This window comes from Anopheles funestus, chromosome 2RL, assembly GCF_943734845.2.
Source record: "Anopheles funestus chromosome 2RL, idAnoFuneDA-416_04, whole genome shotgun sequence".
Lineage (NCBI taxonomy): Eukaryota > Metazoa > Arthropoda > Insecta > Diptera > Culicidae > Anopheles > Anopheles funestus.
The window spans coordinates 75,900,055-76,001,438 of record NC_064598.1 but is presented as its reverse complement, the minus strand read 5'-3'; the positions used below and the strand labels follow the sequence as shown (position 1 = coordinate 76,001,438).

At 42.2% G+C, this 101,384-nt stretch overlaps 12 protein-coding genes across 25 annotated transcripts; 8 read left to right on the top strand and 4 right to left on the bottom strand.

Annotated features, from left to right (window-relative positions):
* Positions 1-16,260: 16,260 nt before the first annotated feature.
* On the bottom strand, positions 16,261-19,345 carry LOC125763995 (uncharacterized). Of its 3 annotated transcripts, XR_007418422.1 has the most exons (6): positions 18,442-19,345; positions 18,325-18,372; positions 17,794-18,241; positions 17,631-17,716; positions 16,620-17,531; positions 16,261-16,542 (listed from the first exon to the last, which is right to left on the bottom strand). XR_007418422.1 is itself a non-coding variant. In XM_049427746.1 (4 exons), exons 1-4 carry the CDS (start codon positions 18,249-18,251, stop codon positions 17,437-17,439), a joined length of 564 nt encoding a protein of 187 aa, XP_049283703.1. In that variant the 5' UTR covers positions 18,252-18,311; the 3' UTR covers positions 16,589-17,436. The 3 variants fall into 3 exon arrangements, 1 of the variants encoding a protein (XP_049283703.1); XR_007418421.1 differs by having other exon boundaries at positions 18,325-19,345; XM_049427746.1 differs by lacking the exons at positions 16,261-16,542; positions 18,325-18,372; positions 18,442-19,345 and having other exon boundaries at positions 16,589-17,531; positions 17,794-17,979; positions 18,055-18,311.
* A 13,464-nt stretch (positions 19,346-32,809) lies between these two features.
* LOC125763914 (cilia- and flagella-associated protein 91-like) lies at positions 32,810-36,415 on the bottom strand. 2 transcript variants are annotated; one of them, XR_007418420.1, is made up of 4 exons: positions 35,017-36,415; positions 34,799-34,955; positions 33,398-34,737; positions 32,810-33,313 (listed from the first exon to the last, which is right to left on the bottom strand). XR_007418420.1 is itself a non-coding variant. In XM_049427640.1 (3 exons), the coding sequence occupies exons 1-3, from the start codon at positions 36,105-36,107 to the stop codon at positions 33,520-33,522; spliced, it is 2,466 nt and encodes an 821-aa protein (XP_049283597.1). In that variant the 5' UTR covers positions 36,108-36,415; the 3' UTR covers positions 32,810-33,519. The 2 variants fall into 2 exon arrangements, 1 of the variants encoding a protein (XP_049283597.1); XM_049427640.1 differs by having other exon boundaries at positions 32,810-34,737.
* A 564-nt stretch (positions 36,416-36,979) lies between these two features.
* LOC125763996 (ninjurin-B-like) lies at positions 36,980-38,746 on the top strand. Its single transcript, XM_049427747.1, has 2 exons — positions 36,980-38,370; positions 38,444-38,746. The coding sequence occupies exons 1-2, from the start codon at positions 37,957-37,959 to the stop codon at positions 38,564-38,566; spliced, it is 537 nt and encodes a 178-aa protein (XP_049283704.1). The 5' UTR covers positions 36,980-37,956; the 3' UTR covers positions 38,567-38,746.
* A 92-nt stretch (positions 38,747-38,838) lies between these two features.
* Positions 38,839-39,505, top strand: LOC125763997 (uncharacterized). 2 transcript variants are annotated; one of them, XM_049427749.1, is made up of 2 exons: positions 38,839-39,189; positions 39,276-39,505. In XM_049427749.1, exons 1-2 carry the CDS (start codon positions 38,839-38,841, stop codon positions 39,438-39,440), a joined length of 516 nt encoding a protein of 171 aa, XP_049283706.1. In that variant the 3' UTR covers positions 39,441-39,505. The 2 variants fall into 2 exon arrangements, with proteins under 2 accessions (XP_049283706.1, XP_049283705.1); XM_049427748.1 differs by having other exon boundaries at positions 39,273-39,505.
* A 346-nt stretch (positions 39,506-39,851) lies between these two features.
* Positions 39,852-40,822, top strand: LOC125763992 (uncharacterized). The gene is made up of 2 exons (XM_049427743.1): positions 39,852-40,384; positions 40,478-40,822. The coding sequence occupies exons 1-2, from the start codon at positions 39,902-39,904 to the stop codon at positions 40,595-40,597; spliced, it is 603 nt and encodes a 200-aa protein (XP_049283700.1). The 5' UTR covers positions 39,852-39,901; the 3' UTR covers positions 40,598-40,822.
* Positions 40,823-40,913: 91 nt separating this feature from the next.
* LOC125763975 (uncharacterized) lies at positions 40,914-42,464 on the top strand. The gene is made up of 3 exons (XM_049427723.1): positions 40,914-41,387; positions 41,464-42,047; positions 42,117-42,464. The coding sequence occupies exons 1-3, from the start codon at positions 41,348-41,350 to the stop codon at positions 42,324-42,326; spliced, it is 834 nt and encodes a 277-aa protein (XP_049283680.1). The 5' UTR covers positions 40,914-41,347; the 3' UTR covers positions 42,327-42,464.
* A 101-nt stretch (positions 42,465-42,565) lies between these two features.
* LOC125763965 (elongation factor Ts, mitochondrial) lies at positions 42,566-45,369 on the top strand. 3 transcript variants are annotated; one of them, XM_049427711.1, is made up of 3 exons: positions 42,566-42,724; positions 44,270-44,851; positions 44,922-45,369. In XM_049427711.1, the coding sequence occupies exons 2-3, from the start codon at positions 44,290-44,292 to the stop codon at positions 45,308-45,310; spliced, it is 951 nt and encodes a 316-aa protein (XP_049283668.1). In that variant the 5' UTR covers positions 42,566-42,724; positions 44,270-44,289; the 3' UTR covers positions 45,311-45,369. The 3 variants fall into 3 exon arrangements, with proteins under 3 accessions (XP_049283668.1, XP_049283667.1, XP_049283669.1); XM_049427710.1 differs by having other exon boundaries at positions 44,255-44,851; XM_049427712.1 differs by lacking the exons at positions 44,270-44,851; positions 44,922-45,369 and adding an exon at positions 43,015-44,223.
* Positions 45,370-45,496: 127 nt separating this feature from the next.
* LOC125763912 (villin-like protein quail) lies at positions 45,497-63,909 on the top strand. Of its 3 annotated transcripts, XM_049427636.1 has the most exons (6): positions 45,497-46,370; positions 47,741-47,943; positions 60,895-61,104; positions 61,187-61,395; positions 61,460-63,308; positions 63,395-63,909. In XM_049427636.1, the coding sequence occupies exons 2-6, from the start codon at positions 47,902-47,904 to the stop codon at positions 63,728-63,730; spliced, it is 2,646 nt and encodes an 881-aa protein (XP_049283593.1). In that variant the 5' UTR covers positions 45,497-46,370; positions 47,741-47,901; the 3' UTR covers positions 63,731-63,909. The 3 variants fall into 3 exon arrangements, with proteins under 3 accessions (XP_049283593.1, XP_049283594.1, XP_049283595.1); XM_049427637.1 differs by lacking the exons at positions 45,497-46,370; positions 47,741-47,943 and adding an exon at positions 52,992-54,394; XM_049427638.1 differs by lacking the exons at positions 45,497-46,370; positions 47,741-47,943 and adding an exon at positions 58,894-60,818.
* A 150-nt stretch (positions 63,910-64,059) lies between these two features.
* Positions 64,060-67,278, bottom strand: LOC125763919 (engulfment and cell motility protein 1). The gene is made up of 2 exons (XM_049427650.1): positions 67,025-67,278; positions 64,060-66,965 (listed from the first exon to the last, which is right to left on the bottom strand). The coding sequence occupies exon 2, from the start codon at positions 66,870-66,872 to the stop codon at positions 64,704-64,706; it is 2,169 nt and encodes a 722-aa protein (XP_049283607.1). The 5' UTR covers positions 66,873-66,965; positions 67,025-67,278; the 3' UTR covers positions 64,060-64,703.
* Positions 67,279-67,419: 141 nt separating this feature from the next.
* LOC125763910 (apoptotic chromatin condensation inducer in the nucleus) lies at positions 67,420-72,662 on the top strand. Its single transcript, XM_049427633.1, has 7 exons — positions 67,420-67,614; positions 67,756-69,586; positions 69,674-69,881; positions 69,958-70,246; positions 70,461-70,573; positions 70,642-72,034; positions 72,115-72,662. Exons 2-6 carry the CDS (start codon positions 67,758-67,760, stop codon positions 70,903-70,905), a joined length of 2,703 nt encoding a protein of 900 aa, XP_049283590.1. The 5' UTR covers positions 67,420-67,614; positions 67,756-67,757; the 3' UTR covers positions 70,906-72,034; positions 72,115-72,662.
* Positions 72,641-88,324, bottom strand: LOC125763889 (uncharacterized). 6 transcript variants are annotated; one of them, XM_049427557.1, is made up of 8 exons: positions 88,171-88,324; positions 79,753-80,136; positions 75,340-79,478; positions 74,895-75,265; positions 73,806-74,818; positions 73,539-73,736; positions 73,321-73,464; positions 72,641-73,240 (listed from the first exon to the last, which is right to left on the bottom strand). In XM_049427557.1, exons 2-8 carry the CDS (start codon positions 79,861-79,863, stop codon positions 73,061-73,063), a joined length of 6,156 nt encoding a protein of 2,051 aa, XP_049283514.1. In that variant the 5' UTR covers positions 79,864-80,136; positions 88,171-88,324; the 3' UTR covers positions 72,641-73,060. The 6 variants fall into 6 exon arrangements, with proteins under 6 accessions (XP_049283514.1, XP_049283515.1, XP_049283510.1 ...); XM_049427558.1 differs by lacking the exon at positions 88,171-88,324 and adding an exon at positions 84,172-87,026 and having other exon boundaries at positions 74,934-75,265; XM_049427553.1 differs by lacking the exon at positions 88,171-88,324 and adding an exon at positions 84,172-87,025.
* Positions 88,325-89,553: 1,229 nt separating this feature from the next.
* LOC125763980 (repressor of RNA polymerase III transcription MAF1 homolog) lies at positions 89,554-99,457 on the top strand. Its single transcript, XM_049427729.1, has 3 exons — positions 89,554-91,974; positions 93,874-94,151; positions 95,896-99,457. The coding sequence occupies exons 1-3, from the start codon at positions 91,630-91,632 to the stop codon at positions 95,957-95,959; spliced, it is 687 nt and encodes a 228-aa protein (XP_049283686.1). The 5' UTR covers positions 89,554-91,629; the 3' UTR covers positions 95,960-99,457.
* The last annotated feature ends 1,927 nt before the right edge of the window (positions 99,458-101,384 follow it).

Below are 101,384 nucleotides of genomic sequence, written 5' to 3'. Positions count from 1 at the left end.
AAACCCTTCCTTTACTATTTTCCCATTCCCTCTTCCAGCAACTTATCAATTCAAACAAAAACCTTTTTGAATGTGTTTGTACAATCCAAAAACCTCACACATCGAGCGCCATCTAACGGCAAACGGGAAGAAGCGAGCTGAGCGGACAAAAAATGGCAGAAAGAAAAATAAAGCAAAATCTAAGCCCCCGCATACTGACTTAGGAACCCTGCCGCCCTGTTGAAGATAGCTATAGCGTGTCCTGGTCGGAGGATGCGCTCGGTGCACACCACTCTACCCACGCACCAAAGACCACCCCCCACCCCCGCTTTTCCCCTTTCTTCCTCTATCCGCAATGCAAAAGCACATAAATACATCAGCCGTCAGAATATTTTTTTCGTTCGTTGCTTCTTCACCACTACTACCACCACCACTAGCCCATTCCTCATCGCTATTATCTTTCTCTTTCATTTGTAGTACTTTCACCCCCATTGCGGTGGTGCTGGTGCGAGCGCTTGCAGCATCCTGGTGGTAAGGGCTAAATAACTGTTACCATGGCAACGCCCGGTAGCTCGCAAGTCGATTTTCCGTTTGTTCCAGTTGTAGCAGAAGCACGTTCTTCATCTTTTCCATGTCCGCGCGTTCATTCCATTTATCTCTCACTCTCTTTCTCTCTCTCTCTCTCTCTCTTTCATACTTTATCATTTGCCGCTTGCCATTTATGCCCAGTGCCAGATCACGGTTTTGGTCGGTGTTCGGTGTCGTAGCAAGGGCTGCTTAATAATGCGCCGGTTGACTGGTTGGCAGGGTTCGGTCGCTTGCAGACCCGCTCGAACTTAGCATACTCGCGTTCGAAATACGCTCTTGGTATGATGTTAAAATTAGCCCCTCTTTGTTAATACCTTCCACCGTCGAACAGGAACCATCACTAGCGTAGAAAGTATTTGGTACATGTTTTCTCGTACTTTGTTTTGCCGGTTGGTCTTGCTCTTGTTCAACCGGCTTATGATTACCTGTCTACCTTTAATGAGGTTTGCAGGGAGTTGTGTTTTCCCTTTCAGTTTTTTTTTCTTCTTGTTCTCCTCATCTCTTTCTGCTGCCACTTCAAACCATTCTACCGTACGATGATCCTTCTCAACATTCCACCCATTCCAGTTCAACATCCATCAAGGTATTCGCCTCGAAAGTTAGTCATTCGATTCGAATTTTCCATTCCACTTTTTGTATGCTAAACCTCTGCAGCTCTTTGTGTGTCAAAGCAAGTGGTAGCAAAAACCAGCTTTTGTTAATTTATCTGTGAACAGAACTGTTCCTTTACTCAAACAAGCAAAAAAGAAGAGCTCTAATCTTTTTTTTTCCCCATTTTTCTCACACCATTTTTAAAGCTCATCAATGACGCGCTGATTGCGTTTATCGCACAATTTAATGCTCGGAAAACTTTTTCTTAATTATTGGCATCCTCCATGCTGAGATAACTTTGATTTTACTTTTTTTTTCTTGTCGTCTCCTTGTGCTTTTCCCACAAATCGTTAATTGCGCAGTTCGGTTAAAAACCTCTCAGAATGTTTCCAGCTGGATTGGTTCAGCAGCCTTGCAGTCTGAGCGAAACTTTATAGTCAGGGAAGAAAAGTTTTAAAAGTGGTTATGCTTGGTTTAGCGTAATTCTAACAAGGATTCTTGGAGCCCGTTCTACGGTTATGGTTTGCATAGCTTTTAATATACTAACATACAGTATTTTATTAAAACACTCCTTTCTACAAACAAAAAAAAACTTTTCCCCGGCTTGCCAGCCCAGAAACACATTTCAGGATGCTCTCGGCTCGTTGTTACACATGAACGTAATAAATATTTGCTGCCTTTTCCATCGTACCCGGATATGACGGGAATCATCTGCCCGCAAGCCCTCAGCCGATGCATGTTTAATAATGTGAGATGATTGATTTCCTGTCGGCCCTCCCGAGGCCAAGTGCGCTTCTGCCTTTAATCAATCCTGTGGTCATGCTTTCATCTTGATGCACAAACTCGCAAACACACACACAAACATTTACAGTATGTCAAAGAAAAAAGGCGATGCAGCATTGTGATATCGTATATTTTTACAGGGTTAATTTATTAAAAATAATTTAGCAAAAATACAGAATTCATAAAATCGTATTTAAAAAGGAATACATTAAGAGCAAAAAATGAATGAAAGCTGAATCGGAGGAACTACTCCTTTTTATGAACAATCATATAAAACTTAAATCATACTGTAAAAAAAGTATAGCTAAAAAGCAGAATGAATTATTTTCCGACAAAACATATGATATTTTATGTGGTATGATTTTTATTTCTAAAATTTATGAACAGTTCAAAAGAGCATAATTAGTGGTCAACATAAGTCAAGTAAAAAAAATAAATTGAAAAAAATTAAACAGATAAAAACATGTAGAAAAAACTAAATAACGAATCCAAATTGAACTCTATTGATCATATGTAATTTCCATTAAAATCGTATGGTTTCGTAATGTATCGAACGCGACAACTTCATTTACTTTTAAGCCTTACCGAAATCCTTGAGCACTGTGCACGTGTGCACAAAATTGTATCCGCTACTGTACAAGGGGTGCAGCAAAATTTACATTACCAATGCTCTTTCACCGGGCTGAAATTTCCCGAAAAAGTGTCTATCAATATTTTAACGGCATTAAAAATGTATCCGTTTCTGCTGTGTTCGCTCACTTGCATCGCCTGTGATCTCGTTCTTCTTTTACAATCATTATCCTTCGTTGCGTTCGGTTTTGCGTTTTTTTTTATCCTAGCAAGCGTTGCATTTCGTCGAACGCGACGAGGGTGAGTAATTTCATGGTTGTGCGATTCATACCGGGCTCACCGTTCCAGTGCCGGTTGTAGCATGCTAATAACTCATTCAAAAACTCAATCAACCGTTCCGGGAGAGCACCGCCCGATTCCGAGCACAAATCGATCCATATAGTAAAATGAGATCAGCAGTCCCGCTAGCTCAGTGTGTGTGTGTGAGTGTGTTGGTGATTCCATACTGGGTGGGAAGCAGAAACATTCCTTCGGGCAAAGCGGAAGTAGATGGAAGAACTAACAACATTCATCCCTTGACCGTGGTTCGCGGTTAAATGCGGGTTGGTTTGATATAAAATTTACACCGGAAAAAAAGAACAGCCCCGGCACTGGCCGTCGGTCGGCGGGTGGGTTTTTCGGTCGAGTGGTTGTGCAAAAATCCAAGCGTTGCATTTTCATACATTCACATTCATTGCATGCAATTGGGGCATGGGAAAGCCAACCTTACCAAGCGCACCGTTCAAAATGAGACCACCATCACCATGACCGTGTGGCCATTTTTGGCATAAAATTCTAACCTTTGCTTCTTGTGGTTTTTTTTGTTTATCATGATCATGATCTAGCACGATTGTACCACCATCGTTGGAATTGGCCATCCTTTTTCACTGGGTTTTCACAACCCAGTCAACAACAACCCACTACCAACAATAATTTTCATTCAGATATTGATCTGTAACTTCTCATTCCATCATTTACTTTGCATCCTTTACCCGCGGAGAGGAGAGCAATCGGAAAATATAAAGGACAAAGCATTGTACAGCATCCCTTTCTAGTTGCACAACCACTAACACACGCACACGCCTACATCGCAAATAACGCACGAGCAGCATCCAAAACACACAAACACTTGCAGCCCGATTCTGCAATTTGAATGTATGCAATTCGCACCACACACTCCTACGCTGGCAGCGGCAGCCGGTGGTCGGGACACACAGTACCAGACCATTTTATTGCTCCTGTCCCTATACGCTGTTGGCCCGTTTTCCTTTGCACATTTCCTCCTATTTACTCCCTAACCCCCTGTTTGTGTGCATGGTTTGCTTCGATGCAAAAGTGTGAAAGCAAGCTGCGCAACAGAAAGAGACAACCAGCGATAGAAATGTTGCATTTCAATTTATCCGCCTCTCTTTCTCTCTCTTTTAATATCGATTTAGTCCTTCAAGCATACACATGCTTTTTGTCTTTCTCTTTCCAACGCATCAGAGCGAAGGAAAACTCACACATCCACACATTCAGCAACAGTTCAGAGCATGAAAACGGACCCTCTTCCCCGTTCGGGTAGGGAAATTTTCGACTTTTCCCAAATTGTTCACCCAGGAAGAATGGTAAGGAATTTATGTGTCGTTTGTTTTCCATCTTTATTTGCAAGGTTTTTTTTTCCTTTCTTTTCCTCAACGATGGAGAAAGAAAGCGTGAATGACTGTGGGAAAAGGGCCCAGTTTTATCCAGTTATGAAAGCGGAAAACTTCCACCCTACAATGGGGCTACTTAGGGCCATTTGACTTTCTATTATTCTTCTCAAATTGTTTTACTTGACGCCATGCAGCATGGTGGTAGTACAGGAAAGGATTTTTTTTCCTTCTTCTGGCGTAGAATGGAGAATGATTGCCTGTGTTTTATCATTGGCATTTGGTGAAATATCTTATCTGCGTTTGATGTTGCAATATTAAAAATGTAGGATGAAGCTTCCATTGTAAGCAACTATTTTTTCGAGGTAAAAGCTTCGGTTCGTTAGGATTTTTTTATATAAATATAATAATTAAAAGTGTTAACACATGTTAACTAGGCACATTGATAAAGACTAACAAATGGGTTTTAAAAAGTAATTTTGGCCATATTAGCCATATTTTTTATGCAGTCTGATTATCAACAGGACTGATGATGTTCCTGCTACGAGTAAAAACAAAGTTAAATCAAGCCACAAATGGCAGGACAAGAACTCAATAGGTTTTAGTGTCACAAAAGAAGAAAAACAAGAAATTAAATTGTTTTAATTAGCTTCTCTATCCTTAACCTCCTCTATCCTTATTCTCACCTTAACAAATAATCTAAAATCAACTAATTTAGATTATTATTCTAAACCGTAATACGCCTAAATACAGGCAATCCGTTCTACTAATAGTTTTTATTAGCAAGTAATGACACGTACTAATGAACTTGAGGATGAAATCTGTAATTGTGTATTGCTAGTATAATTTTTGTACAGAAACAGATTTACAGCTATAAGACACATTGTACTTCTCGAACTAATGGATTAATGCTAATAAATTGATAAACAACCACACCGTACCATGCTCCGTTCGTTATCAACTATAAGTGCCTAATTTGATATTGTTAAACCAGTGCATTGCACGGTGAATTACACAAAAACACTTGAACATTTGCATGTTTCAAGATAATGCTTCAATAACGATTAAAGGCAATATTAATCAATGTTCGCTCAACTGGCCATAGCAAACGCATTAGCTTTCAATTGCAAACTCCCCGCCCACCGGAAGCTATGGAATGAAATAATTTTCACTCAACGTTTTAAATGCCATCCACTCATCGCTCATCTCATAGGGCTCTCGTCTCAAATCTGACGTACGTGATCTTTCGACACATACCATTAGCAGTGTAGGAAGGCGTATGGAATCGATACAATCTGGTATTTCCGGCATCCGGTGGGTATTATGATGAAGCATGGCATGGCAGCACCACCATGGAGCGTGTCGCTCCTGACATGCAATACGATGATGATGCACCTTGATGACTTTTCCGACCGATAAACGAACGATCCACGGCTGCAACATCGCTTGCTATTCTTATGATTATTTATATAGCTTCTAGTTCTATCCCTGTCCGTCTCTATTTCTCTCTCTCTCTCTCTCTTGCTGTTTCTATTCGCTCAAGTGTATATTTTATTGATTTATAATCATGAGCACGAAACGTGAACCGCATAAGCGTTGTGTGCATATAAATGAGTAATGTGATCTCATGTATAACTGCACTGTGTTGATTTCTGCACTTCTGCGCGAAACACTACCCCGAAGGTTGTTCCAGTTTTAGATTTATCGCTTATCGTCATAGCGTTCGTTGTGGAAACAAATACCATGAAAGATGCACACTCGAAAATGTTCCTGGTTAGAAAAACAACTCTTCCAGTATACTTCTGTATAAGCTAGGGAGCTTTCCTGAGCGCTTTACTTCTATTTTTCCCAGCAATCCCAGAATTGTGCTCATGTGGACGGAAAATAAAAAAAAAAAAACACTTCCAATGAAAGGCTCATCAATGGTTCACTTCCTATGCTACTCAAGGTACTATTTGCATGAATGTGTGATCCATTTTTCATGGGATATCGGATCGAAAATCATGCAGTCGTATCTATTTGACTCTATGTTCCTGCTATCTAGCAAGAGTGATGAATAAGAACATCGTGAACATTTGAATCAAATAGTCAAAGAAGAACATTCGTTGAATCCATTTGCAGTCCAATTTTGCAAAATAGTTAAAATATGAAAGGTATAGAAAAGATCAAAGTACTTGAAAGGAATTTTGCGATCGATATGAATATGCCTAGCTTCAATTAGTACAAAATAGCTGCTTGAATGGTGTTTTTAGAAATATATTGGAAAACATTGTTTAAAATGGAACACTTTAAAAAATATTAATTTTATTGTATTTTTATGAAACCCAAATTGAGTTTTATTATGTGCAGAATTCATGGAACTTTATCTGACACTTTAATTAGCCTCTTTTTCTTTCTTCCTACCACACTATTACCGCATTACAATTATCGAAAGTTTTCACGGTAATAACGGTTATACATCAAACCGCTCGTTCTTCTCGCACGTCGCAGATGGTTTCGATAAATTATTTAATGACCAACCACAACATCATGGTCCAATAAATGTGGTTCATACGTACAAAAATAAAAGAACACACTGAACAGCCCACACCCAGCACCAAAAACCGAAACAAATTCCCATCCAACCAACGTAAAACGTGCATAAAATGCATGCAACCAAATCATCAACAGCACCTAACTGACCGCCATCATGTACCACCGTCAAAGCGGGGGGGGGGGGGGGGGGGGGGGAGGGGGGATTAAAAGCGCCCAGAACCACTGTCAAAAGTCACCGTTTTGTGATCATGACCGCGATCTCCTCCCAGGCAAATGGTAACATCAAACAAGAATTGGTAGCCAAAAGCAACAAAAAAACTCTCTGCCAATGTTTCACCATCAATTGGTTAGAAATGGGTGGCACACACACACCCACAGCGTATAGGCCCACATAGGCGGGGTAGCATCAGTGTGGATAGCAACAGTAGCAAACAACAACAAAAAATTCCCTTACTGTCCAGTCGCACACCCATACCCTCGTGCGATGTCGCCGAAGGGAATGATGGTGAAGCATCGTAAATATTTTCGTTGCTATCATCATAACTTTGCTCATCGAGTGTAATGAGATAGGTGTGGGTAGATAAAATGTGAAAACGGCTAGAGCAAAATTTGCAGTGCCAAAAACCAAAACAACAGCATCATCGTCAACAAAATCGCTATTGCCAGGGTAAAAAGAGGCAACGGATGAAGAAATGTCTAGCATTCAGAGCAAAAAAGAAATGTCGAAAAACTATATTTGTGCACCCAAAAACCATCACCGAATCCTCAAAACATACATATCCACACACACATACACGAAAACATACGAAAATATATCCCTATAGACCAGATCCTACCGTACGCCATGGAATGGGAGCAATCTGTAGTATTTTTCGATGGAGACGCCTGGTCGCTCATCCCTGCTGGTACTGTGATGGAGTCGCCTGGTAGCTCACTTCATGCCGATGGCTGCGTACGTGAAATGGATGTAGTCCATTGCTAGTTTTGGCCTTTATGAGCAACATGCGCACACACACACACACAAACCAAAACACCTACGGTACACGCTGTCGATCGGAACACCGTTCGGCTAGGGCAGAAAGTTATTCTTGCTGCATCAGCTTGATGAAACGAAATTTATGAATGTTTTTCTTTACCTTCACCATTTACCGGTCCCGTATCGTCGGTATGCTTACCGGGCGCTCCCGGTGCTTACTACCCTATCTGTACGGTTGTACGATGCAGTCAAGTTTTGCTAAATGTCGTTTCCACCTATTTCCTTCACGCCGTTCATTTCCAGCTTTCCAGCATCCATGAACCAACAAAACGTTAACCGGTCGTTAGCGCATTGTCTAAATTCAGTGGAAAACTTTCCGAGAATGCTTCTATATGTTTTATGTATTCGACAAATAGCGTCGATGGTGAATACCTGAGAGTATTCGATTCGGGGCACCAGTTTTTGGGTAGGGACGCCATTAGCGTTTTGTTGGGTTAGTTTTTCGTTGGCACTTTCGACTGGTAGCTGGAAGGAAGCGAAGGCGGACCTTTGATGACAAATTTGTAGAAATCGTCCTGTGAAAGGCACCACTCGTGCGAAGGTTTTCGTGGATCGTGCAAGGGCGGTATTTGGGTCAGACGTTTTGTTTAGCGGTGAATGGTTTTTGAAAGCTTTTTGCTGCTGATCACGATGATGATGATGATGATGATGAAGTGCAAAAATACTTTGAAATACCGTCTAGGGTATTCGGGAAATGCTTTGGGTACACACTCTCTTTGTAGATAAATCTATGAAGCCGAGTTTTAGTTGCACATTAAGCTAACTTTTCAAAATATTCCTGATATTTGACATTTAATTTAGACAATTCATTTAGAATTCAATTCAATTATTCAATAAACATTTTTTTTTTTTTTTGGGTAATTACTACTTCACTGATAAAGAGTGATGAATAATAATATGGTACTTCTTTCCATTTTCTTTCCACAAAATGACTGTTTGAAACTCCTTTCCAAACTACTATTACTACTGTAAATCAATGGCCAAGCAAGCACCGTTACGCTTCGTCAGGCGTTACTCGAGCACCTTTATCATGGTGATACGAATTGTCCTTCTTTCCTATCGGTACAACGTCTCTGGCAACTCGAGCGAGAGCAAGCGAAACTGTGTGTGCAACCAGCCGGTAATATACATACCGAAATATTCCACACAACACACCAGCAAGACATTCATCCATGCATTCACAACCGAATGGGTTCTACGTTTTTTGACGGTCAGTGACAAAGAGATGGCAACCGTTTCGTCAAAAGCATCGTTTGGCATTGTTTTGCACTTGTGGGATCGTTCCCGTTTTAGAGGGTCTCGTTCCCCAAAATGTCTGGTAAGAAGTAGTAAACGGATCGTGAAAAAATCGAAACAAAACAGAGAAAAAAAATGCCACGCAAAACAACAACGAAAGCACGCGAACAATGATGACAGGTGGTGAAAAAGTTGAAAGATAAAATACATCCGGATGGATTTGCATTTCATTTTTCGTAGCTCAGCGAAAAAAGCTTGCACACTTGGATTATTCATGATTCACCGACATCGTACCACATCGCAGCCGGATTGTGCTTTCAGTCGAATAATATATACAGCGCACCGCAAACTCTCGCCGGTGAAAACGCATGAACGAGAGGCAAGCAAAAAAAAAAGAAATATTTATATAAATCCCCCTAACCGATCCTTTCACATCTTGATGCTTCGTGTACGGATTTTCTTTTTGGCTCCATGCTATACAGCAAATCATTTTCCACGAAATCATTCGAATGTTTCATTAAAGCTTTTGCAACTTTCAAGCATTGGTACCAAAGTGGAAAGAAGAAAAAAAAGCAGGAAACAAAACGATACGATGAACGATGGTTCTGTTAGGTTCGCACTTTTATTGGTTTTTTGCGAAACACAAAAAAATACAAAACACAAATCGACGTGACGTGGTTTCGTAAATGGGAAACGCTGTAAATTCGATGCCATCATAAACAAACGGTTGTTCATCGTTCGTTCCAAACTGATCGTGGGTTTTGCTTGGAAATGCTTCCGAAATTGCTACATTTGCTTCGAAAGGCGACTAGGGAGCCTGTCAAGCGGTACCAAATGAATCTTTTAAAAAATGTCGTTAAATTAAAAGTTATTAAATACATGTCTGACAATACAATGGATTGCGTTAATAATGAATATCCAGAGAAAAAATCATTTTAAGTTTTTGTTGAAATACTTCAACTACGATTGGAAAACCGTTAAATTCCTTTCATTAATAATTCTTTGGTTTGCAGTTCATCTTTATCAATCGCAAGAGAAACTCATGTTTAAATGAATATAAATTGTAATAAACTCTTTCCTTTCTCTTTGAAGAATAAAATAAGTTTCCGATGAAGAAAAATTAATGAGTTAAAAAGGGACAAAATTATCTTGTAACCCCGTCACTAAACGCGTAGCAATTGTCGCGTTTGCGTTTGCGTTTGCTCGATTTTACTTGCAATACCCAGGGAAACAAATTAGATTAGCTGAGTGTCATTAAATATTGCAAAGTTTAAAGAAATCGTTTTCAAAAACAATTCTATAAATTTGCCAATCCCCTAAGGCTTGGCCTTAGCTTTTTTTTTTGAGTAATTTTGCAAAATTTTATAAATGTGATATATTTTAATGCCAATTGGTTCAAATAAGTTTCTTTTCACTCAAATAATGCTTTAAATTAAAAAAAGAATAAAAAATCAGAAAAAATAAAAAAAGTATAAAAATTTGAAAATTTCAAAAGGTTAATTTTTGCACCAAGTTTTGCTTATAACTCGGTCGGTATCAAACGGATCACCCATCTTTAACCTGTGGTCGGTAGATGGCATCAATGGCTACATTTTCTGCTTGCTGGCCTCAGATGTCTGTGCCAGAAATTATCCGCGGAACAAAGTTCCTTACCCTGTTTGAGAAAATGTAAAATTTTCCTCATTTTTGCACCAAGTTTTGGCTATAACTTGGTCGGTATCCAATAGATCGAAAATCTTTGAACTGCGGTCGATAGATGGCACCAATGGCTACATTTTCTTCTTGGACGGCCATGCCCTCAGATGTCTGTGCCAGAAATTATTCGAGGAACCAAGTTCCTTACCCTGTTTGAGAAAATGTAAAATTTTCCTCATTTTTCTGCAATTCAGCAAAATTTTTATATGTGATTTATTTTAACGCGAATTTGTTGCAATAAGTTTCTTTTCACACAAATAATGCTTTAAATTAAAAAAAAGAATAAAAAATCAGAAAAAAATATAAAAAAAAATTTCAACTCGAAAATTTCAAAAGGCTTACCCCTTACGTTTTTTTGGGAAATTTTGCAAAAAAAATTTAAATTGATTTATTTTAATGCCAAATGGTTGAAATAAATTTCTTTTCACTATAATAATGCTTCAAATAAAGACAAGAATAAAAAGTTATAAAAAAATAATTAAAAATCGATAAATTTGAAAATTTCCAAAGGCTTACCTTTTTTTTGAGTAATTTTGCAAAATTTTATAAATTGATTTATTTTAATACCAATTGGTTGAAATAAGTTTTTCCTCACTAAAATAATGCTTTAAATAAAGAAAAGAATAAAAAGTTATAAAAAAAATTGAAAAAAGTCAATAAATTTGAAAATTTTCAAAGGCTATAGCCAGTGGCGGATCAAGCTTCTCGGAGGCCTCAATCGGAATGGTAATTGGGGCCCCAAAAGTATGGTCGCACTGTCGATAAACTAAATTTGTAAAAAACTGACCGGTGGTTAATTGTTTTCAAAAGTGCTGACCGAGGGTGGAGGAAGGGGGGGAGGTCATTTTTGGAAGCCCTTACTTCACCTGCTCGGAACCCCTACAACTGCGCACACGTAGGGGGCGGGGTGGACTTCTGCTCGGGCGACGGGGCCCTTGGCGGCCGCCTACTCCGCCCACCATTAGCTCCGCTACTGAAGACAACGATACTGTAGTCGTTCAAGCTTGATGATAAACGTATTGGATGTCCAAAGGGAAGCATATGCTTCCATCTTCCAATATGTAGTTGTCTTATGTCTTATGCAGTCGCAGGACGCTTGATGGATGTGCGTAGTCCTGTAAATGAGTGCAAGCAGCAGGATTAGAGCAGGAAACTCGATTTGTTACTTCGACAAGATGGATGGATTGTCTTTCGGGCAACTTTAACACTTCAACTGACATACAGAGGGCGCTACTGTCGCGGAGTGAAAAAGGCGGGAAACTGCAAGTTAGCTGGCATTTCAAACAGCTTCAATTATATAAACTGTAATTATCAGAACTTTTTTTTTTTTTTTGCTCGGTTAGAACGGCCTGGCCGTATCAAGACTTATTTTACCTCGTAGCAGGATAGTCAGTCCATGCTACGGGGAGACGGTCCGGATGGGATTTGAACCCGGTCCCTGCCGTGTGGACGGGCGCCGTTTTTCACATGCACCACCGGGCCGCCCCAAATTATCAGAACTTATTTGTAGGTTAATTCTAATCTTTACTCCATTTGTACAAACCACTTAATTTTAAATATTCAAACAAAAATTCGTTCATTATTAGAAGATTATTTTATTCGAATAAAATGTGAGGCTCAATATTCAATAGCTTTTCATGTACATGTAAATATTATAACATGACTGATGAGGATGCGATCTGTTGTCAGTGTATGTAGCAATACCGCACTGATATGGGTACGAAGCCTCTCGAAGGATAATGTAGACACTCCATACTTTACCCTGACTCAATACGTCCGCGGCGTACAGATCGATAACATATTTGGAAGATGGTTTATATGGGTAAATTTGTTATTTTATAGTTTAAATTCAACGGACCGTATGTGGCCCCCTTGAAGCGTTTTTTTTAACAGTTTTTACATTGATAGCGTTCGTTGAACATTTATGTTGTATAACATTTAGCAAGTAATGGGGCACACTTCACGTATACAATTCAGAAACACAAATCGCGACAAGTCAGGTTCGAAACGATCACAAACGGCGTTGAATTCACGATACATAACGAGGAACGGATCAGAGGCGCCAAAACTGGTACGACGCTCCTCTACGTCAAGTAATCTCGCCGGGGCGTAAATGTCAATTGCGGAGAACAGCGGCGGTGAGTCGATGCGATTGTTAAGTAGTCGACGAAAAGTCTTTGCGCGTTACAATTCCGCTGTTTCAAAGACTCCAGGCCAAGTAATGCGCAGCGTCCAGTGTAGTCAACCTGGATACTCCAGCAACGCAGCGCAAACCGCGTAAATTTACGCTGGATGGACTCCAGGCGCACCAGCGAGCGTGCAGATGTGGGCCACCACACCACGAATGCGTATTCCACCACCGACCGAGCTAAGGAGCAATACAGCATCTTAACGGCGACCTAGTCGGTAATGTCGCGCAAGCACTCATAGATCCCTAACACAGCTTTTACGGTCAAGGGCAGTACCGCTTAACGTATACATGCCAATAAGGGGATTACGCTTCCTGGCGAACGAAACGACAACACACTTCTCGACGCATAAATGTCGCACCAGGACTGGAACGTGTACAGTATGTCCTGAAGACGCTGCTGATCTTCCTGACTGCGAATCGGTAGGAACAATTTCGCGTCATCCGCATGTAGCAGGTGACTGTCAGGAGGAAGCGGTACATCTGAGGAGGCGCTGATACATCGGGAAGTGTGGTTCCCCATCTTCACACGATATGTACGGTTGGTGAGGTAGGACCGCATCCAGTTAAGCATTTGACCCGATAGACCAAGGAATTGAAGCTTGGCGAGCAGCAACGAATTCAGAACACCGTCAAAAGCTGCCTTTATATCCGTACAAATCGCATCGACCTGGAAGCCTGCATCGATGGTCCTGTGGCAGAGGCTGACAAACTCGACGAGATCGGTAGAAGTTGAGCGCTTGGGGTCAAACCCTTGCTGAGCGGCGCTGATGTAGTTCGATGCAGCAGAGAGTAGCGGCTCGTACATAAACAGCTCGAAGACTTTTGCGTTGGCACAGAGCGATGGTATGCCGCGATAGTTGTTAACATTGGATTTGTCACCCTTTTTGTACACCGGGTATAGCCACGAGGATTTCCAACAGGCAGGGACACCCAACTTCAAAGACTCTGTGAAATATTCCCGAAACTGGTTGTGATATAATAGAGTGCTCTGTGATCGCGTCAAATCTTCCCGCCGTTCGGTTCGCAACTGTTTATTCCTTTGTCCATCGTACAAGTTAATTTCTTGAATCCTAAGAGTTCATTTGTGTAATCCTAATTCATTCGATTGCCCTACATCAGTTGTCAATTTATCTTATCTAGTGCAGTTCTGGTCATAAGGTTAATAGTGCATGTAATTTAAATTTCCGTTATTATTCCTAAATTCTCACAGACTCCCGAAAAATTGTTACCAGTATGGGGGCAACAGCGTTGGCGCAGCGTTAGCAATACTTGTTAGGAAACATTGCTCAAGAATAAAAGCTACTTTTACTGACTATAAGAAATAAGGTTAATATGGTTTTCGGTTAGAATGTTTTACAGATTTTCTTTTGTACCTTAAGCTGAATATATATGTCATTCCGTAGTTCCAAGTTCTCCATCAATCCAGTACTCCAAAGATCTTCTAGGAACGATTGATTGCAAATGTGAATCCGTCCTGGAAAACAAAGAAATTGCATGCAACTCCACATCATATCAAAATGCAATACTCCTCCAAACGATCCTGGGGTTTCATATACACTTACCTGAATATCGTCTTGAGGACAACATACAACTGATGTGATTTTGCAGAAAAATAATGGTAAATTATGTTTCACTCGCTCATATGTATTACATGTTGAGTGTTTTACACAGTTTCCTTCTTTATCATCTGCATAGGTACATTTATCAGAAAGCTTCAAATGAGGAATGGTGTACACAACTGACTCTCTGGGAAGAGAATCTATGATCGAATTTATCCAGGTTTCGTGAACCATAAAAAGGACAATTTTTGCCGGTTCCCCAAAGCCACAGTTTCGTCCAGACATGTACAATCGTGGAGAGCTGCCGATGTCATCCGAGAGAACAACTGGAGATCCTGGAACAGCTTCGCAGCTCCCCGGGACTAGAAGAAACTGATCATTTTGAAGACACACATGTTCGAACTGTAGCCCTTGAGTAAGTTGCAAACGTTGTTCCTCAGTCGGATAACATTTATGATTTAAAAGAATCGAAAGTCCTTGTGCTATAACTGGTGTATCACTGGAATCTGTGTTGAATTGATCGTTATTCAGTAATCTTTATAATATGGTTGTTATTTATTACCTTCAAATCCAGTATCATTGTTCCGTTCTATACCGTACACAGAAGCTGTCCTCTGATCAAGGTAGGGCTGACGTGAAAAGTAGGCAGGTCCAATTGAAGTTTTTGAGACAAGTTTCAACAATGCAATATTGTTGTAATATGAATCTTTTATATACTCAGGATGTATAAAGATGTCGCGAATTGTGATGATGAAGGAATCAACCGTTCCTGTGCCCGCTTATTCTCGCTGGTGCCGATTGCTAGGTTGAATAGATTTTGAATTCCGCCATTTGTGCCAGCGCAATCTTGCTTCATTGCTTCTATCTTCCTGTATGTGCCCTTTCGTAGACTTCACGACAGGCCTCCCATCTTTAATAAAATCCACCGGTCGGCTTTCGGCCGGTTTGCTGCATAATTTATTTGCTCATTTTAGCATCAAGAATATCTTGGACCGCTGTATACGGAATTGGTTTACGATGGATATAATACCCCATATGTGATCGGTTACAGCTCTGTATTTAGTTGGTCTGTTTTTTTTTAATGGTGCGTATGATCTTTTTGTTTTCGTCAATGTTTCCAATTTTGTCGAATGGATAAAAGACACAATTCAAGAGCTAGGAGAGAAAGTACCTTCGTCACTGTTGGATCCGTTGGCGTGCGCTAAAGAACATTTAGAGCATCACCGCCAGGTAAATGGCAGTTTACCGCTGGTGAAGAATGAAACAATTGCCTTTATGGTACAAATTCATGCGAACCCTCGAAATAGACCAGAATAGCAATTGCGCGGGAACGCTGATCAAAAAAGACATGGTGGTGACGTTGGCGCACTGTGCTGAAAATGTAATGTTAATAGTCGATTCGAACAATTTCTTCTTCTATGCTCAACAATGATTTTAAGCTATTCGGATGTGTCAGCCCTCTTGACTCCAGTGTAATTATGTCTGATTCCTCCATCATCACAACTCGCGACGTCTTTATACATCCTGAGTACATAAAAGATTCATATTACAACAATATTGCATTGTTCAAACTTGTCTCAAAAACTTCAATTGGACCTGCCTACTTTTCACGTCAGCCCTACCTTGATCAGAGGACAGCTTCTGTGTACGGTATAGAACGGAACAATGATACTGGATTTGAAGGTAATAAATAACAACCATATTATGAAGATTACTGAATAACGATCAATTCAACACAGATTCCAGTGATACGCTAGTTATAGCACAAGGACTTTCGATTCTTTTAAATCATAAATGTTATCCGACTGAGGAACAACGTTTGCAACTTACTCAAGGGCTACAGTTCGAACATGTGTGTCTTCAAAATGATCAGTTTCTTCTAGTCCCGGGGAGCTGCGAAGCTGTTCCAGGATCTCCAGTTGTTCTCTCGGATGACATCGGCAGCTCTCCAGGATTGTACATGTCTGGACGAAACTGTGGCTTTGGAGAACCGGCAATAATTGTCCTTTTTTTGGCTCACGAAACCTGGATAAATTCGATCATAGATTCTCCTCCCAGAGAGTCAGTTGTGTACACCATGCCTAATTTGAAGCTTTCTGATAAATGTACCTATGCAGATGATAAAGAAGGAAACTGTGTAAAACACTCAACATGTAATACATATGAGCGAGTGAAACATAATTTACCATTATTTTTCTGCAAGATCACATCAGTTGTATGTTGTCCTCAGGACGATATTCAGGTAAGTGTATATGAAACCCCAGGATCGTTTGGAGGAGTATTGCCTTTTGATATGATGTGGAGTTGCATACATTGCAATTTCTTTGTTTTCCAGGACGAATTCACATTTGTAATCAATCGTTCCTAGAAGATCTTTGGAGTACTGGATTGATGGTGAACTTGGAACTACGGAATAACATATAGTTCAGCTTATGGTACAAAAGAAAATCTGTAAAACATTCTAACCGAAAACCATATTAACCTTATTTCTTATCCCATATCCCAAGTTCCTCGTCCCTTAGTTTTAACCATAATTTCTACAACCTAATTTACACCCTCAAGTCTACGACCGGCATACCCGGATATGCCATATATTTTGCATGGCGAATGGAACTTTTTCGTCTCAACTGAACTATACTATACTCTATACTCAACTATATTCAACTGAAATAACTATAAGAATTAGGAAGACAATGTGCCTACAAGAAAATGGGAGAGAAATAAAATACCGCAGCTTAATACAAAAAATACAATATTATGAAGTTTGAAAGTTATATCACAAATACCCCTCAAACTGCAATTAATTCAATGGACATTCCTGCGGCAAGTCTTTAAACTGCTGCTGATTTCAATGCGTTGATCCCAAGGGCACTATTGAAGGAGGTTACAGTTACATTTGCTTCTTTGAAACGACATGTTTTAAAGGGAGCTTTCCGCCGCGGGTCTAGTTCTTACACTTAGGGAGTTTGCTCGTGAAAAAGTGCATCTGTGATAAGCCTCTACCTAATATTTTCTATTAAGTGGTGGAATAGGTTGCAGGTAACGCATGCAATCAATATTATCCATTATATTCTGCAACCTTTTTCTTGAAAACGTTTCTGTAATTCACCAATCAATGCAGGAGCAGGAAAATATAAAAAAGAATAGGAAAATTGCTTTAGTTGATCACTTATTATGTTATCAGGTCAAATACTCACTTGTATACAGATACCTCCATTCAACAATTATTGGCTTAGAAAGAATTTTACTGTTATCAAGCCATAAACAAGAAGGCACAGCGATACTTGAAATGGAAAACAACGAAAAAAGGTAAACTTTCAATAAGCTTTAGATCGAACATTCCATTACACAATTACTTACTCAATGGGTTCCGTGAGTTTCAATACTGCAATATCACACGTTTTCAGGGTTTCATTTAAATCAGGATGCTTAATCACATGACTCACACGGTATTGCAGTTCGTTCAGCCTATCCTTAAAAAGATAGGCAGCATGATCGATGACTTTGCGGAAGTTTATTTTCGTAAGAATAGCCACTGTTAAATTGCTGCATTTTGTAAAGAAAATAAACCGATTATTAAAATTCAGACAACGATAGGATGCTTTACGAATATTATATTACATGTTTCTTGTAGACAGGGCACTAGTAACAGTAATGCGCTCGTTGATAGCGATCCTTCCACATCCTTCTTCTTTATCATTTCCAATCACCACCATCATCGGTATTTCTTGTAACAATCTAATGCCATTATCTTCTGTGGACGACGAATTTACTTCAAATTCTTGTCGTTTGTTCCTTTGACCGAAATCTGTCACCATTAATGTATAAATTCCATGAATAAATTAATGGTCAAGGCCTGCGTAAAAACAATTGCTATACACATCAACTTACCACCTTCTGTTGAATGTCCGTGTTCTGGGTATTGTATCTCATCGGTATCTGCGAAATGTTTCGAATTCAATTTAGAAATTTGATGTAATGGTAATTTGTTAACTAATTATCACTCACACTACAATAATGAAATATAACCGAGAATAACAACGAACACAGCACTGGACCACGTCATCTTGAACATGTTGCCTAAACCAGACTGACTGATCGGTAATCACACTCGTTGGATTGAAGCGAACTATGCCGAAAAAACCGAATAAGCAGATGATAAGAGTAATCAAACTGCTTTTTTTTGTGTGTGAAGATCAACGTAATCACGACATTATATATACGAATTTTGGATGTATGGGTTTCAAAGTAAAATCGGAACCGGACGCATGAAAGGGTGTAGTTATTGAATTTATTTATGTGTACGTAACGATAGGCTTTAGTGTAGTATAATCAATTGGATTGTTTATTTTATTTTTTATGTACACTTAATGATGACGGCTTAATGGCCCAATGGTGTATGTGTAATACGTCGCCTCCTCCCCACGATAGGAACGGGAATTAAATCCCATCTCGACCGTCCCTTCGTAGCAAGAGCTGACTATCTGGTTATGTGGTAAAAATATGTTTAGTAGCCCAGAAATGGCCGGCATGACCTTAGAGGTCATTTAACCATGAAAAAGAAGACGGTCTCAGGAAGGGATAGCACGATTTAATACCTGTAGAGCGCTGGGATGCATTTGAAGGGCAACAAAATCTCCCCAGATCTTGAAGATTTTGCTATTAGAAGTTGTCTCTAGAAGGGCTTTAAAATTTCCCATAATCAAGGGATTTGATAATGAACAACGTACTAGAAGGCGAAGCGACAGCATTTCAAAACGGCCATTGAGTGACATCATTCCAGTCATCATTTCTAGCGACATGTTGTGTGTAGATGCTCCCTAGTGTGATTCTAAGACAACAATACTGTAGCCGTTCAAGCTGGATGATAAGCGTATTGGATGCCCAAAGGGAAGCATATGCTCAGTGACCTCGGCGGTAAATAATGCGCCATGGTAAGCAGGAAAAAGGGTGCGGCTAGTCTAAACTGAATAGAAAAATACTGTAAGGTACATAATGATAACGGTAACGTACTGACTAGAGTACACATGAGTTGAAACGGAATACATGTGTACAATATCCAAACTAGCCAAATGAATATACTGCTCGCTCTGCATAGAAAAATAAAAAATAAAAAAAATGAAAATTTCCTAAGATTATAGCCTTACTTTTTTTTGAGTAATTTTGCAAAATTTTAAAATTTAATTTATTTTAATGCCAATTGGTTGAAATGAGGTTCTTTTCACTCAAATAATGCTTTAAATTAAAAAAAGAATAAAAAATAATAAAAAATTAAAAACTTTGAAAAATTTAAAAATTTTACAAGGCTCATTTTTGCGCAAAGTTTTGGCTATAACTCAGTCGGTATCCAACGAATGGCCAATCTTTAAACTGTGATCGATAGATGGCACCAATGGCTACATTTTCTTCTTGGACGGACATGCCCTCAGATGTCTGTGCTAGAAGTTATGCGAGGAACCAAGTTCCTTACCCTGTTTGAGAAAATGTAAAATTTTCCTCATTTTTGCACCAAGTTTTGGCTATAACTCGGTCGGTACCCAACGGATCGCCAATCTTTAACCTGTGGTCGATAGATGGCACCAATGGCTACATTTTCTTCTTGGACGGCCATGCCCTCAGATCTCTATGCCAGAAGTTATTTGAGGAACCAAGTTCCTTACCCTGTTTGAGAAAATGTAAAATTTTCCTCATTTTTGCACCAAGTTTTGGCTATAACTCGGTCGGTACCCAACGGATCGCCAATCTTTAACCTGTGGTCGATAGATGGCACCAATGGCTACATTTTCTTCTTGGACGGCCATGCCCTCAGATGTCTGTGGCAGAAGTTATGCGAGGAGCTATGTTCCTTACCCTGTTTGAGAAAATGTAAAATTTTCCTCATTTTTGCACCAAGTTTTGGCTATAACTCGGTCGGTACCCAACGGATCGCCAATCTTTAACCTGTGGTCGATAGATGGCACCAATGGCTACATTTTCTTCTTGAACGGCCATGCCCTCAGACGTCTGTGCTAGAAGTTATTCGAGGAACCAAGTTCCTTACCCTGTTTGAGAAAATGTAAAATTTTCCTCATTTTTGCACCAAGTTTTGGCTATAACTCAGTCGGTATCCAACGAATGGCCAATCTTTAAACTGTGATCGATAGATGGCACCAATGGCTACATTTTCTTCTTGGACGGACATGCCCTCAGATGTCTGTGTTAGAAGTTATTCGAGGAACCAAGTTCCTTACCCTGTTTGAGAAAATGTAAAATTTTCCTCATTTTTGCACCAAGTTTTGGCTATAACTCGGTCGGTACCCAACGGATCGCCAATCTTTAACCTGTGGTCGATAGATGGCACCAATGGCTACATTTTCTTCTTGGACGGCCATGCCCTCAGATCTCTATGCCAGAAGTTATTTGAGGAACCAAGTTCCTTACCCTGTTTGAGAAAATGTAAAATTTTCCTCATTTTTGCACCAAGTTTTGGCTATAACTCGGTCGGTACCCAACGGATCGCCAATCTTTAACCTGTGGTCGATAGATGGCACCAATGGCTACATTTTCTTCTTGGACGGCCATGCCCTCAGATGTCTGTGGCAGAAGTTATGCGAGGAGCTATGTTCCTTACCCTGTTTGAGAAAATGTAAAATTTTCCTCATTTTTGCACCAAGTTTTGGCTATAACTCGGTCGGTACCCAACGGATCGCCAATCTTTAACCTGTGGTCGATAGATGGCACCAATGGCTACATTTTCTTCTTGGACGGACATGCCCTCAGATGTCTGTGCTAGAAGTTATTCGAGGAACCAAGTTCCTTACCCTGTTTGAGAAAATGTAAAATTTTCCTCATTTTTGCACCAAGTTTTGGCTATAACTCGGTTGGTACCCAACGGATCGCCAATCTTTAACCTGTGGTCGATAGATGGCACCAATGGCTACATTTTCTTCTTGGACGGCCATGCCCTCAGATCTCTATGCCAGAAGTTATTTGAGAAACCAAGTTCCTTACCCTGTTTGAGAAAATGTAAAATTTTCCTCATTTTTGAGCAATGTAGCAAAATTTTTAAATGTGCTATATTTTAATGCAAATTTGTTGCAATAAGTTTCTTTTCACTCAAATAATGCTTTAAATTAAAAAACTAATAAAAAATCAGAAAATAAATTTAAAAAAATTTTCAACTCGAAAATTTCATAAGGCTTACCCCTTGCCATTTTTTTGAGTAATTTTGAAAAAAAAAATAAAATTGATTTATTTTAATGCCAATTGGTTGAACTAAGTTTCTTTTCACTCAAATAATGCTTCAAATAAAAAAACGAGTAAAAAATGTATAAAAAATAGAAAAAATCTATAAATTTGTCATCCTACTAAGGCTCATTTTTGCACCAAGTTTTGCCTATAACTCGGTCGGTATCCAACATATCGCCAATCTTTAACCTGTGGTCGATAGATGGCACCAATGGCTACATTTTCTTCTTGGACGGACATGCCTTCAGATGTCTGTGTTAGAAGTTATTCGAGGAACCAAGTTCCTTACCCTGTTTGAGAAAATGTAAAATTTTCCTCATTTTTGCACCAAGTTTTGGCTATAACTCGGTCGGTACCCAACGGATCGCCAATCTTTAACCTGTGGTCGATAGATGGCACCAATGGCTACATTTTCTTCTTGGACGGCCATGCCCTCAGATCTCTATGCCAGAAGTTATTTGAGAAACCAAGTTCCTTACCCTGTTTGAGAAAATGTAAAATTTTCCTCATTTTTGAGCAATGTAGCAAAATTTTTAAATGTGCTATATTTTAATGCAAATTTGTTGCAATAAGTTTCTTTTCACTCAAATAATGCTTTAAATTAAAAAACTAATAAAAAATCAGAAAAAAATTTTAAAACAATTGCCATTTTTTTGAGTAATTTTGAAAAAAAAATAAAATTGATTTATTTTAATGCCAATTGGTTGAACTAAGTTTCTTTTCACTCAAATAATGCTTCAAATAAAAAAACGAGTAAAAAATGTATAAAAAATAGAAAAAATCTATAAATTTGTCATCCTACTAAGGCTCATTTTTGCACCAAGTTTTGCCTATAACTCGGTCGGTATCCAACGGATCGCCAATCTTTAACCTGTGGTCGATAGATGGCACCAATGGCTACATTTTCTTCTTGGACGGACATGCCCTCAGATGTCTGTGGCAGAAGTTATGCGAGGAGCTATGTTCCTTACCCTGTTTGAGAAAATGTAAAATTTTCCTCATTTTTGCACCAAGTTTTGCCTATAACTCGGTCGGTATCCAACATATCGCCAATCTTTAACCTGTGGTCAATAGATGGCACCAATGGCTATATTTTCTTCTTGGACGGACATGCCCTCAGATGTCTGTGCTAGAAGTTATTCGAGGAACCAAGTTCCTTACCCTGTTTGAGAAAATGTAAAATTTTCCTCATTTTTGCACCAAGTTTTGGCTATAACTCGGTCGGTACCCAACGGATCGCCAATCTTTAACCTGTGGTCGATAGATGGCACCAATGGCTACATTTTCTTCTTGGACGGCCATGCCCTCAGATCTCTATGCCAGAAGTTATTTGAGAAACCAAGTTCCTTACCCTGTTTGAGAAAATGTAAAATTTTCCTCATTTTTGAGCAATGTAGCAAAATTTTTAAATGTGCTATATTTTAATGCAAATTTGTTGCAATAAGTTTCTTTTCACTCAAATAATGCTTTAAATTAAAAAACTAATAAAAAATCAGAAAAAAATTTTAAAACAATTTTTAACTCGAAAATTTTATAAGGCTTACCCCTTGCCATTTTTTTGAGTAATTTTGAAAAAAAAATAAAATTGATTTATTTTAATGCCAATTGGTTGAACTAAGTTTCTTTTCACTCAAATAATGCTTCAAATAAAAAAACGAGTAAAAAATGTATAAAAAATAGAAAAAATCTATAAATTTGTCATCCTACTAAGGCTCATTTTTGCACCAAGTTTTGCCTATAACTCGGTCGGTATCCAACATATCGCCAATCTTTAACCTGTGGTCGATAGATGGCACCAATGGCTACATTTTCTTCTTGGACGGACATGCCTTCAGATGTCTGTGGCAGAAGTTATGCGAGGAGCTATGTTCCTTACCCTGTTTGAGAAAATGTAAAATTTTCCTCATTTTTGCACCAAGTTTTGGCTATAACTCGGTCGGTACCCAACGGATCGCCAATCTTTAACCTGTGGTCAATAGATGGCACCAATGGCTATATTTTCTTCTTGGACGGACATGCCCTCAGATGTCTGTGCTAGAAGTTATTCGAGGAACCAAGTTCCTTACCCTGTTTGAGAAAATGTAAAATTTTCCTCATTTTTGCACCAAGTTTTGGCTATAACTCGGTCGGTACCCAACGGATCGCCAATCTTTAACCTGTGGTCGATAGATGGAACCAAAAAAATTTAAAAAAAATTTCAACTCGAAAATTTCATAAGGCTAACCCCTTGCGTTTTTTTTGAGAAATTTTGCAAAAAAATAAAATTGATTTATTTTAATGCCAATTGGTTGCACTAAGTTTCTTTTCACTCAAATAATGTTTTAAACAAAAAATGAATAAAAAATTATAAAAAAAAAACAAAAAAATATAAAAATTTGAAAATTTCATAAGGTTTTTTTTTTGCTCGGTTAGAACGGCTTGGCCGTATCCAGACTTATTTTACCACGTAGCAGGATAGTCAGTCCATGCTACGGGGGGACGGTCCGGATGGGATTTGAACCCGCTCCCAATTTCATAATGTTATAGCCTTATATATGACTTATATAGACTTATAAATGACTTATACGTTTATGCCCGGTTTTTTATGATTCCGTAATGAGTCGTTAAACGAGCTGACTCCTAATAACGACTCATTCACTCTAAGTTGACTCACTAAAAAGAATTGTTATTCTCATCTCTAGTACTGACCCAATACACAACGGGATGAGTGAGCGCGAGTGTACGCGCCTCGTGGAGCGTGTGCGCGATCGTATGACAATGCGAGGTTAGAACATATTAAACAATCGGAGGAAGTCAAATTATGAAAATACTAACTGGGCGTGAACTAATTTCAAAAGTGTTGACCGAGGGAAAGGGGAATATTTTTTGGAGGCCCTAACTGAGAATCCGGGGCCCTTAAAATTCTGGTTGCGATGACATGGCAAGAGGGGGGGGGGGGAGCGGTTTGGGGCCTCACAACCAACGAAAGAAAATAACTAAAGTGTTACAATATTGTAAGACATGCATATTGAACTCTCTACATGCACCAAAAATGTCGGGGCACCTTTAGCTACGGGCCCTCCGCGGCCGCTTAGTTTGCGTAATGGATGATCCGCCTCTGGCAATAGCCGTAGCTTTTTTTCTGAGTAATTTAGCAAAATTTCATTAAATGATTTATTTTAATATCAATTGGTTGAAATAAGTTTTCTTTTCACTCAAATACTGCTTTAAATAAAGACAAGAATAAAAAATAATAAAAAAAATTAAAAAAAAACTATAAATTTGAAAATTTCATAAGGCTATAGGCTTACCTTTTTTTTTTTGAGTAATTCTTGGAAAATTTTATAAATTGATTTATTTTAATGCGAATTTGTTGAAATAAGTTTCTTTTTACTCAAATAATGCTGTAAATAAAAATAGAATGAAAAACATTTTAAAAAAATAAAAAAAAACTATAAATTTAAAAATTTATTTTCAAATAAGTCTACTTCGGAGGCTAGTAGGCCGAGGCTAGTCTACTTTCGGACACCGATTAAAGTTGTTACACATTCGTTGAACAATAGTTATCGAACGTGTTCATGTATTGTCTTTGCTGTGTTTCATCCAAACCCCAAAAATATTTAACTTATGACAAACGGGTTGTACTAAAAAAAACACAAAGATAAAATTGTATGTTGCTGAAGACGGGAAAATAAATACAGTCTTCGAACTCATCAGTTAAAGGCCTGCCTGGGCCCAATGTTTCTACCACCATTTCGGGGTGTAGATTAATTTGCTGCCCCCCCTTTCGGAATGTTCCTTATACCATTTTGCAACGGTTCACAGGGAAAACACTATATTTCGGGCAGGCAGAAGAATGGAAAATATGGACACCCTTAAAGTGGTCCAAAGATACGGCGCGGCAAGTAGCAAGCAGCACGTACGGGAGACGAAACGTTCTGCTACAGAAAATGTTAAACCATTCACACACCAAACGGGCCAGTGTTGCGAATACCCATTCGATGCGAACGGAGTAAAAAGAAATGCTTAGAATTGTGAGAAATATGGCACGGGTGGGTCGTTTTACTGTTTCGTTTCAACATTTCTTAGATCGTTTATTTCCCAGCGTATTGCTTTCTTTTCTTCATTTCAGCTTTCAGCTCGTTTCTACCGCTCGTTGCCGTATCATCCTTTCTTTTCCTTCCATCTGCCCTTCGGTACAAAAGTTCGGTGCACGTTTCGCAATGAACTTAGCAGCATCCCGCTTTTGACCGAGCCCTTTTGCGTGGCCGTGTGCTTTTTTTGGAGGGCACACAAGAATTGCAAAAGAAAAGCAATTTAACTTTTCTTCTTTCTCCACGTACCGGGATCGTGCTTTTCAGTGCGAGGGTGAGCAGTTTCTAAGAAAACGGCAGGAAAGGAGAAAGAAAAAAAGACAATCCTTTGCAAAGGGAATAAAACCATTTTCATCCCAGACCACCTCCAAAAACGTGTGCGCGTTTAGTGATGTGGGTGTGTGGGAGAATGTACAAAAAAAGAAAGCTTCCATTTTTTCCCATTATGTATGTGCCTTTCTTTCTTTTTTTTCCCCCTTCACCATTTTTCGAACACAAAGTCTTTGGCCAAGCAGACCTCTGGGTGGATGTTTCAGCTTTTCGGATAGGGGTGCTTGTTTCGGGGGAAGTTTTCTTGTTTTTTTTTTGTTGTTCCTCTCCTATTGGGAAAAGGCGTTGTAGCTTTCTTTCCATTTGTATTTCAGTTTCAGTTTGCGCTGCGCTCCCTGGGCAATCTCAGGGAAACTCACTCGCTCGTGCTTACGGGTTTAATCTGTAGTCCCGGATGGGAAAGGGATTTCTTTTTTCACTTTGCAAAAGGATATTTTTAAGAAGCAAAGATGGTCGGGATTTTTTTTTTACTCCATTTTGTATGAGTGCTTTATGTTCGTTTCTTTCATGGTTGAATCAGGATTCGAGCTGGCAGCTCGAAAATAGGAAACAGATGTTAAACGGTATGTTTTATGCTAGCGTTGAATTGAAGAATTTATTTTTGATAGAGTCGAGCTAAGGGCAGAAATCGTTTTCCACCGCGGTAAGGATGGTGGAGTGTAGGATGTGGGGAAATTTATTAATTTTCCAACTCAAACGATGAGTAGAATGTAATTTAGAACGAGAATAGAATGAATGGACAATTGAAAATAACTCAAAGATGAAGTGTTTTTATTGAAGGAATGATTTCTCTGAACGCACTGTACATTGCTGAACGATTGCTGAACATTTACAAGAGTGGTCGCTTAACCAGAAATGAAAATAAAACAGATAAAAGAAGGAAAAATGTACTGAAACGTTGAAAAAAAAATAAAAGTTAGAAATAAAAACATTAGAATTAAATAAATAATAAAAATGTAAAACAAACGAAAGAGAAATCAAATGGGACACAAAATTATAGTATAGAACTAAAAATAAAATAAAAAACATAAATAAAATGTAACACAACTAAAAACTACGGACAACAGCGTATTCTCTACTATTTATTCACGACCGAGGTCGAAACTTGTGCGATTAGGATTATGCAGCAAAAATGAAACGATTTGAATAGTTGTTTTTTTATTTTTAAACTAAACCTATTGCCACGGTTAAACCCATCCACAATGCCGGTACCTCTAAGCTTACAAACTCCATATCCATTCATCCATAAAAGCTCCATTCATCAACTGGCGTTAAACAATGGCAACACACAATGCAATCCATTAGAAAGGAGAGACATTTAAACCCAAGCCCGAATATCCTGCCCTGCCAACTTGGGCACGCAATGTGTGACCGAACTGTGCCAGGAAAATGCTACTTGAAATGTTGCAGCATGGCTTTTGAGAGAAGGAAATTTATCACTCACCAGGTCGTTTAACTATCGCAAACTTAAACTCGGCCCGTAATCGGTACAAGCTTTACTCAGGTTAGATGCTGTTATTTACTGTAAGACTAATGGTTTGATCGTTTTCCTTAAAGGTTAAAGCAATTAATTGCTCCCTTACGATGATGCATTTTCAACATACATCCTGCACTGCACTATCTTTCTTCTACTTTATAGACTAAAGCTGTAAAGTATTTCTTTTTAAATGGGAGTAAATAAATATGTAAAATGGTCAGGGTTTAGAAATAAATTAAATGAGATTTAAACGAAATTTCTTCTTTGGACGGATAATGTAAAAATATGTGAAATAGGTATGTAGAATGTAGAATTTGAAATAATAATAAATAATCCAAAGCCTTTAATTTGCAACATTTTCCACTATTCTACTCACATTTACACGCCTCGAAAATAATCAACTGCAATCGAACGAAATAAAAACCGAACCAGAATGATCCATACGATTACGTACCGGGGCCAAAACAAACCAAAAATGCTGATTAAAATAAAATGCCTTGTAACGAATAAATCAACACTCCAGGCCCCCCCCCCCCCCGAAGCATCATGATGCACAGCATCCGAAAAAGTGCATTCATTCACGCTTCGGTTCCCTGCACGCGCGCGGACACAAATGAATAATGGGATTCGAGCATTTATCATTCACAAAACGGAACACAGGAATGCAAGCGGGCATTCGAAACGTACACGGTCCGGCTTCCCCAAGGGTGAAACAGTTGTCCGGTCGAAAAAAAAGTGGCCTACCGTACGCGTGAGCAGTTTACAAAATCTGCCACTCTGCCGAAAGGAATTACACGCACGCAAAGGAATAAATTTTCCGGACCAATGACATGTTTCAATGCTCGCATCTTGTGGGGTTTTCCATCAACCGATCGAATGCGAACAGGGGCCATGACAAGGTAGAGAATAAAAAATGGTACACAGAACGAGACAGAGGGAGGCCGGGAGGCACAAAAAACATCGCTCAATAAAATATGCTCCACGAACAAAAACGCACAAATCCGCTTGTTATTGTGCACAGGACTATGATTTAAATTGTGATGCTATCGGCAGGACATGAGCAGCGGAGAGATGCGGTGGATTAGATCCCTTTTCGGGGAATATTAAAGAATGGTGTACCTACGGCAAGTGTACAGAAAAGATGGACCAGCGAAACCGAAACCAAATCTAATTTCGTCCCTTAAGCCACCACTGGAAGATAGTGTGGTGGTCATCATGCACGGGAAAGCAAACATAGCCGTCCAACAGCCGTAGCAGCAGAAACTGACAAACACAAAACCTTTTTTCCCGCCATTGTAAAGGGACCACAAATAAGTTGGGGGGGGGGGGGGGGGAGTTCGGGGACAAGATTTTCCCTGTTTGTTGTTGCTTCCGGTTTTGCAATGCTGATGCTGTGTGCTGATTTTCTGCTGACTTTGCGTACGAACAACCCGAACAACCCGGGTTTGCGGTATGTGTATGTGCTGGCGGTGTACTGACGCCATTACGCTGTGCACGCGCATGAATAAAATCGCAAATTCAACCCGAATGCAAATTTTGAAATAAATTTACAAAAATGTGTGCTACCTTCCGGCGAGTTTGGGCCTCCTCGGGATGACCGAAGGGTACCCCCAACCTTAAGTAACAAACTGAAAACCGAAAAAAAAACAATCAAAACACACAAACATTTCCAAATTTACTCTACTGTGCTGATTTGTTTATCCTTTTAAACCACACTGTGCTAGACACAGATCGAAAACCCTTTTTTTCACCACCACTGCCTTAGGCATACATTTCGGCGCACAACAAATATTTAAATGAAGGACAATAAAATAGTACAAATCATATCGGTTATTTCACCAAATCAGGATGGAAAAAATGCCAAAAAGGTGAGAAAGGTTCTGAAAATAAAATAAATAAAGAAATACAATGTAATTAATTTTTTTTATGCTAATAAACGTTACTGTATTATAGAATATTATAATATTTGTTGTTACGGAAGTTATACGCCTGAAAGTATGCAATCATTGTGCCAAATACCCCTTTTTTAGATTATAAGGAATCTTGTAAGTTACATTTGTTGTCTTTTTGTAGTCCATAAGCGAATGCAATAATTTTTTTAAAAACATATTGTAGGAAAACAATCATAACGACACAAGACATTACCCAATGGTGAATTATTATGAGGAAAAATATGCTAAAACAAATGACTCAATTTTATTCTTTTTTAGTACTTTTTAGTACAACGAAAACAAAATAGGAATTGTACCCAAAAACGCCTAAATGTAGGCAATCAGTTTTACATTAAGTAATTTTGTGCAATGTGATCTTCTATTAATTTTTATCTTGTTTTATATAAAATAGCCCATTCGTAACAATGCTTAACGTAAACTCCTTCATAAATATCGACTCTATTCCACATTAAAGATTTTACCACAATCACTTTAACAACTCGCCAATGGCATCACCATCTCAGAGTGCAAGTACCAAACGGTCATTCATTTCCAAAAAAAAAAAAATCGTTGTCCATTCACCATCACCAATCCAATCCATGTTTCAACCGATGCTGAACATAAACGATGCAAAAGCGACTGAAGCGACTTGGTCCAGTGGACGAAACAGGACCAGTCAACCGTAGCAGTTGTTACCATCGGGCGGGATACTTCCGGTTGCAGTGCTGTTGTGCTTTCCGCCCACACACCACGAACCATGGATGTTTCTTGCCGGGTGTAGCATTATTGGATTCGGATTCCCGTGTTCCGGGATGCACCGCGACATCGGTTTTTCTGATTGTTGACAGATAGGCCGACGGCAGTATCGTTTGCCGGTAAGGAGGTGTGCCAACCTAAACCCAACACACTTCATTCTCGCTTCTTGGACATGCAATTGCGACCGTCATTCAAATGGCATCGGGCAAGAAATTTATGATCTACCCGAGGAATGCAGAAACCGGATAAAAAGACGGCACAAAACATCAACGATGGAGGAAGAGGAAAAACAGAACTACGGAAGCTCGGATAGTACATCCACACCGAGTACATTGGGTTCGAACTCAGTCGTTGTGTGCTGGGGTACTGCTTGCCAATGCTCCTATTTCCAAACCCCAAACCAATAATTCCCTTTTGTCGGTTGCCGGGCGTTGGAATGTTTCTACCCATTCTACACGAAGTGTGGAAAAGAAGGAAAAACTATTTCTGAATCTGATTGTATGTAAATTTTTGCTTTCACAGAAAGACTGACGAAAGTTCCTGCACACACTGGGACAGCATCGGGATCGAGGTTGGTGGTGGTCCGAACCTCATCAAATGCACCCGGAATCGCTCGGATCGTTCATCCGGTCGTTCGCTTTGGTGGCAATCCTTTTGCGTCTCTTGAGCAACGACGACGAACTTTACGCCGTTTGTGCAGCGAAGAAGAAGGTGAGTGATTTTGTGTCTGATTGCAGAAGCTCAAGTTTGATATTTCCATACGGATGAGCCTGTGACTGATTGTGCAAGCTGTCACACTGCCCGACGATATGGGTGAAAGAATGAGAAGAAAGCACCCACAATCGCACCGTTTCGTTTGGGAAAAAGTTAAGCGGAAAAAGTACGTTCAGTGCCTCACTGCATGATGTGTTGAAAATTGAGTTTTCGTAGCGATAGTTCCACTCGCCGTATCGTAAATGTATCTTTTATGACAGTCGAAAATAGTCCGAGGATGCTTATTGGTTATTGATTGGAAAGTCAATCTTTCATAACAATTCAATTTTGAGCGCTTCCATTCCGAGCATAAATTAGGTACAAGTTTGTTGGGAACTTTCTGTTTGTATTTTCTTTCATTTAAGAACTCAATCAAAGGATAATAATCGGAACCATCGGCACAGGAATCATATTCTCTACATTATGTATTTGTATGCTTCATGATAAAACAGAATGAAAATACACAAAATGATTGATTTGATTTATGATTTACATGTACGGGCTTTGATATTTGATCCACGAGCGGATTGATGACGCCTAAAGGTATGCTATCATTGTGTTCATAGTCATTTTTAAAAGCTCACGTTGCGCAGTATAATCCTTAATAGCACTATGATTGAATATACAGATAATATAATTTCTGCGCATACCTTCAAGCCTTTATAAACACAGGTAAAAAAGAGATAAGAGGTACTAAAATACAACAACCAGTTATGGGCCATTAAAGTTCGTCATCACTTTAAAGCATCGATGACAGAACCTGGAATAGAACATAAAGAGATACAATAAATCTGTCTAGAAAATTTTACAACCTGCATGAAATGTGATCAAAAATGCATTTCAAGTGGCATGATTCCTTTTTTCTACTAAACAGCCTGCATCACCCTCATTAGTTGCGATGCTAAAGTACTCGGAACGCTTCTCCTCGATTCACGATCTACTTCGTATCGGTTCCGCAACCAATGACGACATGCAATTAGATTCTAGCACAAGCAATTCCCACTGTCAGCCTAAAATCTATCTCGAAATCTGGTGACTGAAATTACGATTACTTCCTTCCGTACGCATGCCTTCCACATCACCACGACCCCGCCTGGCCACGCTCTGTCGGTTTGCTTAATTCGATAATCAAACTTCCATTCATTTACGTCGAATGGCGGTATCCTATGTGTCCCAATGTGGGTAGGATATCGGCGACGAGCAGCCTCGATCTGGTACGGGCGTTTGGTAGCGTCCCGGAACAAAGCACGCGCAACACGTCGCCTAATCGCATAAGCCTTTCGCCCTCGCTCTCACATTCGATAATCCTTTTCGGGCAAGAAATCAGAAACCTCCAAATCCACCATACAACGGTTGCTTCCCGTGAAGCTTCCCTACTGGATGTGCATAATTTGGTAGCAAATGAGTTGTAACGGGTGGCTCCACCCATGGTACCGCTGGTTTATGGTAATGGGTGCATAATTGGGCCCAGGCGTTCATCCAACCGTGCACGCTAACATTGGTATTTGATGGATGGAAATGAAACATTTCCAATTTCGGTCGCTGGATTTCACAAAAAACGAGTGTTTTTAACATGCGCAGATAATCAGTTATGCGAATACCGAAGCGCGTGAATTCATGCAAACATTTATATAAACATTTAAATAATCGTTTTCATAAAGAAATATTCCAACTTCTAATAACTTCAAATATTGTATAAAATGAAATTTAATTTGCTAATTCGTTTGCTATTTATTCAATTGTCTATAACAAGGAATTTTATTTAATGTGTAAGATTCATATATTTGTTTAAATATTTCATTCAAAAATTATGCGCAATTTCTCAATAAAGCATTTATTTGTACTAAAGCGTCAATAGTTTCGTCGCCTGGGAATTTATGCAGAAATACAGTAGCGCCATCTTTTGAGCAGTCACACGAACTACTGTCGCACAGTGGGAAATTTTTGTAAATGTTGTTCTAAATATAATATTTCCGTTATTTTTTCTCTTTTTATAACCGTAAATTACTTTCACTCTAAATGCTCTTTATTTAATCAAATCGATTCTTTTTATTCAAACTATTCTTTTAGTTTTTGATATAGGTAGAAATATTGTAGAACATTCTAAAAAGCTTAATATTCCGAAGGATAGTTTTGCAACTAATCGTATGCCGAGAAGAAAACTATTGTTGAGTGCTTGAGAGTTGAGAAATAATGTGCAACACACTAAAGTTATTGTACTATTGCATGCCTTTCCATGATCAGACAGCATCCAAAAGATCAATATGAGTACAGCTTCATTGTGAGACAAATTGTAATTGAGCGTTCCACTGCACATAGGCGTTTCGACCAAGCTTATCATGCAATGAAGGATATGGCAATGATTATCGCCATTTGTGATTAATTCTTAAAAAATACATTTGTTTGTGCATACCTACTCACAATTTATAAACATTTCGTATCTGGTGCACATGTACGAAATTAATCATCAACCGGTAGAGATCTAAATTCATATTTCATTCGTGATGTTCCCGGCCTTGAAATTGACCTATCGATCATTTCACTCCGATACATCCAGTACATGGCTCAGTATGTCGTCGATCAGCTCATTCGCCATTCGAGAAATTTCTTCTTCCTCCTCCTGGACATCTTCACCCTCCGCTAATCCTTCGTAGTCAAGCGCCGAAAAATCGCTTTCAGCCATCTCCTCTTCATCTTCCGGCAGTTCCTCAACTTCATTCTCCGAGTACGCGGAATCAACGACCGGTGGCTGCAATACGGCTCTATCGATAATACCATCGAGCAACCCATTTACCACTCGTCTTTCTTCTGGCAAACGTTCCTGCTCTCCCTGAACCGGTTTCGGCTTTCTTTCATCGTTATCCTTCTCATTCGTTCCCTCGTCGTCCTTCCGGTTGTAGATCAATTCGTGCACATTAGCCAATACGGTTCGTTGTTTGAATTTAATGTTTTCTCTTGCCGCTCGACGGAACAGATCCGGCAGAAGCATCTCATCAGCGAGTGATCCTACGATGCTGCCGAGTGCCTCGCGGTTTCCAGTCATGATATCCTCGCCGGTCATCAATAGTGAGCTGCCATCACTACGACGATCAGCTTCCTCGTCAAATTTACGCGCCATATGGTGAATCTTTTCACGCATCTCATCCACATTATCCGCCTGTTCCAACAAGGCGTTTTCTAAGTATATGGCCATCTCATCGCCGCTGAGCTGTTGCTTGCGATCTGCATTCGGAGGAAGATTTTCGTGTTCAGACGACTCCCGCAAATGACGCTCCCTTTCCGCTAGCAGATAGAAGGCCTGCGTATTACGCTCGTTTTGAAGCCGTGTTAGCTCCCGTTCGAGTGTACTCATCAACGAACTCATCTGTGCGTGTGTACTACTCTCAATAAACTCGTCCAACAGTTGCTCGTTCTTTAGAATTTGCAGATAACGCTCTCGAACACTGCCTCCACCCCTCTCCGTGCCTGTCAGATGCTGGCTGTCTACCGGAAAGAATTCCTCCACAACCGGCAACCGATGCGACGCTATCAAATCATCCATCAGATCATGCTCACTGGCGTAATCACGATGAATCATCTCTTGGGTCGCTCTACCCTTAATCAGCTTCTGCAACAGAACCGCTTGCTGGTACAAGTTGTCGTTTTCTTTCTCCGGTGATGGGGCGATGGGTGAAACGACGACACTTTCCGTTGGAGATGAAACAACGATCAGACATTGTGGGATCGTACGCTCACTATCTTTGCGATTGCGGAATTGCTAGAATAATATGAATTTTTGATTATTTCCAACGCCCAATAGTTATAAACTCCGTAAATACCTTCAACGATTCATAAAGTTTACGCAGGAAATTGTCAGACCAGAAACCTTTCTGGAACTCACGGCAAACCTCCTTGGGTTTCCAAAGCTCCGGACGTTGGTCGCGCGGGTTCACGAATTTCTGCGGCACTGCTGTTTTCTTATCCAGCTTGGCCAATCTAGCAAGAATAGTGAAGATATATCAATTGGACATCATTTATGCTTTCCACCAATACATACCCCACTTCAATAAGATTTGGATCATAATCGTACGATTGTTTCGAGTACTTTTTCCTCGCTCCAGCCAACGCTTCCAGTGCCAGCGACTCGACTGCATCCTGTCCACGGTTCTTGCCACCGTACCGTACACTCATTGCATGTCGCTTTCGCTCCAACTTCCGCAAGTTACGTTCGAAAGTTGCTTCCAACTTTTGCATTGCCTGATTTCTAACCTGATTAATGCGACGCTTGGTGTTTTCCATCTTACCTTCCGTTGCCTGGTGTGTGTCTCGTTCACGTTTCTCCATTATTTTGGCTACCAGCTGCAGGCGTAACATCTGGTACCGATCGATCTGACGCTCCCGGGCAACCCATTCCTCCCATTCGAATATCTGCAGTACCAGCTTCTGCTGACGCCATTCATCTAGCGAGTCACAGCTGCCGAGGGCATACTCCCAGGTTCGTTTCCGGCGTGCCCGTTCCACTATTTCCACCTCATTTACACCCGGAAAGCGCGTATGTTGTAACATCTCGGCCACGTACACAATCTCCGCCGCTGGCATTGCGTTCTCCTTTAGCACGGCCGTCGGCATCCAGGGCTGTGTCTGGGCGGACGATTCCCGATACACCGTCTGTGAGGCAACCTCCCGGAAACGAGGCTGCTGTTGACCGTCGGGTCCATCCTCATACTCATCATCGCACGCACAGTACTCGTCCGTTCCTTCTGCCGGACCGGGCACATAATCCGGAGCGTACCGTACATTGCATCCCGTTTCACCCGCGTTCGGGTGGCAGAAGAACTTTGCACGTTCGGCCCCGAGTACTTTCGACAAGTCCGGATGTTGCTGGTAACCGTACGACCGGATCGGATTTACCTGCAGCTCCGGATAGTAGGGCAGCGGATTGCGATGCATCACATAATGGTTTCGCGTCAACCGTGGCAGCTCACTAAACATCGACTGGTACACGGGAAATATGCCAATCGGTGCCGATTTTGCGAGTGCTGCATGATTCGCCCGGCAGACGTCCTTCCGGTCCGAGGCTACGTACAGCGGGTCGTAGATATGATCGAATGCACGCGACGGTCCCACGTTATGACTACGGTACGTCATCTCGGAATGCAGTATCAGTTCACCTAGCACTTTAAATACTTGAAGAAATTAAAAAATTCCTCTGCAAATTTAATGATGACGACCTTTCTGTAACGGTGAATTCCGATGCACTGGAAAAACCTTTCGGACGGGATGGCTAAGGGTTGTTGTACTGCTTTTTCCCGTCGGAAACTTCATTCCAGCGCTTCATTTGATCGATAAATAAACAAAAAGCCTTGACTTTCGCATTACCATAGTAACGGACGGCGTGCTTTGATAGGTTCAAATCAGTTGGCGGTTTAATGCACGGTGGTGCGCAACACGTGGTTGGCTGCAACAGGTGATAAGTATTCGATGTAAATTACATTCAACAAAGATTAAAAAAGCAATTTGTTTTGTATACGAATTTGATGAAAACTAAACCACTGTTATTAATAGCATTTAGCAATTAATTTATGCAAGACACGTTATTTTATAAGTAAATTATTTTTTTCGTTTGTTTGATCTGTTAAACTCTGATTATTAAAGTTGATTTTGAACCACAATTTTCAGCTTATGAATATAAAAAGTATAAATTTTACCGAATTCAAAAAGAAGCGAACCGTTAGATTGATGATTCTATTAGAACCCTGAACTTATTTGCGTAAAATGTTAAAAATTACTAATTAATATAGTAATTAAATATGGTACAACTTCATCTTACATCGTAACTTCCAATTCGTACAGCAATGCTGTAACCGTAAGCCGTTATAAAACAATGCTAACACGCCAACACTATTGCACGTGTTACGCGACTGATGCGTTCGGAATCGATCGATGACGTCAGATCGGGGTACGAAGCATCGTGCATATAAAATACCCGACAATCGTTCTTCCCTGACGAGAACAAACCTCAACCATCATCTCCACAGCTCCACACGATTCCCTCTTCTTGCACGAGATTACGCATTGTTCAGTGCTGCATCAAATGATTGCAAGCTTAAAAATCCCACCCAGATGCTTTTCCATCGTGTACAGCACCAACCGGCGTCTGAGGATGGAAACGTTCTAGTGCTTTATCAGGGGGATCACTTTTTCGCTCTACTTTCTGCGTTCGTGCGAAGATGACTCTCATCTCGTACCGTTCAGTTGCTGTTCAGATATTGTGCGTGCAAGAAACCTTTTCCAAGTTTGTCGTCATCCTAATGCACTACTACTACTATTCACGCTGCCTGACAGTGCTTCTGCTACTAGCATTAGAAATAGTTGTGTAAATGTCACAGATCATACGGAATCGTCGTTACAGTCAAACTACGAGTGATAGAATTAACAAAACTGTATAATGTATCCACCGTAACCACAACCGCAATGTACAACACACGAAAGCCATCGTTGATAATCGTTGCGTTAGGATTCTAATAAGAAAACATGTAGTTTAAACGATAATTGCAATAAAACAAAAACAAAACCCCAAAACAGAACGTTATCACGGCCGCCCAGAATTGATTCGGAATGGGTGAGCAATTTTTTTGTGTCGCTACTTACGATGGGTGCTCCAGTGCGACAGTTTTACTTTCCTACTGTACAGTCGTAACATAGCTGTGTCGCGAATCGGAAGTGCGTAGAATTGGGTGCTGTGTGTGAGTGGAAGTGCAATGAGATGTTGATAATCGGTTGATGGAATGTGCTGTGCTATTTCTCAAGGGTGCAACCACGATCATTGTGTGCGATTACGGGCGCTTGTGTGAAGCAAACTGTGTGTGAGAGAGAAACAGAAGAAGCGTCACTATATTTGGAAGCTATAAATAACGGTGTGATTGTGTAAAAGTGTGATCTTTACACTTTTGGCTAAATAAAAGTGATCGTTCGATTGCTAGATCGATTGTTGTCGATGAGTATGACAGAACCTATCCGCACTAGTACACTACTTACTCCGATCGATGAAACGTCAGCGGAGAACACTAACGACAGCTTGATCGAGATGGCTCCATTCAATCAGGCAGAGATACGCGATAAAGATCACGTCGAAATGCGATCGGTTAACAATCTTGAGGACGGTGCGATCAGTGTATCGGAGGTGGACGGTAGACGCAAGACACGCTCGAGCCAGACACAGTCGTACGACATACACAAGGGAATAGCTGCTAGTGCCATGGACATTTCGCTGCTGACTGCGAACGCCAACCAGCTGCGTTTGTTGATGACGTACAACGAGAAGTCACACACGTACATTGCCTGCATAGCGTTGGTCATTACCTCGCTTGTGTTGCAGATTTTTGTGGCTAGCGGTGTTATCATTGTGAAGGTATGGATATCCGGGTTTGATAGTTTTTTTTTGCCCCCTATCGCTCAAACGCATGTTGTGCATTCACTTCCAGAGCTACCCAACATCCAAACCGAACCATCGGATCTATCAGCTGAAGGTGTGCACCTCCATCATGGTGTCGATCATAACGGTGATAAACATCCTAGTGGCGTCGTTGGTTATTACCGACAAATAGTGTACATCCACGTCCAGCAACGTACCATCCACGTGTCGGATGGATTAGCCATTGTAAACTGCTTAACTAGTAGCACTAACGCCATTGGCGCTATTGCTTAATTGTGATTCAATTCCACCCCTAGCTTTAAGGCCACTTCCTTGCGATAATTAACGTTCTTTTGCACGCACAGAGCATCGTTTCTTCGGTTTTACCACAACACAAAACCTCAACATGCTTTGGTCGATTCATTCCGCATCAAGAACCTCATCCAAACAAACGTCCAAACAGCGATGACTAGTGCGGCGGTATACAGAATGAAGCACAGCGATAACACTGCTAACCATCAACTCGAGGATGGTACTACCCCGGTAGGGCACGGCTCATCCAGAGCACTGTCGGAAGAGTCGACGTACGAAAGTGCTGCATCCGAGTACTATCTTGCCCTCAGCTACAATGGGTACGATTTCTTCCGATGCGTCGTGGAGATTGCGCTCAGTGTGTCCTTCCTTTCGGCGAACAGCAATTTACTACGGCTACTGGTTAGCTTCAAGGAAACGGAATCGTTCATAGTGAGCGAAGTGTTGGTGACCGTTTCGATCGTACTGCAGATTCTGGTTGCCATTTCCATCGTAACGATCACGGTACGTAGTGGATATAGAGAAAGAGCGCGACAGGCTGCTTATCAAAACGATATTAACAAAATTTGTACTCTACCTCTTTACAGCAGGTGAATGATCCAAGTCGATACGCAAAGATGAAAGCATTTGCCGTGACGGGTGCGATTATCATTTCGCTCGTCAATCTGCTGATCCCGTTCATGATCAATGTGGAACACTCGCGGATTGATTTTGGCGAAATCTATCGAAGTTTTGCTGATCATCCTGGACAATAATTTAGCTAGCTAGAAGATAGAAGAAATTTGGTTTTAATAAAACTTTAAACATATCATTTAAACAACTTCTTTTTCGTCTCAACTATTCGTTCGTATGTGTAACGTGTTCTTGCTGTTGTATCTATCCGAATGTTAGCAGCACTTCCATCCGGAAACGATGTTAGGCTAGGTAACGCATGGTTAACCAGCAGTGCTAGAACAACATACCGAACCGTATGCAGTATCCCCATCCTTCACCTTGGTACGCAACACAAGCTGCACCGTGGCATCTTCTGCACAGCTGCACTTGGCCTTGGCTTACCGCACTATAATAGCACTCGGCATGTTTGGCTCGGGTTTCAGACGTTCCTCGACCACCGGTACGTTATCACCGGTTGCGTACGGCAATTGGCAGCCCCCCCCCCCCCCCCCCCCGCTTTGTGGAACCGTTAATTAGACCCACTAACAGCGCAGTGTTCACCATGACCAGACCCGAACCGTCCAGCCGCAGCAGCCCAACGCGAGGCGAACGTATAACGCGCTTCGATAAACCACACCATCACGTCGAACATGCCGGGAATCGGGGCGTGCGCATCTTCACCGGCAGTGAGAAACAGTCGAAGGTGTTCTGCAATCCGGTGATCTTCAATCAAGACGCAACCCGTATCCAGCCGTACCAAGAGAACGATTGGGACAACAATGAAACGACACCGAACCATATGGCGGATCGCATTACCAACGGTTCGGAACGAAATAGAGACAGCGGGCGGTACGATGTGCGACGATCGGTATTAGAAAATGCACTCAACATTGCGTTTCTAGCGGCCAACTCGAATCAGCTGCGTCTACTCAGCACCTCCAACACGGAGGGGCAGAATTGGACTATCTATCTGGCGATCTTCACCCTGCTGATAGTGTCGCTCATACTTCAAATTCTCAACTTTGTCGCCATGCTGATGATGTCGGTTAGTAGTGTATCTTGCATTTAAACATTCCTAACCAACCAATCATCAATTCCAATGTGAAGTGAAACTAAACTATCCACTCTTTACTTGCAGACGTACACCAGTCAGCGTTGGCCACTGTTACGAACCCTGGCCTGCATTGCTGCCACCGTAATTGCGCTGCTAAATCTGGCCGCCGTAACCATGCTGAATGTTTTACTTGAAACACAGTAACATTAATTTCCAGTTTCGGTACGAAATTCCATCATATTTGTTTGAAAATATTTTGCTAATTAAATGATCTCTTTTTGATTGTTATGTTTGTTTATTTATAAAAAAAATGACGATTTAAATCAAATAAATGTTTTAGTCAATTTATACCACCTTAAATAAATTAGTATACATCTATACATACATTCGAAATATGATAAAAAATGCAAAATTAGATTAGAAATGAATATGGACAAATAGAATAGGATTTTAATTTATTTTCCATTAAAGCAGCTATTTCAATCTTAATTCGAAACATAGCATTTAATTACTTTTCCCCCTAGTTTCTTGCTTGCAAATCTAATCAAGTGATTATGACCCGATTTGATCCACATAACTTTATCTAATCCAGAAATTGATAGTAATTATTTATTATTACCGGTTTTGAATCCAATGGAGGACACTCAGAACATTCATATTTGTAAATTGACCTCGCATACTTCCAAACCATTCCTTACGGACAATATAACATATCAAAGGACGATACACCTGATCGATCTTTATTGCGTAAGACTTCCGTGTTCGATCGATGCATATATTAATTGAGCAAATTGCATCTTCAATTCCGTTCTGCTGCATTTCCGAGCGATGTGGTTATCATAACACTACTTCTGCCCTCGTGGCAGTGCAGTTCGTTCCGAAACGGCGTACAGAAAGGATCGGAACGGATCGGCTTTGTGCAGTAAAGGTGTACAAAAGGTTTTGTTTTTCTTTATGGAAGTAAAGCCCAGTACCCTTTTCCGGTTGATTAACGGTATTTAAATTTGGTCTTGCTCACCATCGGTACGCAATTTCGTTAAGATTGTTTTTTATCTCCTTTCTCCACACAGGCTACAGTCTCGGTACGATTCCATTTCTAATCGGTGCAATGAACAATCGTGACAAAGAGCAGCCTATCGATCTTCCCGTTGTGTATCGTCACAACGCAGCAATACCGAATGGAGCTGGTGAACATTACAGGAACAACATTGCTCGTGCGAATCAATTGTTTGGAAGAAGCAAAAGCGATCTTGATCTAGCGAGTGGCAAATTTGAGCTCAATCCGGATGGAGCTGATTCCTCCACGGGCTCCAATACGGATGCATCGTCTTCTTTAATCGTTCGTTCTACACGAAACTCGACGACAGCAGTTCCACCCACTCCACCACCACTTCCACCGAAACCGATAACCGTTACCGGTATCTACGACACGGATAGTGGCCGTCGCCAGTCTTCTATTACTCCTTCATACGATATTTCGAAAAGTATCGCCGAAAGTGCAATGGACATTTCGCTCCTAACGGCCAACGCCAATCAGTTGCGATTGCTCATTACCTACAACCAAGGTTCGAAAACGTATGTCGCGTGTATCACATTTGTTATCATGTCGTTAGTACTACAAATGATGGTCGCCATTACAATGATCGTCGTATCGGTAAGTAAAGTAAGCGTTCTACTTTCGTAACGATATGTGTGTTAAAATGATTTATGTTTCTACAACTAGCTCACCAAACCACAACGAGATGATCCGAAGCGGCATCGGGTGAAGATCGTAACGTCGATCGGTGTAGCGATAATAACGATGATAAACATCCTTGTTGCATCGCTGGTTGTTGCCGAACAACCACCCAATGCAATCATTGCTTCTTCCGGTAGCGTGGTCGGTCTACTTACCAATGTTAATATAACAGACACAGCGCTTGGCGGCACGTAGAACACAGCACGGAAAAAACGGCATGTCCTTGACACTGCAACCAAAAGACAAAAGCTATGAAACTGCTATTTGTATTAATGTAGAATATATTTGAACATTATTCTTTAAATAAAATAGTATCCAGTACCTAAACTTCAATTACATTTGCTTGTTGTAAGAACGTCTAAAATACAAATCCCGCTTTTCATAAATCTGTTGCTTTTCTCAACTGTATTTTCAAACCTAACGCGATATAGAACCCTACAATAGTGCTCAGCAGCACGCTCGAAAATAGAAACGTCAAACGCAAAGTGTCAAAATAGACATCTTCAGAATAAACCAAAAAAAGAACCAAACTTCTACCAGCATTTCGTAAACATTCAGCATACTTCCTAACTTTTCACGAAATTAATCGAAAGGTAAGCAAAATATGGAAATTTTTATTAACAGTGCGAAAGTTATTAGTATTGTGTTACTGCGTGGCATCAAGTATGGATTTAATATTGTGAACAATCAGACATCTCAAACCTAAGCTAGGCATGATGTAATCTTACCCGAACTTCATGCGGCGAAAAACACGCAAGTCAACGTGCTCAAGATCCAGCTTTGAGGAGTGCATAATTCGCGCAACTTTGGTGCACACATGATTACTATACGCAGCGTATCACAAAGCGTACGAGATCACTAATTCCGGTCCGGTCTGTTTCAGATTGCTTGGACAGTGTGAAGAGCACGGAACTGAATGTAAACAGGCGCAGAATTTTCCATTGGCTCACGCTTGATAGAAATCGAGTAAACGTAATATGGGTGAACCGATAGTGCTCATCCTATCGACGGACGATTCCGTCAAGCCGGAGAATGTTGTCGAACGGATGCGTAAGCTCCCGAACAGTCAACAGCAAGTCGAACTCAGTGCGGATTCGCCGGAATGTATCGGTTATGCGTATAAGATACACACAAAGTACTACGATACGAAGGTGATTCTGTATGCACACGGTTCCGCCGAGCTAGCCACAATTCCGAATGCAATACTGAAACGGACGGAAGGAATATTGATCTACTTCAACGCAAAGGATCGTTCTTTCCTCGAGCGTCTCCCAGCGTACAGCACCTTTGTCCAGCAGAATGAGATTGAGTTCGGAATACTACTCTGCTCGACGCTGCAGGAAAACAATACCGACGGTATAACGTACAGTGAGGCTAAGAGCCAGTGTACCGTGCTGGATGTGATAGAGCTCGAACCGAATGTGGAAGATGCGGATGAAGAAGTGGCCGGCATAGGTGAAGCAACCGGTGTGGATGAATTGATCCAAGCGATGCATAATTACATCTGGTCGAATGTACATATTAACCGGAGGAACAGGAATACCACAATGAACGATGAGGAAAGTCCTACTCTGCTTTCTCCGGCTGATCCCGGGAATCCGGCTGACGATGGTAACGGTGTTCCGATCACGGAGGAAGAAGAACGAATCATCGAAGCCGAACTGAACGGATTCGAACGACTGTTGACGGAAGTGATGAACTTCCAGCCAAACACCAGCAACTGGACGCGAAACGAACGGCTGATGTATGCGGAAGAGCTGGCTGAAATGTTCGATAACCTGGTAGAGGAAGACGATGCTATCGGACAAACTTAAAAGCATTGAGTCTATTCTTTACTCAAGCGTGCATTCCGCAATACCTAGAGGTGTAACAGCGTCTAATGTATTGCCTAAGCTTTTCTGTGACATTTTATTTTCCTTATTTTAAGGTTCACTCAATCATTATTCTGTACGAACGAATAAAATTTTCGTTTTAATCATTAATCTTTTTGAACCGATAATAATGTCTGTGTTACTATCAGCAATAAATAGTTGTGGATCTGTTAAAAGAGTATAACAATAATACAATTAAAGTTTTGTATCTCATTTAAACATTATATTAAATAAAATCCGATAACCTTTCAGATTCGTACCTTTCAGACCTGCATACGTCTTACAGGATGTTATTCAAACACTTGCCCCGGCTTTTCCCAACGACTGGCATTCGGCTGTACGCAACGGCCGAGAAGAGTGCTCTCGCCACCTTGCGCAAAAAGACCGGCTACACTTTTGCCAACTGCAAGAAAGCACTCGAACTACACAACAACGATCTGGCAAAGGCGGAACTATGGCTTAAGGAGCAGGCTCAAGCGATGGGTTGGTCGAAAGCAACAAAGCTCGAGGGACGCAACACGGCCCAAGGACTGATCGGAGTGTTGGTACAACGGAACGTCGGTGCCATGGTCGAGGTAAACTGTGAGACGGATTTCGTCGCTAGAAATGCCAGCTTTCAGCGCTTCGTACAAGTAGCGTCCGCGGCCTGCGTGCGTCATTTGGACAACGTTGAAGCGGATGCAAACCTAACCAAGGTGGGATTGAACAGCGAGGCACTGAAGCAGATCGTACTGGAGGATGGCAAATCGTTAGGAGATCATCTCGCGCTGATGATCGGTACGGTCGGTGAAAATGCTTCACTTAACCGGGCGATTTGCTATAAGGCACCCGACAGCATACAACTAACGGGTGAGTGGTTCGATCGCAATTAAAAGGTATTTAGGTAAATGTTTACTAAAACTACATATCCTTGTTTTAGGTTATGTCCATCCCGCTCCTAGCGAGGAGATCCCGCATGATGTACCACTGCTTGGAAAGTACGGCAGCTTGGTAGCATTTAAATCAGACCATTCCACGGTACAAGCAGGCGACGGTGATGAGCTAAGCCCAGCCCAGGTCGCTAGAAAGGTGTGCCAGCACATTGTTGGCATGAAGCCGGAGCGTATCGGTGAACCAGGCAAGGACGAACCGGCAGCCGATAAGGACGATGAAACTTGTCTGATTCACCAAGAGTATCTGGTCGATCCGAGTTACACCGTCGGGGAGGTGTTGGAAGCAAATCGCTTACATATAGTCGATTTCCAACGTTTCGAATGTGGCGATAAGAGTAAGTCCGACGAGCAAAACGTTCGTGCCGCGACGAACTAATGTGCAAAGGGACGTGTTACATCCGGCTAGTCGCTAATAAAATCAAATAAGGAATCCCATGTAAGTGTCACAATGTTTGGCAACGTGGGCTGTAGCCATTTCACGTTTATGTCGATGACATAATTTGATTTCCTCAGTTTTGGGTTAGTAACCGACCTTGCAATATTGTGATGGAAATTGTCTCATGTTCTAGCGCTTCGTTTTGCCAAACAACGGTGTTGCTCAAAAGGCAATAATTAACACTCATCAACATGTAAATCCTGAAAAGCTAACTAAATACCAATCTGTCGTAACAAAAACTGTTTTTACATAGCAAAGGTTTTCTTGTCGAGTGAACCACGCGCTGTAGATCTGGCTCAGTGAAACGATCATACATACATTCATCGGGCTTCAAATGAAACATCAAAATTAACCCCTCGTTGGGTATGATAAAGACCCACACACACTCTGAATGAGAGCAAAAAAAAAATCCCACCCATTCGCGGATATTCGGATACGCAAATAGCACCGGAGCCATGGTCCGGTAAACACGCTGCCAATTTACTGACCGACGGCTTTTTAGCTCCCTGTACGTACAGCATAGAAGCATAGAGGAAGACAAGACCGCCTAACGCATGCCATGATATGCATATGGAATGTGTTAAATGTATGCTCAAAGGCGCAGAGGGTGGAAAACTGCAGTCTCTACGATGTGGTGTAACGTCGGTGATAAAAAAGTGCATTACCGATAGGCGAAGGAATCGTTAAATGGACACTCATCGATGCGCGTAAATGTTTTAGGAGAAAAAGAAATGATCATTGTTGGTTTTTTTTTCTTTACCCCAGGGCGTAGGATAAAAAAAACCAGAACTAAATACTCTCTTTTCTACTTCACTTACGCGCTTGCAGTGTGGGGTTTTGCTAATGGTCTGTTTTTTTTTTCTTCGTAGCAGTCAACGGTTCCTCGCGAACTCAATCTTCGCTAATCATATTATCATGCATTTAGTACCCAGTCAGTTGTCGGCGATATCGCGCGAGTTTTGGTTACAGTTTTGTGCAGATCCCGCTACACAGTATTGCGGTAAGCTTTTAGATCATTTGTTACTATTTTGTGAAGCGATCGGTGGGATATCGTTTACATCATTTGAACAAAACCAGCTAGTCACACGTTAATCGATTATTGGATGATCGATCCAATTTGTTTCCATGATGTGGTAAGCTCTTTAGCTGATGGTGTCTAGTGAATGGAACGATCATTTATGTGCGAAAGAAGTGCAGACACTAGTGCAAATAGTTGTACAATCTTTCCCAATACAGATAGTAAAATGTTGCGTTATTGTCAAAGTGATAGTTGGTAAACGCTTAAGTTCTCTACAATATTCTTCAAACAATTTTAAATAGTATTACCAAAGGGAGAAGGTAATATTTATGAATGGAATTGTATAAAACAAACCCTTTTGAAGGAGCTTAAGCTTTTATGAATCGAGAATTAGGAAATAGTTATTTGTTTAAGTAGTAATATTGAAAAAGTTGGAACTAAAACCCACCTTGATGTTTAGATTTGATGAAAAAACAGAAAAGAAACATATTTAGTATGTGTACAATTATCGCCGCCAGTGTGTACTGTTTAACAACCACTGTGGCTGGGTTGCTTGCAAAGTGACAAATGAAAAGAAGTGTTTGACAACAATCGTGTGACAGTTAGTATACCGTAGAAGATGATGTATTGTGCTAGTGAAAACCAACGCTTACTTCCTCCCGTTTCTGCGCTGTTGGTACAATAAACACACAAATTTAGACTAACATTAACCACGGCCAAACCCGGGAAGTGTTGGGTGTGTGTGCGCTTTTCCGAATCCACCACGGTCACCTACTATTGTTCCGTCGAACCGTTGTCATCTAGCTGCAACGCCGTACCACACCGGATCACGGCAACTCCCCGTGTGTGGGCGAGCCCAGCTACGTTAGGGTACGGAAAGTAAAGAACATCCCCCATACGTTTCCGCCGACCGTAATCTGCCCTACGGTGGCTACCCCAGTGACGGATGGAATGCAATCCAACAATAACTTCCCTTCCCAGGCGATCTTCCCAACCGACTCCACGCGGGCTGCACGGGTAAAGCGGCTAATTTGCCTTGAAGGTAACAACCCTCGCCACGAACACAAACACTCTTGTGCGCTATAGAACGGTTCCTGTACTCGCATCACCGTTGCAGCTCGTGGCTAGTTTTCCATGCACCGCGAACGGTCGGATCGTGCGTGACAGTTTTCAGACGATTAGTTGAAAGTGAAATTCGCTCCCCGACGGTCGACGATCTGTGACGCTCGTGCTCGCCCATCATAGTGTTGTGATTTCTACCATCGATTAACGATCGCCCAACGATCGTTATGCTGATTAGCCAAAAAGGAAAGGTTTTAAGGCACTTTTGTTTTTTTTTGTGGCTCGATAAGTGATTAACTTTTAGCCCGGAAACACAAATCGACCAGTGGAAATTGTCAAAGTTGCTGGAGGAAAAAGCATCCGAACGAGGAACTTAGTGTGACTATGCAGTTGAAAGTGGATTAAGATTCAGTGAAAACAGTGAATAAAAATACGCAAAAAATTGTCTTCGATGTACCACGAGAGCAAAATGATAAACAGCACTACATTTCAGGTATGTAAAATTAATAAAATAGTAACTTTTTACTAAACAATTGTGATGTAAGTTAAATGGCCTAAAACTTAATTAGCAACGTATTGTTTTCAAGAGATGTTGGACTTTGTGGAAAATTATAAAGAAAGTAAAAATCGCTTCTCTTCTATCGAGAATATCAAATTATTAATCGAATGTTTTAGCTTCAATTATGGGGAAGCTCAAAAATAGCAGAAAAAGACTAAAGTTGCTGCTCAGTTAAAGCTTTTGCCGTTTTAGTGGTTTTATGCAGATCGTTGCTAAATTTTGAAAAACGCCGTCTTGTCTAGCTCGACCGTAGAAGAAAAGATTTATACAGTATATAATCTCTAGATCCCGCCACAGGCAATTTATTTATTAATTCCTGAGTCGTTCTCAAGCTCTTAGAAAACGTGCAGCTGCAAAGAATTTTCTGCAATCATTCAAAAGCTTCATTTGTTTTTCAAAAGCTATTTACAATACTAATTATATTCATTCACAAAAAGAAATTAAGAATGTTATTTCGGACACATTTTTAAGACCAATTTTTCTAAAATGTCACGAATTAAGTTAGCGTCCTAATATATCGTTATAGCTTACGAATGCCCAAATGATCAGCTGTTATACATCACATTTTTTTTAACCTGCTTATTATGAATGTTTAACCATGTTGAGAAAACGAACTTAATGCAACACACAACCAGCACAGACCGACCCGGACCCCTGCGCCAGCTGAACCATAAATTACCATTATTTAGACGCCTATTCATCACCAAAACCCCCCGCCAGCAGCACCGCTATCGCGACTTTACTGCACAAACTTCCGGTGACATCGTTCTACTTCCACCCGTTACTTTCATTTCGCCAAACGGCGCTGCCTCGGTAGAGAACAAACAAAAACGGAAAGCTCCGCCGCAAAGAATTTGTTGACCAAAAAGGGAGAAGAAAAACAAGAAAACCAGAATCATCCCCGTAGCTCATTGTGCTCACCATGGGGGGGAGGTGCTTTATATTTTTGGAAATAGCTGTTGGTACGTAAAACGTTCACAGGTAACCGATGGAATGGTGATGGGAACTAAAAATGATTCCTCCCAGAACGCCAACAAAAGTTAACCTCCCCCGTATACGGGAACAACCCATCATAATATTAATCGGAGGGGAGTTCGTTGTTGTTGGGGTGTGTGACAACATAGGGGCTGAAAAAAAAATGAACTGCCGTAGCAAATGAATGATTCATATCTATCGTCGGAATATGATGACCGTAGTGGTACATGAGTTATAATGTGCAGAACAGGTGCTTCGAGGCAGCATTCTTTCGGCAGCACCAACAATGCGAAAGAATTCAATACTAATTGTTTATCTAGATGACTTAATCTATTGTACGATCACTTTTGGGTAATTTTTTCCGCCCTTTTCTTCAAACTTATCCAGCAGAGTTGCTGGCCAAACACTCGGCTGAGGATCCCCTTTGATCGCTTCTTCCATTATGCTTGAATGCCAAATGTAATGCAATATTGCCAAACCTTGCGGAAAAGCACGATCATACCCTTTTTGCCTTTTCTTGGTGTTTACCCCATAATCTACTGACAATCATTAGCCAAAAAGGAACGAAACGTTCGCTTTACCATCGTCGATCCGAAGCAGTTGCGCAAAAATGATCGAAGCTCATCTAACGCAGATGCTTTTCTCCCATGCCTGATGGGAGACGAGCTTGTACCAAAAACCCCAACACACAGGGGGGGGGCAAACAATCTCACGAAAACCAACGATGGGTTTGTCGCAATGGAAGAAAAGCTTCACGAGGGAAGTTACTCCCAACTTCCATTACAGTATCGCCATCGTTTTGCGCACTTTGAAGGGTGCTTATGTTTATCGTTTGCAGTCACATACAACAACGTGCACGAAGGGTTCGTGCTGTTGTGGGTACGGCCACCAATTCCAAAGATTGGTGGGGTGGAGGTGAACCATGAGACGCTGGGAAAAGCTGCACCAACGAAAACCAAACGTAACAGAAAGGTCAAAGCCGCTGTACGCTAAACCATAATAAGAAGTTTTGTTAACCGAGCACCCAGCACAGTCAAGGGTTGGGAAATGTGTGACATACCGTACGTTAGGAACGTACCATCCCTAAATCGTGTAGATTATACGCATCACACTGATCGCCCGTAAAGGGTGATGAACTGCACGAACACGAGGTGTTGACGGGCAGAATGCACAAATCGAATCGTGAACACATTCCACTTTTGTTTCTAGCTACCGAACCAACAACCGGTGGAAATTCGTGAGAGAAGAAAACATTGATTTATGTGTTTTTTTTCTGTGTGTTATTATTTTGGTCTTCTTGAGGGGAAAACGCGAAACAAGAAATAGATGAGATGATTACAATTTTCTAGCCTAACAACCGGGGCTTTTCTCTTCTCGGAAACGGCCATTAAACGTTACACACCCCCCGGGGTGTCCTCGGTTTCCAGCGCTAGAAGCTGTCGAAGAATGTTCACACGATTCGTCACATGATAATTGGTCGTGGCCAGCTAATGCTACCGGGTTGATGTTTTTGGTTCAGTGTAACAAAAATACACCAAAACAGAATGTGCTTGAAACAACCGTGTCTAATGTTAATTATTACATACGGATGGTGATAGTTATCTGTTTTGAGAAGCTGCAGCAGCTTTGTTAAGCGGGAAATTTTGAAAAGATTTGAAAGTTCCATTTGAGTTTATGATTGGAATAAATTTATTTTAGAATTTGTTATCATTTCGATCGATTAATTATAACCCTGTCAGCAACTGTTTGTTGCTGATTGTAGTTTTAATTTTATAAATTTTTAAACTAGTAATAACCAAAAAACAATAGAACAGAAATTTTTTTAAACTTATCATATTTGTAATACTAAGTCTTTAACTCTCCTTTACATTGTCCTAGCTTAATAGTAGTCGAAAATGCAGCGGTTGCATACTATCAGGCGCATCAATCTGATAATTTATTAAGGGAAAAGTTTTTTTTATTTTCCAAGATTTAGTGCTTTAGACTGTTCGACAAACCAGGAGAAATTCAATCCACAATCTACATACTATTGAACTAGACGACTCCCTGAGACCTCCCTTGGATAAAGACACCAACGTCCTCCTATACTAAAATGGCAATCGCACATTCCACCATGGAAGTCTCATTTTGTTATGTAAACATTGATTGCAATTATCTACACAAAAAAACTTCACTACAAACACACTCTGGTGCCGCGACTTTCTTATTAATAGTGGATTAATTTTCCTTTTATGTTAAATATGGTCGCCCTGTAAGTTTCTGCAACATTGTTTCGATTCAGTGTTTCTTACAACAATCATTAAAATTATCCACCATTTTTTGTTGCTATTTAAACACAAAACCCATTTCAAGCGATCATCACACAAAAAGTGCTAAAGTAAAGGTGCTTTCAATATGGGAGGGAAAAACAACAAACACACAGCGGGTAAACTAAATTTGCCTCTCTTTTGTCGCATTCGCTACACATTGCCAATCGTAATTTCTTTGAACTTATTCCTTTGCCTAGTTTACAACGGTCCTAAACAAACGTGTGCACACACACACACCATATTCCCCTCCCTTTGTATGGGACGCAAGCCAGCAACGGGGGATGAATTATCTTATGGTTCTTTTTATTTTATTGTCCGTAAATTTCTTCCTATCAAGCTGGTAGGTCAGAAAGGTAGTTGAGGGAAGAAAGCATTACGAAGGGTGACTTCGAGGTGTGTGCAAACAATCGCAAGAAAATTGCGGACAAAATGCAAAAAAGGGTTCCACCGTGTGCCGCTAAACAAACCGTCACCCGTTTGACACGCAGTTCTTGGATAGCCCACGATCCAGGAAGCAGAAAATGCATGCTCTGGTGAATCATTTTCCTTCGTGAGCCTTCCTCCGATGTGCTCGTGTCGTGTAATTTACCGGTTCAATGAACTGGTAAAAAGAATGATCGACTTTAGGTCGCTATTGTTAGTTGTTTGCTTTCGTTTCTTTCTACGCTTTCGTGCGGCGCTTCTTGAGGGTGTTCTGAGGCGACGATTTTCCCCCATTTTTAAAGGGAACTTTTTTCCTCGATGGAGAAGGAGAAGATGGAAGACGGAACCCTTCCACAATTGTTTGTGCGTGAGTGGAGCATTTTGTGTTTCCCTTGCGCGATTAAAGTATCATTTCGTTTCAATGCTCGATCAAACTGATCTGGCGATCACAAAGCGTAGAATGAAGTGTGTACGATGGTAATAGCCTGTTCTCTCTGTAAAGAAGAAAGAAATCCCCAAATACATCCGAACGCAACTTAATGTCACACCGAAAAGGTACCGAACCGAAACGATCAAATCGAATTATTTACGGTTCATTACTCAATCAATTTCGACAAACAGCTTTACAACTGGGGAAGGTGGTGGGATTAAAACCACAACGTGCGAGAAAAGCCATCGTAAGGATGTGCGACAGAAGAATGGGCGTGAGCATATTTGCGAGATCGGTGTTTTTAGCTCAACCACGGGAAAGGAGCTTGTACCTTAAGCGGATTGTGATCGTGTGCTCCATATTACATACTTCTGTGATCGTGACGTTCAAAAGGGATCACGCTTAAGAATTATTTTTTTTTTCTTTAAGATTTATTTCAATTTAGAGTTAAAAATTTAAACATAAATATGGTCTATTAAATCGTTTTAAAAAAAATGGTCTAGAATTCAGTAGATTTTGAAGTTTGTCTGATCTTGAAAATTAATGTACAGTTGTTCGTACTGGAAACATTTTTTCGTCTTTCAGCATCTAAAAGTTTGCTAAAATAAATTACGTGTATTCTTATTTAAATATGGAATTTAAAGCATAGTAAGAAAATTAATTGACAAAGAACCAAACTCGTTTATTTCTTTTAATTATTTTACGTTTAAAAACGAAGGGCTTTTTTATATTTTACACAAGATTATAAAAGCTTTTCAAGAACCTTTATTTCGATTTGAAATTGCAAAACAAATGTGCCCTTAAATATACTGACAAGGAAGATTTTAATAGGCACAATTACACCAATAAAATAGAAACAATTCAATCATCCACAGGGGATTGCAACTTAACGAAAATCAAAGCGGCCTCATTGACGCGTTTAAAGCTAGGTTAAGAAACCCCCCATCATTATCATAATAAACCCTTATCATTACATTTGTCTCCCTTATCGGTCTACATCAAAGGAAAATTTCTGCTCAGCATTATAAGATACTTGGTCATGAGAATGGGGGTCTTTCTCCACAAAACCTACCTTAGGGGATGCCCCTTTTGGCTTCCGAGCGGTACGTTGTTTATGTATCTAACTACTCCCGGCGGGGGACGATTATGTGTCTAACTAATCCAGCACCGGACAAATCTGACGACCGAAAACGGATACGGCTAGTTTGTATGTCCGCTAGCCCGGAAATCTGCCACCGAATCGCCGATCTCGTTCACTATTTTCTCCTTACCTTCACCCCACACAAACTGACCTAAAGCTTGCGCCGAAGAACCGCCAGCAAATGCCAAGGGATTAAAAACAGCAGGCCGGGAATGAAGGTTTAGCAGTAAGTAAAAAAGAGAGAAAGAGAGAAAAACAATCCCGACCGCTATCAAATTTCTCGTACCCGAACCCGTTCTTCGGAACCCCCCCAGCCAAAACCGTAACACCATCAACAACTCCATCATAGCCGTGGAGCTTTGTTTCGGTTTCATTCCGGTACCGTCGCTCGATGCGCAACGTTCGTCGCTTGCTGCAGCGCGCAAGTCTTTCGTTTTCGATTCGCACTTCTTAGTGCGCGTTTGTTGTGGTTTTTTTTTGGTTTATTTTTCTCCCGGAGGAAGTTCTTTTCTTTCCGTTTGCAGTTACTGCAATTAGACTAATCGGTTTTTGTCGTGCAGTTAGTGTGGGACCCTGGCCGAATGTTGAAGAAAGATTTAAAAAAATTGTCGTGCGTGTGTCATTGTTAAGGTGAAACACAAAATCGAAATAACAGTCCTGTGGTATGATTTAGTCAAGGGAAAATTTAATGTTTCTAGTGTTTAGAGAATTTAAAAGAAAAGCACACACACACACTTATACCGCGCAGTGAACCGGTACATTACGCGTTAAACCAATTCGATGTGATTTGTGATAGTTTTACGATAATATTCTCCGGCCAGTTACGGTGCGTTTGTTGCTTTCTGTGCGAAATCTCGCGGTTCCATCCATCGACAATACGACGGACGACTATATACTAGGCAAACGAAAGCCGGTGGAAACTCGTCAGCATTAATCGTGATAATTATTCGTTTAGCAACTGGTGCCTTCCGTGCAAAACGTTTTAGGTTAATTGGTTTTACTAGACCGTTTTTGTTTGCTGTATTGTAAGCGTGAGAAATAGAGAGAGAAAAGCGTCTATCTACTATCTACAAGATGCAGATACTGGATATTAATCAGAAAGATTTTGTACGTATTAGTTGTTATTTTTATCTTTTTTTCCACAGCAGAGTAGATAATTAGTTGGTTTAGTATATTTTAACATGAATTCAATTCCATGCCTGCCCTCTTGGTTTTGTATAAAAATTGTTCGATACAACTTTTCCTTAGTAATTTTAAGAACGAATTTTAATTTGAAATCAAAAATATTTTAATTGTTTTTTTCTTAACACTTTCGAAGTTGAAAACCCCACATAATCGTCATCGATCATGATATATTATAAAAAGAGGTATTCTATTAAGTATATAAAAACAATTTTCTTAGATATGGAACCAAATTTCCCTGTATATTCCTACCAACAAACGATCTTATCTGCCTTCTAGAGTTGCTTGTATACAACAACAAAAACATTATTGTTCTTATTACGCATGTAAAATCAGATCATCAAACGATGTTCAGTGTTGATGGATGCGGAAACACGTCCACATTAAAATCATCCACCCCATCATCCACACGCACAAAGCATCGGCTTTTCGGTTTCGAAAGGGCATTTCCATTTGCACACCAGTAAAACCCCCTAGCTGCCCTATTGCTGCAAGGCAAATCGGTGTAATGAGCCGATTTACTACCTTTTTTCTTTTCACCCCTTTCGTGTTGTGACTCCTTTCCGTTTTTTTTTTTACGGAGACAAGCCACCACACGGTGCGCAACACTTCCTTCTTTCTATTTATTTTATTTTTTTTGTTGCCATCATGCCATCATTCTGCACGTCCGCCTACGATGACGGAATGGACGACTGCAGTCGGTTGGGCTTGGAAAGGAAATCATAAAAATGTAATCCTAAAATCAAGAGCGGCTTACACCGGTCGGGGGTTTTATCGGAACACCACAAAGTACTCACTTTTTTTTACGACAAGCTAACATTATTTATGTGTTTGCTGCGGAAACTTAGCTAGAGGCACACTGATGGATGGATGGATGGTCGCATTTGCAGTTGTACCGGCAATTTTAGCTCACTTTTATGAATATCTATTGTACGAAGACGTTTAACGTTGAATCCAATTTCTTCGGGCAACAATGAAGGGAAAGAGTAATGGATTTACCTCATTGTGTATAATGCATAGAAAGATTTATTATTATTATAATAATTGCGGCTTTTTTTGTACAAACGAAGGTTAAAGTATTTTTAGGTAATTTTCTAAAATTAAAATTCGCCTATTAAACTTTATTACCAAATCAAATTTAGCTTATTAAACCTTAATGAGCATTTGATCTTTCTTAAATTATTAAATCCACAACCGAATTTAATATTTTAATGAAGCTTCTATATGCCTTAAAACTAGCAAAATAAAATGTTTTCCTCCACCATCTAATATGCGTCATTAAGATCTGCCAAGGAAAAAAAAAGAATATTTAATCTTCCGATGATCTATTGCTTTTTAACGTACTTCCTCGCGTGCATTTATCATTCTGCAGAAAATCCATTACCCATTTTTTCCTGTCCTATTTCTCCATATTTCAATCGTGCTGCATCATGTATAGTAGATTATCCGCCCTTCATTATCTTAATCTTTGTCGTAGTTTGCAAACTTAGTACGATTTTCAATACGATGATGGTTGGCAACAAAAAAGGGCTCATGAAGGAAATGTATACCATTCAATTATCTTCCAAGCTGTACGTGCCACCGAGTGCTGCACCATCAAGTCAGTCATTTCAAGTTTTTTCTTCCCCACAACCACGTATATTCGGCTTTGTATAATGTTAATCTTGCAAAAAAGCCAGTCATTCAAATGAGTGATAAGATCAAGAGCGATCGAGCAAATTGGCACTTTTGTTTAAAGGAAAAAAGGAAAACAGAAAACATTTGCTAAACGTTTTGAGTACTTTCTTAACTTACCTTTACCAAACTCTTATCATGCTTCGTTTCGTGTTTGGAAGAAATGTACTTTCGTCTTAACCATCTTGTCTCACTGGAAATGCAACTGCAAGAAACTCACCATCATTTAGCGTATTTGAAACGTAGAAAACACATCGAATAAATTAAATTAAAAACTCCCTACGGTCGGGAAATGGTCGGCACGCGTAACTAGACGCATCTATTCTCCATTTTCTCTTTTTTTTCCGTTTAACAGCCAAATTAATTAATGGCCTCTCCATTTCCATAAACCCCGAAGCATTCATCTCGTCGGCAAACGGTTTTGCTTGCTCTCGATTACGACAACTTCCACCGAAAAAAAAGCTACAATAATTTTGAATAAACGTACCGCGAGGGAAAACGGAAAAAGTTACTTCCCTAATCTGGGAGAGCAAAAAAAGAACGAGACCGGAAAAATATGTATATTTGCTATTCGTTTCGCTTCATCCCGGGGGCCGCGATTTGCCGTGTCTTGTAAAATCACCGACAAATTGACGTTGATGATGGTTTACACAAATCGAACCATAGCGTAAGCACACGTGTTCACCCTCAATGGGTTCCTCCCTCTCGACGCCCAGGCCACGAAACACCCAACCAAACCAACCTCCGAGATTCCGACGAATCGTTCCACATCTTACTTTCGTTGCGAATTTAATACTGAGTCGATAGTTTTCCGGTCCGAAGCTAGTGGATAGGAAAGCAACTGCAACAAAAACCGGTCCTTTACGATCGATCATAATTTAGCGCATGTTTTGCGCGTCTTTTCAACACCCTTTTGGGGGAGGAGGGTAGCTGTTGTGGGTTGATGTTGGGCGCATGCATTTTTAGCGTCGATTCGATAGAAATGATGAAGTTGCATGAAATGCTTGCTCCGATGAGCACCGAAACGATGAGCAGACCGAATTGACAGGTTGCGATCGGTTGTGCGAACTGAAATGCATTCACCAGGTGGAAAATTGATAGGGGAAAGTGAAAAGATATGTACAATTTATCAAAAACATTGAAGTTTAACAGGAAAGATGTCAAACATGAGGAATGTTTCAATTACCATGCATTGATCATCCTTTTGCTGATTAAATATTGATACAAATATTACTTGATTTATTATTTGATTATTTTTTAACTGTAATACATTTTTTTTTCTTTTACGAATAATTAATAGTTAACTTTACGAATAGAAATATCGTCATATTGTTTGTCAATATGGCTTATACAGCGTTGCCTTTTCAATTATTTTTTTTTCGAAATTTTTTCCATAAGGCTAAACTAACATACACTTGTGGTAAATATTTATCTATTTGGTAAATATTTAAATATTTATTATTTATTATATTTTTTTACATAATTTTTGTTTCTCAGAATCAACAAGAATTCGGTACAAGGAATACAAAGAATAAAAGATTCCTTTTTATATTATTTTATTATTACTTTTTATTTATTTATTTTTTTTTGCTCGGTTAGAACGGCCTGGCCGTATCAAGACTTATTTTACCACGTAGCAGGATAGTCAGTCCATGCTACGGGGAGACGGTCCGGATGGGATTTGAACCCGGTCCCTGCCGTGTGGACGGGCGCCGTTTTTCACATGCACCACCGGGCCGCCCCAACTTTTTATTTTTATTAAGTATTTATTTTCAATTTTCCGCCCGAAAAATTAGCCCAATAAGTTAAAAATTGTAGTCAAAACCAAAATTTAAGATTTTTTTTTGCTTCAATTAGCCTTGAATGACTATATGTTTAAGCAAGTGGGAAGGAATATTTTTAAGTGGATTAATAATGAGCAATTTTAAAGCACTGTCTTCTATTTTAGCTGTAAAAAAAGAATATTCAAAATGGTAAACACTTCTCTGAAACAAGTCCAGTTGGTAGATCATACATAGTTGATCGCTTCACCTCAATCGAAAGTGGAAAACGACACATCATGACGATTTCTCGATGCGGAAAATTACACTTCTTTTATTGCTTGCCCACACGTACGTTTGTTGATGAGAAATCGGCTGTAAAACAACGGAGCCGAACACTCGTCAAACATCATCCACCCGCTGTACCAACAATCCGGAAGCCAGACAACGGCTAGCGGACATGTACGATGCAGATCGAGCGGCACGAGTGCAGCAACCGCACTTGCACTTGCGTTGCACTTTACACGCTCAGGCATGCAAATATACCAGATCGCACCTCCGAACGGTCAATGATCGCACCCGGCATATTCCCGCTCTAATGGTTCGCATTGCAATGCAACTTTTTTTCTCTCTGCCCCCTCTTGTTTTGCATAATCTCGCCTTTTCGCACCGGGTTGGGACATAAAGATAATGCGCACCGTGTAACGGTTGACTGATGGAAAAGCAAACGTTAAAACTTAAACCACTCAACGGCAATATACTAAGCGTAAAGCGGGTGGGATTTGAAATCGTACCACATTGGCAAAAGGGAAGCTTCATGCCCGGTGCGGTCGCCGATGGGGAAATGACAGCTTCCATCATTTTCCCTTCGGTAAACCACAGCCCAAAAGGGGCAAACCTTCGGTGAACGGTTTTCACAGTTACAAGTTCCCATCCCATCCGCCGCCTCTAACTCCCCGGGTAACAGATCCGAAACGAATTGAATAAATGAACATGCTACATGGCAGAGCCCTCGTGTTTTCTTTCCTTTTCCTCTGCTTTGTTGAATACGGCCCCAAACCGTCAACATCAAATACCGTCGTAGCGCAGCAGGTGTAAATGTAGCATAATTACCGCCTGCGAAGGTCATTAATACGCGTTTAAAAGGGGCCGGATAGGAAGACGAATCGTTAATGCTCTTGGCATCCAAACCACAAAAACGAAAACCATCCATTAGGTGAAAGAATGTTTTTGCTCAAAGAGTAAACGTATGCACAGCTTGGTGTGCATTTGAATATGGCCTTTCTTGCGCTATTAGCAGCGTAACGTACCAATAGTAGGTGCTATCTAATTAAAATCATGCCAAAACGGTTAAACCACACGAGAAACAAAGCTTCTAATCGGTTCAAAATGAAAGTGACCAATTTACATAAAATTGGACAGTAAATGGAATGGCCCTTCGACGTTAATGGTTCCAAGCTTAGGTGGATTTACGATGGAAAACGAGGCATAATAAAAAAAAGGTAACCCATCAATTATGTGGTGCTTTTTCTTGTGATGAAATACAAAGATGATTTATCCGTTTGAAATGGCCGAAAAGATTGGAAGTGACTGGAAGAGGGATTACTTTAAAGCTTCATTTCAGGTGGTTTATTAATATATGAGCATGTGGGACTAGAGGGACCCTGTTTAGCAACTGGTTTTTCGTAGAACTACTATGAGGAATTCAAAAAGTGGTTTGTTTGTTGATAAAAAATGTAATTCTTGCGATCAAATAGGTTAGAATCAAGAGATACATAAATGCCTTCACTATTAGGTGGGATCAGTGCGAAATAGTTTATTATGAACCCTTGCTTTACCTGAACAAAATCCTCCCCTGAGACCCATACAGACGGACATAGTTGCTACATTCAGGAAGTTTACAGCCCCAAGAATCATCCATCCAATGGTGCTTTATTGTGCAACTTTGTTTCCTACTATAAACTAATTTACTGAACCCACGTTGTCACAACAATAGGTGAATAAATATTCAATAGAACATCGTTGGCGTGCTAACAAGACAATGAAACCATAGGGTGTAGGTCATACGAACAACTTCACCCTATTATTTCAATCGCAATCGCTAACATCCCCAACCAAAACACGATTTCATTTCGGACATTAGATCGCTTGAAGCAGAATGATCCAGAACAATAGACGAGAGCCCTAACATGCGCCATACGCATCTTGAACAATTCTTTAGTACCACACGCAAATGTCTCAACAAAATGGGTTTCCACAAACCATTTCAACATGAAACATTCAAAACGGGACACACCTCGCTAAAAGGTATCCATCAAAGCTCTTGTACATCGTTCAACTGGAATGATCACCTTCCGATGGGCCACTACCCACCGATCCAAAACAGCCACCGTGAACAATCGGACAAATGGCGGTATAGAATTTCAAACCTCCCGATCATCAGTATTGCCCAAGAACAACGTCATAAACATCAACCGTTCCCTCTCAGTCATTAACCTCAAACCATGGTACATTGGTTCGTGGTTTTTTGGGCTTTTCCTTTTGTGAGAGCTTACAGTACAAGCTCTTTACCAAAACTTTTCAGCATGTGGTTTAAATTGATGGATTTGGTTGCTTTCGTTGCGGTTCCACCCATTCTAGTGTGTCGCCTCAGGAGAACGATCGGCCGATTGCGGTAGCATTATTTGGTGTATTGCGCCAAACCGTTGCCGATATACCGCCGAAAGGCATGCTGATTTTCCTCTCCAACGAGCCGTAACATAACCGTTGCACGCATGGTGGCCTGAGAATGGGTGACATTTTCCTAACGCCATCTCCAAAAACTACTGTCACTCGGTCCCGTTGAACACCACGCACAACCTACCTATTATACATAGTAGCTATTATAGTAATTTTTGCATTGTCAGCTGGAAATGGTGTGACCTACAATCTATTCTCTCCGCTCATTACGGTCAACCGATTGCTAATGCTTTACCTTATCTCGTTTTGCAGGATCAGAAGCGTCCGGTGTACGAGGACATCAAAATTGATACCGCGTTCCGGAAGATAAGTCCGCGCTCGATCGGCTTCCACATATGGCGCATCCAGCACGATCATGTGGAAACACTACCGAAGGATCAGTACGGAACGTTTTACGACGAGTGTGCGTACGTTATCTATGCAGCTTCACTAACCGGAACCGGTTGCGATAAGAACACAATCGTAAGCAAAACCGTCAAACGTTGTTTATCTTGCGTCCAGATAAAACAAAATCATGGCCTCTTCTTACTCTTCTTCTTCGTAGAGTCGCGAAATCAAAACAGCCGGTGCAGCAATAGAGCGCAACATACACTTCTGGCTCGGTGCGAACATTAGCGCGGAACGATCGAAATCGGCGGCATATAAAATTATTGAGCTAGATCTGCATCTTGATCACAAAACGACGCAATTCCGTGAGTCTCAGGGACACGAAGGCATACGCTTTCTGTCCTACTTCAAGGACGATGGTATCGTGTAAGTGGAGAAAAACAAACCCGCAATCAAAAGTCTATTATTAACGCGATCGTTTGTTTTTTAGTGTACATTCCGGAACGGATGCATCCTCAACGCCGACCGAACCGCGGCTGTATCAAATCTCCGGTACAGCTCCACAGCGTTGCATCCAGCAGAAAACGATCAGCTGGCAGTGTTTCAACAGTGGACAGGTAATGATCCTCCAGACGGCGACCATCGTGTTCGTTTGGATCGGTCGATCAACCGGGTCGGTAGAACGCATCTTTGGCATTCGGATGGGTGAACGGTTGAAAAAGCTGCACAACCTTGCGGAGGTAGCCATCGTTGACGATGGTTATGAACAGTCGATGAGTATCGACCGAAAGGATGTTTGGAACGGTTACCTAAACCTGGCGAAACGTTTCGTAAAGCCAATGCCACTCACACCGAGCATTAGTGGTGATACGCTGCTGAAACTGTACCAATGTGACACCGTGAATGGAGTGTTCCGGGTGGAGCTGGTTAAAACGGGCACGTTGGAGCAAGCTGATCTGTACGGTCGGGACAGTATCTACATAGTGGACTATTTCCCGTGCGCTATCTGGATCTGGATCGGGCGCAGCTCGCAAAAACAGAACCGCGCCGAAGCGATGCGTCACGTACGAGGGTATGTGATCAAGAAGGGTTACCCGGCCAGCACACCCGTAGCCCGCGTGATCGATGGTTTGGAACCGGCCGAGTTTGTTAGTCTGTTTCCCGCTTGGGTTAGCGCCGATATCAACGGGAACACGGTGAAAGGGCTGTCGGAAAAGTTTGATGCGCTTACCTTGATACAGCGCCCACGGATGGCGGCCAAGATACAGCTGATGGATGATGGTTCCGGTGACATGACGGTGTACCAGATTGGAATCGATGAGGTGAAAGAGATTCCGCTCAAGTACGCCAAAACGTTCTACTCCGGGAATTGTTATGCGGTCCACTACGAGGTTGCATGCAGTACGGAGAATGCGAACGGTTCGCTCCCGAACTCCATCCGCAACGTGGTGTATCTGTGGTGTGGGCTGAATGCGCCACCCGAACATCGTACCCTTGGGGAAGCATTCCTGAACGAACTGTGCGATCATTTGAAAAAGAACGTTGTACAGGTACGCATAACGGAGGGCATGGAACCACCACACTTTTTGCAGATCTTCAAGGGTGCTCTTATCGTGCTGAATGCACAAGATCCAAGCCTCGAGCAAGGTGGCGGTGTTGTCAATCTGCGCAAATACCCAACAAGCTTCGTGCTGAAGGTGGTCGGCAATACGACGTACACCTGCAAAGCGGTACAGGTGTCCAGCAAAACGCTCTACTATCCGGAAGATTGCTACATTCTCAAGGCACCGGACAACGAGGTTTGGATCTGGTGTGGCCAGTACTCGACGGGTGATTCGCGCGAAATGGCCAAATCGATCGCGTCCCAGCTGGGCGAGTACAATCTCGTCATGGAGGGTAACGAAACGGACGAGTTCTTCAATTCGGTCGGCGAGAAGTTCCTAAAGCAGCTGATAAAAACCACAGCGGCGGGTAACATTATTATGCCGGCGGTACAAATGAATGTGGCCCAAACGTGGGACCATTCGGTGATCGGGCTATATCGCTGCCAGCTGCTCGAGGAGGGAAAGCCTACGCTGAGACAGATCTTTGGATTTACACAGCAAGATTTAAGGCCCGACAGTGTCTTTCTGCTCGATGCTGGTAACATCGTGTACGCGTGGGTTGGTGAGCAAACGTTGCCCGAAGAGCGTGCCCAGTGCTGGGATTTGGCCAAGCAGCTGATCGCTTCCCATCCGGTGCAGCGCGATACGGCCATGCCGATCGCAACGGTTCGCCAGGGCGAAGAACCGATCACGTTCGTTGGCTTCTTTGATAGCTGGGACAAGAAATATTACGAGGTTTGTGGGAAAAGCAGTCGATCGCACGATCGTGCGTTTAATTCCTCACACACGGACATATTAATATTTTTTCACCCTCTTTTCAGACGTGCGCGCTGTATGAAAATCTGCGCACAGCGATCGAATATCCAAATGGCATCGGTGCGGGTGGACGTATTTCCGGTGCTCCCATACCGGTGCCCCGCTCATCCGTACGAAGCGACGATGGCAGCAGTGATGCTTTCGATCGATACCAAAAGTATCCACTTGATATGCTGCGTGGCGATCCCGCCAACTTACCGGCCAGTATCAATCCGACGCGCAAGGAGATACATCTGACGCACGATGATTTCGTGACCGTGTTCAGCATGACGTACCACGAGTTCGAGGAACTGCCCAAGTGGAAGCAGGTCGAGCTGAAGAAGCAAAAGAAACTGTTTTAAGGATTGATGCATGCGTTAGCAGTATTCCAACACTCAGAAAATTCACTTACAAAGGTGTGTTAGTGCGCTCTGGTGCATCTTATTTATCCTGTGTCGTTATGTTTACATTTTTTCTTAATCAGAAATTTTTAATGAAGGCAAAATAAACGTTCACGTTACACGTTTTTCTTTGAAAATAATGCAAATCGAAATTTTTAAAGCAAAGAACCAACGACAAAATGTATAGTAATTCCAAGTGCAAAGCTGATATCCTAATATCACATTTTTAAATCAAACATATTTCAATGACATGCAATACTAATTCTTTCATAAAACCATTTCCATGCAGATTTCTTTTTACTTTGATATAAAAAGTGTATATACTTTTATTACCGTATCCAAGGGAAGATTGCCTCACATTGCTTTTCTTGTCCAAGCATTTCCATTGTTGGATAAGTCTACATAATTTTGGCTATTTGCTTATAAAGTTTGTCTTACGCTATCCACCAACTCATCTCCTCATGCCATTCTGCTCTCCATATTTGATGTATTCCACAGCGTAAATGCAAATCAACGGATCATCGAATAGAACTCTTTCAGTAAAACTAATAAAATAATACGTTCGCGCACGTGTTGATGCTGTTGTTAGAGTAAGGGAAATTGAGTACGGTAAAAATATTGCATGGAATATTTGGTTGTTTTTGCTATATGATACCGATAACACACTTAGAATAACTATTTTGCCTGAATTGCATCACTGCATTTCTACACAGATAGAAAACCATTAGCACAGATTCCTTAGAACACAATCTTATCGTGCAATCGATACGATGTATAAGATATGGAAGAGAAAACATACCTGTCCAAATTGAAAGCAAACCGTGTGGATAATGTTCGAAACTTCTAGTCTGATAATTTTAGTTTTGTTTTGTGTCACAAAAACTTTGGTTTAATTTTATAGTTACGCTTTCATTTTTTGTGGTTGCAAAACCGCTTAACTGTCGAAGCAAAAGTCGTAGTTTTCCGGCTCCGGGGGGATCGCTGGTGGATCCTTCGAAATGTCTACCCCCTCCGTATCGAGCAACCGGAGCTTGATTTCCATCGAAAGTAACGTTTCAAAGTCCTCTTCCTGCTGCTTGCTCGTCATCGGCTGCCCAAGCAGTGCATTGATACCGTCCGTCCAGTAGTTGAACGTGGCCTCATCCGGTGCGATAAAGTCCAGCGTCGGTTGCTCGCTGCTTTCCGGCACGAGCGAAAATCCTAGCGGGGTGGACGCTTTCTTCGAGCGCATTTCCTTCATGTGGGGACACTCTTTCCCCACCAGCATCTGACGGATGTCGATTACGGGCAGTTTGTTCGAGAGTTCCTCCAGCGTTGGGACTGTCTTCTCGTCACAGTCCCCGTAGTGAATGACCTTGTGGTTGGGAGACAGTCGAACGTACCAATACTTGTCCCGTTCGCGCTTACCGCCAGAGTACTTGCAGAAGCGTGTACCTACGATCAGATACCCCAAGCGCTGCTCCTTGATTAGTGCCCGTATTTCGGGCGTTATTTTCTTCTTCAAGCTCACTATTGCCGATGCGGTTGATTCGCACTCTTCGCGCGAGGTGCGCTCCTGCTGTCGCAGTGTCGTGATGGTGTTGTACGTAAAGGTGTGAATCTTCGCCTTGAAGTCTTCCAGACTGGCCGGCCGACCAACGATGCTCCGCACGATCTGTTCCCGTACCACCGAAAACACCTTCACGAAATCTTCCGTCGTGGCACGCATGTCTTTCCACGTTTTGTTCAGCACCACGATGCAGATGCAGAAAAACTCCTCAAATGGGTGATCGTGCGTGAAAAACATGGGATAAAACTCTTGCCCCTGCTCGGACGGCGATTCGCCGATGCGGAAGATGTCACACAGCACCTTTACCAGCTCGATGCTGGTGCGCCCGAACGGACACTCGTGTTCGTCCGCCCGGCAACTGTTTTCGTGCACCACTTTTGTGTAACTTTGCGTGTAGTTACGTGCGAAATAGATCATACAATCCAGTGCCAGTGTGCCGGGTGGTGTTTCGAAAAAATCCTGCGCCGGATTGATGTCACACTTAAAGCCCAGCTTTTTGTAGTGGCTCGAGTAGGACGAACCATGCTGACGCCGCGCAGTCACATCCGGCATTGGATCGACACCGTCCGCCTCGAATGCTATACGACGGAGCTCTTTTATTTTCTCCTGCGCGTCCTGATCCTGTACGTCCATGGCGGTTTTCATGCGCTGCTCCAGCAATCCCAAAGTAAGCGTTTGCAGCACATACAGCTGGTGCGCCATTTCAGCACCCATCGACGGCGTTATCACACTATTGATAACACTCCGATACTGCTTGGAACCAAGCGTTGCCGCCAACAAGCGTCGCTTTGTATCGTCCGCCTTGATGAACAGCGCATTCAGCAGCGCAATTGTATTCTGTTGCACCTGCGTCCGGGATGCATCACGCAACAGCTTCAACAGTGTTTCAAGCGTAATTTCCTTCTCCACTAGGGCATACTTATTGCTGCTCTGTACAATATTTTCAAGGATTGAAAGAGCTGATTGAATGATTTCCGGCTTTGACGGACCATTTATGAACGCCACATTGCGCATAATGAACGATGGTTCCAGAATGTCCCACGAGATCGTACCGTGTTCCATTAGCTGTACGAATGAACAGAGTGCCAAGTCTAGAATGCGTTCCTCACACTCCGCGTCCTCAATCAGCGCAATGATTAGGCGCAACCCTTGCTCCTTGATAAACTCCAACGCAAACGTATTGTCCGCACTCAGCACCTGCAGCTCTTTCAGTTCGGTCACCTTCTCATCGTCGGTGCCGCTTCGCAACTTCTCTAGAATGTCGTTGGTCGTTTTAGAAGGTGAAAAGCGCAACTTTAGCACCGTGCCATTTTTCACCTCGTTACGGTTCTTTTCCGTCACGTAGTTGATACCATCGAACTGAAGGGCGTAGCTTTCCGCATCCGGTATGCCCCAGGAGCTGCACAGATTCTGAATAATCGCACTGAGCGGTTGCCGCTGGTCAAATTCGATCAACTGCGGGTACATCTGTGGCGTGTTGTCCACATACTCGACCGCAATCTTCACGATGTGACTATCCTTAATAGCTGGCATTTTGCTGTGTTTCGGCAACATCTACGCTACTGCTGGCACACCCCTTTCCTGACTGGCACACCGAATCCGAGACGGATGTGCTGGCCCCCCGTTGCAAATGAGCGAGAAGCTAAGCTAAACAGATGGACGAGTTCATTAGATCATGGCACTACTTTAATCGTCTTGTATTTTACCAGATGCAATGGAAAACTCTCGGTGGTAAGAGGCTTGAACCTGATATTTTATCTCCTGTACGACACGAACATCAATTCGTTTTCTTTGGTGTCACTTTTTTAAGCCAATCAAGCCAATCTCTGCAAATCACAACAATTCACTATGGGGTACTGCTAGGCCATATCATTTGACAGTTTGAAATTATTACATTTCATTCATAATCAAAAATCAATTGTTCTGCTTATTTCATACCACCCTGCGCAGACTGTGTGCTTTATTCTGTGAATTATTGTTTGGTGCAACAAAATTGTAAGCACAGCCAATACGCTAATCTTTACAATTTTCGAAACTTGATCAGCATTCTCAGAAAATTTGCACACTGGGCCTGATTGAGTTTCTAGCCCAAAATTCAATCACATTTCCGACACATCTGACGGCTGTCATTGCTGTTAAATGGACGCGAACAAAAAAAGGACTCAGCTTTTATGTGCGGCACCGAATTTCGGTTGTTATTAGAATAAAAAGAATAATTATTACCAGTTTACGCTACGTTTAGAATTGAAGTGCTAATCGGAAAGTCTGCGCTGCCTGGAAAACATCTGAACAACTGGTAATGTTTCTTGGCGCTTGTATTTTTCACTTTTCCAACACTTCACTATGGCCGCCGGTGTTGCACTTGTACCCCAATAAAAAAACCCCTTTGCCTGTGCTTGTGTTTGAAGGCGTCATTAAGTGTGCTATTTTCTTTCAGTAATGCGTCGTAAAACAAGCGGCGGTGTAAGTACACCGGAAAAATCGACACCACGTCGTTCCACCCGCGGTCGCGTTCGCCGCTCACCGTCAAAAACCCCTGAACCGGAACCAGATACGGATGACCGGGAGTATGGCGCTAGTGCCAGTACGCAGGATGAGGAGAAAAACAGTAGCTCGGAGGAGGAAACTACTAGCCGTAAAGGAAGCGCGAGAGCTCGCGGAGGTCGCGGCAGAAGCACTTCTTCGCGCCGTAAGAATGAAGAAGCTACACCGTCCCGCACCCGTCGTAATAGTCGCCGAGAGAAAGAAACGCAAGAAGAATTGCCGTCAGAGACTGTGCAAGTAGAAGAAAATGGAGCAGAAAATAAAACGGAACCAATCGTCGACCAGCCTGATGCGGTCGACACAGTTACGACCGAGGAGGTGATGGAACCGATTCCGGAAGAAACTGCTGAAGAGCTGCAATCATCTGATACGGTCGAACAAAATGTAGTTCAAGACGAACAAGACGGAAGTGAGACAACGCTATCTGCACGTCCCGGTAATAGAGAGCACGAGGAAAGGAATGAAAGTCCCATTGCAAAGGCAGAAGATTCGGAACCAGAGACGAAGTCATCGGAAGCAACCGTAGAAAAGGTAAGTCATACAAATGGTGATGAAGAGGAGAAGAAGGAAGAAGAAGAGACAGATAAAGGCAACGACAGGTCAAAAATAAATGAACCGGAAGACGCTCGCGATGATAGCAAAACGGTCGTTAACAATCGTTCTCGAACAAGGCAAGAAAGCGAATCCAACGAAAGTGGACCAGAAGAAGAGCATAGGGATGAAGATGTCGATCCGAGAGCGGCAAAAAGAAATGAAAGGGAAGCCCTGGAACAGGAACGTGTTGCAACTGCGGAAGAATCGATGGACGCGGACGTTGCCACGTCTGGCACTGAAGAGGAATCAAAGATTACTGATTCAGCTAATAAACAACACCAGGACGAGCAGCATGATGCTGCCGAGACGGTTCGCACAAAGAAAGATTCTGTCACAGAACCGCCCGGTGTTGAGCGAATACTGCAAGTTGTTCCTCCCAGCAAGGAGGATCAGAAGGAAGAGGAAGAATTGGAAGCGGGCGAAATAAAGGACACAGATCAGAGTATGTCGGAATCGAACACCAAGGAGGAAGTACTTGTGAAGGAAGCACCACGTATTCGGCCCCTTCAGCGTAAGCGTCGTTGGCTATCGTCTAAGAATGTCGATAGCAAACCGGCCGTCATCACCATCTCGACGGATTCGTTGAAGAATATTATCTCGGACGTAAAACCCGTCCCGTTGGCAGATGTAAAGCTGGAATCCTCGTCGGAACCAGAAGGTGCAGACGAAACGCCGAGTGCCGATGAAAACGACAAGGATCGTGTCAGGCGTAAGCTTCGCGAATCGAACGAATCGTTGCAACAGCAAGCATTACCGCAGCGACGTCGTTTATCGAAGTCGGCGGAAAAAGAAAATATTGCTGTCGAAGGAACCGATGGTGATACCAATGGTGATGTTTCGATGGTGTTAGCTGGTAAACCAAAGCTGGCTGCTGAAAAGATCGCTCTGACCCGCAAGATCAGCATCGTAAGCGACGATGGAAGCACGGTCGGTACAACGGCACCGGTTGTACGACCACCAAGCCCCGCCAAGCATCTTACGAGCAATATATTATATATCACGAACCTGGTCCGTCCTTTTACTGTGCTGCAGCTGAAGGGTTTGCTTGCGAGGACGGGCAAGATCGTAGAGAACGGGTTTTGGATTGACAAAATCAAATCAAAGTGCTTTGTTAAGTACGAAAACGAAGAGTAAGTATGCGCTTGTGGTGTAACCATTTTGTTTGGGAAGTTGAACACAATTTACTATTTATTGTTTGTTTTTTTTTTATGTTCCAGTGAAGCGACGGAAACACGTCACGCTCTTCACGGCATCCGTTGGCCAGTTTCGAATCCAAAGTGTCTGGTAGTGGATTTCGGTAGCGAAGAAGCGATGGAAAAGGCTATCCTTTCGACTCTTGAAGATGGCGCTCTTCGCGCTACCGTAGAAGGTGCAAAGGAGGGAAAAGAGTTCGGTTGGTCACGTGATGCATCCAAAAAGGAGGAGGTACGAATATTATCAAAGAAGCGTCCATAAAAAGTAAGAAGAGAATAATATGTTTTCGATCCATCATGCTCCACAGACTGTGCGTCGCGTCCGTGAGTGGGATCTAGGAAAGAAGGATGCCTTTGATCAGGAACGGGATGGTAGGGGTGGACGCGACCGAGAACGAGAAGGCGCTGCATTGGCTGATAAGGACAAAGGAGCAGATCGTACCGGACGTGATCGTGGACGGGAAATGGAGGAAGGACAGCGTGATGGACGGGGAAATCGGCCCGATGGTGCTCCTGGAGATCGAAGCTTAGAAAGAAAACGTTCTGCCGAACGTGAATTTGGTCGGGAGAGAAGACGCAGTACAAGTGTATCACCAGGTAAGCGAAAAATCGTTCAATCATGCGAAACAGCCCGCCGAGGAATGTAGTGGCTTTAATACATATACGGCCCACTGGTAATGAAATATTTCATGGTTTCTCAGTACACCATGTTTACCATGTTTAAACAAAATTCTTTCCCAAAAATTTACTAAGCGCGGTTGACAATAATCTTAATCTCGTTTTGCGTAATACGTTGTGCTCTCTTTTGCAGCGAGAAAATTCAAGAAGAAGGAAAATGAACCTCCGATAAGGCTGCTAGACGATTTGTTCAGAAAAACAAAAACGACACCATGCATATACTGGTTGCCGCTCACCACTGAACAGGTAAGCTGGTGCTATTCAAAAGATGGATACAGAATTGCACTAATTTGTTTCACTCCTCCCAAAATCAGATTGCCGTAAAGGAAGAGCAACGGCGTAAAAACATGGCCGAACATCAGCGCCGTTTAGAGGAGCAACGCAAGCAGGAAGAGGAACGTGAGCGTGAACGGAAGCGCGAGCGGGAACGTCGGGACCGCGAACGTGAGCGAGAACGCGAACGGGATCGTGAGCGTGATCGCGAACGTGATCGTGACCGCGACCGTGATCGCGATCGCCGTCGGTCGCGCTCCCGCGAACGCAGCCGTGACGATGGTGGCCGGCGCAGGCACAGATAAGAACATTTTAACAAATTTAGCTTCATTTATCTAAACCATTTTCCCTGCCGGTTTTGAGCATATGAACCAGTGGAGGAGAGGAGGAAGAACATGGAAAAGACGCATCTTGGGAGAGTTTTTGGTTGTGTACAGTAGGTTTCTAGCTGTAGCTATATCCTTAGGAATGGCCTTAATTCGAAAGGCTTTGATAAAGATAAAAGAGAGATTAAATGATGGACGATTCCATCAATTGATGCACGCTATAATATTATGATTTCTGCATCCTATATGCGCACGCTTGCGACTCTGCGTGTCATATTATGTTTCCAGTGGGTATTTATTCCCATTAGGACGATATGGCTAATATTCAGTGATCGAAAATTTATTCGAATGTTTCTACGGATATATGATCTCTTTTCTATGCCTTAGAAAACACTATTTCGCGTACGTACGTACGTTTGTACGAAAAACAATTGCCTATTGTCATTGATTACTTGCTCTGTTCGTAAACCTGCGTGCATCGGTTTACATGTTTGTCAATGCTTTTATATGCGTTGATATTCGGCCAAAACCGTACTGTTCATGCAATTAGTTTTAATATATACATTTTTATTGCTGTCAACAAATTTTTACAAATGGAAATTATTCATTTAGCAGTGTTACATTCAGCATCCACCTGTAAGCGTCAGCCTGTTCTTTCGTAAACCTTCTCCTTCCATTTACTTGAACTCTTTATATGATAAGCACAGTCTCTAGATGATAGCTATAATTGAATTCTGAATTTGTTCGTATTTTAATCCAACGCCGGGGAAGTTATTCGCTTCACCACCCGAGTATAACAACAGTACTCTAACAAAAACAAACAACACAAGACATTGAAAAAAGGGTATTTAAGTTAGGTCCTAACCGTGGCAGGATGATCCGGTTAACTAATGAATCATCCAGTTCGCTATGATCGTTGATTGCAAATGCTCCACAATATTTTAGAGATATAAACACCTTCGCCACAGCCAGGTTTCGTAAACGCTTACGAAGGAGCAGGGTCAATCAGCCAAAACCTCTTCATCGATATACACCGTTCATGTAACATCCCGTGCAGCTATAGCTCGGTGCCGTCTCCAGTTTCGTCCCAAGAGTGTGGATCAATGTGGTAAATAACTATAAATCCCTTACCATTCTGCACTGTACTTACTCTGTTACTCTGTTTGTGTGTTGTACTTTCCCCATCAGAGACGTCGGATTGCAAGAAGGACATCCGTTAGGCTTTACCTTTTGCTTTGTCGGGTCTTACTGCTGTGTTACCTGTTCGCAATCAGGATACATGACTAAGGGAGTTCACCGTTGAAGCAGCATGAGCATCCAAATGGAGTATCCAAGAAAAACAAAATGCTGAACAAGTATTGATTTACCATTTTCATAATAACGAGTTCAACTGTTTCGGAACCTTGTACACCAATCTTAACCATTGTATGGGCTGTAGGACATCGAGAGTAAATCCAAAGAAATTCACTCCCCTATCGAACTGTTTGCTGCACAACAGCGTTACTGTCTACTGTTGCTGTCTAGGGCTACCGTAATGGTAAGACATCCACCGGTTCTTGCCATAACTGCTAACAGAACAAGCAAAGCTCCCAACTTTATCGTAGATCGGTAACAGCTTGCACCAGCACTGCAATTGTGTAAGTGTGTCATCCCGATGGTACATGTGTCCTTTCGGAAAAAAAATAACGACTTTAAAATGTAAAATAGCATGAAATACACCTTTTACTGTCATTAAATGTTATTTCTTCTATTGCTCACAACGAAAGAATCACTTAATTGTAAAGACGAAATTCCATACAGATCTGTGAAACGCACCCCGAATGTCGGATTAATTCTTCCTAAACATGTCCTCAGTTGGAATTCCGATTTTCTTCATCTTTTACTACATTACGTAACAGGTTCGTGTAATTCAATTCGCATTTTCTTTTCCAACTTGACATACGTTTGCTGAGTTGGGCGTTGAACATGTTCTATCGTTCTTTGCCAGTTTAAGTTCATGGTTAAAAAATACATTTGGTTCTATTTCCCTACAGTAGTGTTGTCGATCAAAATGATCATTTGATTCTGAATTTTCTCCCTTTCTCGATTTTATATTGTGAACAGCCCTGATCGGATAGTCTTGTTAGCTCTCAGGTCAATGGCAGTAGTTACACTTTGGATGGCACTTGATTCCATTTATACCGCACCGACAGCCACCGGTGGTATCACCTTTTCCCGCCGGTCCCCAGCGATGACCGCGCGTTACCCAGCAGATCTCCGTTTTGCACATGGAACATTTGAGCCAATCGCAGCCCCATTTCTTCATCACTATTACCTGCAGCGGAATGATTGGAAGAGTAACAAAGTTTAAGGAATGGTCTATCTTTGCAAACGTACAACTGTCTCAAAGCTTACCTGACACGTGGGGCAGTTAAGCGCTTCACCCTTCTCGATCATCTCCTGCAGCATTGCTTTGGTCCGTCGCGCTTCTAAGTTAGTATCACAGTCACTGTTCATGCGGTCCTGGTACTGTTTACAATCGAGCCCATCATGAATAACCTGTGTGATGGTTAATAGTTTCAATGTTAAGGTGAATCCTGACTACCTAAGCACACGCGCAATAATGGACTTACCCGACAAGTAAGACAGTTAACGATCCTACAAACGGGACACTTGAACTGATTAACATTATCCTCGTAGATGCACCATCCGCGACAGTTCGGCGTCCGACAGTGGAACGTGTTGTCGATAGTGCTTTCCGCCTGTTGGATTGATTTTGCAAGATGGGCCTCGTACAGTTCCTTGCTGACAAGAGCTTTAATTTCGCGTTGCTGCAATGCAAAAGGTGGAGTTTTTGTACTAAAACAAGATCACCTCTGAGCAGCCCCGTGTGTTCTTACCTGTATAACACTTTCACAGCTGTATACGGCGTCACTGTACGGGCAACGTATCGCAGCATCCTCACTGTACTGGATCGTGCTGATCAGACACTGTTTGCAGAACGAATGCAGACAATCACGCAGCACAATGCCTTCGTACGGTTGGAACGCACCGAAGCAGATCGGACACTCGAACGGTTCAATGTTCGCAATCAGATCCGCATTATCGAGATTGACTAGTTCCGTGTAGTGATTAGGCGTTACCTCCGTCCCATCTTCCGGCAGCGCAAGTCCATTGCGACCGAATCGAACTGCTGGCGTTTTGTCACCCGAGGAACTTTTCAATAGTACCGCCCGCACAATCGGACTAGCCGTCGTTATGATGGGTCGTTCTGGTTTAACCATACCACTCGAGTTAGGATTAAAATTATCCACCCCACGATACTGACTACGGGTAATATTGGGACTTCGGTGTGTTGCCAACGCTGTCATAACGATTCGATTTTGTTCCGGCACCTGAATATGCTCTGGTCGTATCAGATCACTTGTGCGTGGTTTCGGAACTGGTGCTGCAGGCTGCTGTACCACTGCCGGATGCTTGCTAGCCGTTACAACAGAACCCGTGGTGAACGATTTGCCTTCTTCGTGCAGAATGTTAAATATGTCCGAAGATTTCCGATTAGAGGAGATACGGTTTAGATCGTTTCGTGTCTCTATAGGGGGGTTTCTTAACTGAACGTGCATTGTCGGTTCTTTCGTCTTTCGTCCCGGTGCGAGCGGCGGTTGCTGGTCGAGGAAGCGTGTTAAATCTTCGGGAGTGATTGTGATCTGCTCGGATGGAGAGGAAGCTTTATAACGAACGGGTCGTGCCTCGGAACATGCCGCACATCCGGGTCGGTCGAGTGGATTAATTAATGTGCACATTGGACAGGCCCATCCGGCATCACTGTTGGAGGAAGTATCCTTCACAATAGGTTCGCTTTTTGGTTTAGTAGCCGATCCTCTTGGTGCAGCTGTAGGTAATGCTGTTGCTCCTGTATGATAAATTAAATTCAGAACGTTGTTAGCTTCTCTTCGCGCACCTTATACATGATTGCAGGATGTTCTTACCAAGAACGGTTTCATCGTTCTGTGTATCTGAATGCTCACCATCAGATTCGGAGGATACGGACAGGAGCTTTACCTCGGCATTGCTGAAACTTTGCTGCAGTAATAAAGGGGGTTTGTGATCTCTAGCCGGAACGGGTGGTTGCACTATATACACAAACAGTGTACGATCACTCGTTTGTATACCATAATCATAGAGTGTCCTAGCGTCATCTTCAAGCGGTTGATCATCACAACGCCAGCGTTGGACTGCCACCGGAATCTGGTATTCGTTGTATAGCTTTGCTTTCAGCTGGGCAAGTGTTGCGAACCCACCCAACGTCATACGCATTGGTCCTTTGTGTGACACCTTATCATCAATGAAAACATTCAGGCTACGAAGAAACAAACACATTAACCTTAATATAATGATATCTTATGGTCTAATCATACTATAAAACTGTTTTACCTTATATCAGTCAAACTTCCGGACGTGGTAGAATTTGGACGAGTAGGACTTTGCCTCGTCACCGACAGGGACACCTTCATTTTGGCCAAATCCATCGCTAATTCAGCTGCGCGATCGTGCGCTCCCTCGCCAATGGCTTGTTCCAGATTACGCAGCAGCTTATTCAACGCTAACGTACCTGTGCGGCTGATGCTATTCGGTGAGTACAGTAATGTGCTTCGGAATCGATCAACACCCTGTTGTGATCGTAACTGAACGGATAATTGTTTCAACTTTTCGTCGTGTTGTTGCTGTTTTTCCATTAACGACTTCCGGTGGCGATCTTGCAGTCGAGGCGATAATGGAACACCGGAAGGTCTGGGAATAGAACTCATCTCGTTACTTTGACCATGACGCTGTCCGCTTCCAGCGGCACGTACGAACTGATGTTCATCCATTGGTTCGTAATGCATACTCTGTATGTCGTTGGTGAGTACTAACGTCGATCCGGTTACAGATGGTTGTTGGTTAATCTCAGCCACCGTCTCCGGAATGGTTCCTCGCAAACTATCCTGATTGATGATCTTACCCTCCGCCGGCGAAGACAATTTAATATCACCGACATCACCGGTACGCCTCGGGAAGGATGTCTTCCTTATTGCCCCAGTATTGGGAGAAGAGGCAGGAGTTATGTCTACTGTCGGTGCAGACGTTACCACGGCCTGTTCCTTTCTCATTCCATCCTCGGGTATGGTGAGAGGTGCAGCAGATTTGCGTGCGAGTAGCGGACTTCCCGTTTTTCGCGGCGGAACAGGACTAAGATTCTTGGTGCTGATGGGAATTCCCGAGGTAAGACCATTTTTCCGCTGTAACAAAGGCGAATCCCGCTTGAGAGTATTGTTGTTACCACTGTTACTGGGTGGTTTCTGTATCACGGGATACTTCTCTGCCAAGGCTTTCGCGTTCATCGCGCGAATCATCTCCCGCAGGCGTTCCTTTTCCTTCTCGAGCGCTTCGTGATCTTGCTGTTCTTTGGTTTTCGGTGTAATTATTTCCTTATCCAACGGAACTGGTTCGTGGTTGAGTTCGGGCTCCACGATTGCTCCGAATCGCGCTATTCGTGCATTACGTATTTCTTCAATATTTACTCGATCTTTCGGTGAGTATGGTTTATTTAACACACCGTACACCGCATCATTCTTTTCTGTGGTAGGTTCTGGTGAAGCTAGCGGAGCTACGTTGCTGACACCGTGGCTTTCTTTTAGCTTTTGATCGTCAAACTTGTTGGTGCTATCATTTCCAGCACCACCATTATGGTAGTTCTCTGGAATGGCGTTAAAGTTGCGATACAACGCACCTGTACCGATTTCTGGATGCGGAACACGATTCAGCAGACTTTTAACCCCCATCTTAGGAGAGGCGAGTGGTTTCGTTTGACCGTAGCTAGGCTTTCGCTGTATTATCGACGCTCGATCATCACCGTTTCCATTTACCAACAGTGTACCATTGGTGGCCGGTGCTGCCAGTGGCTTTGGCATAAAGTACTTTAACACTCGCTCCGTTTTCCTATCCAAATCTTCACCGCCATTTTGAACTATAGCAGATGTCGTTTGATTTGCTGGCGGTTGTACCCTTTTAGCATCAGGAATAGGACGCTTTAAAGGATGGTTTGGTCGAAGCGGAGGTTCCTCGAGAATGCTAAGCTTACTGTCGTATGGTTTTATACGCTCACACGCTTCACAAATAATGCGCCAGTTAGGATTCTCCAGTGTACAGTACGGGCATGTCCATAAACCAAGCAAATTCTTGTCGCTACCCGTTTTGGCTAGCCCATTCGTGGGCGCAGGCTGACTCTGAATCTCCTGAGGACTGTTTGTGGTCGATTGCGTTACGATAAGTTTCTCACTATTCGATGAGTTTACAGTAACTGATTGATTCGTGGACGAATTGGTTGGAGACACTGGAGACGCTGTGGGAATTTCCATGCCGAAATAATCTCGCCTCGCAACGAAGGAACTGCTCACGGTTACCTTCCCTGCCACAGGTACACTCGTCGCCTCAAACTTTGATATCAATTCTTTGGCTGACTTCTGCTTATCACCCATTTGTTGTCCTTCCAAAGACTGTGTTTTAGTATCCGTTCCATTACATCGGTACTCGTTGTGCACGATTTCAGCCGCCTCACGGTCTAGCTCACTAATGCTAGGTATTCCGATGGCTGAACGTCGTTTCTCCGCATCGCGTTCGCGTCTTTTGGTGTCGTCCGACTTTTCCGTAATCTTTGCGAACAGGTTAAACTTCCCCACACCACCGGCAAGGGAAGATGATGGACTACTGCTGTTGGCGTTTGTAGCCGAATCTTGGTGCAACATTGAGTTCCTACAATATCCCACTTCCGGCAGATCGTCAGCGGTATCCTTCGTGTGCTTCCCATTGCCTGCTTTCCGTTTGTCGATCGTTTTTAAAATTATGTCCCGCTTAAAGGGTAGCGAGCTTTCCTGCTGCCGAATACCTGATATTGGTCGTTTGTACCATGGTCTCGGGGAGATTGGCGATGTTGGTGGTTGGAGCTGTGGAGGTGTCGTCTGTACAGCGTTCGTTTTCGCACTGGCAATAGCTTCCGCGTACAGATAGTCATGGATTGGGGAGCGTGTTCCGTTTGCTCTGTTAAACTGTTCCTCCATTTTCATCACATCGCAAGGATCGTCTGTGTTAGGCGTAGGTGTTGGTGGTGTATTCGGTGCAGCCGAAGCTTGAGACTGAACCTTACGGATATTATCGATAAGCTGTTGCTTTTGCTCCTCCGTCAGTCCCCCGGGTGGTGCACGTTCTTCCGCAATGTTAGGCAGCGGAGAAAGTGGCCTAATGAAAGGTAGCGGCATTATGATGCACGGTTCTGGCTCGGTGGTTTGTTCTTTTGCCAGCAATGACAGTGGCCGACCTTCGATGATCGCCTTGATCTCTCGATCCTCCAGAAGGCTTGTGCTGGAAGATGCTTCGTTAAGTGTGGGAGTCGTTGGAGTTACTGGTGGAGCCGGTGCAGGGCGTTTCTTGCGCGATAGTGTCGATCCAGGAGATAGTGTCCGATAGTTGGGCGTACAACAGGAGCGTGTAAGTGTGCTCGTAGATGACGATCCCGTATCGGATCGATCGAGTGATAGTGGTGGCGGTGGCGGAGCACGTCTTTTACCTTTCACGTGCACGTAAGCGCCAGCACGACGATCTTTCGAACTGTCACTTACCGTGCGTCGGTGTCGTCGACTGGAAGGATCGTCGATCTTATGATATTCTCCAACGGAAGAAAACTCTTGTCGAATAGCTCCGATCTCTAGAGTGTTCGATGGTTTAGTTCCAGTCGTTGTCGGTAAACTAAGATCCGTGTATACCGTACGCTGATTTTCTCGTGTAAGTGTTGCGTCCCGCTGATCTTTCGCCGGACTTTCCCGGAGACTTGCAAACAGCCGATACTTTTTGCGCAACGTTAGCTCGTACTTACGATCAAGCTCTCGGGCACGGTCTCGCTCGGAGCAACGTCGCTTGTAGCTGTCGGTGTACGGACCGGGCTGTATCGTGCGACGAATCTCGGGATTACCTTTCGCGAGTACCGCTTCGTAGCAGTTCGGAGGCACAAATGCGAACCCGTTGGTGGCTGTACTGAGAATACTGTCACAGCTCGAACTCTTCGAAAGGTTGTTACAGTCAATCACCGGTCCAGGGCTCGGCGAAGAACTGTGCGTACCATTACTTGCTGACTGACTAACGCTATCCCCTGTCGTAGTGGTTGAGTTCTTGCTGCTCGTGCTGTCTATCGTGCGCCGGCTCGCAATCGTACCACTTCCGGGCGTAGTAGCGTCGGCTGCTCCGTTCGTTAAGGAGATCCGTCCTATGCTAGCAGCAGCATCCGACTGTTGCACCATAGAGCGCTGGGAACGTTGCTGTCGTTGTTGGCGTGGCTGAGCACTTCTGTCATGCAGTTCCGGTGTAACCGCTGAACCGCTGGCACTGCGTGCGATCGCTCGTGACTCATCCCGTCGGAACCAGCGGAAGAATGACTGAAAGCCGCCACCACCGGTAGACGAAGTGGTCGAGGCAGAACTGCTAATGCCGGCACCGTTACTACCCGCCGTTGTCGAACCGCGGGAGTCAGGAACATTTTTGGACTAAAAATAACAACGAACGTACGTGAAATTAGAGAAAAGGAAGTCCCATAAAGTTGTGCGGTGTCAGTTTGAGCAGCAGAGCGATAGCTAGGGGATAGCAGAACTAAGGCTGAAGTTACATTAAGGAACGCATCGCATTCGGTGTATCTTTTGTGGAAGGAAAGCCAACGGGATACAAATAGAAAATCTCCAGCGTACAAATTCCTCGTCTGCATTAGCCTTAATGAGTGTAAATTGAACAGATTTGTAATGTTGTTGTAATAATTCGATCTACCTGCACTGACGACTTTTTCGACTTGGCCCGGCCGGCTTCTGCCTTGTTGCTGCTACACCCGGCGTACGCGTTCACAAGCACTTTGGCACCACCATCGGATTGGCGGTTCATATTACACGCGAATCCGTCGTTCTCTCGGGTTCCCCTTCGACGAATCAAAGAGGTGCATTATTCTATTAAACCACACACCGGCAGTCACTTGAGACGGACCTCGGACTGGACGGGATACGGGTTCGGTGGTTTGTGATCTGGCAGTTTGGGTGCTGCTGCGCGATATGCGGTCGATTACGTCAATTTGGGTTGTTGCTTCGGGGGCATCAATCAGCAGCTTTAGAATCCCCTCCCTAGAGAGGCAACGCTACGCAGCGCCCTTAGTGTGGAGTTCTACCATGAAAAGAATATACAAAATGCATCAATTTATGTGCTCTTGTGCGACAGGGAGTAAAAAAAATGCAAAATCAACTGTGTGATATATATTTGGATTAATAACTCAACCTTCGTTAACCCTGTTGAATCATCTGCATGACCTCTCTTTCTCTGTTTTGTCGAAATGGCGACGTGTGCTAAATTTACGTCCGATCTTTGCGAATCGCTTGCTTATGAGTAATATTTGTACCACTTACAAAGCGATCAAACTGTACGAAAGGAAGCTACAAAACGATCCTCATCTGTCTCATGAGAGGTTCGATGTACTGCAAGCAAAATACGATGCGTTGCCAGCATTGATTTATTACCCGACGGTTTCCAGCATCAAAAACCCGGGATCCCAGACCAGATCGGTATGTGGCATAACGTTTCATATCCTGAATCATCATCATCACCATGCATGTCAGCACATGCGAGAATCCGGGATATAGCGTTAAAATGGTGGCGCATACCTAAAACGCCGTAAACGCATACCGCGCGCACACACATGGTCGGTAACTCCTCACATATATTTATGCTAGGACCGGTAAGATGCGTTCAAGCGACATTGCATTTGCGGGTGTGCCGCGGCATGTTATGCACACCACGAGCATGGGAAAAACTCGACGATGCACAAGTTGTCGTAAAGGGGGAAAAAACTCCACTCCGACGACAGAACTCGGTTTCGTATGACTTCACCGGTGGATCAGTTGATGAGAAGGGCAAACTACGTCGACAAAAGAGACGACAATGTTTAATTATAAATTTCCAAATGCAGGGATTTTAGCTTATGCTGCAAGAAAACTTTTCTGTTTTATCTTTTGCTGCGTTCGGGTTCGGAGAAGTGTCGGTTTTGGTTAGGCGTTTGTTTTGGCTGGCTTGGAAAAAGAAAAAAAAACAGCACAAAATGCATTTGCTTTTCAATTCGTGCAAACATTCTCCAATGTCGTGAAGCATGGGGATCAAGATTTTAATGCTTTATTTAACCAAATAATTTTTAAATCTTTCATTTCACTCCCTTCATCATAGCATAATAAATTCGTGGTATAAAGATTTTATGACTAATAAAGGGTATCAATTTGTAAGTACACAATTGAATGTTTGTTGAGGGAAGGTAAGTTTTAGAACGCCCAAGAAGAAAACCATTTCATTTATTTATACAACGGTTGGCCGAATCTTTGTGGTTCTCCGACGTTTTCCGACACAATTCAATCGTTTGCCAGATAAACAAACATTGTTGGCCACCAGAATCCATTAGTCGATCGCAATTTTCCACAAACAAACCCGGACCATACTTGACGAGCACTTCTACTGCTCCCTACCTGTGAAGGCCACGATTTGCTGATGATGATTTGATGTCCTTCAAGTAAACCAAACTATTTGAGCGTTACAGGAAGTGTAACTGGTTTCGAATGCAGTGGTCGGCAAATTTTCCAGAAGCGTATAGAAATTGGACGAGCGGAAAATGTGATAAAACTCGATAAGCTTTACGAAGTTGTCAGATTTTACGTCTAACTTAGTTGCAACTCGATCAATAAGAGCTATACAGTGAACTTTTGGAAATGTAATAGTTTGTGCTAGAAACTAACAGCTAATCCGAACAGAACGATCAACTACAGTGCTAAATGAGATTTTTATTATATTTGAAATAATAAGATTTGTTACGATGCATATTTTGAAGCAACTAAGTATAGTTGCTTTGGAGGTATTCTTAGGAATGCAACGATTCTTGCTGACCCCTGAGTAACTCCATTCCCTACATGTAAACAGTGATCTAGTCGTGATCATTACCGCAACACTCGACAACGAATCGTATCGCGGTACATGCGAGGTTGTAGAATTGCCGACGTGCAAATGGATGAATTACAGCTGTATCTGGTGTTAGTTTCAACCGTACACAAACTATGCATTCCTAGGGTAACCAAGGTTCGATGAGAATTGGTACTATTATTCTAAAATAATTCGATTGGAATTTCTCAATTGGTCAAATGATGGCCAACAGTTTGTTGCATACATTTCCAACTGGCTACAACAAGGGAGAATTGCAATTTCGACATACTTCAACGTGCCGGATGTAGCCAGATGATATAAATAATATTGCTTCTTGTCAGGGAAAATGTGCAGCTGTAAAACGAATAACATTACGATCGCTTTATGATTTAGGTTTAATTTTCCTTTAAAATAACTATCCATGGCAATTAGTTGCTGAACTGAGAATCTTGTTCGGCATGTTTTTCATCTTATGAGTCACGTAAATCACCCCAATTACATGCGTAACATAAGGTTCCTCCCAAATATTCTAACCTGAAATTGGCTCACCAACATACAAGGAATGCACATGAGAATGAGACGAAAACTTCATCAAATTGTAGAAGTGAAACATCATCCAACGGAAGACCTCCTCCATGCGAGGCTACTTTATTCTATCTGCACCTTGTTAGCCTGTCTATCCGGACAGTGCACGTGATCGTTCGAGGGCGCAATTAAAATCACACCATCAAACCAGTAAGTTAGATCGCCTGGATGCATTAGAACGGAATGAGAAACGAGGCAAATGAAAAGTGAGTGCCATAAAACTAAACGCATCGTGGCCGTTCCCGAGGAAGGCGTACCACGCGTTGACAGTTTCACATTCATTTCCTGGTAACTGTGGCATGGGAATTTTTCGGAGAGGTTTGAATGTATGAAAGGCATCAGGTTTTACGATAGTTGCATCTAAAAGTAGTAAATAACCGACCAAGAACGCCTCGAGTGTGTCGAGTTCTCTCGCGGACGATGTTTTATTATAACCTGCTACAATAAAGCGACAGGAATGAAGGAAAGCGGTATTGATACTTAGTATTTGATAGGAAAAACAAACTGCATGTAAAAAAACTCATCTCACTGGCCATAGACCACGATCCTGTTCCGAATTAACGAAGCATTCCTATTCATGTTCGAGAGAAAGATTAAGTACATTAAACAGTCTCTAGTGAGGTTGGTCACGTCATGAGAATGACACGGTGTTGTAGCTTCGTAATTTAGCTTCGTAGCTTCGTCGTTTATGGCATAAACAGGCAGCAACTACATATAGAAGAACCTAATTTGCTCGTACACCACATTGTTAATATTGCCAAACAATCTCAAGCACAACGTTTCGATACTTGAAACGGTCCTACGCAAATCCACAGCTTATGCAGATCATTCACATCCTCCCATCCTAGAAAGAGGTTAATAGCCATGGAGAGTAAACATCCACACTGTTCCTGATACTTTCTTCTGCCTGAACACGCAAAACACACACTCCACCACTTATTTGCCGTAGCGTTCTTCGTGGATGCGAACGCAACCGACTCTGATTTACACGCGTCTCGTGGGATTTCAGACGACGCATCAAGCAATTACTCAAACCCAAGCGTGACGGGCTACCGTTTCCGTTCAATATATTAATATAATTTGATGTCATCACACCCAAGCTGCAGGCTGGCTGCAAGATTGGTCCAGCGCTGGAAAAACGCACCGAGCACGCTGCCTGCCAGCACACAAGCGCTTGGATGAGATTTGCAGATGAAAGGGAAAGGGGGAATTTGCAACAGAAACATGCACCACAAAACACAAGCCCTTGCATCCGGTGTGTTTGGTAGAGAAAGGAACGATAAATGACGCTTAAATTACCATGCGGAACACTGGAATCCGATGGCGGAAGCCGAGAAAGCAGCGATCAGCAGCGAGACATTTGTGGTTTGGTGTTGGGTGTTTGCGTGCCCGTTCGGTGTGTGCACTAGACTAGAGTGGAAGGAGCATGGTGCATTTAAAAATAATTTTTGCCTATCCACGAAGGCGCTTGCCATTGCGTACGAAATTCGCCAAGCTGTAACGGAATGAACGGTAGCAAATCTGCTGAATTCGCATGGTTAGGTCGTGTAAGTACGCAACAGCAACAAAAAACTGACTTTGAAAACAACCATTCACAGTCGATGTGTGTTTGACGGAGGTCGCTGGCAAATAGTGACTAATATGCTATTTATCACTTACACACAACGGTTACCGGTTCGGCTTGGGCGTGAAACTGTGGATGATTCAAAAGCGATCATGACCGTGTTGCAAACAGTTCATGGCGCCCCGGTAACAAGCTTGCTTTTGATATTTGATCTTCCCCATATCTTTTTGTGCCGTATAGTCCGGGGTTCGGAAAGGCAATGCGAACATCTATCGTTGGATACGTCACAATTAATAAACACTCACTTGCGAAGAACAATTCTCGTCTCGCACACTAGGCCCAAAAGACAACGAAAGCCGCAAAGGAAAACTGTATATTATATAGAAGAAATAAAAACTATCACTTCCAAATGGTACGCAGACGGTTCTGCCCACACACGGATCCTCGAGACGGAAGCATTTAGCCGACAGAGCGAACGATGATGAGATTAAATAAAATCCGTCCGTTTATTGCACTCACTGCTGTTCCAACAACTGACCGGGAACCGGGAACACGTCACATGCGAAACAGTTTCGTTTACTTTGTCATCGTGAAGATGTTGCGTTTCTTCGTTGTCGTCGCGGTCAAATCTCGTTTTCCTCCCCGAAAAGGACACAGGGGGTGCGAGGAGAAGGAAAGAAAATTTACGCCACGTTTGACGCACATAGTGCCGTTTCACTCACTTGCACAATCAACACGGACGAAAATACAAGCTATCCGGAGCTGTCTGATGAAGTCCCGGGATGAAGAACGCCACCATCGGCGAGACTCTATAAGCGAGAGTGTATTCACCTTGGATTTTTAGTACATCGATCACTACTAGCACACACTAGCACTGGGAGCTGTCGTATAGGAGCGGGTAGATTCGACACTATCTACTTATTGCAACACTGTGTACACTACATTTAGTACAATTTAGCACAAATGTCTGTTCGTGGAGGGCATCATTAGGATTTTTTTTAGGGAGCAAACACACCACGCAGTGCCCGGGCACGACACACCGGTTACAGACCAGGAGGACCAGCACCGTTCCGACAGCGTGGTCGAATCACGACTGCCACCGCAGCTAGTACCGCACATGCTAACTCGTAAGTGTGTCCCTAACCGCCGTCAGCCGACAACGACGTGTGTGCGAGGAAAAATTATAAATACTACACACCGAACCAAACCGACGAAACTTGGTGAAAACATTCGGTACCCGGGGTAGCACGAACGAAATAACAAAAAAAAAACTGGCCACAAATTGGGACGAAAACTACCGAACGTAAGCAATAGGAGGAATCCACACACCCTTCTATATACTTCGCGGTGAATGGGACGCCATGGGTAAACCGAAACGTTGTCCAACAACGTGGGCCGGTGTTTGGGGTGTCGTTGAGTTTGCAGATTTTTTGCATAGTTTCTTCCCCAGTTTGAGGTTATGCTTTTGCTTTTCTTTTGCGGAAAATGTAAACGAAAAAACAACCAACAGCGATCGTTATGGGCCGGACGTGAAAGATCGCTGTGAAAGGACGATTGACTTTTGAGGCGTGTGTGTATGGATGGATTTTCTGCAACTCTCTTTTTTTGTTTTGTTGGTACGATTTGGGGTATGGTAGTCCACAATCCATCGTCAGCAGAATTTGATCCGCTAGTGGGTTTTGTAGAAATTGGTTCTACTGCCGATGGTTATTTTTTGGGCGATGGTCGTCAGTTTGGAAGATCAGCAGTAAGTGCAAGAAATGGCAGATTATGTATTTCAATGTGAATATTCTTCCCATGATCGATGGTTTTCCCGTAATGCGATAAAAAGCGATCGATCATATTTTCGCAACGAGATAACTTATGCTGATCTTTATCAGCACGACACCCAGATTCCATGTCAATCAACGGAAGAATCTTTGTCTGTCCAAGTCTGTACAAACGGAGTCTTTATCAGTTCGTCTGATGTGCTAAAAACTCAGCCATTAAACGAAGCATCTTTATCTTGCAGAACGAACGGAGCACCGTAAGGTTCGTTGACAACATCTTTAGTAACTAATAAAATCATCCACAGCACGCCACGCAATAGGAGAAGGGAACGTCCCTGGGTGCAGTTTCTCCGATCCGGACGATTGCACAGTGCATCGACACACGGCCATTTCGCAAATTGGTCACCATTAATAACAATAAAGGTAATGATTTCATAACTTTCGTGCAGTCTCGGAACCATCTCCACCTAGCTGACCGCAATGTCTTCATTTCCAACAAGCCTCCCCAACACCAGCGTGGACCAAGTGTAGGAGTTAAATAATTGCCATCATGGGTAGACGGTTACGGTTGGGGAAAGATGCGAGAGTTGTTTTAGTGTTTTCCGTCACTCCATTCTATTTCTCGCTCGATCGTTAGTTTCACCATTTCGCCACTGTGAGAATGTTGTAAGAAGCTTAAGTTTTCCTAGAAAATGTAGTAACCTCCCCACCCCTGTGCAGACGTCCATCATTCGGGTTGACACGGCAACTTCGAGATGATTTTGTTTCTCGTCCGCTGCCAAAAAGTGAACGGGTGTAGTAGAATCATAAATTCCGGTTGGTTGGAGAAATTTGTTGAGACAAAAATAGTATCACACCCCCCCACGTATGCGAACGGCTCCCTTTGACCGTGTCGCGATTTGCCGAAAAGTATAGATTACGCTTAGCTAAAGCTGGTACACAAATCGGAACCAGTTGATGAGGTCAGTGATGGAAATGAATCAATGAAGATCACCGATCTTCCATCTATACTATAATCATTGTAAAAGAATAGAGCAACACCATTCTGAACCTTGTGCCGTGACGGTGACATATGGTCAATTAACGATACGACATGACGATCAAAACAGCAGGAAAAAAAAGAGAGTGAGGAAACGTATGTCCCATATGGCACACGGGGTGTAGACCATCGCGACGGTCTGTTTAATGTGTGTTTTCGTTTCTTACCAAGGCAACAAACAGAATAAAAACAAGTGATCGAGCGTCGATCGTAAAAGACCATGCGTCGCCATTGCCAAACCCCGTACGACATTTGGGAAATCCCGCACTTTTCCACTGATGTCGTTTGTAAGTGTGGGGTGTTTCAATTTCCCTAATGCGTGCATGATTAATCGGCTCAATTAATCTGCTCTGTCACAAAAATGCCAACCGATCGAAAGAAATGTCACATACCATATGGGTTTAGCTACTCCGTCCCACCAACTCATTGCAAATTGCTATTGGAAATATTGGGCAATTCATGCGTTTGATTCTTACAGGCCGGTACGATCGAATAGTGGAAAGTTTAAAAATAAACAACACTGCACACAAAGCCAGAATGCGAAAAAAGGGAAAACGCTCGCGGAATGGGTTATTGGTATGTGGAATTTTAATATCCAAAAGACCACATGCGGAGGCCCGTTCTAGCCAACAACTCCACAGGGGATGAATGGGCCATTTAAGTTCCTCTAGCAAAACCTCACCAACATCCCAGCCTGGTTGCAGATTGACGATCGAGACAGTCCACGCGGTTCATGTGTATGCGTGCGCAACACTAATTGTCCGTAACCGATACACGAGATTCAATCTTGTGCGAAGATCCCATTGAATGTGCTCAATTGCGCACACGTTTATTTATTACGCGTTTTACACGGTGTCGATCGGTGTCAACTGATGGACACGTTTGTGTGCAAGTGCGAATGAAAAAGGTCCAATCAAAAAGGTTCATATTTTGCTTCCTACTCGCGGGGTAAAGTGTCCATCCAATGATTTGAGAACAGGCCTAGACTTCACGTTGCACACCGCACAACTAAATTTCACTCAGACGAATTTTCCGTTACATTAGGATCTCTCTTCCCTCTTATGCCTCTGCTCGGTTCAATGTCCAGATGTTTGCGGGTGGTCGCCAAATTGTAAACAGTTCGTTAAAGCGGTACGCGATGTGCGAAAAAAAAGACCGGAGGCAAAGAATATAAATTTAGCGATCGAGAGACACAACCTTTCAACGCCCAGACGAGTGCACCCCTATCTTAGGAAAGGATCTTTGCGAGTTCCAAAAATCACCTCCAGAATTGAACTATCACCTACCATCCGATCTTTCGAACGAACCGTGGCACAATACAAACACACGTACACACACACGCGCGCGCGCGAATGGAACGATCTATTCGAGCGTAATAAAGTGTCCAAGCGAACCGCGCACATGCAGTCCGCTACCGTTGGATGCTGCAGAAAAACTAACCGAGAAGCGCGTATGAACGATTGCCGGTGTTTGAGATGGTTTAGCACGTGTAAGTGTTTGTGAGGCGTTGCACAAAGGCAAGCGCCACCATCGGCTGAAAGTGTGGATGTTCGATCGCAATCGCGGTTTCGATCGGCGGTTTTCTTTTTTATTGCGCTCCCTTCCCTTAGCCCTTCCGCATTTCAGACCGCGATCGTGTTCCGCATTGTATGGAAGAGCGATTTTGATCTGGAATGGGAGTGTAGAACGAGGTATTGTTCTCTGTGCGGTAAGGTATTGGGTATAGATAAACGTAACATTTTAATGTATTTTGTTTGCTATACAGCATTAAAAGTTTTTCAAACTAACATAAAACTGCACTGCAGTGTTGCATGCTTAAAAGGGTAAAGATAAAAAACAACCGATTTTTAAAATAAGTATTTAAAATGGCTGATTTGAGAAAAATTTTAATTGCTATGCACGAGTTTTTGCTTTAATCGTTCAGATTCTCACAGCTTTTTTATCAGCTTTTGGAGTAACTATTGATAATATTTTTTAAATAAACGACTAACCATACTTAAGTGACACGTTTCTTGTATGATTTAGATTGGAGCAAGATTTGAAAAAAAAACAGGCGCGCCGAACTGCAATGAAATATTTCAAAACATCAAGGAAAGTCCTTTTTGCAACGTACGTATGTACAATTGTGATCCGTTCGTGATGGAGCGGATGAAACTAACGATCCATGTGCCCATCACTACACGATGTACAAATCCCAAACAAACGTCCTACCATCTGCACTGTAAGTACATCAATTAAACACGTTTTAAGCAGCCATTTTATTCCTAAGAAATTTCCTTGGTTCAAATTACTATTCTCGTTTCACGATAATTTACCACAAAACGCAATATTTACGCGTTTAACAACACATCCCGTATCGTAACTGCAGTTGTGAATCGTGTGATATAAACGTTCTTACACAAAAGAAAATAAACCTTCAAAACAGTCCCATGCCAAATTAAGCATTATTCTAAACCGATCGAATAAAAGTTTCGATCGTAAATTTGCAAGTGATTCGGTGTAAAAGAAATTGGGGTTTTTTCATGTCTAAGCTTATTTTTGTTACAAGTTTTTGTAATTATCGTATAGTGATGCATGTTGAATGAGTAAAAACTCAAGTAGATCCAAGCAAAATCAAAATTAACTGAAAAATGATTGTTTCGTCAATCGTTATATTATCTCGAACGGTTTAAAATAACCTTTCGCTGGTGGCTACCCTAGAGTTGCGATTGGTAACCTGCCTGACACACACTTTGCGTAGAACTTGCTAGCGAGAAAATTCGTGTGCGATCAAACAACAGTGAAAGCTATCACCCCAGTACCGTGTTTCTAAATCGTTTCAATTTGCAAAATTTGTGTTTGTGTTTATAAAAGAAAGTGTCCTCCAAACAACCGCAAACCCCTTCGACGTCGATCGATTCGATCGAAAACAACCAAAGCAAACGCACGTATAGCAACAAGAGCGTTCCGAACAACAATTGTCTCTTCCGCCCGTCCCCGGTGACCCAGTAAAGAAGCGAAAATGATGGAAAAATACAAGTCTTCTTTATTCAGCTATTTGTAGCCTGGTGTGGGGTTGCAGAAGGGTTACATTTTCCTCGTCTTGCTAAGCGCGTTCGGAAAAAAACGCAACCAAACCGAAGGTAGCGCTGCGGCAAATGGTGCGTATTTTAAGTTCAATTACATTCCGAATCCACCGTACAGCGTCAGTGGCCAAGTGAGCAAGCGAAAGAAAAACTATTCGGTACGTATGTATCTCTGTGTGCGTAGTGTGCGTATTGTGTAGAGCGAGTGCGTAAAGTTTCTTTTGGACCATAATTTGTGACCGGAGTGGTCATTTGCTTTCGAAGCGCGTCGTGAAAATGCGTTAAAGTTTGTTCTCATCCGGTGAAAAGTGTGTGTGGCAAGTGTGTCACACGACAGCAATTATCCTGTCTCCCTTCGGGTACAGCGTGCGAGCGTGAGTGAGTACGTGATTTATCGACGAACAGGAAGGCACTATCAACCTTCAGCTTTCGAAGTGTTGAAGGTCAAAACAAGGATTTCATCCTCAAAAGGGTTACTTTTTTGTGCCGCGGGATTCTACGAATAGAGGTGTGCGTTCGTTTATGATGTGCAAAAGCCATAAGCGTCTTCAGCGAATTGTGTTGAATTGATAATTTGACCGTAAACAAAGAGAGAGGTTCAACGATACGACGAATACTTCCCCGACCCTTCCAAGAAAGAAGAAGCCTTCTTGTGTACAAACGAAACGAGTCGAAACCGTTTTAACAGCATCAAAGTGTGCGTGAAACTTGTGCGTCATCATCGTCACCACGAACACACAGACACAGCTTGACGCAGTGCTGTTTATAAGTGTTTTTTTTGGTTCTCGCTCTTCCTTCCACACAATTTCGGTGCGAAGGGTATCTTTACGATAAAATCGGACTCTCCCTGGAACTCTGGAACGTTGCACAAGGGAGCTAGCCCACGGAAAAAGTGTACCAAACAAATCGCGTCCTGCTATTTGATACTGCTTGCCACACAGCCGGCAAGAGCAAGACACGCTTTCTCCGTACTTAAATGTGCCCGCAACCGGTCGCCTTCGTTGTCGCCGCCGTCGTCGCCCCCGTCACTAGCAACAGCCACCGTATTAATAGCCGTATTAATCGACGCCGCCACCACCAGCAGCAGGTCGCGAGCACGAAACTGTTCAAAAAGAAGCTCTGCGTTCACCCGACCACCATGTTCAGAATCGCCGTCAAGATCAACCACGGCCTGATAAGATCGCCCAAGATGGTCAAATACTCAGCCGCCCCGTGCCGGAGTTGTTTCACGGTGAGCCTGCCGGTGCCACTGTACTAAGAAGGGGTGGCACACTGACTCGACAGAACACCTTTTTCTAGCGCGTCCAATTTGGCCAGATTTTAAGGCAAAAGCTGTAGCTTGTAAGCAACAATAAATAAGGCATCGTTTAATTATTGGTTTGGTGAAACTACAACAACAACGAGTAAAGCGAAGAAACAGCCAGTGCACGCTTATTTAGCAACGCTTAGCAAAGAGAGAAAAACTACATAAGCGAGGAAAAAAAACATCATCACACCAACATCAAAGTGTGCTGTGGATTAATCACAAGCAAATATCGAAGGAAATATTGTTCAACAACAAAAAGAAGTAGAAATAACAACATCCCAACAGCCCATTGACACGAGAAGAAGCCACGACCAACGACGACGAGATTGAATATCCTTTTTTAACACTTGTTAAAATCCCTACTGTGACACAAGATGAAGCTGCTCGAAAGTACACGGTTCGAGGCGGTCAATAATAAGCTGCACATCCAGACCGGAGACAGTACGATCTACGGCCGGATCGAATCGTACTCGTGCAAGATGGCGGGAAATGATAAGGCACTGTACAAACGGTTCACCTCGGAACAGTCGCCGACAGATTTGCAGGCGTTATCGCCACCGCAAACCCTGCAGGACATGTCGCCGCAGATCCTTCGCAGCAGCCTGTCCGGGGACGAGGGTGTCACGCTGTGCGATACGATTTCGCGCAAGACGCTCTTCTACCTGATCGCAACGCTTAACGCCGCGTTCGAGCCGGACTATGACTTCAGTGAGGCCAGGGTAAGCGAATGATGGCAGGCGAACAAAGCGTCCTCTAGAATAAACATGACCATGTAGAAGAAAATTTTGCGGCACGAAATATCTAATGCGCAATTACGAATATTCATCATGCAGGAAAATGTCACCCATCATCACAGAACGAAACACAAAGGCATAGAATGGGATTTTCTCTCCAGCACTCCAGAAGAAGCGACGCGAAGTTTTGTTGTCGTTTTGCATCCTTCTTTCAAAAAGGATAAATGTCTGTTTGACCTTGTGTGTAGGTCGGAAAATGTTATATCAGCACAGCTGAGCCGGAAAGGGACTAAGAAAAAATAAAAACAAATGATGCTTCATTTTCACATGAGATGAAACCAAGGCAAAGGAATAAGAGACGGCTAGCGGCTTGTTTTCAGCTGCGTACACAACATTTTAATACACGTACGGAGCAGCCTCTCTGCGGGGAAATCTCTCAACAGCATTTGCACGAGATGTTTATATTGGTAAACATTTTCGTCGGTTGCTTTCGGGCGGGAAAACATTTGCCAAGGTATCCTTGATGGATGGATATAGGAGACCGCACATTCAAGTTGCCTCTGCCGATGGTCATGCTGGCTATATTTATAGTTGTTTTTCGTACGTGAAGAGGCCGTGCCGTTATTTGCGTCATATTATTGCTGGGTCGATATAATTTTGTTTGGGTAGTTTTTTTCTTCTCTTTCATTCGAATGCTTTCTTTTCGGTGCTTAGAAAAGGCTTACGTTACAAAGCTGAGGAAGATCAATCTTGTTATCTATTTTTAAACTATAATATTGCTTTTTAGAAGAATGTCTTCGTCCGCGCGATGTCAATGGCAAACGCTCAATCATAGATATATTTTTCTGCCTTAGGGTTTGTGTTTTACAAGCAACACGATAAACTGGTTATTGACCCTCTTGGATGTTCTTACTGTGCACTATGTACTACAACAATACCTTAAAACGAAGACAGCGGGTATGTATGGGCCCATACATACCTTATGCTACATTTGCTATGGACAACATTTTCTACGATCAAGTTGCCGAAGATTCCGCACCGCCAAGCGTCGTGATGCGCTGATGTAATCACCACGACGACCGTTAGTGGTTTGTTCACTTTCCACCCCACAGTATGTCAAAAGAGGGCTTGTTGTTAATGAAACCGGACCGGATTCGGCAGCGAAAAGACGATAATATAATTACGTTCGTATGCGGTTGCTAGTAAGAAATATGTGGACTCACTGTAAACCATCGCTTATCTTAAATGAGTTCATTTATCTTACATCTTACATAGATTTGTGTTTTCATCTTTACGAACTCTACAGCCGTTGTCGAACTTGGCTTTTCTTGGACCAATCGCTGACGATCTTTAGCTTGAATAGTATGACTATTCGAAGATTGTTGCTACAAAATAACTTGGAATGGACCTTTGCAAAATGAATTAAACTCGTGAAAGACACAACTCGATACAAGATAAACTTCAATAGTTAAAACAACAAAATAACCCACACGTGAAGTAATCGTTCCCTTTATGATGTAAATAGTTTAATGAAAATATTTGAGTATTGTTAGGGATTTTGATTTTAGTTTGTGCCACACTTTCCAATGTGAATGAAAAACAAACTACAGAGAAACTCTGAGAAAAAGATTCCTTTTAATTCCTTCTCTATTGCGCTTGTTGAAACCTTGTGCACGTGTGTACGATTGTTCCCATGGAAAATTGTTGTTGCACAGCATCCACTTTGAATAAATTTCCCATCTCCGTGCTCTCTCTCTCTCTCGTGCCGTCGTGTGATCTTTCATCCGTTCTCCCTACCCATCATTTATCGCCGTACATCATCTGTTGCTGATGTCGTGTGTGTGTGTGTGTTAAACTGAATCTATTTTCTCGCATATTTTACAGAGCCATGAATTCAGCAAGGAACCATCACTGCAATGGGTGCTGAACTCGATCGAGGGCAATCTTGGCCCGGTAGCTGGTGAGCAGTACAGCAAGATTCGTCACGCCCTCTGGACGACGATCGAGGACGAGATTTCACTGAAGGACTGCGACATCTACAGCTACAATCCGGACCTGAACTCGGACCCGTTCGGTGAACCGGGCAGCCTTTGGTCGTTCAACTACTTTTTCTACAACAAGAAGCTGAAGCGCATCGTTTTCTTCACTTGCCGTGCGATCAAGTAAGTGTTCGTGTCCGCAAGACGCGCCTTTTATTCCTGCGGCTTTGTTGATATTTTTATTGAGTAGCTTCTTGTTTTGGTGTCTTCTTTCGGCACGCAGCAAACACACGCGAAAGGTTCATTTTATTCGGTTGAATAATTTTGTTTGCTTTTACGGATATGGATATGGTCTGGTGGTGTGCCCCATAGGAAAACCCGCGAAAATTCGTACTGTGGTTTTTGTTTTGGTTTTTGAACAGTTGTAAAACCCGAATGAATTTTTTGGACACGATGTGAAACAATTCATAATTATTTATTGTAAATATAGGTAGTACAGATTTAATGATTGCTTTTTTTCTGTTGTTTTTTCACAAGGAGAAACTCTGATGGAAATTTAGTTTACTATCAAATGAATACTTGAACCCCGAAATAATAACGCTTTGCACGCAGTTTCGCTCACAACCACGTGCAATAATGACGCGTCTCGTGCGGTATTAAATGGTTGCCAGCATAAAATGTGGTTTTAAAACAAAACCAAAAAAACAAGGGTGTCTGCATTATTGCTCGCCTGCCACACTCTTTCGCGCAGATACATACATATTTCATAAGGAAGAAAGGTATGTATCGAACGGTTTTTGTAAGCATCGGCCCAGGTTAGTGGCAGAGGTGGCGTGGAGGTGGGTTTCGTTACGTGCGAAAAGAAGATGATTTTCGCAAAAATAATATGAACATAACTTCTCAACTTTGTTTTTTTTTTTTGGAAAAAGCGCGAGTGAGGGAGGGAGCGTAATACACAGAGTATGACAAGCGGTATGCAATTTGTGTGTTTCTTTTTTGACCCTTGAAAAGCAACAATTTCGTGCCTTAAATGCTATGTGCGTCGTTGTTTTTCTGGGGAGGGTAGGTTTGCAAAGCATTTGTTATTTATAGAGAGCATTGAATTAACAAAATTCCCACCCATGCACTTGGAGGAGCCGTTTTTCGAAGGTCTAGGTGGGGCTTGTTCTAGGCATTATTGGATGATGGAAATAGTTGATTATTTATCGAAAAGTGAACATTTTCATATAATTTATAATGTAGTAAAAAATGTAATATAACGAACCCTGCATCTTAGTATGTTTCTTTTGCTTCGTAGTACCTAAGCGAGCGACAACACCAACCAATCTAGTAGCTACATCGAAAGCGGTGAAAGCCCGAACGAAACAAGAAGGAAGGTTTGTTCGAAGAAGGTTAACCAAGCCTATAGCGAAGAGTTCATTCTCCTCTTTCTAGTACAAGATCGTTGTTTACCCGGTTGGTTTAAACTAGTCGAGTTTGCCACACCAAAGCCCAAATGGCACTATTTCTTTTATATTTAAAGAGTTCTAATAAAGTAAACTAAGCTTGAAAGTTAGTAAGTTTAAGCTTTGCATAAGTTAAACTTTCTCACGTTTGTTTCTATGTTTGTTGGTTTATGGCCGTAGTTGATTCATGTATATAAACAAAACGTGCCTAAATAAGTTCAAACAACCGCCAGCGGAACAGAAAATGCCAATGTAAGCAGAAATGTGTCTTTGACGATCGATTTTCTCTATGCCTTCTACGTTGTGTTGCTATAAATAAATGCACTACAATATGAGCGCACAACGGCAGTAGGCTATGCTAAATAACAAACCTTGCGTTCTCGTCGCACATGTGATTTGTTTGCCAATAAAGAAGCATTCTTTTATACCTACCTATGGGCAATATTTTAATTCATCTCCATTTGTATCTTCTTTTATTGCAGTTCGGTTTATGTGGATTCTGGATTTTCGAGCGATTTCGCAATGGAGGACGAAGAATGTTACTAAAGTGAATGATTCTTAAGCCGCGAACAAGTTTGAATCTATCATCGATGGAAACGATATACGATTTGAAGGTGTGGTATTGGAACAGGACCGAGGATAATTTGCAATTCATCTAAAAAAAAACAAAAGTCGTTCCCCGTTTCGTACGTAGGTCTTTAGTTATAACAATTTCTATATCATTTGATAATTTTTCATGTAATCGTACAATGCGCACGAACGTTCGTTTGAGTTTTTTCTGTTTTTTTTTCGTTTGGATTTTGAATCAAATCGGACTTGTAGTATGTTTTGTGTTTCAATTCAAAGCTAGATATTTAACACAGACAAGAATAGAGAGAACACACTCTAACGTAGGACAGATGATTGCTTTTTGTGTATAAAACAAGAAGCAAGAGCTGCTCTACCCACTTTGGTTCTCTCAAAACGACGAAACGCACAAGCTTTTGTGGTAGATTAGATTGTTTGATTGCTTTCCAAATCTTGATACGATATTTTGTTTTCTTCTTTCAACAAACTTTACAATATGTCTAAAACGATTTAACTTCATAGTTACGATCGTAAATGTATTTGTGTGCGTGTTTTTTTTTGTTTTGTCTCTTCAAATCGATTTTAAGTTAATGATTTTATTTGTTTGTGCAAGAGGAAGATTGAAATCCGTAATGAAAAAATCATATGAACAATATTTCTTCTCGATATATACGATGTAACACGTTGGTGAATCGCACCGAAATATGCAAAGTTTGCAACAGCAGTGCAGCAGAAAGAGAGCGAGCACGCGCTATTGCGAACGCATCATGCTAAGTAAAAACATAAATGGCAGAACGTAATAATAACACAGTTTAAGCAGGAATGAAACAACCAACCAAGAACAAGACACGGCACCGTTACGTGAGGGCAGGTGAGAGCTGCGGCGTGAGAACTCGCGTAACGGTGAGTGCGCGATGCTGGCAATGTGTAGCCAACTGGAGCGGCTGGAAGAGCTTATAAATAGATTAGGTTGTAGGGTATAGAACGCTGTAGAAGCGACGTAACGTGTTTGGCTATCATAACCCGGGCCAGTTTACAGTGAGCACACGCGTACCGGTGCATTCGATGGGAGTAAAAGGGTCAAAGCACCTTTCTGTGCTCTTATGGAAAATCGTCGATTTACCTGGTGTGAGAATGTTTAGCATCGTAAGCCAAGCAGGCATATAAAGGGGGAGAAAGAAAAAGAAACACCTTCCATACAACAAGGCAAATACAGCCCAGGCTTTGGCGGTGCATCAAATTAGTAGATTTATTTAACATAAGCGTTTAGAGTAATCCTTCATCAAAACACAGTGTGACTCTTCCGGTTCACTGCTAGAGGCGTTAGTATAGTGTAACGTTAGGTAAAGCTCTTCCACGAGACCTTCAGTCATCGAGCGACAGCTGGGCATCGGTGGACGTTGAGACTGTGGTCTCCCAGTTGGTGAAATTGCCCCTGTTTCCTGTTTGCGAACGACGCGATCGGATTTTCCGCTTCAACCCTGCAGAAGATGAGCCGAGCAAAAGGGGGAGTGAAAATCCGTACCACACTTACCATCCTACATGCCTCGTCCGCAAATAGTAGACAGTGACTAGGTACACTGAGAGGGATAGGGCGGTTCCCGGCGTTCTAATGACGGGACGGGAAAATTAAACATAACAAATCTGGCTTCTGCTCAATGCGGCACATCCCACCAATGCCATACCATCCGCATGACCCTGGTGTGTGTCGTATGAGCAAGAAAAGATTTGATATTCAGGAGGAAGGATTTTTAACAGCTTCAAAACACCACCCAACAACGGTGGAATTTTCATCCTTCCTGGTGTAGGTAGTGCATTCCCGTCCACCATCGACGGTCCTGTGTCCGATGGTGGGACCGCACGTGAGAACTATTTCACTGACTGTACCAATTTTGTGATATTAGAGTCGTAAGTTTTATCTGTTCGCCCTCGGCCAGCTTCTCTACATTCTTTAACAGCTCCTTCTTGGATGTTTTTCTTTACTATAATCTTGCATTGCAATTTTAAACACTCTTGTGGCGAGATATACCGAACGCCTGTTAGTCTGTCTCTATGATAATACAGGGGAAAAAAAACACATGAGGAAACATCTTTTGAACACAATGTTTCTCCTGTACCGTAAAACGCACGTCCACAAAGGCAGCATGCACCGTATGTTGTGTACATCGTCCTATCTTATCTATCTAATCAAGCGAAGATAGAGAAAAGATCAAAAATAACAAACGTCTTCGTGATCATCATTACAAGCTGAAGTACAAACTACACGAAATGTGATAAGTAGCTTTTAGACCACGGGGGGACATAAAATCAACCAGCCAGCAGACGTTATATGTACTAGGCACGGACGGTAACAGACTCATTGCCGCACACATACGGTGTACGCCAAAGCGGACAAACGTTACATGTAGGTGTTCCCCATCCTATAATACAATCGCATAATTGATCTCGTTTAAGTGAAGTGTTATATTCTAGCTTACCATTCTAAGTAATGCACCACGGGAAAATCAATGGATGGAAGCACCAAGAGATCACATCTTATCCGCATGTGAATTGTGTACTCGCATCGATCGTGGAACAGGAAAACTGATGTCACTCAGGTGACTCAATTTTGTGCTAGTAAACATTATTGTATCATGAACTTTTACACTTTGCCTGTTATCGTTCGCGTCACGTAACTGTGATAAGAACCATTTTATCAGTGCTTGTTTGCATCCCCAAGCTTTGGTTAATCTTGTCCCGAAAGATGGAAGGATTGCATGGTGTTTCCAGGTTTACAGGTAAATGTCAGACACAGGGGGAAAATTTGTTTTAATCCTCACTAAAACGAGCTGCAGAAACCTTTAGCCAAGGAGAGTGATTTCGGATTTAATCTACTAACAATGAAAGCTCCAGATCTTCTTTTTGACTCCTGGATGTAGTAAAAAGGTCGATTAAAGATTAATTAAAATCTCTTAATAACTGTTTCCATCTCCTTTTACCAACAGAAGAAGCGAGCTGTTATATTGGGCAGGATTCGAGATGGCGAATATTAAATTAAAATTTATATATATACATAAACACAACACATACGCGTAAAGATTCACTTAAAATAATTTATGTCACGTTTACGACTGCAAGCAAGCGAATATTGCGCATAAACTACTTTTTGTCCTTCGCAAACAATCTTCCCGTTTCAAGTTTAATATCTTCGTTAAGGGTATTTGCTAGTACTTTCACCATTTCGGGATGGTTGGACAAAAGGTTGCAGACGAAGCAGTTGTAGTAGGAGTAATGGATTTACAACACAACTTTGTGGAAATTGCGTATCCTAAATAGAGGTGAAACCGTAAGCTAAATAGACGCAGCAAAACTGTGTCACAAACGTGCACTACTTTATCATTATTTTCAATGTATTCTCTTTAGACAATGCAAGATTCAAACCGTCATTACACCGTAATGGTTAAGGTAAATAAAATATGGAGAAAAAAAAAGTTTAAAATGTACAAAGTTTCTGTTACTTGTGTGATTATGATGAGCAACAGCAGATAACGAAAGAAAACACGCTGAATGCGTGTACATTCGTACGTTCTCTCTGACGAGTTCGCTGGGTGTGTCTTCTTTTAGGTTTAAGTTCTTGTTTTAGCTCTTTACTAGAATGCACACTACGGAATTTAGCAGAAGATTAAACTTTACTCCAGGCTTTGAGATACGGATCGACGGTAGAAGGTGATGAGCTACAGATACTCCACGATCATCGGATGATAAAAGGTGCGTATGACGGACAAACCAGAGTTTAGAGCATGGGTTTAGGGTGTCTTCGATACTTCACTCTAGAAAGGATTAAAAGGTAATCTTGTTCGATCGTATCTGGATCGCGGAGAGATCAGAAACTATTAAACGTTACTGTTATACTAGGGGCGTTACTAGGAACGTTGAGGAAGGATCCACCCCAGAATATTGATAAGAACTTTTGCTGGAAGTAGTAGTGAGGAGTTGGTCTTGCAACTCGTAGTGTCTCCAAATGATCCATAAAATCCCGCCCGGACTCTTCACTTCTTCTTCTTCTTGGCTTAACGACCTTACAGGTCACGCCGGCCATTTCTGACTTACTAGACTTATTTTACCACGTAGCCGGATAGTCAGTCCTTGCTACGGGGGGACGGTCCGGATGGGATTTGAACCCGGTCCGGCCGTGTGGACTGGCGCCGTATATCACATGCACCACCGGGCTGCCCCGCGCATTCTTCACTTATCCTACAAATTAAAACAAATCCAACAATTTTACATTTCAGCATTTATTTGTTTTTTTTTCTCTCGGTGTTTTTTTTTGGCCATTAGATGTTTTCCTGCTGTCTCAATTACTAACGTTGATTTCACTACACACGCTTTTGTCTGTACTCTATATGGAAAGCGGTTCTTCCATCTGCTGCTAGTGTAGTAAGAGAACATCATAAATAGTTGTGTAGCTGCGTTCTACGCTTATCATCATCATCTTCTACAGGACACACATTGCATTGACGGGGTTTTTCGTCTTGTCAAGAACCGGCCATGATTGCTTCTTAAGCGTGAGTGTTTTTTTTTCTTTAACGAACTTCACTATTTTAACTAGGACAGTATGCCCCGACAAAAAAAAATGTTTCTCCAACTTCTTCCCCTGGTCAGCTTTGTATTCATCGGGTGCATTTTTTTTATGTCAGATTTTGTCAGGTATCCAAAGGGGTCAGTAGCAGATAAGAAAAAGGGATCTAGTAAGGGTGAGTAGTGTGTGATTAGATACTAGTATCCCCATCGATATGGGAGATTTTAGTATGTATAAGTGTACCAACAGCTATTGCATTGTTTTGTTTTGTTTTTTTTTGTTATCCGTTGTTGTACTTCTTTGTTCGTAGATATTATTTGTTTCGTCCTTCTTCTTCTTCTTCTTGAACGATATCATAAGCGCATAAGAGTTGACGACTTTCCCTTCCGATTGCCTCTTTTATATAGCTCAAACAAATCCTGGTCGGCATCCGCAACTACACAAAACTGTAAACAGACGCATCGTCAAACAACAACTGCTCCTCAACAAGACACTTTTCTTCACAACACCAGCTTCTCTCTGTTTCCGGTCGTAATCGGCTTTGAAAACCTCGAGAAACCAAATCGTTGGCTAAATTGATGTTTCCTGTTTAGGCTGTAAAGATTATATAGGTAGGATGAAGTGTAGAAGAAGGTATAGGATAGTGTTTCGCTAACATTAGTAAGTAGGGTTTTGTTTTCTATTCTTCAATCTGTTTTTTTTGTACAACTTGCTACTTGTCAGGTATCCAAAGTGTTTTCATATCAACATGAAACACAAACATTGAACAACAAACTCCCGCCGTTTGCGCCATTCACGCACTACGGTGCGATTCTTTCGCCATATTAACGTTTCTTTTTTAAAAAA

Excerpts from the sequence above, each read along its gene's own strand:
- LOC125763910 (XM_049427633.1), top strand. The coding sequence starts at position 67,758 with ATGCGTCGTAAAACAAGCGGCGGTGTAAGTACACCGGAAAAATCGACA. Across the intron at positions 70,247-70,460 it reads CAGTACAAGTGTATCACCAG|CGAGAAAATTCAAGAAGAAG; the intron begins GTAAGCGAAAAA and ends TCTCTTTTGCAG. Across the intron at positions 70,574-70,641 it reads TGCCGCTCACCACTGAACAG|ATTGCCGTAAAGGAAGAGCA; the intron begins GTAAGCTGGTGC and ends TCCCAAAATCAG.
- LOC125763965 (XM_049427711.1), top strand. The coding sequence starts at position 44,290 with ATGTTATTCAAACACTTGCCCCGGCTTTTCCCAACGACTGGCATTCGG. Across the intron at positions 44,852-44,921 it reads CGACAGCATACAACTAACGG|GTTATGTCCATCCCGCTCCT; the intron begins GTGAGTGGTTCG and ends TCCTTGTTTTAG.
- LOC125763992 (XM_049427743.1), top strand. The coding sequence starts at position 39,902 with ATGACCAGACCCGAACCGTCCAGCCGCAGCAGCCCAACGCGAGGCGAA. Across the intron at positions 40,385-40,477 it reads TCGCCATGCTGATGATGTCG|ACGTACACCAGTCAGCGTTG; the intron begins GTTAGTAGTGTA and ends CTTTACTTGCAG.
- LOC125763996 (XM_049427747.1), top strand. The coding sequence starts at position 37,957 with ATGAGTATGACAGAACCTATCCGCACTAGTACACTACTTACTCCGATC. Across the intron at positions 38,371-38,443 it reads GCGGTGTTATCATTGTGAAG|AGCTACCCAACATCCAAACC; the intron begins GTATGGATATCC and ends ATTCACTTCCAG.
- LOC125763919 (XM_049427650.1), bottom strand. The coding sequence starts at position 66,872 with ATGTTGCCGAAACACAGCAAAATGCCAGCTATTAAGGATAGTCACATC.
- LOC125763980 (XM_049427729.1), top strand. The coding sequence starts at position 91,630 with ATGAAGCTGCTCGAAAGTACACGGTTCGAGGCGGTCAATAATAAGCTG. Across the intron at positions 91,975-93,873 it reads ATGACTTCAGTGAGGCCAGG|AGCCATGAATTCAGCAAGGA; the intron begins GTAAGCGAATGA and ends CATATTTTACAG. Across the intron at positions 94,152-95,895 it reads TTCACTTGCCGTGCGATCAA|TTCGGTTTATGTGGATTCTG; the intron begins GTAAGTGTTCGT and ends CTTTTATTGCAG.
- LOC125763995 (XM_049427746.1), bottom strand. The coding sequence starts at position 18,251 with ATGGTGACAGATTTCGGTCAAAGGAACAAACGACAAGAATTTGAAGTA. Across the intron at positions 17,980-18,054 it reads GCCCTGTCTACAAGAAACAT|CAATTTAACAGTGGCTATTC; the intron begins GTAATATAATAT and ends TACAAAATGCAG. Across the intron at positions 17,532-17,630 it reads ATGGAGGTATCTGTATACAA|AAACGTTTTCAAGAAAAAGG; the intron begins GTGAGTATTTGA and ends GGTGAATTACAG.
- LOC125763914 (XM_049427640.1), bottom strand. The coding sequence starts at position 36,107 with ATGACGTACCGTAGTCATAACGTGGGACCGTCGCGTGCATTCGATCAT. Across the intron at positions 34,956-35,016 it reads CCAAATCTTATTGAAGTGGG|ATTGGCCAAGCTGGATAAGA; the intron begins GTATGTATTGGT and ends TATTCTTGCTAG. Across the intron at positions 34,738-34,798 it reads AACTTTATGAATCGTTGAAG|CAATTCCGCAATCGCAAAGA; the intron begins GTATTTACGGAG and ends ATATTATTCTAG.
- LOC125763975 (XM_049427723.1), top strand. The coding sequence starts at position 41,348 with ATGGAAGTAAAGCCCAGTACCCTTTTCCGGTTGATTAACG. Across the intron at positions 41,388-41,463 it reads CCTTTTCCGGTTGATTAACG|GCTACAGTCTCGGTACGATT; the intron begins GTATTTAAATTT and ends TTCTCCACACAG. Across the intron at positions 42,048-42,116 it reads TTACAATGATCGTCGTATCG|CTCACCAAACCACAACGAGA; the intron begins GTAAGTAAAGTA and ends TTCTACAACTAG.
- LOC125763997 (XM_049427748.1), top strand. The coding sequence starts at position 38,839 with ATGACTAGTGCGGCGGTATACAGAATGAAGCACAGCGATAACACTGCT. Across the intron at positions 39,190-39,272 it reads TTTCCATCGTAACGATCACG|CAGGTGAATGATCCAAGTCG; the intron begins GTACGTAGTGGA and ends ACCTCTTTACAG.
- LOC125763912 (XM_049427636.1), top strand. The coding sequence starts at position 47,902 with ATGTACCACGAGAGCAAAATGATAAACAGCACTACATTTCAG. Across the intron at positions 47,944-60,894 it reads TAAACAGCACTACATTTCAG|GATCAGAAGCGTCCGGTGTA; the intron begins GTATGTAAAATT and ends CTCGTTTTGCAG. Across the intron at positions 61,105-61,186 it reads GTTGCGATAAGAACACAATC|AGTCGCGAAATCAAAACAGC; the intron begins GTAAGCAAAACC and ends TCTTCTTCGTAG.
- LOC125763889 (XM_049427557.1), bottom strand. The coding sequence starts at position 79,863 with ATGAACCGCCAATCCGATGGTGGTGCCAAAGTGCTTGTGAACGCGTAC. Across the intron at positions 75,266-75,339 it reads GGAAGTTTGACTGATATAAG|CCTGAATGTTTTCATTGATG; the intron begins GTAAAACAGTTT and ends GTTTCTTCGTAG. Across the intron at positions 74,819-74,894 it reads GAACGATGAAACCGTTCTTG|GAGCAACAGCATTACCTACA; the intron begins GTAAGAACATCC and ends TTTATCATACAG.